Here is a 144179-nt window from a genome sequence, read left to right as displayed (position 1 = left end):
TGCAGATCCTTCTGCGTGCCTCACAGCCCTAAGCACCATCTTCCCCATTGCCTGCGAGGTGCCAACATGTGGCGGCCCTCCTTCTTGCTGGCCCTACCATCCCATCACCAGTGCCACACGGTTGGGTGGGCAGGGCCCCAGGATTGCTGGGATGCACTCCTCCAGCCTTCCTGTCATTCCCTGTCCTCCCCTGGCCTCCGCAGCCTCCCCTAGCCTTTCGTGGCCTCCCTTGGCCTCCATGGCCCTCCCCGGCCTCCCCTGGCCTTCCCCGGCAACAGCCATGGCGGCAGCCAATGGGGCCGGGCCGGGTCAGGGCGGCGGCGGCGGCGCAGGCCTTTGTGCAGGGTGGCAGGTGACCACGGCGGGGGAACAAAGAGGGGTCAGGGCGGGAGCCGGGTCCCTTTTCTCAGGCCCATGTTCTCCACTCCTCACAATCTGTCTAAATTTAACTCGCCATTGAGGGCCCTGGCTGTCGAAAACAGCTTTATGTCGACTAATCCAGGCAGAAGTAAGGGTAGACACAGAGACAGGTTTGAAGGCGGGGACGTGGCTATTCTGCCTGATTTTTTTTTTTTTTTGGCTATTTTTCCCTCCCCCTCTTCCCCTCTGCCTCCAGTGAAAAGTTTTCTGAACAAAAAAAAAAAAAAAAAATGGTGACAAGATTAATCAGCCCGTGGAGCTGAAACACATGCTTGACTTAAACAACCTCTTTGCTGTTATTAACAACTGCTCCAGCATTTCTCTTGTTATGCTAATTGTACAGATTAGAGTAAAATCTATTCCTTCTTTGCTGAACAGGCCAATTGATAGAGGCAGATCTATTTTTCTCCCCTGGTTTAATTCTTTTTTTTTTTCTCCAGGAGCAAGTATTTGAGGCAGCAAGGACAACAGAAAACGGGAAAAAAAAAAAAAAAAAAAACTGTGCACAAAAGTGACTAGCCCTCACATACACTAAAAATCATTAATAAATACAACCCTATACCAGTCTCCACTCCTGCCTGGAAATCATGTCCGGGTGTTGTAACACAGGCGGACAACAAAAGACAGGAAATCCAACACAGTGGCTGATGCCCTACCTTCAACTCATTCACTTTTTTTCTGTGTAGACACAAACAGCCTGATAACGGAGACAGCTTTGGTTAGTTTTAATACTTTGGTGGCATGAAAAATGGAGGAGGAGAGAGAGTCCCTGGGAGGTTCTGGCAAGAGCAACTCGACTCAAAACCAGACCCCACTATTTTAGTAGTCAAAGACTGGCAGCTGTTTCATAGATAGCTGCAAAGCTGACATTTAAATCTGTGAGTTTATAACATGCTAAATATTTGAAAGCCTGGTATGTGTGACGTCTCATAGAGGAGCTTTCAACAGGTATATCGTATTTATATTAACTAGTATAAACCTTGTACCACTTCCTCTGGATTTGAATTGTCCCTCTGTAAGTAAGCGGAAACATCAGGACCCTGGTTCTGCCTCATCCTAAGCCAACTCAAATCAGCGAGACTGCTGCCAGGGATTTTCCCAGTTGCTAGATCTGGCCCTGCTGCTGCCTCTGTATGCAGCCACTGCTGAGCAGCAGCCATCTGCTGCTGCCTACCAGCACTTCTTCAGCCTCCCACCAGTTGGTTGATATGATAAACTTGTCCAAGTTGTCTGAGTTCAATGAGTTTCCAGGATCCACTTGCGAAGCCTGCACTAACAGCTGGTTTATCTGCCTGGGTCCAAAGACATTAAAGACTCTCCTGGGCTAAGCCTGGATTTGGAGGTCAGTGCTTTGCTAGCACTGAATTTGATCAGACAGATTTCATAATTTCACAGAGTCAAAGACCGCAGGGATTGTTACATCATCTGCTCTGACTTTCTGCATGCCATATGCCGTCATATTTCACCCAGTTATTCCGATACTGAGCCTAATCACCTGTACTTGATCAAAACAGATCACCTATCATATCCTAATGAGATGGAATCAAAAAAAAATGGAAAACTACCACTTCATGATAGCAGTTTGAGCCAGTATGTTGTTGACCTTCATTCTTCAAAAACATGTGCCTGGTTTCTCATTTGTGTGGGTTCAATGTTTGGGTTTGCTCAACTTTGCTCTCATGGAGTAAAAGAGCCTTTGTGAACCTGGTATTTTCATCCTGTGAAAGTATGTAGATTTCTTTGCCATCTTTGTCTCTTTGTATTTTGTTGTTGATATTTTTTTTCTTTTCAATAATTTAAACAGGTTGAACCCCTTAGGGTGTTCACTGGAAGCCACTTTCTTGACCTTTCTCTGGTGTTCCACTAGTGTTGCCTATTCTTACTTGCTAATCCTGCACAGGCACCCAAGGACTGCTTTGAACTCTTTGCCATAGCCAAGCTCAGGCTGCTTATCTTCTGTGAGTGCCAATCTTCCCCAGATTTTCTATAGTTCAGGAGGTGGCCTCACTTTCTCAAGCAGTGGCCCACTTTCTTTGCTCCTAGGAGGGCAACAACTTTCAATTTGCCTGACCCATGATCATATTGTTCCATATGATTGCTCTGCCTTTAGCCATTCTACTAACCTTCGTATGAATATGTGTATTTAGCAGGACACTTTTTTTTCTTTGACTCCAAGATGAGCAGGATGAGGCTTGCATGTGGCTGCTGTCAAACATAATCTTGAATTACCCAGGAACAACTTTTCTTCAACACAGGCCAGTATCTATTACTCTGTTTATCATATGGTCTAGTGATATTTTAAAGAACATTAGCCTAAACTTTACATTTGTTCCATGGAACATCTTCCATAGCATGAAGGCTCTGTGAAATGTATTGTATCTCTGCAATTACATTGAAAAGTCAAACCTAGAATTTCACTGAAGTAGTTGACAAATAGTTAACAATATCCACTTTCTTTGGTATTGTGAATCCAAAGACATTTCCATCTCTTAATCCTTTATTAATTAAAATCTATACCAGTCTAAGTATTATTGCCGCACACACACAGAAATGGTAGGTTAATTGTGCATCGTTACTTGGGTAATCCTACATGACACCAATACTCTGCAATTAATTGAAAATGAGCATCAACAGGCTGAAGATTTCTTCATCCAATGATTTCTGAACTCCTAGATATAGGTCGCTGAGCCCTGATGGTTTATAAATCATTATCATTAAAAGTCTTCACCTTGCTTTCCTTACAGTAACCCAGTATATGAAAGGAGCTTCCATGGACATCATAAAATAAAAATACATCAAGAAATGAACAGAAATAGCTATGGAGAACCTATTTTTCCATATTATGGGAATTCTACTTTGTAATCTCAAGCTGATAATGTTTATATCCCACCATTAGGATTTCTTTTGTTCTTACTGTAGTTGAAGAATTCCTTTTTATTGTCTTCAGCAACTTCAGATTTTCCCAACTTTAGACTTCCCCTACCAATTTTCTGCACTTTATGACTTATTATATCCTTTGTTCTCTATTTTATCTTTTTCTTTATGATTTCTTATTTCTGACTGCTGCTTTTAGATATTTTGCCAATGCTTCTTAATATTTTGCCAATGCTTCTGTTTCTTCTTAACATAAGTGTACAGTTGTAGCAAAATAGCACTTCTATCCAAAGAAAATATAAAAATGTATTTTTAGCATATCAACACTGTGATAGACTCCCTAACAGAAATCTAAGAAATCACAAATGAACTCTTTGGCATTCTGTGTAGAGTTGTCCTCTTTCCCAGACAAAAAGTCTTCTTTCCCAGACAAAAAGGAGATACATCAATAAGTTCAGATTCTGTACAAAGCTGCAGGCTGCACCACCATGTTCTCATGACCAGTTCACGAGGCAGAAGAATGCAGAAAAGGCATCAAAACCCATCAAAACCTGTTCAGGAACTCCTATGGTACATAGGTACACGCTATATAGGTGCATGTGGCACATGGTAGGTTATGGTCACCAGCAGGACTGTCTTGGTAAGTTGCAGTCATACCACACCTGAACAATGGCTGGGAAGCTGGCCAGAGGCACTGCCCTGCTTGGACTGATGGACATTGGAAACTTCCTGAATGAAAAAATATGTGAGGGATACAGGGCATACAGCTGGTTTAGGCTACTGCCACTCCTTCTCACCCTCAAGTAAATCTGCTTCCTTGAATAGTTCTTTGTGAAACAAGCGTGAGAGTGCACATAGTGCTAACAGTTTCTTAACCAGAAAGAGAAATCCAGGCATATTGTGTCACCTAGTAGGTAGAAGTTCTTACTCCTCACTGAAGAAACGTTGTTTCCGACAGCATTATTCTCCTCTATTCTCAAGTAAGAACTCAAATAAATAAGTAAATATTGTACGTATATACACACATACATACATATTTCTCATTTTCACCCATATCTTTTAAAGACATGTTTTTTTTCTAAACACCATTTCAATACCCAGTTGCAAGTCAAGTATTTCCCTTAATGAGAAGACTGACAGAGCACAAGGCCTGTCAGTCCTACCATAGGACACTTTTTTCTCCTGCTTAGAATATATGTCATTATTTCTTGTTCCAGTCTAAGTGGTGGGAGCAGTGGGAGATAAGTGAGAGGAGAAACATGTTGGGCTCTGGTGCCAGATCCCTGAGTCTGAGCTTCACAGAAACAATGCCAAAAAAAAAAGATCAGACAACATAAGAGCCAAGATGCTGTACACTCATTGGATGCCAACTTTTAAATAAAACTACTGCCCTGAAAGAGGAAACTATTAGATTTTAAGAAAAGTCACCACATTGTCCAGAAGTAATGCCTCCCATAGCCAATAACTGCATTGCAACATAGTATTATACAAAGCACTAGAGCCAACTATTCTTGCAAATCAATGAGGAAAGAGCAAAAATTGTATTATTGCTACTATATTATTACTATTATTATTATTAGTGCACATTTTTTTATTCCTAACACTGCAGCCAGAGACAATGAGCTTCCTTTCACAGCAGATAGTCAAGAAAGCTGAACAAAACTCTGCAATTTTCATTTACCAGCATTCACACAATTTGTTTTGGTCCACATACCATACAATCCCTGGTTTACCCAGAAATATCTTGTAGACAGAAGTTGTGCCTAAAAATAAGCCAGCAAAAGAACTAAACAAAGTAATAAAGAGACTTTGTTGATATGTGTAACATCTTTAGAGAATTGCACAACATCCAGCAATAAACACTTTCTTAAGCTGTAACTACTTTATCATTAGTCATGATGTGTGCTGCATCTCCTGTTGTTGTTCATATTTCTGTAGCACTACCGAGTCCTATTTGTAGACCCATTCCATTTAGCCATCAGCACTCTGTTGAACAGTACCAGATTTTGTGGTCTTGCAAACCAGCTACTGGTTGGAGAAGAAACGAGTGATCCAGAGTCTGGAGATTTTCTCAGCGTGGGAGTTACCAGACTTTCTGGATCAAAGACTTTTAACAGCCATCTACATTTCTGTCAGTCACCAGGTACCCTAAACATTCATCTTTAAGTCAAAATACTCTGAAGGGAAGATTGTTTCATAAACCAGCTCAGTGGACTGCTGCTGGTGTACCGTGCTCAAACACAGGCTGGAAAACAACTGGTTAGCCAGTATTTCAGAAAAGCTCCAGGGGCCAGAGTTTTTGAAATGAATCAGAACAAATTAAAGAAATACCTAGACTCTGCATCACTGTCTTAGGGTTTGGCTGCAAAAAACTTTGTAGGCTGACACAAGCTCACTCTGCCCACACTCCAGGCAAGCACAAACTCTTTCCATCCTAGTCAAAACCAAGGAAACTGTTCTAGAAGCCATGCTGCAGTATTAGTGTTGCATGGATCCACAGTAGTTTCTCCTGCATCTCTCAGCAGGACTTCTTAGCACAGGCTCAGCCTCCCTTTAACCACAGCTTCCAGTTTGGAGCTGTCATGGGTGCAGCTACCCCATGAACAAGAAGAGTGAGCTATCTGTAAAGTGTCACACAGCCATCATGCCATATAAGAACCTACTCTGTATAGTCTGTCTGTGTACATGAGAGATGCGTAAAAAACAAAGTCCATTGGCTGAATAAAAAATAATACTGTATAATTCATCAGAAGACAATCTTGTTTCTAGTTTATTCTAGGTATAGAAAAGCAGAGGTCAAAATCTAATAATGCTGGAAGCAAATTCTCCAGGGAAAGAGGCAGCATAACTTAGAATAGCAGTTTTTCAAGGACAAAATGCTGTTCTTCATAAGAAAAACAACTGGTAAAGCCACATGTGCCAGCTCCATGCCAGGAATATATCAGACTACAGTTACTGCGTTCTTCTAATGAATGATGTCACTGCTATCTTAATTTGGCTTGTATAAACATAAGAATATATGTTATCTGTTTTCATAAATAAATCTAATATTAAATATATTGTATATGTTATAAATGTAAAGATATATTGTCTTTACAGCAGGTAATGTCAGTATATGAGTGAAAAAGAGATGATGAAGCAGTCAGAATATTTGAATGGGGCACAGGTACTCCCGAACCAAAAAATGTCAAAAATTTCAGACCTCAGACACTGAAAAAATCTCCATGCTTCATATCAGTTTAGCATTGACTGGTTAGAGAAAGAAAATATTTCTCTTTAAATGCACACAGAGGAGGTCAACCTGTACAACCAGGAGTCTCACTGTTTTGGGGAAAGCTCATAAAAATTTCCCTGCCATGGTATCTTGCTCATTTTAGTGCTGGGAAACACAGGGCTCACCAAGGGCTTGGGAAGGGAAGTGGTTTAGGTGTTACTATGGAATATCACCCAGTATTACATGAGTGGACACATTCATTGTGAAAGCAGGTCTCATCCACCCTCTTTCTGATAGTTTTCACTGATAATCTGAAATGGATCAAGCATTAGGTCTGTCAAGTTTTCAGAAACAGATCACTGAATTTATATTGAAGACAGACAATTTTGTTAAGGGACAGAGTAGCTTTTGAACTGATTCAAAAAACTGGACAAAAGGATGGATAAATCAGGATGGAATTCATAAGAGAAATGTTCAAGGCACTAGGTATAAGGATTTGCAATTTCCCTCCCTTGGAACTGCAGCAGTAATGGACTGTGCAAATACAGCATGAGACTGGTTGGATAGCAGCCCTTCTCAAATAAAGGTGCAGCCTAGAGCTGAACAAGAACGATGCCATGCAGTCAAGAAAAGTCCAAATACCCTGGTGGAGCATATCAATTCGAGTCTAGCCTGCAAGACACATGAAGTCATCCTGAATTCAACTCATCACTGGTACTCTGTGCAAATCTTAGTATCACCACTGAAGCAAGGTTTGTGCAGATTGGGGGAACCCAAAGAGGAAGAGAGAGGACTGAATAGATTGGGGTGGTCACATTAAGAAAAGTCTGAGGGACAGCAGGATGAACATCTTCAAATACATGAAAGACTGCTAGACAGAAGAGAATAGTCAGCTTTTCTTATCTGCTGTGAAAAACCTAAGTCAGGAGCTCATCCAGATGCTAGGAAACCTTTCTGATAGTCATGAAAGTGAAGTACCTGAAGCCAGTTCCATCTGGTCACTGATATAAACTTCAGAAAAATCTGAAGGCTATCTGAAGGAATTAAGATACAGTGTTTCCATGGAGGTTTGTAGGATTGACTCCTCCTGCTGCCCATTCCTGATCTTCAGCCATCACCCATGTACTGGAAACGCAACAGCAGACATGACAAAGAAGCAATTATCCCAACAAAATCAGTTATTACCAGCGATTCATATGGTAATGATGGTAGTGAGGATGATGATGATACCGCTCAACTGTAGCAAGGATGATAATAACCAGTGTTTTAGAGGATGGATTACAGGTTTAATTATAATGAATAGTTTATCACAGATAATGAATTTTACAGAGGAATACAGTCCCTAGGAAAATGCCTTGTTCTGAATGCCTGAAAATTACATTGATTTAAGTAGTGAGCTACCATATTTGCACTATTCATTTAGGAGAACAGAGAATGTAGCACTTTAATGTAGATATTCTTTGCCAACCTTAAAAAACGTGTGCTAATGTCATGATCAAGGAAGGAGAGCCATTACAGAGTCCCACATGTTTATTGGTCTACTTTTTATAAGCTCTGCTTTTTTTTTCTTTTGAGTCCCATCTATTTCATTTTTGTTTTGTCTCTTGCATAGAAAGAACAAAAAATATCCTTGTGCTAAAAAGAAGCCAAGGTATGTGACCATCTCGTGAAATTCATAAGCAACAAAGATCCTACCTCAGGAGAATGTTCAAGCTCCTGTTGTTAGAGTAGGACTTAAACATAAGCATAAGTAAGAGGAAAGCTCTCTCAAATAAATAGAGGTAGTTGAGAACAATATGTTATCACTAAAATACTTTTTAAAGCATATTCATTTCCCAAAATATCACCTTTTCCCCTAAAATAAAAAAAGATTAAAAAAAAAAAAAAGAAAAAAAAAGGAAAAAAAAAAAAAGCTTCGTTTATATGTCATAACAGTAGTCAAGAGAAAAGAAAAAAAGAAAAAGAAAAGGAGAGAGAAGAAGGTGGCAAGATATAATTAAAGGGTTACCCATGTTTTAAAAATAGAGAAGTTTCAGACCCAAGAGAACATAACTTTACCCCTAGAAGTAGATTTTGGCTACTAGTGTATCTGCTTTCCCATTTCTTTAACTTTTCCTTGTATTTGTTTGCATGAAGAATTCTCTGTGGTATCATTCCTGGTATTGTTAATGATATTATGCTATTATTGTTGATTTCAAACCAGGCTCTGCTTTAGTTCACAAACTGCCCCCCAAACAAGCTGCAGAACTGCTGAAATCAATACTTGCCTCTTGAAGGATAGATCTTTTGTAACACAAAGGAAAGAATGACTAATAGATTACTGAAGCCTTAACAAAACCTCAACAGATCCCCATATGGTGCATTGCAATTAAAAGAGTGGAGGATGGATTTATAATTTTTGGGGTGGAGGAAAAAAAAAAGGCTGAAAAGAAAGAGTTTGGGACAAGAAAATGAGTGAGGTGGAGACAGAAGTGATGTGTGACCATACACAAAATAGAAACCCTTCTTTCTGAGCCTTTCATCTCTGGGTCACTGGTTCCAATCGAGCCCAGGTCGATAGTGAACAAAAATCATTTTAATCTGATGGCTGTTTGCTGACCTATGTGAAATGAACTGGTTGTGTCAGTCCACTTCCCAGCTGACAGCTCTCCCCATCATCATGGCCATTGCTACAAGTGGCAGTAATTAGTACTTTTTTGAGGCCAGCTCAGCTAAAAGGCTGAAGAATGTTAAAAAGAGTAGGTCTGGACCACCTCTTCCTCTTATACAGCTGCTTCCTCCTCCAGGTGAATGTTGCCTGCACCACATCTGCTCTTCAAACCAACAAAAGATTTAGGGGCAAGGGAGAGTCCTCTGAAGTGGTAAAGACTTCTCATGAGAATGGAGATGATGATACAGCTGTTTGTTGGAAGCCCCATGGGAGGGTTTCTGTGCAAGCCTGGGACTCCAAAGGGACCAGTCCCTGGTGGAGAGGGTCTGTAGGTATAATTCCACAAGCAAAAAAGGAGCAAGGAGACCTAAACTCAATTTCCACGCATTGTGGTTCACTCACACACAGGTATATCAAAAGGATTTTAATAACATTTTCAGAGAATTTCAGTTTTAATGAAACAAGCTCATGTGAGGGGGAACCTGAGAAAGTGAGCTGAATCAAGGATGTTAGAATAATAAAGGAGAAAATAGAAGATGAACTTCAAGAGGTTAATAAAAGCTAATGCCCTTGAGAGGACAGTTTTAATCATGTATTTTATCAGTGTTTCTCTGAGCAGCTGATACCTCCCCTATTGTGAAGAGATAACAGATTATGAGAAGGATATTATGATGGGGGCTTTCAATTACACTTTAAGCTATGGTCACCCTGATTCCTCAGATGTCCCCTGGGACGGATGACTTTGCCATGGGAGATCAAAGAAAACAGTCCATCTGTGCCAGGACATTCTAACTAACTGGGAGAACCAACAGGTCCTCTAAAGCCTACCCAAATTGTGCAGATATTTTCTGCAAGGTAAATCTGTGCCTGCTGCTACACACAAGATGGAAATCATCTCCAGCAAGAGTCAGAACTGATGGTAAAGCTGTGAAATGAAGCCTTGCAAAATGGGAAATCCACTTTTTCTGACATCTGAGTTAGCTGCTCCAAACTTTGTACTTCACAAGCAGTTGGTGTGATATTCCAGCTATTGGACATAGGTGAGTGGGGTAGGGACAAGGAAGAAAAGATGCCTAAAAAGATTAGGAGGAAGCTGGTTTTGCAAGTCACATCTTGTGCAACTAAGTCTTTGCCATATATGCTCCTCTTTCACATATATGCAAATGTCCTTTCCAGCACCTATACCAAGAATCCCTGTTACTTCGCAGAGAGAGTGCTATGAAAAGAAACACCTCAGTTTTCAAAGTGGGGGCAATAAAAATAGATGCTCTCTCATGCGGTGCACTTCTGAGCTCCTGTCATTCCCTGTCAGTTGTCGGACAGACCACAGCCAGAGACAACCTGTGGAAGTGTGGCAGTGATCCTCATCACCACGCGTACCTTCTACTAAAAGAAAGTGAATGGGAACTTTTAAGAGCTTCAGTCTGGATACTAGTGAACATTGGCTGCTAGGAAGGCTGTCTGTGCACAATGAATTCCCTTGTAGCTCCATGTTAGAAAAGAGTGCAAATACTCATGGTATCTCCAAAATCTAAAAGAGTGCAGTTGCCTTCCCACTAGCTGAAATCTCTGGGAAGGGAGTGGGAACAGGCAATGTTCTAACAGGTACTGGTCCCACCTTGGCCTGAGTCAGTCATCAAGCAGGAGGGTGAAGAACAAGCACTTAAAACAAGTGAGAGATGGGTGTTACTAAACTATCTGGGCTTTGGCTGGAGTCTCATACTCCCTCGTATCCTTTCTGTGTTTAATCCAAGTTAAGCTCACTTTGCTCAGAGCTTTGCCAGTAAGGTAGGTACAAGATGAATTTTTCTGCTCTGGATAAAGAGCTGGGCTGACTGTCCTGCCATGGGCAAGGAGTGATGGAGAGCTTGTGGGATGAGCCCTTTTCCACAGTATGTTGTGGAATAAAAAGTCTGTGATTCACAGGAGGGTAAGGAATTATATTAAGAAGAAAGTGATTCATATAGCATCAGTTGGCAAACTAAAACGTATGTGTATGTTATATATCCTCATCTCCTAGAATACAAATCAGAACAAAGTGTTCAGGGGCAGGTAGAAACCTCATCCAGAGGTGAATTGCACTCAGGCCTTCATCTGAAAAAAAAAAAAAAAAAATTACTCTTTTCAGAGATTATATCAAGACTGGAAAGAATAGCCTGCAAACAGAAGAGCCCCATTTAAGTCAGAAACAGAGAAACTTTCACAGTGGCTCAGACCTGTGGTCCATTTAATTCAGTACCACAGTGGAGCCACCAGCACATGATTTTGCAGAAGTTGGTGAGCCCCTGTGATAGTCAGTTGTGTCACGATATACCCGTTTCAAGCTGTTTCTATCTAAATACCACAATATCGTCACCTCTACAGAATTTATGTGAGTCACAGTGAATATTCGTACCTTGCAAGCTACAGGGTTTAGAGGACTGGTGTTCTGCAATAATTAGGAATTACATGAGACCACCTAGTTCATTAAAACAAAATGAAAGAGTCAAAGCTGGGCCCACAAAGGTAAACAGTGCATGAATTCACTGCCTCCATATTTAAAGCCTTCAAAGCCTTTCACTTAAAATCCCTTTCCGCTCTGGATCTCAGCATGAGTCTGGCTGCGGGGAGGTTTTGTGTGGTGGCCTGTCAGCTTCCATCTCCAACACAGTGAAATTCAACTAATTGTAAGTGCACATTGCTCCAGGCGTGCACTACACACCGCCGCTCGGGCTGTGCACACGCGGCCTGACCCCGTCCACCTACAGTACAACACAGCATGCTCCACACATGCACATTTTTCCTTTTTATTCCTTGAAATCACCAAAAAGATGACAGGCCATGGCCAGGAGCAGAGATCATCACTGTGTTTCTGCAACAATTGGTCTGGAGGGTTTTAGTACCACAAGATATGTGTTATATGCCAAGAATTGCACCAGTCACTGGATTGTGCCTCCATTAAGGGGCTGGCCAGAGAGCACAGTGTGAGGCTGCGTTTGCCTCCTGACTTTGATCTTACCTGCTGAAGCTGACCTCACTGTCGTGTCAGGCACTCTGCACGGCCGCTGAGGATCAGAAAGCATCAAGGGAAAAAAAAAAAAGAGGAACAGAAAAATGGGAAATACCTTGCAGTTGAAGACCCTCTGTGACCCAAAATAGCCTCTAATCCTCCATTGCTTGTGAGGTTCTGAAAGGTCAGCAGCCACACAGGCCTAATGCGCTTATTATGCAAAACTCTTTCATTCCTGAGCTTTCATGGCAATGGTATAGTCACAGACTACTGCCAAACTGTCCCCAGCAGGCTATTTTCAGCATGTATTTGTTCATCAGAACCTGCGATCTGAACTTCACAGAAGTCATTTGACTTGGTTTCTGTTTCTGGATTCTTCCCTCTATGCTCACCTTTTTTGCCCACATTTGTGTGTTGACTGAGGTAAGCAGCCACGTGCTCCAGGACGGCTACTGTCCTTTGTAAGGACCTCTATACTCCTGGGGCACATTGAGCAAGGTCCAGGCACACAGAGATCAGCCCCTTCTGGTTCTCAGGTGGAGGGTAAAAGTGTGAGCTTGGCTTCGAGGCAACTGCCTGCCCACAGCTCCTGTGGCAATGAGGAAATCTGAAGTGCCCAGGGTATTTCATGAACCAGAGCTCAAAAGCCAGGTAGTGCTAGGTACTTCCTCAGCAATGCGGAGCTGGGTTTCTGAATTCGTAGATTTGTTCCTCAGTCTCGTTTGGCTCTTGTATTAGGTGCTGGAAGAGGTCATTTCAATCCCACCCTACGCCTTTATTGTGTGTTAATACCAGTATAATGTGAACCTGATCCTTCACTGGTGACTCTAGGTGCTATTGTTGAATGAGTCATTTAAATAAGATTAATATTTGGCTAGTTGTTGGCACACCTTTTAGGCTGATCCTCATAAAGTGAAGTTTAGTTCTGAGTAACCTTCCTGATGTGACCAAATTCATTTTCATTACTCTACGGCAGAAGCCTTTCTTGTCCTTCAGATCACCTGCTAACTCTCCTCTCTTGTTCAGCCAACCTGTGACACTCTATAATCCAGTACTTATTCTGTGACAATAACACTGAAATTCAACCACACAAGATCAACAATGTAAATAAACAGTACTTTCAAAGAACTCGCAGTCCAAAAGGCTTTCACTGCCACTCACTGCTGAACCTCACCACTTATGCTCACCTAATTATGCAACGCTTTTCTTCCCAAGCCATTGCACCTGAAGTGCTGATTATACTGTATTTGGAGTAATGGGTGCTTTCTGAAGGGCTGTTTGGGGTCTCTGTGAGGTTGCTACGTGGTTCCTGATACTAGTGATACCATTGCTATTTCCTACTTTGTTTTGGAGGGAATAACTTAAGTGCTGATGTTCAGGATTGCATCCACAACAACACAAGAAATTTAAATCCAATACTTCTCTTTCTTTTTGGATATGAGAACATTGGAGAAAAGAAGTTAACCGCAAATCTCATTCTCTTTTCTGGGCAGTGTGAGAACCATGACCCAAGAACTGGGATTTCTAATCCCAGCTCCTTCTCCTGGTTGTGAAAGAACACTTCTTGGAAAATGAATGCTAGGAAGGTGGCCCTGGGGAAAATACTTGCTGCTGCTAGCTTCTTTGGGAATTACTTTGTTAGAGATAAGAGTTCTCAAAAATATTGGAAGAGGGCAAGTCAATTTTATTAATTAAAAAATTATGTTAGGGGAGAGATCAAATATGATAAAGTGTGTGGTGCATGTGGGCATATCTGCATGCATATATATATGTATGTATATGTGTATGTGTATGTACATGTACATGTGAATGTATACATATATCCTTTCTACCTAGTTGAAGTATTCTAATCAGTTTCACTGCTTCATTCTTTTATTTCTAGGTGTGTTTTGTTTTGTTTTTAATTTAAAACAAAACTAGTCTTTCCACAGACTAGAGTCAATGAGACCTTTTCTTGGGCCTTTTGATGTTGATTCAGAGTGCACTGGGATTTTCTAATACGTCAAAGACAGCCTCTGCATATACAGACAAAATAAACCAGTGTGCCAGTGAAGTCTTATTTTGAGGATTCCAATGCTAAGGACTTAAAGCTTTTTACTGATTTGCAAGATACAAATTTCATCCACAGAGCTTCACAATGTACAACAAAGTGGCACCGTAGCAAACTGGAAATACAAGTGTACTTCTTTTCACTTGTCCTTAAGCGTCTTACCCATTTGAACTCACATTTCCTAAAAAAAAAAAAAAAAAAAAAAAAAAAAAAAAAAAAAAAAGACTGCAGTTAGGAAGAAGCAGATTAGATAGAATTGAGTGGCTCAGCTGATAGGTTTTGTGTTTCTGGAAATAGCTATTCAAGAGAGTTAGGGCTCCTTCCTTTAATGGAGACTCTAGGTCTATGATATCAGTTGGGTTGTCTCAGAGCACCTCACCCACCTTGTGGGCAGGGGGCTGGTCTCTAACACCAAAGCACAGAGGGAAGTATAGGAGGTACAGTCCAAAGGAATAAAGAAAACAAACATCACGGCTTTGTACGTCCTTCTTTAGACAGGAGCTCAGCAAGGACTGGACCCACCATTCTCACAGATTCCTCAGAGTCACAGTTCCTACCTCCTGCCTTCACACCAATTCCTGCTAAAGAACACCAAATGTTACCATGCAGACAAGTTCTCATAGGACAGCTTCGTCTCCCAGCTGAGACACTGCTGGGGAGCAGAGGGCAGCCCACACTTTGAATGCTCAGGCCTGTATGCAGGTAATTTCTGATATCAGCAGGTAGCTATCCTGGATATTGATGCTAAGCATTTTTTCCTGGCAGGGCAATTTCCCTCGCCTGTTCTCCCTTGCACTTACCCTGTGATTCCTCTGAGAAGCCATAAACCTCTACAGCAACTGCTAGGATGACTTTTTGCCATTTTGACAGTAAGCAGTAGTCATTAGTAAACAAATACTGAATTCCCCTCTCTAACTGTTGCATCTTTTGCATTCATCTTAAAGACGCTATTCATCCCTCTACTTTCTTTCCTGCCAAGATTTTTCTAAGGCAAAAATTCAGTACAAAATCATAATTATTCTACCACTCCTCTATTCCTAATCTTAGTAAGCAGTAGTGGCTGAGGTTTGGAGATTATTTTTGAAGAGTCACTGACAAGTCCAGAAGATCTGTTGGTTGGAGGTGCAGCAGAACGTTGTTAGCCTCCAGCTAGTCACTAATCCTCAGGAAATGTCCACCCCGCAGTCATTACTGCTCTTGCAATAAAAAGGTTTATATAAGAGCAGAGTATTATTATGAGGTAAGAAGAAGGGAGAAAAAAAAATGTTCTTCTGAGGATAGGTACCCTTAGAATTGCATTTGGTTTTGATTTCCTTTTCCTAACACTATTGAACTTCAACAGAATGAACACTGGGTTGCTTTAAACCATTGCTTCCCTCGTATGTAACTCAGTTTGTACAGGCATGTATTTTTATATTTTTTTTTTGTTTCTCTGAATACTGTTTATTTAAGTAATTGTTGGCTCTTTTCCTGTCCTTTGTTGACCCCAGGAAACAACTTTTTTTATGTGTTTCCATTCTGGGATTTCTATTATCTACTGACTTGAGCTGGGTGTACTTCCGTGAAAAGACCCAAAAGAGAAGGAGAGAGAACTGAAGTTGCTCTTGAACTAAAGTCAATTTATCTTCCAGCCTGAGACCCAAGAAAACCATCACTGGAAGCAAAGCACTTAGAAGGTAGTTAAAAAACCTACTTCCTAAGAACAAATGGGGATGCAGTGCTATGTTATCACCTTTATGAAGCTACAAGAGGTGATCTTACAATTTGGTGGAAAGAAGTCCTGCTGTTAATTAGTCACATTTATTTGACAAAAAAAAAAAAAAAAAAAGTGGGGGAGGGTGAAAAGGGGAAGGGAAGTTGGGAAAGCAAAACAGAGCAGAAGGGAAAAAATCTTTATGATGAGGTGCTCGGCAGGATGAAGGAACAAAAGGAAGGCTTTCTGCCTGTCTCCTGATATTTTCCAACTCAGCAAAAAAATCCATTGTGTAGCTTAAGGGGGAAAAAAAGTTAAAGTTGAAAGCTTAGTGTGTGAAAGCAACTGCTCAACCATTGTATAATATGGGCTAATGTAATGTCACTGTTTCCCCATGATGTAAGTTGCAATTTTTGTTCCAGTTGCTGTGGTCAATGTTATCGCTTTCACTTTTCAAAAGGGGGTAAAGGGGCGCGTGAAGATGGTATTTCTCTTTACCCCCCCAGCCCTTCCCCTGCCTGAAACAAATACTTCTGTTAGGAAATATCAGTGTTGACCAGATGTCACTGACTTTTTTTTTTTTTTTTTTGCATGTGTCCCTTAACAGCTGGCAAGAATATCAGCTCAAATTATTCACCACAAGCACACTCTTTCTGTTTGTCTCCAGATAAAGGGATTTGAAATCCTGGTTGTCAGAAAGGGATGCTGAAAACTGTGGAATGGATTTCTTTGGGCAGAGGGAACACTTCCTGAAGATCTTTTAAACTAGTTGGGGATGGTCACAACTAGTATATAAAACCAAACAGATCCATTAGGGTTGGGATTAAGCAGTCTCATGTCTCCAGAAACTGTTTTATTCAAGGACGTTTTCTTGGAACCACCAAGAAGTGACTTGTTCGTAACAGTCAGCAGATCTAAATGTAGCAACACTTTTCATTTCAGTCATGTCAGCTGAAAAAAAAAAAAAAATCTTAGATGTGGTTACAGATGAGAAATATAGTGGGTGGATGTTAAATAGAGACTGCTCTGCATGGATGCTCTAGAATTGCTTTGGATGAGAGCCATTTGTCTTTTCTACCTTGTACTACTATCTTTACATCTCGCATGCAGATCAAGGGCACAAGACAGCTCTAGGCTTGCAGTGTGACTGTTCCATGCACAGCCCTGGTGCCACAGGGCTGGGGAGGTGGTGGTGGTGATGCAGTGGCACTGTTCCACCTGGAACCACACGTGGTAGGTACAGCTGTGCACGGCACAGAACAAGCTCTCATTTCTCCTCATAGGTCACGAGCAATGGCCCTTGTCAGCCATGTCAGTGAGGACCATTACCTTCTGCCTAACTATAATCTGTCTTTCCCTCATATGTACAGTTGTATCTGCTTTTCTCTTCAAAACTGTCATAGATAACTGAGGGTGTAGACATTAAAGCTGTGTTCTTCCCCAGTTATGACTCCATCTCAACAGGATGTTTTAAGTATACAACCAATCAATGATTATTAAGGAGCTTGCTGCATGAAAATCATATCATGATACTGTTACTGTTAACATTATCTTCAGATGAAGGAAAAGCCAAAATCAGATGAGGATAGCTATGAGTTTCTGAAAACTCCCAGACAATGAGAAAGCAAATCTCAACTTAAGCTCTGTCTCTAAACCAGAATTAACCACTGTTTTAGTTAATGCTGCATCTTGTCTTTGGGGATGATCTCAAATAGTTATTTAGTGGAAAGAAGCAAAGATTTTTAATGAATAGCAAGGACACCAACTAACCTTTTGAGAATATGTAACACATAACATGTCCTGCATAGCTAATGGTTATGTTATGCTTCAGCAAATTAGGGTTTGTATGCTTTCATTTATCCTCTGTAACGTAGCTGTAGAGATCTCCACTATTGGTATGAGCAACAGTCCTTTCTGAAAGCCTGCTAAGCTTTTGAAATGACATCAGAGTTCAGAGGCACTGAATACCATGGGTGAACTACATTGTAGTTTCAAGTACTCTTATTTTGGCCTTTTCCAGCAAGCAAGTAGAACTCTATTCTCTGTTCTATATATTATCATGTTCCTTTTAATAAATAAACCCTAGCATTGTCTTATGATATAGGAACTTTTCCACATGCCTCATCACCTCCACTGTCAATCTCCTCAGCCTATTCATTTTTGACCCTACCTGATTTGAAACACAGATCTGGGAACTGACTGTGGCTTTCTGACCATTTTATGATGTAGAAAGCTGGGGCTATAGGCTGCTGGAAAGGCAGTCTTGTGTGACCTACAGTAATCATATATTTCTGTAAGAAATCCTAGCTCCAAGTCAATACCATTGACTTCAAGGTGGGCAAGACTGCTTCTGTGCCTCCATTTTTTTGCTCAAAAAATAGATTATACTACTTGCCACTGTTTCTGAAGTAGATTTAGATCAATACGAGAATTAGATTGTTATATAAAAATTAATGATAATTATTAGTGTATTTTCCATATTGTTTTCCATCGCACTATTTTGTTTGCTTCTCTTGATGGCCTCAAGGCACAGAGCAGATGTTTTCACTGAGCTGTCCTCAATGACTTTTAAATTACTTCATCATTGAAAAATGGCAGCAGTGCCAGCCTTTCTTGTAAGATTCAATCTCATAATTCCTCATATACTTTAAAAAGATCACTTCAGGGCCAAATATACATGGCCTTGGAAGCACCATATTCAGGTACCTCATGTAAATGGCAAGAGGGAGATGGAGAGGTAAAGACAGAAAGAGAGGCGGAAAAAAGAAAAAGAAAACAGAGTGAGAGAAAACACAACACAGAGAGAAAGGCGAGAAAGAAAGCCTATTTGTGCACTTGAAAACCATTATAGCTTGGATTTTCCTCAACTATTGATGGCCTGAAACTCAAATATTAATTTAGCTTTATTCTTAAATCTGTTTTGCCTTAGAAATAACGGGAGAGTCCTTTATTAGAAAAAGGAAAAAAAATTCCTCAAATGTCTGACAATGGAATGTTACTGAAAACCTTTGATTCCCCCCAACAGAAAACCTACTTAAAAAAAAAAAAAAAGACAAGTCATTAATCAGTAACAGCTGTTCCCAGCACCTGTTATTTATTCCAGTTATTAACACTTCCTTTAGCATTTCTGACAAAAAATGGGTATCTCTCCTACCAAATGCTCTGTGCTCCTTGGAACATCCTCAGTACTTGGCGGCTACCTTTGATCTACAAGGTGCATTTGCAAATTACCCCAGTGTGGTAATGCAGCTTATGCAGCTTTGTCACTTACAGGCTCTTTTGGCTCTTTTTTTTTCTTTTTTTTTTTTTTTTTTTTTTTTTTTTTTGGTAAACATAGGTTTAAGAAGCACTGAGCATCCATCCTGTATCTGTTGCTGAAAGCTTGTGCAGCCTCAGTTCTTTGATGTGCTCCAGTTGGTTGGTGATAGGGGCATAGCCACACGCTAAACCACAGAATGTTGTTGGCAGGGACACACAGAGCAAGCTGCCCAGGACAAGTGTAGATAATGAGTGACCACCCAGGCCATACAGGTATTTTGATGTGGAGAGGACAGCTCAGAAAGGTTTGCCACTTCACTGGTGATGCAAGTGCTACCTTCACCTCCTAGCTCAACCCTGACTCTCTGATGGATGCTGTCTGTGACATTTAGGGCCACCTTCTTACAAGTATACGGGTGTCAAAATATTCCCAAACACCAAAACTTCCCTATGCCTAATTCTCACTGAGGCAAAAGGAAATTCAAAGGGCTTGCCCCCACAGCTGCCTCCTGCTCCCTCCCTTCCCAGCACAGGAGGCTCCAAAATCTCCTCTAGAACACGGAAAAAAAAAAAAAAAAAGGGGGGGGGGGGGGGGGGCAGGGAAACTCCACTGTCAACAACCATGCAAAACTCTCTTTGTGCACATACAAAAGTGAGCTCTGAAAGCCCAGCCAGCTCTAGCAATTGCAGTTCAAAAATCCTATGGTAGGCACTTACATATTTCTGCACATAGTTAAACACATCCGGAGCAGTGCAGGAATGCAAGCATACCTGTAATATTTGTACTCTGTTACCTTTTTCTTTTTCCAGCTTTCTGTTTTTGCTTAATAAACATCAGTGAGATCTGTTTCATGCTCATTCATACTTTAAACATTGAGATTTGCAATGGTTTCCTACCACCATTAGGTAATATTTTTCATCTGAAAGCCACTGTTTTCATTTATGGCTGTTGAAGTTGTGGCAACATTTATGTTGGTCTTGTGTTTTGTAACATAATTCTAGTTAAAGGCATGCATGGGGTTGGATTTAGGAGAACATTGTTTAATACAGATAGATAAAGAAAGCAGTGTATTGTATTTATCAAAAGGAAATGTCAGCAGAACTTTATAGTCTGGTAATTAGATAACGCAGATAAGTCTGCTGAGTTTGTGTGCTCACAACTGCCATTCCAGATAACACTTCCTGAAGCAAATGAGAAGAACTTACACAACATCGTACATTTTTCGTGGCTCCTTTCTTTAAGCTGATATAGAAATTAAGAAAGAAAATTCAGATATGAGCTACAACGAGCAAGATACATTATATTTTTTTGTTCTGAACAGTCCAGCTTGCTTTGAGTGAGTGCGCTGGGCATCCAACTTTTCCAAAAATGCCCGCAACCGCAGCAGCAGCAGCTGTGCCAAACCATCACCACTGCAGGCAGTGGAGCATTCCACGGTCCCTTTGATTCAAAACAAGGTAAAGCCAGAGCAAAGCAAGGGGCTTACATTTTTCAGACAGGTGGCCTTTGTAAACACCCATGTTTGCATATATGGAAAACCTCATAAAGGAAAACCTCATAAAGGAAAACCTCTTAGTGTCTTGAAAAGGAAAACACACAAGCAACAGCCAAATTGTCCTGGATGTAGAACACAGGGCCATGTACTGAAGACCTCATTCTCTGCTATAATTTTTTTTTTTTTTTTTTTAATGCAGTTGAGGTATTTTGACTCTATGCTTCTTGAAAACACACCAGAGAGGTTATTACTGGTAAAGCACTAGCCTTTTACCCTTGGAGCTTATTTCTCATAATGCTTTGTGCCTTATGTAATCGGCTATTCCTGAGGATTCCAGTTTTCCCTTGCACAGGTTACCCGTAAAAGTATTTTATGACATGTGGCCAAACCATGAAATTGGCTTGTGTTTAACGCCACCTTCCTCAGGCCACTAACGTGCTACTTATTAGGGCCAGGAGATGTGGTGAGGGGGAGAACTTAGTTTTAAAAAGTTTCATGTTCTAAAGCAAAATCAAAAGTAAAATAAATACGCGTCTTGTTAATAGGACTGAGTTTCCAGATTGATTCTATTTTTGAAATTGAAGAGGACCAAAAAAAAAAAAAAAAAAAAAGAAGAGGAAGAAAGGAAGTTTTCAGCTAACTTGCTGTCTGCCGGGAAACACTTACTTACTTGTCATTTTGTTATCTTGCTTTAGGGAGAAAGTGAAACCCATAGGAGCGTTTCAAGAGTGTATTTCAGTTTACCATAACTGCAAAACAGCTTCTTCACTGAAAACAACCTTTTTAAAAATAATAAATTGGAAATCTTCTGCAAAACTGTAATTTTCTGGCAGGTAAAAATTCTGGTTCTAAACGCTCACCAGCCCTCTGCAGTGCTGAGAGCCTGGTGGTGCTGGGGGCTGGCTGCAGAAGTGACCTTGCAGAGCATCTCCTCCTGACACTGATTGCTGGTCAGAATTTCTCCTGCCCTGTCCTTTCCCATGGAAAATGCTGTCCTCACAAAGTTCAAGTTTCATGTTACAAAAGAGAACAGAGGACACCCCCTCCCAATCCTTTCTCCTGCTCAGCCTTCAGCACGCTGGAGAACCTCCCCGTGGAGATGCATGCACCAAATTGTATGAGCCCACACAACCTCCGTGCTCAAGCCTTGCCCAGGCAGCTGTGCGTCTTCTGATTTATACCTGCATCTCCATAGCAGCACAACCGTGCTTTGGAGAACACAGTGGCATAAAGTTGCTTTTGCCAGCGCAGTTTAGATAAATAAACAAGGGAAGGGAATTTCTTTGCGCTGTATGTGACCTTTATTTCAACATAGCTGCATCCACACTGGCGGTTCTGTTGCTGTAGTTTTGCACCAGGAAAAAGATCATCATGGTCTTATATAGCCCACGTGTTGAGCAAGCTTTTGTGTAAACAATGCCATGTTTATATAGCAGCCCTGAGCAGCTGGCATGAGTCTGCACTGCCCATGCAGCTACCCCACAGCTGACACACGACATTCCTCCTCCACGCCGCAGAGCAAGCTTCAGCACGGTGCTAAGTGAGATGCTCTGGGTGCATCCCTGCTAGGAAATTAAATGGCTCCTGGTCCCAGGAGCTCAATTATTTGTGCTGGTGCACAGCTACAGGCTTCCCTGCCATGCTTTTGTCCCTATAGTGAGCAGCATCCCAGGCTGTCCGCAGGCACAGAGCAGGAATCATCCCCAGTGTGGGTGTGAACAGTCAGTATGGGAAGTCAAAGCCTTGTGTTTTTTTTTCTGAAAATCTGTTCCATAGAGCACATTATGTCTTTTCCAGCCCAGTTCTTTGTTCTCTGACTTGCACGGTAGGTAACAGAGGTAGGTAGCAAGTCTTAAAAGACAGGTGAAATGAATGGCTCTGCAGGAGGGGAGGGAGCTGAGAGGATCCCTGTACCACACGAGCAGAGGCCGATGGCCCTTTGGGCTCTGCTCTGCTCCCCACATGAACGCTTCCCTGTGTGGCATCTGTCCTGGGCCAGGGGCACACAGCACATGCCCTACACGCAGCAGCATCCAGCCCTCGCCAGCCTGTCTGCTTGCTGCCAGCACAGGGCTTACGCATCCTCCCTCAAATGATGGATGTTTCAATTGTGATAGGGGTCTTTATTCCATGCAAGCATCTCGAACTGCTTTACAAAAATAGCTCATCATCTCGCAGACAAGCAACCAGACATGTGGGGATAGGAAATAGCTTCACTCGCCTTGGAGGGTATTTTAACGTTCCCCACCACCACAATATCCTCTCACAAGTACCAGTGACCTCCTCCCTCCCAGCACAACCAGGAGGCCCCCATTTTCCTAAGGCCCTGGAAAGATTAAGTGACCCAGGTCCAAGGTTGCACAGGAAGTCTGGAGGGAGCACTGGAAATAGAAGGGGGCCCTCCTGGGTCCCTCTGCAGCGCCTTGACCACCAGACCATCCTTCCTCTCCCAAGGTCACACATGGAGCCTGTGGTGGAGCCAGGAATAGTACCCAAGTTTCCTGACGCCCATGCCCTTCTGCACAAAGTACAAATATCGATTTAAGGCAATTTATAAACCCAGGTCTTGCAGTTAAAACTAAGACATGCTGCCTGAGCCCAACGCTTCCTATGTTTCGAAAGCTGTATGTGTCTCATTCAGAAAGTCCCCACACTAAAATATTTGTGGGATGCCACCCACATGCTTGCTTTCAGGTAGGGACAGGGCCTGGGGGTGCCCTCTCCAGCAAGAAGGGACATCCTTGTCCCAGGGGACGAGCCCCCAGGGAGGGACATAGGTGGCTAGAGCAGCCTCGGGCTTTCTCACTGTGTGGGTGCATGCTGCTGCCCTGGGGATGTGCTGCGCGGGGGGGGGCACGCTGCCACGTGCCCCCACAGCTCGTTGGAGCCTTTCCATTCATTTTAATGGGCATTGGATCAGGCCCTGAATTCTCAGCTGTTCTGGATAAACGGCCTCCTCAAGCCAGCTCTCCTCTCTTTTTAGACCGGGGAGGACTTTTGAACACCCTGCTGACAGGGGGGGTCCTGCTGCTTTTTGGCAGCTGACTGGCCTTCTGCCTGTACATGGGGCTGGGCAGACAGGAGCGCACAGCCACCTGCAGGACCTCCATGCACTGCTCAGATCATCCTTTTCTCCCCAAAAAGAGTCAGGTGTTAATGATGTGGAGCAAGGATCCATCGCTCCCCACTGCACACCTCAATCTGATCACCAGGAGCCCCTGTATATGCGTGCAGGTGTGGGGGACTTGGTAACTGCAAGAAATAAATCCTGCCTGTGGCAAGAGCCCCAACTCTGCTCAGAATAGAAGCTGGAAAAGCCATTCAGCTCATCTGCGAAGCTGTCATTTCAGAAGGGGCTTCAGAAGGGCAAGACCCTGCTCTTCTCTTTGCCCACAGCACTTTTTCTCTCATTGCCCAAACTCAGCACATCTAGCAGTTCTCACACTGAGACAAGCTGAACTTTCTAAAGACGTTTTATTTTCAAGCAAAGTTGCTTAAAAGCTGATGCTGTGCCTCTTCACCAGAGCAAGGAGTTGCATGCTTCTCCGGACCTTTACCTGGCAGTACGTTGAAGTGGTACTTGCTATAGCCCTGAAGACCTAATGCTATCACAGAGGCACTCAGCCATCAATGGCTTCCACTTGTTACTGCTGTTTATACAGAAGCAGCATTAAGAGGTCCCAGCTGAGACCCTGGCACTGACTGTGCAAAGTGCAGCAGATCACAAGGCAAGTTGGCCCTAAAAAAGCTTAGGAAGGAGAGGAAACAGAAATTAAGTGATTTGATCAGGTTTGGAAAGCAGAGACAGCAATAAAACCTGCCTGAGCACACATGCTTGTCCAACCTGGGAGATTATGTTGCTCCAAGCACCCTGCTGCCATGCACACTGTCATGCCTGGGTCACTGTCTGATTTATTGGCTGATTATCGGCAGGATGTTATGTGACCGTCCAGCTTGAAAATGCTGTCCAGACCATCACTCACAGGCTGCTTTTCAGTACCTCATGTCACTCTCCTTATGAAAACCTTCCCTAAAAAGACCCTTTGGGATAAATGAAGAGCATATATATACCCTGTTGGGTCACTTTGTGGGCAGTGAGTTGGTAGATCTTGTCTAAGGATTGGCTTAGTGAGAAGACCCTACAGATGGACAAGCCCCTGCAGTCAGTGTGTTATCTGCTGACCCCACACAGAAGTACAGTTCTAGTTGTTCTCACATTCCTGTACAATAAAATAAGGTGAGAGGGTATATAATTTAAATATAGATCAGCCATTATTGCCATTATTGCTTGATTAATTACATGTGCTACCCCATCCTTTTCATTTAGGATAGCAGCCACATCCACCTCCACTGAAGTGAATGGAAGCAAGTAATTTTCATCAGCTCCCAGAAGCTATGAGAGGTCGCCCACAACAATTGGAGTGAGATTGGCTTTAATGGGTCAAAGAAGAAATTATTTCCTAGATTAATATTTCCTAGATTGTCCTTCTTTTTCCTGAGGTGGAAGCATACTGCATGTTTCCAAAGGGTATCTGCTAACTAACAAGCACGACCCAAAGGAGAGTTAGTTAGGGCAAACTAAACAGCCTAGGAATTTGAGGCCAAGCCAGGGGATGGGGTCACACACTGCCCCAGTATGATGGCAGCAGGCACCAAGGGCAGGGTTGAAATTAAAGACACAACTGGTATTTTAGGCAGGTATCACAGTCAGGAGAGTTGTGGCCATCAGTCAACTCAGTGTCCCCTTTTCCTGGGGAGGGAAGGGCCAGCCCTAGGTTGGTGTGACTGGGGGAGCTCAAGTCCCATGGGTGGGCACCAGGGGCCTCAATGGGCATGCCCTGGGTGTCCCAAACTCCCCTGGACTCCAGACAAGTGTCTGAGGTTGCATGAAATGAAGAGCAGAGTCAGGACAAGCCCCATGCCTGTGCTGCAAAAGAGCGCATCTGCATGGCTCTTCCTTGGGAAGTGGGGCCGTATGTGTTTATATATACACAACCCAACAGGACTGAGCAAACATTACCCAAGGTTTTGACAGACATTTGCCTTTGGGATAAGGGTGAGCATGACAATGGGGTCAACAATTCATTAAGTCAGGAGGGGAAAGAGAGGTCTACAAAGAGCAAGTTGTTCCCCACGCTTTGTGATAGGTATCGGTCCTGCCCCATCTCCCCAAGAGTCCTCAGAAACCTGTCAGGTATCTGTCACAAGGTTCAGTCCAGTTCATCATCAGTTATGAAATAAACATAGGACTTCTGTTATCATTAATAATATTTATTTTGGAAAAATATTTTAAAAATGAATTTCTTCATTAACAAAACAGTAAAAAAAACTCAAATAACATTTGCACAATATTCCATAAATACATTTATATACAAAAAAATATAGTCACATAGACCCGAAGTGCCTTTGTACATATTTACCAAAAAATTTAAATTATAAAAAAATGGACATCACAAAATACTCAAGCTTTACAATTATCATGAAAATATTTTTACAGATTCAAAAAAATAACACACTTTTTCTCACCTAGTAAAAACACATTTTAGTATCAAAAAAGACAATAAAGGCAGTGTTTGTGTCTCTAATTCAAGAAAAGACTGGCTCATAAGAATCCAAAATATACACTTCAGGCAGTGCATGCTTCTTATGTAGTAATTAAGTCCATTCATTTAAATATATATAGAAAAGCAACTGACCATAGTGCAATGATAAAATTCATAAAAGGCAGTGCAACAGTAATCCTTGAACACAGACCCTTGCCTGGTGTCCATCTTGTTTCTTTATTTTGCAGTCACTTTGCTAACTTCAGTAGAGAACCAGCTCAAGCCTGAATTTAGTTTCTCAGCAGCAGTCAGTGAAGGAATCTATCTCCCATTCCTCTTTCAGCAGCATTCATTGGGGCACGTCTCCTTTGAAATTGTTCTGAACAACATCTTTGCCATATCATGTCTGTTTTACACCTGTTGGGAGAAAACACAGAGACCAGAAGAGGTTAATAAACAGTAAGAAGAGGACAGTAAGGCTACAGAGGTTCAAGACTTCACCTTCATGCCAAGCAAGAACAGGCTCTGCATGAAGGATACGAAGGGATGAGTCAGTAGACCACAACCACACTATAGCTGTCCCCTTGCCTGAAAAAGTCACTGTCCTCTAACACCCATGGGGCTTATCTTAATCCAGAGCAAGTTTTTGCAACATCTGCAGTACTATAAACTCAAGGCGGCCAGATTTCAACAGGTTCAAATCACTGTGGCTGCACGGAGAACAGCTTGGCTGCCCTGATATGCATTGGAAGGAGATTGTGCACCAAGTATTGTCTTGACTGCCAGGTGGGATACTAACCTCAGTTGCTATGATGCACTCATCTTTCTCTTCTGATATGACGTACACCGACTGGTACTTTGTGTCCTTTGAAGTGGAATATACTGAATCTGGCCGTTTTCTTTCAGAAGTGTCACTACTGAAGACAAAGACAGACAACATAGGTGAGATGGCTGTTGCTTAACGCTACCTCTAAGACACGCACACCCTTCAGAATAAAGCCACCCCCAGCACTCGAGTATGTATGATACCTTTTTAGCTGTACTGCACTTTTCTCCTCTGCCTCTGAATCATACGTTTCACACTTGGCTTCACATTTGCCATGCTCCTCTTTAACAGAGTCCTCATTCTTGAGTTCATGCACCAAATTGTAATCCACGGATGGGTATCTAACTTTGTAGCCATTTTTATCAGAGTTATCACTGTGAAAGTCTACTTTCTTATTTGTGTTTTTAATCTGAGTGGCACCAATGACACTTATGGAAATGTCCTTCTCACGCTGGCAGTTCGCCAGGTTGTTCATGGTCTCTGTTTCGCTCCTGCAGGCGTCCGGCTGGTGGTGCCTCTTCTGCACCTTAAGCCTGACACAGACAACCACGGCGGCGCACCCCAGCAGCAGCATGAGGACCAGAATAATCCCGGCACACACCGCGATCCAGGGGAACTGGCCGTTCTGGCCCTCCGTGTACTTCTCAGTGAAGTCAACGATCACCGGTCCCTGAGGCGGCTCGGGGAGCAAGAACTGGCAGTTGAGCCCGCCGTAGCCCCGAGCACACTCACACACGTAGCGGTTGCTTCTCTCGTGGCAGGTGGCCCCGTTGTGGCAGGGGTTGTGCTCACATCTGCTCACTGGGGTGCTGCAGTTCTTCCCATTGTATCCGGGGGGGCAGGTGCAGGAATAGTCATTGACCCCATCCTGGCAGGTCCCTCCGTTGACGCAGGGGAAGGAGGCGCAGTCGTCCACGTTGTCATCACAGTGTCTCCCAGTGAAGCCAGCCTGGCACTGGCAAATGTACGAGTTCCCCAGATCAACGCACTGGGCTCCTGCAAGGCATTAAGGGCACGAAGGCTGAGAGGGCTGCAGTCACACCCTCCCTGAAGTGTGCCCTGAGTGCTGCTCTCAGGGTCATCGTGACAAACCACAGCTGAGAAAAACTTCCCTTTTGAGAGGTTAGCCCAATCTTTGCCAAGTCTGAGCCACCATAAAAGTATGTGTTTTTTTTTAAAGGAAGGTATTACTTAATAGGATCTATTTTTTATTCACCATTCTATTCCCTTTTTGACATTTCACTTAGCTGGGACAATGAAGCTAGTCCAGATCAGGTTCACACCACAATCTCACATTACAGAGGTAAAGTGGCACTGAATAAGGAGGACTGCATTAAAGAAAATCTTCACTACATTAGTCAAAGCAAGAAGATTACTATTGCTGGATTATAAGTAATAATAATACTTAGTATTAATATGGCATTTCGTATCCATAGATGCCAGAGAGTGCTATACATCATTTAGAAGTATAATCCTCCACAGTTTAATGCATGAAGCTTCAGGCAAAGTTACCCCACCACAGTGACCCCTTAAGAAAACATTATCTGTAGCAGTGACCCATGCCACACCATTACTTTTAAGCACACTTCCTCCACCAAGTCAACCATTGATATGACATTGCCCGTGGTTTATCACTGGGCCTTATTATTCACTCCAGACCAGTAGCCAAAGCAACTGGATGATCTCTTTTCAGAAGGTCACTGTATTATATTTGGCCTTACCATTAGCACAAGGGCTGGAACTGCAGTAATCAATTTTCTTTTCACAGTTGAACCCAGAATAACCCAGTGGGCAGCGGCAGCTGTATCCCCCGTCGGGGTTGTCGGTGCATCGCCCACCATTGAAGCATGGTCCATCAGCACAGGTCATGGCACTCAGCTCGCAGTTTTTACCATAGAAGCCCGGTGGGCAGGTACAAGAATAGCTGTTCTCGAGATCCTGGGGGAAAGACATGAGAAATGTTCAAAATATTTACCTGAAGTTGCTGTGAGATCCAGAAATGGATTCTGAAAATCAGTAGAACTGACATTAACTCGCCCCTTGGGGTTTCATAGAGCACAAGTGACTGAGACTTACAGTGCAGCTTCCACCGTTCTTGCAAGGGTTGGCATCACATTCATTGATTTCAATCTCGCAGTTGGAGCCTGTGTACCCAGGCCGGCAAGAACAAGTGTAGCTCCCCTGACCAGTGTTCGTGCATGTGGCACCATTCTTGCATGGCTTGTGGTGGGTGCAGTAGTTCAGGTCTGTAAAACATTGGAAAAAAAAAAAGAAAAAAAAAAAAGAGAGAGAAATCTGTCAAGATACTTGCTCCTTTGCAAGGTTAGGCTAGCACAGATGAGCTGGAAATAGCAGCCTGCTTTCTGCATTTTAAGACAGGTCCTCAGGCAAGGACTGAGAACTTACCCTGGTTGCAGAAAAGGCCACCCCAGCCTTCCTGGCAGTTGCACTGCCACGGCTGCTGACAGGTACCATGAAGGCAGCCTGGGTATCGGATGCACTCATCACAATATCGCCCCTGCCAACCCACTCTGCATCTGAAAAAAAAAAAAAAAAAAAAAAAGTTGACAACAAAGTCTCGTCAGATTTAGACTTCTCACATTTGGAAACCCTATCGCAAACTCTGCAAACACACTGATGCCAAGGATCAAGTTTCCTAAAAGCCTTCAGTGATCCTTCATCTGAGAAAGTCACCGAGTCCAACCGTAGCATCAGCTTTCATCAGTCCCAGCTATTTCTTCCACTTCCTCAGACAGAGCCCCAGTTGCAGGTAGTTAATTTGTTTACTCTAATAACAAACAGCTAAACCTTACACACAGCACTGTAAACTTGTTAGGTTAATATAAATGGCACTGATGTTTGACTTGTGGATTAATACTTTGATCTGGCATCACCTGGATTTCTCGAATTACCATCTAATATGAAGAAAGGCATTTAAACTGCCCCTCGAAGGACCGGTGGCTTGTTTAGCACCAGAGCATTGAAGTTAAAGACAAAGAAGGGGGGGGGGGGTGGAGTGGAAAACTTACTTGCATTCCCCAGGTTTGTCGCAAAAGCCATGCTGCTCGTCACATCCAGGCAAACAAATCGCTGTAAACAGACCAAGAAGGGAGAGGCATAAGCTCCAGGGCCGAACGCCTCCCTTTTCAAAGTCCCCTCCTGAGAGCACCTTGTGGGTGGGGAGCCAGCCCCTTTTGCTAGGTCCGGGCAGTTAATAGCAGCTGAGTTAATCTCTGGAGCCTGCAGGAGTATTGATCTCGCCTGGTAGCTGGGCACTTTACTTATCGCCAGGGATGAGCATTCTTCTTAATACAGTTGCACACAGACAAAAGAGGGCTCACAATTGCTGCCTTCCCCGCAGCCCCTCGCCCCCCTTCCCTTCCCAGCGAGGGTCAGAAGTCCTTTTTTCCAATTCTATGCACACAGCTCCACCTCTTAATATCCCCCGAAAGTGTGTGTGCAGATAAGAGTGGACAGCTGGTGTGCAGGGTGCCAGTGCAAGACAGCTGCTCTATTGTCTATTCTCTCCCAGCAGCTGCCCCACTGCAACAATACCCCCGGCCCTGGAGCCAATGGGGCCGGTGCCGGCAGCCGGGCAGCCTATCCCTGCCCACAGCTAATCTATGGCACGCGCGTGATTTCGCTGCAAAAACTTTTTTTCTTATTCAAATAAATAAGTCTAAAGTTCTTCCTCCCTCCTCCCCCCCCTCCCCGCCCCGCTCGGAGCAGGGGCGGGTGGGTCCGGGCATGGTAAAGAGGTAAGCGGGCCAGCGGGAGGGAGGATGAGGGGAGGGGAAAAGGGACTTCTGCTCATTACTTCGCCTGGTTATGGAACTCATTAAGCAGGCACTGCAAAGTTTTAATTCAACAAAGCCAGCCGGAGACAATGGCATGCGAGGGGAAGGGGGGTGGAGGGGAGAAAGAATCAGTGCTGATAATCGGATCGCCTCAAAGTTGGAAAGAATGGAGCCGAGGGCAAGTAGACGGGAAGCAATCTGCCACTGGGAGCTCGGCTTGCTAACAGGAAAACATTCTTTTCGCATGCACACATAAACACAGCTCCAGCGCCTAGCGGGTTTGCGCTGCTGCTGTGCTGTGTTTTCTGAGATGGAAAGCAGAGCAGCACGCACAGCACAACGAGTCGAGAAAGATGGACAGCGTTCTGCTTTGCTGGGGGAAGAGCGGCAGTGCACAGGCATCCGAAAGTGCTGACAGCCCCAAAAGAGCTCATTATCAAAATGCTTCCTTTTTCCCCACCCCTTGACATAACCGGGATAGGCACTTTTGATCATGGGAAAGGTTGTAGATCCTATTTAAAACGCTATCAAAGGAAATGCAAGCCCCTTTGCCTGCTGTTTGTTGTGCAACATCGTGCCATGAACTGCTAAAAGCATCTCAGCAGCCACTGACAGTGTGAATAACCAATCTGAGATCACTCGATAGCAGCTCAGCTGAGACCACAGTATAGGTGGGCTTAAAAAAAAAATACAGAAAACAGAGAGGCTGCTTTACAGACTATAGCTGCTTTCTCTCAGCCCACCTGGCCCTCTGATGGCTGCAGGGGAGCACTCAGTGCATCATCTGCCAGTGTACTTCAGACATATGTGTGCACACAAACAGAGAATGCCATCACACACCGCAGCAGGAGCTCTGTGTCTGTATGTTTGCCTGTATGCTGCTATGTGTCTGCGAAGGGGGGTAACCTCATAAAAACCGGTGGTACCTGACATCTCTGGCTATCTGTCCTCTCTGTCATCTACTCACTAGCCCAGCTTTTCCTGCTGTATCAGTACACTGCATTCCTGAACAGTTTCAGGATCAGGCTCACTTTAAAACTCGTGTCCCTTGTCCTGTTCTGTCAGTAGCAATGAACATGGCAATGTCACAGGAGAGCGATGGGGAGGAAGCTGACCTGTGGCTCCAGGTGAAAAGCCTCTGTCAGTGGCTCTGTCAGCGTGTGAGTACACCAAATGAGAAATCCTACAGGCCACAGGGCATCTCTCTGCTCTCCCACTACTTTTTTCAGTGCAAGGTGGCAAGACAGCAGACAGCTACAAGCCTACCTTTAGGCCTTCCACACAGATGTTGCCGAGGCCTAGCTTCCTTTCCTGGAGCCCCGTACCCCATAATGATGGTATCAGTGTACCGAGGTTGAAGGGGTGGCTAGGTGTAAAAGGGACTCCTGATGCATTTAAACACATCTTCAAGCAACTGCTGAGCATTCTGCCACCAGATTTGACAACTACAGTGAATGAGCAAGAGTGTGGTGTTGGCACTGACATTTTATGAGCTCGAGGTGGAGCTGCCTGAGCTAACTTTCTGTGGTAAGCCTGAGGACCCCCTGTCCCCCACACCAGTAAAGCCTGCACACAGCACCAGCCCTCCATGCACTCCAGCCCGGTTCCCCCTCTCCCATGGGGCCTGATGTCAGGGAAACACCTCCCAGAGAGCTCACGGGGAGACACGAAGGTGGACACTCACGCTCAGTGCAGTACTGGCCCTTCCAGCCCGGGTTGCAGACTTTCTCGCCACGCTCTCCGCAAGTGAAGTGACCGAAGGCATCGTCCCGGGGGCGGCAGAAGACGGAGCAGCCTTCCCCGTAGTAGTGCTCGTCGCAGACGAAGCGATACGAGTACTTGAGGTCGGTGCGGCCGCTGCTGTGCAGGTCCTGGGACCACTCCTCGCCCACCGCCAAGTGCCTCTGGGTGGCCAGGCGGCTGATGAGGCGCTCGGGGTTTTCTGTGGGGAGAGGAGAAGCGTGATCAGGGTGCCCACAGCGGGCAGGGGGATGCTCATAGAGGGTGTCTGGTGGGATGGGGACCGCGGAGATGGGGCGAGGGGGGCTGCGTGCCTTCCTGGCGAGGGGGTGGCCCTGGGGAAGGGTCCGTGGGGGACAAGGTACCTGTGGTGAGGTCGTCGGGCGAGTCCGTGTGGAGAGCCTCGATGATGAGCGAGAAGGTGCCCTGCGGAGACAAGGAGCAGAGACAACCCGCCGCGGCGGCGTGAGCACAGCCGGTGCCGTGGGTGGGCAGCACCGCCAGCCCCCACCCCGGGGTCGCCCTCCCTGCCACCCCCCCTTCGCCTCCCCTCACTTACGGGCCAGGTGAAGCCGAAGGGGAAGCGGATGGGGTTGCTGAAGGCGGGGTCGGCGCCGCCCGCCCCGTCGGGGACGCTGAAAGAGTTGGCGCCGAGCACGGGGGTGATGGCGCTGCCGTAGGTGCAGGGCGGCTCGGGAGACACGCTGGCCTGGTAGTGCTTGAGGCAGACGCGGAAGAAGGTCTTGCAGTCGCACTGCTGCAGCCCGGCGCCGCCGGGGCCGCCCCCCCGGCAGCAGTTGCGGTTGCTGAGGAGCCCCTTCTTGTTGACGAACTCCTGCAGCTTCAGCTCGAACACCCCGGAGCCGGACACCTGGCGGGGACGGGGACGGGGACAGGGACCGTCAGTCCCCGGAGCGGCTCCGTGCACCGACGGCTGCCCCCTGCCCGCTGCCTCCCCCCGCCCCCGGCCGCCGTAGGGACCCCCCGAGGGGGCGTCCGGGTCCCCGTACCCCGTCCCCCCGTCCCCCCTCACGTACCTGGCGGCGGCAGAGCAGCACCGAGAGGAGGGCGAGCGCCAGCAGGAACCGGCCTCCCATGGTGGAGGGGCAGCTCTGGTGCCCTCGCGTTCCTCCCCCTTGTCTTGTCTGCGGGGGGGGGGAAAGGGGAAAGTGTCTCTCGGGGGAAATCAAAGAAAAATAATCACGAAGCGGCCAAAGCCGCTCGCCCCAGCGGAGCTGGAAGAGTTACTGTCACGGTCTCCTTCTTTCAGGAGCGGCTCGGACTTTTTTTTTTTTTCTCCCTCTGCTGACACCTCTGGGTGTAGCCTGTCGCCGACTGACAGCTCTTTCGGATGGCAAAAATAGAAAAAAAAAATAAGGGAAAAAAAAAAAAAGTTTACGATTGATCTGCTAAACTCTCTTTCTTTCCCAATCCACGGTGCTCCTCCTTTTCGCCAGGAAAAAAAAAAATAAAAATAAAAATAAAAATAAATGAAAAGCAACTTAATTCCCAACTGAGGCAGAGAAAAGGCTTGCCGAGGAAGATTTAAAAACAAAAAAAAAAAAAAAAAAAAAAAAGAGTCGGCGCTGTGGAAATCCCTGCCGAGGCGGCAGCGCGGTAGTTCCCGGTGCGGCGCGGTGCGGGAGCGGCTCCGGCTCTGCGCGGCTGCGCTCGCCCTGCGCACGTCGGGGCTGGGAGGCGGCGAGCGGCGGCTGGCGGGTCACGTCGGAGCCTTGATCCCCCCCCTTTCTTTTTTTTTTTTTATTATTATTATTCTTTTTTTTTTTTTTTTTTTTTGCGAAAGAAGCGAAGCTCTCGTTCGTCGTCGTGGGCTTCCTTTTGTGTTTTAGAGGAATCCCGGCCAACTACACCAAGCTCGTGTCTCGACGGCGGCGGCGGCAGCAGCAGCAGTGTCCGGGGGTGCTCCTGCGGGGGGGCAGGGGGTGCCTGCTCTGCGCCGCGGCTCGGCGGCTCTCTCCGAGGGTGAAGCGCTAAGGATCTGCCTCTCCTTGGGCGCCTGCCTCCCTTATATCCCGCCGGCCGCCTGCATGCCTAATGAGATGCAAATGAGCAGCCCCCCAATCTGGCTAGAGCTGTCACAAAGGAGCCACTTTTCCAAACCCTCCTCTCAATGGATCGCCAAATGGTCAGTGAGCTGTAAAATGTGCAACCCTCCTCCCCCTCTCCCCTCCGCGCTCACAAAACGTGCTCATTTACATTCCTGCAAATTTGGTAACCGCGAGAATCCCCCTCCTGCTCCGGGCAGAGGGCAGCACCCCCTCCGCACCGGGAGAACGAGCCCCCGGGGCCGCGGGCAGCGCCGCCGTGCCCCCCGAAAGTCGCCCGGCGACCGTGCCCCCTTCCGAGGGGCTTTAAAGGGAACGGGGGAGGCGGGCGGCAGCGAGGGAAATCCGATCCCTTTAAACTCACACCGCATTGCCCCCGGTATAAGCGGGATAATTGGGAGCGGGGGGGGGGGGGATGCGAGCGAACCCAGCCACCCAGCCCCGGCTCGCCCTGCCCCGGGCTCCGCTCGCAGCACCCGTCCCGCCCGCACGGGCACGGGGAGCTCGGAGGGTCCGGGGGGCTTCAGGGGTCCGGGGGGCTCGGAGGAGCCGAGAGGCTCGGGGGAGCCGAGGAGCGCGGGGGAACCGGCTGCCCGCCGCCCCCGGGGGGGTCCCGGGAGCGGGGCGCTGCGGGTCCCGTCCCCACGACCACCGCTGGCGGAAAGAGCTCCCCGCTCCTGCCGGGTCCTACACCCCTGTATGATTATTATCATCATCACCAGCAACCTCTCTCCCTCTCTCTCTCTCTCTCTCTCTTTTTTTTTTTTTTTTTTTTTTTCCTGCTTCAGCTTAGTAAAAAGTGAGTTTGGTGTGTGTCGTTCGCGTGGCTGTCATTAAGGCCGTTTGTTATTGTGTGAGGGCTGAATCAGTTAGCTCTTTGTGCTCTCAGCTGTATGGTAATGTAGACAGCACCTGCTCCCTGCACAATGCGAGGGAGAGAAAGAGCTCCCCTCGGCGCACGCTACTGCCTCTACAACAATGTCCGCACATTTTTTAAAGAAATCCCTTCCAGCACTTCCCCCCTCCGTAAAAAAAAAAAAAAAAAAAAAAAAAAAAAAAAAGACTTTACACACCAACCGTCACCTTATTATTTTTTTACATATCCATCAGACACTAGAACTTTTGTTTTGACCTTAAAAACATCGAAAAGGAGTTTACTGGGGCGGTGAAAGAGGAGCAGGGATGATTACCCTTTGAGCAGCTTCTTAATGACGGATGGGAGCGGGGGATAAAAGTTTGAGGGCGACTCTGGCATGTCACTCGAAGCGGGGTTTTCCACTTTGTTGGGGCCCTCTGTTAAACACCTTCGGTAGGCGCAGGCGGATTCATTAGGATGCAAGGTGTAACTGTCTCTGTAAATGTCATTTTAATTGTAACAGATCATTTCAGCACAGATTAAGCTTGTGTGCGAAAGGAGAGGATTTGGCTACAATAACCTCACTGTAGGTATGCCGTGCTAAAAGCCTTATTATGGCGACTTTATTGGGTTGAAACGTGCATTTGCATGGCAAAATGTGACTTTCATTGAAGCAGATGTCTTGATCACAAATTATCTTACAATGCGCTAGGAAAAAAAAAAAATCTTAAAGACTTCTTAAAGTAAAAGCACTGGGTAATACCAATTAAAAGAAAATCACTAATGAGTTCATTCAGCCCAGCTCTTCTCGACTGCTCCAGGACTGCGGCTGCCCACATTCATCTGCGGGGTGTTTGCGGCACCCACCCCAAACCTAGGCAGGTACTTTATCAAGCAGCCAACCCCTCTACCTCCCTTAAACCCAGTCGGGGCCCACGGAGCGCTCTGTACACAGGTAGAGGAGGAGAAGGCTCTTCGCCCCCCTCCCTGCCCCCGACCCTCCAGAGAAAGCTGAAATGTGCAGGAATGTTTGCTTTTCCCCCGCACCCGCGGCCGGGCAGCGCCGTGCCGAGGCTCTGGGCAGGCAGAAGCGAGGATGCTCTCGCCCGGGGACCGGGGGCGAAACGGGGAAAGCCACCCCCGAAGCGGGCAGGGGGCAGCGGGCAGCGGGCGGGCGCCGCGCACCCGGCAGCCCCGGCGGCACGAACCGTAAATTACTTTTGCCACCTAGCGACAACATCTTTTCGAGTGGCTTTGCCGCTGCTTCGCGAACTTGGCTGCAGGGTTATCCCCAGGAAAGGGAGAGAGTGGGGAGTGGGGAGGGAAAAAAAAAAAAAAAAATGATCGGCCCACTAAGCAAGTGGATTGGGGGGGGGGGGAATATCTCTTGAAATTTGGAGGTGACACGTCGGTGAGACGTGGTGTATCACCAGGGATCAACGAGAGGTAGAAAGTTGGTCCAGTAGCATCCCCTTGCTTAAAAAAGTGGAAATAAAAAGTTACACGCGCGAGGGCTTTAACCTAGCGAAAAAAAAAAAAAAAGCCCCGAAAAAAAAAAAAAAAGCCTTGCCCCCAAATCCTTAACAACCCCCCTTCGGTACCGGGTATTTGTTAAATTGACGTGGCACAGATTTCTCGATTACCGCTGCTGAGCGTGACTGAAAGGCGCCGTGAGAGCCGGCAGGATCCTGCCCACGGCGCTCATTCTTCTCCGGCTTAATTTATGCCACGCGATTCTGTATTGGGGAAATCAAGCAGAAAGCTCCTTTTTCTGCTTTTTTCCCCCCTCTCCCTCTCTCTTTCAGATGCTGGGCTAACGGGGAGACTGTTTAACTTAAGTGTTTCTATAGGAGGCTGTTGTAGTTTAACTCCTGCCCACCAGTAGCTGAGGCGAACAAAGGAGGGACTCGAGGTCTAACTATTCATCCATTCTCTGCACTTTAATTTTCATTGATTTTGAAGACAAGGGGAGCCCTTAGGGATTCTCGCTGAAGGGGGATGACACGCCTTTAGACGCGATCAGCCCCCTAGCCAGCCATCTGCTCCTAACCAAATGGCGCTTTTTCGCTCCCAACCGCGTGTCTCCGCACCGCGCTCCCCCCGCGATGCTGCCCGCCTCCACCGGCTCGGTTTGGCCCGGCCCGGCTCGGTTTGACCCGGCTCGGTTTGGCCCAGCTCGGTTTGGCCCGGCTCTGCCCTCGGGGAGCGGCTCCCACCCCGGGGGTCCCGCTCGATGCCCCCGCTCCCCGGCGAGGCTTTGCAAGCCGAGAGCATCCCATCGGCCGCTATTTCCAAACAAGCCAGATTATGGGAAAAGTCACTTCCAAAAGGGGGGGTAGAGGGGTGGCGGGGGGGCTGCTAATGAGGGCGAGGCGCTGAATTCACCGCCCTGCGAGCCTCCCTCGCCCGGGCCGGGGGGCTGCGGGCATATGGCGAACGGTGCGCCGCCGTTACGTGTGGAGCTATGTGTAGCCGAGTGTGCATAATATTTTAATTAGCCCCCTAGCCCCTCCGCAGGCATGCGGGAGCCCCTCCGCCGCAGCCCCCCGTCAGGTGTCCCCGGGGCCGGCGGGGGAAGCGGGAGCCGCGTCCCCGGCGGCCGGGGCTCGGCGCGGTGCCCGCCGTGCTGCCCGTGTCCCCCCTACCCCCCCCCCCTCACCCCCTCCCCAGGGGCGCCGAGCCCCCCGCCCCCGGTCCCCGACCCCCGCCCGCGGTCCCCCGGGGGCGCCGGGCCGCGCTTGCCGTGTGCGGGGAGGGGGATTACCAAGTTGCGCATGTAGGTTAGCCCAAAGTTGCAAAGGCATGTGCTGATTAGAATAAGAAAGGGCAGTCGCGTGGCTCAGCTGGCACACAGAGAGGCCAGATGATAGATAAGCAGCTCCGGGCCTTCCCTCCCTTCCCCCCCCCCCCCCCCCCCCAGCCCCCTATTTTCAAATCGCAAATCATCTGCTCCAGCCCTATCCTAGCCCCTCATTTTCATGACAATGGCTGTGTGTTTACCTGTGATCCTAGGACCGGCGGGGCATTCCTTTGTCTCCCGATGAGATTACCGCAGCCAGCTGCTCTCCAACCCTTCCCCGGGCAAATCCCAAAGTGGCCCCTATATGTGTTTTTCTGATGGCACACGAGGAGAAAGCGAGCCCCCCCTTCCCCCCCCCTGCCGCCCCCGCTCCCCTGCGCTACTTGTTTGTTTGGGTTTTCTCCCTGGCTCGTTTCCGACGCGATTTTGCTTGTGGGAAACTGCGAGGGATAAAATTGGCCACTCGTGTGTGTGCGAGCACGCTCCCAAAAGGGGAAGGGTTGCGGTGGGCTGCACATCCCTGCTGCAGGCTGGCCGTGGGAGAGGCTCCCCCACTCCTTGCCCCCTGCCATCCTCCAGGCCCTTGGGCTCACCCCAACCAGGGAAGGCGCCTTCCCCTGGCTGTCCCTAGGCTGGATGAAGGTCCGCTCACTCCCTTGACCTCCAATCTGTTGAAACAGCCCAAACCTTCCACCCTGTTTCTTTACCTCATCAGCAGAAGAGGTGTGGTACTTAAATTACCGCATCTTCCGTGCCCTGCTTGGGTGCAGCTCAGCCCTACTGCTACAGAAGTTTGCCCCTTTTAACCCCAGGCTTGCGACCTTAAACATCCTAGAAACCACAGTTCCTGTGCTGACCACCAACCAACCCAAAACACCCTGCGATCCCAAGCACACCACCTGCCCCATCAGGCAAGGCCAGTGTAGGCCCCCTGCGGAGCCGTGGCCTGGCATGCATCAGTGTCAGTGTCCTGGAGCAGGGGGGACAGGCCATGAGCTGGCTCAAATCATGCACACCGGGGAAAAAAAAAAAAAAAAGAGTTATAGCACTTCTCAGAAAAATGTGTTGCACTCTGGCAATGAGATTTCATGGGATGGCTGGAAATATTCCCCTCTGCTACCAACCTTGGTAGCAATATTTACCGCGTTCAGCATTTCTCATGGGGAACCCCCCTCTTCCTTTTCCCCTGGCTTTATTTATCATCATCTTAAGCCAGAACTCCAAAGAGTATGTGCAAACTGCTACTGCAAGGAGCAGACCACTCCTTGCCTGTGACAGTCAGCACAGCGTGCCGCTGTACTGTACCGCGTTTCATGCATGAAGGGGTTTTCTGCTCCCCTGTGGCCCGCAACCCCCCTCGCATGGTGCGCACATCTTGTGTATTGTGTGCTGGCTGCAGCGCAAAACCTGCTGCTAATAAACTTTGGGGGGTGGCAGCAGTCTGGTCGTATGTTTTCAGGGCTTTCCGAGCCACTTCCAATTTGCGTTGTTTCCATTTCTTTCCGCATCTCTCTGCGGCTTCGTACACGCGGGGAGGGGGGCTGAAACTGCTCCGCAGAAGGTGATTACGAGGCAGAGGATGGGTATGGATGGGGCGGGCCCGTGCTTTTGGAAATGCTCTCCCCTTTTCTGAGAGCATCTGCCCGGAGACGAACAGATGTGGGCACCTGCGGTGACAGGCCACATATGCTCCGTCCTATTCACAGGCATTCAGATACGGCCACAATGGCGAGGCTTTGTGCGCGCGGAGTCACCAAATATATTAATCTGTGCTCCCCAGAGCACCGCTCTGTTTAATTTTTCACCGGCAGCAACATCTGATCTCAGCCCTCCATCGGCTCCCCGGCCCCCTCCTTCCCCCCTGAAAACATGTGGAGTTATCCAGGCCCCCACCTGTTGCCTGCAGGGCGGAGGTGGGCCTGCCGCAGGGCTCCCCGCTCACCACAAAGCCCAGGAGACCCAATCTGGCCCCCAGTTTTGCCCTCAAAACCCTCAGATTTTGCCCTCGAGGTCCCAGGGGCCGCTTTGTTGACCAAATCCCACTGTTTTTCCCCCCGATGTGTCAGTCAATAGGTTGCGCGGCCAAAAGGTGACATAAACCTTGGACATGTGGCTTGGGGTTCTGTGTTTTTTGTTGTAGTTTTGTTCGTGGTTTTTGTTTTTTAAACTGCTTCAAGGGGTGTTTTGTTGGCACTTTTTAATTTTCAAACCGCCTCAGCGGGTGTTTTGCTGACTTTTTTTTTATTATTATTATTTTTTAAACTGCTTCACTGCGCGTGCCTCTCTCACATCCCCCTCCCTGGTTCTGCCCGGGTTCGTTCCGGCCCACACCGAGCCCCTGAGCCCCACGGTGCCCGCACGATGCCGGGGGGCACCGAGCCGCGGGCGGCCCCGTTCCCCCACACCACCCCCCCCGGCCGCCATTGCGCTGCCCGCGGCCCCTCAGCGCGGCCCGGCCCGGCCGCTGCGCGCATGCGCAGCCCCGCCCGCGGGGAAGCGGAAGCGCAGGCTCGGGTCAGTGCCGGGGGTGCCGTTTAATGGCCGAAGCGGGTGGGCGGGGGGGGCTGTGGGGGAGCCCCGCTCGCAGCATGGCCCCGGGGGGGGCTCGGCCCCTTGCGGCCGGGAAGGGAGCGGGGGGACCTTGCCCCTTGTCCCTCCTCGGCCCCAGGGTGTTCTGCGAGGGCGGCTGGGGGTGGCGGCAGCAGCGCTGCGCCTCGTGGGGGGACGATAAAATCGCTGAGGGGACGATAAAATCCCTGTGGTGGTGGTGGGGGGGTGCTGGCGACATAAAGTCAGCGGTGTTCGGCCTGCAGAAAGTTCCTGGGGTGTCCCCTGGATCCTGGTGCTTGTGTAAACATCGGAAGGAAGGAAGACACCCCTGATTACTGGGGTGGGGGAGGATTTTCTTTCCTTTTTTTTTTTTTTTCTTCCTGCAGATTGCATTTTCTGAGAATAAAGAACGTTTTTTTAGCCTTGCAGCTGAGATCCCGTGCAAACCTGAGGTCTCAGTTTCACAAAAAAATAAGTATCCGGCTTTAAACAGTTCGTCTGTTGCACAAAGCTCACAGGTTTGCCACTCTTACGAAACGATGTTCCAACATCCAGCACTTCAGTCCCTCTTCTACCATTATTGACCTTCTGCTCAAGGCAGTAGATCTTGTTATGTTTTCTGATACTGTGGTGAAACCCACCACAGTATCAGAATATATATGAAGAGGGTTTCCTATTACATTCAGGCTCCTGGATGAAAAACAGAAAAACTGGATGGGTGAAAGAATGTACAATCTTTTTATTAATATTATGTTTTCTGCAGATGTTTGTGATAATGATAAAATGGTAACACCACCCGTGAGTCTTGCCTACGTGCTTGGCTGTTAACTTTCTGTTGATTAGGCCAAGCTGGTACTGGTCCTGGAGATTTTTCTGATAATGTCAGTGTCACAGACTTGCATAAACTGTTAGGCAAGAGGAATGCTTCAGATATAAGAGTCTGAAGGTGAAAGGAAATTACGCTTTGAACTTAATATAACATGGTACAGCTAGTAAGTTGTTCTACCTCACTTCTTGCTCTAGGTGTGCAGCCACTAAGGCCAGAATCTGTACTGAATTATAAGTAACGCTTGGGCACAGCACGTTTCTGCAGCAGTAAGACCTGCAATGACTGCACTGCATCCGTGTAGTGAACTCCTATCATTTAGTCTGAGAGCACACGTTAGAGCCTGAAAGGTGAAGATCTTCACACTCACTGCTAGATCTCCATGGAAAGTGATAGGTAACCTGCCAGCGCTCAAACTGTTTGCAATCAGAGGTGGAGCTGTCCTGGAAAAGCAAATGGCTGGAGTGTTAAAGGCACCCAGGTATCACTGGAAGTAATGTTTTTGAGAACACAATACCCTACCTTGCGTACCTGTGCCTTACATTGTATGTAAATTCATGTATTTCATATTGCATTAAAGAGGATGGTATTCAGAAACTGTATCTGAAGGGTATTAAATATTTAAAACTCCAAGGAAGAAGAACTGAAATAACTTTAAAAGTTGTCAATTCGCAGTATTTGTTTGAATTCAACTTTTTTTTGTATATATCAGAAGCATGTTTATTGTAACACCCCTGGGACAGTCTGTAACTGAAATGTCAGAAACCAGCAGTGTGAGAAACAACAACAAAAAAATGTACCTGATTAATTAAAACATGAGTGTCTTCACTGTGTAACTGAGAAAGGATTTGACTTTCAAATAAAGTAAAAATAAAAGCAAAACAGATTTTCTGAGAATAAAGATCAAAACAAAGTGTGATGAGAAAGTCAGCGTTGCCACTTCCAGTTTTCATTGGAAGGTCCTTTGAAATGGTGGTGTGGTAATGGAAATTGGTGTTGTCATAGAGGAAAGAGCACATCTAATGTCAAAGCTTTGCCAAACTAATTTGCATTGAGATTTCTAGAAACAAAAACAGAGGTCATCTATGGTTTTAATTTTATCCCATGACTCTCTTTTTGTGGAACACATATATTGGTTCATGGTTCATTCAGGATGCCAAATAAAGTTCTGCCACAGAATTTGGAGGCTATGCTTCAATTTTTTGGTGTTCGTAAACAAAAAATAGACATTTGATTTTTAATTTTTTATTTTCTATCTAAGGTTGGCATGTATGTCTTTTAAAATAGATTTGTTCAAAATTGCTGTGCATGTTAGAAATCCCACCTAATAAAGTAACTTCACTATTAATGATAGTCAAATTTGTAGATTTATCAAGTATAGGTAAGCCTGTAATTCTTTAAACATGTCTTGAAATGTAACTATGTCTTCAAATGCCATGGTAAAGTGAATTCAGTTTCTGATTCAGAGCAAACTGACAGTGCCAATAATGTTGGGTAAGTCGGTATTGCATGCAAGTGGTACCACACTGATGGAGTGCTGCCTGTAAACTGTAACGGCAGCTGAGTGATTTGAACACTCAAGGTACAAGACCAGATTCCAAAATTACTCAGAACAGTATTTTTTCATCTAAATACAAGATGTTCATACACTTTTAGTGTGAAAAGCAAGCCATTAATTCCTGTGTTGCACATTGTCAGCTGAGATGATATAAAGCTTTAAATTACATCTGTATTTGTTTTTCTAGCAATGTATACTTTTTAACACTTCATCTGAAATGTTTCAAGTCACACAGATGAAAATGTTTTGATTATTACAGTTTTCACTGATACAAAAAACAGAGGTGGAAAGCAAAGCAAACGGGCTTTATGTCCGGTTTGATGATGGGATGAAAACTGGGTCAGACAGCTTAAAGGCCAAGATTAATAATAAAATAAAAGCAATTAGCAAAAGCAGAGAAATGCCTGTTCAATTTCTAAATGTTCTTTTGTTTGTTTATTTGTTTAACAAACTAGCAATTTATTATATTTCTTAGTAGTGCATTTTGGAATTCTGTTTTTATATTTCTTCTTTCAGGCTGCTGTGAGTTTCCGAGGTCAACCATGGGCATTAAAGGCTTGCAGGGGTTTGTGACAAGAGTTTGCCCTGATGCCTGCAGAACGGTAGATCTGAAAGAGGTGGCGGAAAAGCATCGCATTGATCACCCAGATATCCCACCTGTTATCGTAGTAGATGCCATGAGTTGCGTTAGGCACTGGTACACGCCGGAATCCTGGGTGTGCGGTGGCCAGTGGCGGGAGTACCTGGCCAATTTAGAGGCTTTTATTAAAGCTTTTACAGCAGCCGGTATCACGCTGGTGTTTTACTTCGATGGAGTGGTAGAAGAGAAGAAGAGAGACGAGTGGATCAAACGGAGGTGGCAGAATTACAAGGAAATAGCTGCGCTGTTTCAGTTTGTGAAGACTCACAGGAAGCAACCAGGGAGAGGAATGTTCGTTCTTCCCTCAGCGTTGCCTACTTTTACACGGTATGCCCTGAAGTCACTCGGTCAAAAAACAGTGTGCACGTTGAAGGAGGCAGACTTTGAGGTGGCTGCATACGGTTTGCAGCATAACTGCATAGGAATTCTTGGGCAAGACAGTGACTACCTCATCTATAATACATCTCCCTATTTTTCCATTGAGAAGCTCTGCTTGGACAAGCTGGTCACTGTTATGTACTGCAGAGAAGCTCTTTGCCGTGCATTGGGTCTTAGCTTGACACACCTCCCTCTCTTTGCTTGCTTGCTTGGCAATGATGTTGTTCCAGAAAGCTTGTTGGAAGGCTTTTGGAGTAAATGTTTAGCCACCTGTCCGCCCAGGAACAAGAGCTACAACAGAAGAACAAATGTACTTCTGGCTGTAGCAAACTACATCTCGAGAGTTCCGTGCTCGTACAGCAGCCTGAAACACTTGGAAGAGATGTTGCCTTTGGGATCAGACAAGACATTACTTCTCAGAGGAATGGAGTCCTATCTTTTGCCTGGGCAGCACTCTCCATGGATTCCTCCCACTGCAGAACATCTCAAAACATTCTCAGCTGTAGAAGAAACAGCCATGTGTCAAGATAAGGAAATCTTTCAGGTACCTTGTCTTCTAAAGCTCAGTGGTCTCTTTATTGTCATGACTACATAGTGAAAGTTGGTAATGAGTACACTGCACCTATTTATTTAAATTTGCTTGAACAAAATCTTTTGCTTGCTAAGAGCAGTTGTGATTAGGAGTATTATACAGCACATTTTAGTTAACTTCTTCCTGAAGTGTCAGGTCAAATAACAGGGAGCAGCACGTGTCTGGGCTGGTAGCTGGGCACAGAGATTGCTTTCCTTGTACTGCACCATGGAATAACTTGCTTTTTGCTTTGAGAGCCCACAAGTCAGATGCAGCTGGTTAGTGGTCTGCTGGGCTGTGCTGGTACGTGTAGTCAAAGTACCAAAGGGGAGCTGTGCTAAGAACACAGGAGTTAAAATTGCTGTTGTGGAGGAGACAGGAAAGTTTCCAATAAATCTGTATTTCAAGCTTTTAGGACTTACCATTCAGGCGCACTGTCCTTGAATGAACAGTGCAGTGGCCTGTTAATCCTTAAAGGGCAGGGCTGCACTAAGGTTTCACATGTGGCTTCCCACGGGGGCAGAGATTCACTGCCAATGGGGTGAGAAGCTGTACAGTCAGACTGGCTCGCTCTAGCAGATTGGATGTGTTAGCTCAGGTAGCCTGCCTGGCTAATAGAAAACTCTGCTGCCAAGACATGGACTGACCTTTATACCAACTGAGCTGCCTTGCATTGGAGTTCATACAACAGCAGTAAGCCTAGAGCAGAACTCTGTAAATTCATGGCAATTCAGAGAATATATTGAGCTTTAATTGGAAAAAAAAAAAAAAAAAAGCTACAGGAGGTAGTAGCTTTTGTACCTTGTATTAGTCATCTACTACTCCCTGTTTTGTCTGTCTCTTACTTATCTTGCATCTTTGCTTTAAGACTATTTTTGTTTCCTCATTATATTGCTCTGATTATATAATTTACATTTTCATTTTCAAAAAGACTCTGAAACACTTAAAATTAAATTAAAACCTATGCAATGCTCATTTCAGCTTAATTGCAGACGTCTTTGGGTTTGATGTTAACCACATGTAGATACAATACGTGTAATTTTTGACTGTACGAGTTAAATAGAGGACATCATTAGAAAAACAACAACACTACATCCTAATGAAGTGTTGAAAAATACTGTTTATGCTTGAAGTGCAAGGAAAAATTAGGCAGAATGTAATTATCTAGGTTGGATTACAGCCAGGACAATAGTATTAATATCTTTACTCCTTAAGAGAATGTACCATGTGGTCTTTATGACAAGTGGTCATTATTTCTTGGTTTAATCTTTCATTTATAGTGTTGCAGTTCTCTAGCATCATGCTGAGCTACTGCTGTACGGAAATAATAACGTTTAGAAGCTCCATTCAAGAAAGCCTCACTCTCACTGCATAAATCCCACGTTAAGCTCGTACCTGAGCCAAGGAAATTACAGTCAAAGTTGAAGACATGTTGTCTTCTGCTTTTCTGTTACAGGTGTTTAAATATTTATATATGTTATGTGTGTGCTTTGTTTCATATTTTGAAATCCACAATGTAATTCTACTTGCCTTGCACATTATCTAAAATGCACATACATGGCACACACAGTTCAGTTCCAATCTCAAGGACATAGCCTCATGTTCCTGATTCCTTCAGGAAAGAAGAACATACCTTAATGGCTGTCTGCATGTGTAAATTAGAAATATTTTTCAAGATACAGCATTGAAAACAACTTTACTATTAAAATCAGCTTTTTTTTTTTTTTTTTTTGCTTTTGCTTTTTTTTCCAGTACATTAGGATGTGTATGCTATTTGCAAATGACAAGAAACTAGCATTTTCAAATGATCTAATATTTGTGAAAGTTTGTCTGAAATAGTTCCATGATGCTTCATTCAAATCATGCTCAGAAAACCCTTTGGTTTTGTTTTATACAAAAGTGGATTTGGGAGATTCTTTCAGTACATGAAGTATTTCTTCCCAGGCAACCAGTAATTTATTGCTATAAGAAAATGCTCCGTTGATTGGCAATCTATACAGAAGCCTATCATTCACTGTATGCTCATGTGAGCAGTTATTTGGAAAGCATGATCTTTCCTAGAATTAGTTTTGATCAGTAATGGCCAGTGTTTGCACTTTGAACTCCTGAGTCCCTAGGCTTGTAGGTACCAAGATCCTGCAGAGATGATGAGTTTCTTTGGCCAGTGGTCTGGTAATTCCCTGCAAAAAGGACTGAGGTAGCTGTGTAGATGGCACAACCCAAATAATATGGATAGCGTGACACATGCAGGGAATGCTAAGCAGAGAAACTTCTCTGCCTGTGTGCCATAAAGCATGGGTCCAGGAAAATTACACCCCTGTAGTTTGGGTTTGAAGTTTTTAAGTAGAAATTATGGCTGGCTCTGGACACTAACCAGTCCAGGTTAGTTAGTGTACGGTGCCTGAGAGCAGCTTTGTTTGTAAGATGGTCCAGACCAGCTGTCCCTGTAGGTACCCAGGCTGCCTGTAGGCATTTGATGTGCCTGAATCTGGTGGGTGGCCAACCTGCAGCCTGATGCTGTGATTCTGCTTTTCAGCAAGGCTGGAGACTTTGTTTCCTCACTGAAGTAGACTGTATTTCTTTCCCTGGGGGAAAAAAACTATCACAAAGTAAAAGTGTGGTGAAGTTTCAGTATTCTAATTTCATCACTATGTAAACTACACCAATCCAGCTACTCTCAGGAAAGAAAAGGGGCTGTCTTGTATAGCTTGTCTTACAATAAAATGAAAGGTTTGGGTTTTGTCATGTCTTCAGTCAAGGGTTGTACTTTTTTTTTTTTGAAGTGTATATACACTTTTTAGAAAGGGAAGAACTCTTTAAGAAGAGTGTCTAATGGAGGACAGCTCATTTTTTCATGTCTGAATTCAGAACTCATTCTAAAAATGATTACTCTCTAAAAAGGTGTTATGAAAAAAAAAACTTCAAGATTTAAGAATTCAAGGAGCAATTAAGAGAATGGCAATGATGGGAAGTTTCCTGGGAATTCCTGTCTATAAAAAGATAGGTGTCTGAAAACATAGTATACTACTGTTTTTTTTGAAAAAGTGTTTGTTCCTTTCCTGACCACTCTGTCCACTCGTACCGATTCCTCTAACAATGGATAGGTTTTGTTACTTTTTCATCATTCTTAATTTTGCAGATAACACCTTTTTCTTTCTTTGAACAGTTAGCTAAGGAACAGCACATCCAATCTGAAAATTATGTAGTCTTCAATATCCTGTGTAATGGAGTGATTGAGTGCAGCAACTCTTTGGAAGATGATCGTGATACAGAGATTCCTGGACAAGCACTCATCTTCCGCCCTGTTCGTCAGCATGTTTATTCTGTCTTGTTGGAACCTGGAAAAGGTAAGTGTGAGGCTACTTACACCATTACTCAAGTGTACTTTAAATTCTGAGATAGGAAATCTTGAATTTGTTGTTTCAGTGGCTACTTCTACATGGCATTTAGGATAAAAACTGTGGGCAACTGAAATGTATTTTGTAAGGAATCAAAAGAAAACTTGACAATTAAATTGTAGTTTTGAAAGCTGTTACTCATCAAAAGATTGAGCAAAACTAAGACGTTTAGAATATTTTAAGAGTTTGAGAGGATATAAAGCCTTGTTTTGTTTTACTAAGTATCTCCCGATGAATTAATGTCAGCTATAATACACTTCTACAAAACAGTTACCATTTTACCCTCTGTTGATTTTAAGTCTATGATTTTAAGAACATCTGATAGGCAAATACAGTTATTGCAGTAATACACAAGCAGTCATGCCAGTGATTATTAATTCTTTCATCAAGGTGGAAGAAGGTAAGATTTCTTTATCCAGTTGTATAAACAGATACTGCAGTAGGTATGTATCTGTGCTTCTATTCTACTTTAAGACACAAAATTTATGTGCATCCTTGTAGAAATTTTGCACTCTTAAGAGTTTACTTGAATGTTATTTTTAGCTATGGTGGCTTTTATTTCATGCTCCCAGTGGCTTTTAGGCAGTGACTTGAAAAAACGCACCTTTATTCTCTTTAATATGCTGTTTTCTCTTTGTCATTCACTTTACATTTGTATTGATGAAAGTGCCCCACCATCAACTTAGTATTTAAACTATGTGCTTAGAAAGGCCATATAAATGAAGTACCTGACTTCCTTCACCAACTAGAGGTTGAAGTCATACCATAATAGGAAAAAAAAGGAGGAAAAAATGAATCAGAGTTTACATAGTCCTTTAGAGAGAATTACAAAAAGCTCAGCAGTAGTCATGCACATCTGTCATCTTTCATTTTTCAGCCTATTGCCTCTAAATTTTGTAGACAATTATAACTTCATTGGGTTTTGTTTGTTCCTCTACACAGCAGGATATTCACTGATGTTTTCAGAAACACCCAGTACCAAAACTTCTAATTAACAATTGTTAATGGATGGCAGGGTAGTAGGCAGATTTGCGTTTGTGTTAGTGTTTGTAGTGGTCAGATGAAGAAGATTAGAATTGAAATACAGAAACAATAATTTAGAATCGTAATGAAAATGAAATTTGGACTTGAAAGAGATCTTCTTTTAAGAAAGTCATTTTATAATAAAACCATGGATAACATGTTTTACTTGCTCTCAGTTCATGGTTCAAATCCAGAAACAGTTTTTTAAAGTAAATCTTGTTGAACACCCCCAGTCCTTAACCTTTCCAAAAAGGTAGGTAGAGCTTGTCTGCATGGCTACTGTAATAAATCTTTATTTTTATTGCTTGTATCTACCTCTATCTGCTTTAACTGTGTCACTTCCTAGTCGTTCATGGGTTGGTTGGTTGGTATTTACTCCAGTGTATAGTTGCTTTCAGGTCAAGAGTGTAGACCATTAATCAGATTCTGCATGGAAATTTGTAAGTGAATGTCAGCATTATTTTTTAATGAATTTCCTTGTAGAGTTACAAGGCAATAGTGTTCTCTTCAAAGTAAGTAGAATCCTTTACCAGTTTCATTCGGATAAAGTCTGACTTTTTTGTAGTTCAGTGAGGGGTAGTAAGGAGAGATGTAAACAACACTGTATGTAGATTGTCATATAATGTAGAATTACTTTGGATTAGCATTAAAAAGAAGAGCTTACTGGAAGGAGGCAACCAATTAAATTAGTCTGGAGCCTGCTGCCATGGAGAAACAATTGCCAGTGTAGCTCTTGTAAAATCAAGTTGGCTAACTACACAATGTTCCAGTTTGCAGTGGAGACGTATGTATACCCGCTTTTATTCCTTAAGATCCCTCAATTATAAGATTCCTGGTTTGGATACTGACCTCTTTGCAGTTTGCAAATCTTCTCATTTACTGTTAAATAAGGATAACAAAACAGCCAACATTTTCTAAAAGCAGCGATTGCAGTTTTAGTTAAGAACATTTCTAAAAATAACATAAACAGCTCCATCAACCCTGAAACAAGAACCTCTTGGGCTTTGTTTATTTAGGTTAAGATTTTCAGGTGCCAAAGATACTCAAGAATCAATAGGAGCTGGATGTCGTCATATCCTTTGAAATCACCTGCATAGACCAAGCCACTTCACCAGCATTTATTTTGCTGCCACTGCCGGTATAATTTTCTTGCACAGCCATTCCTTTCAGTCCCTGTGCAACCTCTCAGCTGTGCCGGTGCAGCTGTTTGAGCAGCTACACGGTGACCTATATTGAGAAATTGAAAATAGCCCCTTTCTCTTTTCCCTGACTTTCTTGCAGTCAGGTAACTAACCTGGTTCTGTTTCCCCATCTGACTCTGTGTAGTCACAAACAGTTGTGGTGAAACAACCTGAGGGAACAGCAGGGAGTGGGAGTGAGCAAATCAATGGTCATGAAGCTGTCGCTTTGGCTGTAATTTGATGTATGGTAAGCACGTGCTTACCTTTACTTACCAAAGTATTACTAGAATCAGACTTATTTTCACCCCACCAAAAAAAAAAGGGAGGGAGGCGGGGGGGAGGCAGATGATCTTGATCATACAGCACTTGTTGCTTGTGTTTTTAAAAAATATAATTCTTATTACCAGAGGTTCTTCTGAGCAGCACTAGTTGTAATATTGCTTTATAGTGATACATAAGTTGTCAACTTTTAGCATTGTTCCTAGAACTGTACTGTTAGAAAAAAAATTGAGGAGGAGGGGAAAATAACAGTAAATAGTGCAGGCTGAGATACTAGCCAAGCTCTTTCTTTTGTACACAAAGAGTTCAGAACAAAGCCGACAGGTTTTGGCACTAACTCAGGCCATGGAAATACCTGCACCAGTTGCAAGGTTATGTAATGTGGCCTAAACACGTGGCCAGCTCCTGGAAGTCCTGGCATCACTCCCAGTTCTAAGATTAGCAGCCCAGGCTGACCATGCTTTTGACACTGTCAAAAACAGGCCATTAGTAGAATTTTTGCCAGTTATCACCAGTGACCGATCAGTAGGGTTGGCATTGGTGCAGGTGTAGAGGAGCACACCGTTTCCAGCAGTCTCTTAGTTCAGTGTTTTGCACGTAGCTGAAATTTTCCTTCAGCTGCTAGGCAATGCTCTCACAGGTTGTACAGGGTCTATTTAAGCAAAGAAACTGATGTTTTTGAATTTCACTGTTGATATTCTTTATGTGTATTGGGGGGGGAAAATGTTTCAAAAATTAGGCTACCTTTTTTCCCCGGAGATAATTCCCTGCCAGGGGACTTGGCATTTAGTAATCACCTTTCAATTCAGCTCTTGCTAGGTTAATGTGCTGTGAATTTGCAGGACCCTCTGCAATATATTGTGTTCTTGAGTATGTCCCCTCTTGTTTGTTGCTCTACCCAAATCCCATGTACATTTTTTTTTTTTTTACTCAACTCTGTGTCTTCCATAGCTATTGGTTTATTGCTTGGCCATCCAGTGCATTCAGATAGAGCAGGTAACTTGACTTTCCTGCCTTTCTTTCAGTTGGTGCCCTAATAGGATCTGTCAGCTGAGTCACCAGTTTCGTGCAATGTTTTGCTGTTTCATACAACTGAAATCTTTTGTGCTCTTTCAGATTTAGTTGAAAAAGAGCAGTGGGTCCAACAATTAGTTAAAAGACAGACATCCTAATTATATAAGCCTTGCTTCCTTAAGAAGCCAGGCTAAAATTTAGGAGGTTGAATGGATTGAATAAAGCAGAGTCATTTACGTAATGGCTTCAAACAGTGCTAAAACATGAAAATGCTTTCTGAAAGTGACTTTGGGTTATTAAACTAGAAGGTTTTCTTAATGGAAAAACATTATCATTGGCAATGATTTATAATGAAGATTTGAGACTCTTCAGCTACTGGAATGTGCAGTTGAATGTGGTTTTTTGTTTGTTTTTCCCCAGCCTAGGCATTTTTCATTTTATTCTTCACATCAACAGTTTTCAAACAGCAAAGCATGGCAAGCACAGGTGTAGTGCTATCCCTTGCAGTCCAGTTGCTGACTCTTCAGTCCCTCCCCTGTATTTGTGCTGCGGGTCCATGCTTAAGGAAGGTAAAAGAAGCAGGACAGTAAAACAGATTTTGTCATGTTCTTTTCCCCTTCTCTTATCGCTGAACTAGCAGCCCATCTGAGGTGTTTCTTCCCCTGCACCATGGCATGCTATTGCTCATTCAAGCCAGCAGCCATTTTCTGCACTGAACTATGGACATGGACAGGAAACTAATGACCAAACTAATGACCAAAGTTCTTGAGATGGGGGAGACAAGGGGAGGAGAGTGTTGGATAGTTGGTTGTTGTTTGTGTGTCTTTGATGTTTTATGCAAGGTAAAGATTTTTGGGGGGCTCAGATTGCAGCATTAGAAATCTATGTGCATTAAAATGCACAGTGATGGGAATTAATGACAAAAGGCAGGCGTTTGTTGTTAGTACCACTGAAACCCCCGTGTCTCAAAAACACTGAGTGAGAGATGGATGGATTTAGAGATACAATTCTATGAATCTGGTAACTGACCTTGGTTAGGTCAGCTTTGTACAACAGAAATCAAAACTGGTAGGTGACTGTTCTGTCCTCCTCACCCCAGCACTCCTACGGCAGACATGTTCTGAGTGATGCAGAGAAGTAAGGTACCAGATTCCCTTGGATTTTCATGTGAGCTCAGCTTTAAAGCCAGTATGGGGTGGGAAGTGTGTGGCTCAAGTAGTGAAACTTTTAAGTTAAGAGACGCCTTAATCTGTACATGGAGCAGGGGGTGCAGTTGGGGTTTGGAGGGCTAGGAAGCCACTTGAGCTATTAGGCATAAACAATCCCTTTATACCGAATAAAAGATCTGGAACAATGGTCTCTAAAAGCTCTGCATCTGACTGGGGTGACTCCATTGCTGTCAGCTTTCAATAGATAGCCATCAAGGCCTCCTGTAACGATTTTGTTGTAAGCCCTGATACAGGAATTGTCAGGGCAAGCTGGCAGGAGGACCATATTAAGGGCTGTCTGCGTTTGTGGCCCCAGGAGGCTGAGGTAGTTCATGCAGGTCCCTAAACTACACCAGATGCCTCAACCCTGCCTGAACTGCCTTGGAATGGGAGGGCCTAAAGTTGGCTGAAAGATGTTTTTGAATGCTTTCCACAGACTTTTGTACTTACATTTTTGGCTGCAGTTCCCAACTCTAAACTCATGTTTATGGTACATAATTCAAACTCTCTTCACTTTTTCTGATGATTTGTCATAAAGATCCTAAAACTAATCTTTTGTGCTTTTATTTCAAAGAAGTTGAGCAAACAAGTCGTTATGAAGTACTTCCTATTACTTAGAACCCTGACCACCACTGCTTCCAACTTTTATGCAAGCATCAATGCTTGTACTCCACTTACTCACCCAATTCTGTCTTTGTTTAGGTGGAGCCTGTCCTTCTGTGAAAGAGTGGTTTGTCTATTTTGGAAATCCTCTGCAGCAGCCAGAGGTGATACAACCTGTCCAGCCTCCTCTTCCAGGTAGAATAAAAATGTGTTTAAATCTCAAATAATGACATCACTAAAATCAGGTTGGGAAAATATATCATCAGACATTTGATATGGTATCCAAAATGATTGTGGAGAACAAGGAGCTAAATTAGAAATGCTGCATGCCTGTAATTGCTTTTAATTGCCCTATGTAATTATACTAGGATTCCGCTTTGAGCTACATTTTATTACTGTGTCTTGTTAAACCCGGTGCTAATTCAAACATCCATTCTAAAATGCAAACAATTCCTTAAAGGTTCTAAATGCTGCTCTGAGGCTAGTATAAGTGGTGTGTAGGGCCCTATGAAAATACTCCTATTGAGCTGTTTGAGAGAATGTGTTAATGAGGTTGGTGGAGAATATAAAAAAGGGTCATTTTAGATCACTTGAGACAACCCAGAAGAGAGAATCCAGTTCCAAATTAAAACAAAAACAAACAAACAAACAAGTAGTTATCTGTTATCAGTTATTTGTTTCTGTGTAGTGTCTTTTACTGTCTTAAGCATCAAGTGTTTTGTGTGTTCATATTTTTTTTCCTTTGATTATGTGCAGATTCTTGAACACTCTGTGAAATCAGTATTATTAGGAATCTATTTATGAGGAAGTACACAGCAGTTAAAAGATTGGGCTTGGTGTATGTCACTTACCTTGTTATCACTAAATAGTATGATGCTGTACAAGTTCAGCATAGGAAATAAACAGTGGTGTATTATTTTTGTTATTTTAGAAGGAAAATTGTTCTAATTGTTAATTTGATAATGCTATTGTACTTGTAACCCGTCTACCTTTATTCTCACAGCTGTCTCTCTCTGTTCAACCACTAGCATGTGGATCAGAAGCTGGAAGTTTTTTAGTTTTTATATGAAATATGTTAGTTTCACTGATATATCACTGATACCTTGTTGAGGAAAATGCCTTCACTTCTTTGTAGTGAACATAAACATCAAGCTGCATTCTCCTTTTTTCTTTTTTTTTTCTTTTGGGGGGTCTTTAGAAACTACCTGTTTTTAATTTTCTGCAGTTACAGTAAACTGTCTCAAAGTATCCTAAGATGGTATGTTTATCTTCATGATTAAAAGTTGTAATATTTAGTAGGAGTCTTCAAATTCAAGTATGAAGGAAAAACAGCTGATCTTAGATAGCAGCCTTATCAAAATCCTTTTGAAAAAAACTGTTTGGAAAGAATTGAGTTATATAAACAAAGTACAAACAAACCTTCATTTGATATACAGTAGTTTCACTGTCCAGTAGCACTGATATGCTATTAGAAGAGTGATTATCTAATTGACTTGATGATAGCATGAAATTGCTGTGAAATTTTCCAAATGGATATGAATATGCACGGTAAAAGTTGATTTGTCTGTCCTGTAGAGCTGTTTTATTTCAGCATGTAATGGTGTGGGAGCATGCATTTTTAAAGACAAACAAAAACTCAACAAAGTATAAATGATACCTATGTTGTTACATTTCTGTTTGCATGGCAGATATACTGTATTCATTGTTGTGAAATTTTCTTTCCCAGATAGTATAGTGCCTTCCTCCTTTCTTGGAGAGGAATGTGCTCTGTTTCAACTGCCCTGCAACATACTACATGCAGAATCCACTTTCATGTTGACAGTAAATAGGATTTCAAATTACTTTGTTTGTGTGCAACAACTGTATATCAGGAGTTTGTAAAAACAGCATCTTTGGAGACATAATCTTTACTAAATCAGCAATGAAAGACTGTTCTAGCAGACTATTAAAAAAGGGGAGGAGGACTTCTGGTGTTTATTTTTAGTGCTCTGTTGTCATTCCTTCAGCGAACAAATATTTTTCTAAAATTTTTGCAGTCCATATTTGTATGCCTTACATTCGCTCATGCATCTTTTATTTTCCACAGCATGACTTTCTAATTCACCAAATAAGGTTCTCAACAGCGCATCACATTTTTCAGACAGGGATTGTATTTAGAGCGCACTTAAAGAAGTTAAAGGAAGTTGGAGTTCAAAGCTGTCAATCAAGATCAGGTTACTCAAAAAAAAAAAAAAAAAAAAAGAAAGAAAGAAACCTTAATAGAAACTATTCGAAAAATTACAGGTGCAGTCAAATTGGGAAAGTTCCTTGTTTCGTCTTTTTGGGAAAAAACAATAGCCTCATCATCACAAGTACTTCAGTAGTTCATTGTTTAGTAATATGCTGAGAAAATATGTGAAATCTTGACTCTGCCATGTTTGATTTAGATTAAAAAGTCTGAACAAGTATTATTTGATATCAATTTTGAACTATAATGTATATCACTAAGTATAAATTTCATATTGGTCTTAAAAAAAATTCCCACAATAAATATGGTTTTTTTGTTTATAAAACAGCAGAACTGTCTTGCATCTAAAAAGCTTGCAGGTAATGTATCACATGTAAGGATGTAAGGTTTTTTAATGAAACATTGAATCCTAAAGGCTGTAAGCTGGCAGCTTAAGTATGTTTAAAGTACAGTGTTTATTATGTGTATGTATTTCTCTAGAGAGATAATCCTCTGAATTATCATCTGCGCTTGTTCATATCCTCTGTCTATCTCCCTTCTGGAATGTTTCCTTTCATTTGAGTAAATGTGGTTGTGATGTTTCCCACACATTGACAAAACACTACTTAAATTGATAAAATAAAAACAAAATTTGTCTCTGAGAAATGAATTTTATTAGAAGGTCAGTAATCTAAGACATTACTGTTTAACATCCATATCTTGTGAATGTAGCTGATCTATTTGATGTGTGTTCAGTTTGTTATGGAACAGGAGATTTAAAAATCTTTAGTGGGAAAGTATGAATTCTGCATTCCATTTTATTTTTGAAAACGTAGGATATTTTAGCTGGTTGTGCATGTAGACTACTTTATACTTCAGGAGTCTGGATATACTTTCAGTCTTCTAATCATTACATCTTAAAGGAGTGTGTCGTGAGTATGCTCAAGTTCCAATTACTGTCTTCTGAATGTTTCAATAGTTTCAATAGTTATTACTTCAAACAGACTCGAACAGTAAATAATATACATTTATATCCATATACAGAATGATGACATAAGTTGGTATGAATGTGGGGAGTCGTCTCTGTATAAGCCCGAAGTTCAAGGATATCATATTGTTAATGCCTTCCACAACTTTCACATGCACATAGCACCTTATGGTTCCTATGACCCAAATAGGATAGATGATTTTCTCCTGACTAATCTTTACTGTAAAGATGTATCTGTTATACTTTTAAGCATGGTTTGTTCTGCTTCACTCCCTTTTGATTTTCAGGTTTGTTGTTATTGTCATTTTTTAAGTTAATTTAGTAAATATTTAGATGTGTTCAGTAAGCAAAATATTTCTCATTCCTTTACAAGTAAATTTATCTCTTTCAGAAATGTTTTCTAATTGCTGTAAAGTATGTAGTGAGGTTGTAGCTAGAGCAGAAGACTGTTTTGGGGGTCTGCTGTGTACGAATTTAGGTCTGTTGTTGGCTGTACGTTTGGTCATGGGAAAGTCATTAAACTTCAAAATATTTGTTCATTTTTACTGATCTTTCATCTAACGGTTAATAAATGTCTCTCTCTCTCTCTTGGTTATGACATGGATTTAATTATTTCTTGAATGCATTGAGACCCCTTCATAAAAATAATGTTTTTGGCAGGTATGTTCCAAAAGGAGGTAGTGTCAAGTTTTCTTCCCCAGAGTAAATAACTCATAATTCATCAGTACCTCTTTTTCCCAGGCGCAAGTTGATGTCACTTCTGAAAGTATAACGAACTGTTTATGGAAAAGATGTCTTGAATTTTTTGTTGAGCTCTCTCAATATAGATATGTAGCCTTGATTATTGATGTAGTTCATGGTTTTACTCTGAAGGAAGAAAAATTTCTATTATTAGGTATACCCTTGGATGCAATTCATTTTTTAAAAGTACAGATGGAAAGAGTACTTTACTTTAACTGATTCTTAGAGTCTTTCTCCATATGTGGCTGAATGTGAACCTTTGGGAAAGCAGAAGCCATCGAAACTCTTTGAGTTTACCTACTTAAAAATTATCTCGCTCCTTACAGTTGGTTAGCCTTGATTGGGAAAGTTGGCTTTGTTTTAGTTTTATGCATGTTATCTTTGCGCATCTACTTCTTCTTGAAGCCACTGTGCTGTTCTTTATTATTATTATTATTATTGTTGTTGTTGTTGTTGTTATTGTTATTGTTATTACTTTATCTTTTCTTTCTCAATGCAACAATTACCACTATCAAAAACAGCAGTCTGAGTCTCTGACGGTGCTGTCTATACTGGTCCTGTCACTGACAGTGTTTGTGATACCCAAATCAAGCTGTTGGTATTTTTTATGTAATACATACGTTTACAAGTAAGGTTAGAAACTTATGGATTGTGCAATGATAGCTCTTTACATAAGTTAAAACTTTTGAACAGAAAGCTGGTCTTAAAAATAGTACGACAAACTTACACCAGGGAGATGAAGAAAGAAAATACCGAGAACTTTCTAGTTTCACCCTCTCTGAAGAATTAATACCATTTGGTTAATGAGTTTTCTTGGCTAAATAAACAGCATCTATGTAAGATTCAGCACCTTGTCACTTTAACCATTTATTATCACCAAGTGTTCCTAACTGGACTACAGCTGCTGCATGTCACAAGAAAAAAAAAAGGTGTTACCAAATGCAGCTTAATTGGTCCACATTTAAAATTCACACCTTTTTATTTAACTACAGAAGCAGCAGCAGTGTTTTATGGTAGGGCTCTGTCTTTAATGGGGATTCTTAGGCATAACCAGTTAGCTGGTCTGTTATTTCACATGCATTGGTGTTTATTTTGATAATGGACTAAATTAAATTTAAATGGGGAGCAAATTTTACATTAGTTCACACGTCACAAGTTGGGAGACGGCAACATGGAATAAATATTAAGCATTTAGACACTGTGGTGAATGGTACTATAGAAAAGCCTGAAAACATATACATAAATGATGACTGCTCTTTTGCATGTGTTTGTTGTCATGTTTCATACAGTAGACTAGAGAGCATAAGGTGCCAGATAGCCTTGATTTTTTTTTCTTCCCCAAACTTTCTAGTGAACCTAGTGCAGAAGAACCATGCCACCAGCATTATGTGGAGAGTGCGTGCCAGCAAATGGTGTAGGTGGCCAGTTTGTTCCTTAAAGCAGGTGGCTGTGAGAAAGGCAATTCTAGCACCCTGAGGGGATCTGATGCACTGTTGCTAGGAGAGAGAAGAAAGATGTGGTTGTATCCTATGAATCATTTTATCATTGTGAAACTTACCTCATTTAAAGCTCTGGGTCACCAAGGAAAGCACACCCTTCAAGGGAAACATTGTTCTTGCAAACGCAAATGTCTGTTGTCTGGAGGTTGTATGCGTTGTTGTAACAGTTGAATTCAGCCCACTCTGCTTACATGTTGCTGTATTTGATACAATGTGTTTAAATTAGAGGCCTTCATATTTTGTGTTTCTTTCAAATGCCAAGTTGTGTCAAATTCATTTTACTGTCGCTCTGTGGTCCTTGCGAGTGCCAAGAGCAGATCAGTTGTTTCCTTTCAAATTTTACTTAGGAAGGCATGTTTTATCTTGATGCTGCCAAGATAAAATAATGGATTTCTTTTGTAGGTGGAACACCTAATTTGAAAACACTGTGGTTTGCCAAGGGACCTGAAGTGGAAAAGCAACGGTACAGTACATTTCTGGCATGCTTTCATCTTCAGGATTTGATGGAAGAGCTCCAAGCTCTAGAAGCACCTGTTGCAGGATTCTGCTGCTTGCTGGCCTATCTAATGCTGCAGGTAACTGGGACAGTTACTCTTTCTTCAGCTGTCATCCCTTATAGGTGTGATTGACTGGTAAACTCTTTTTTGTTGGCCTGCGGTCAATTTTTCTCATAATCTTTACTGTAGGCATAGTTGATCAAATATAATAGTACTGCATTACAGTATTTTAATTACTTCATTTAACATGCATCATCCTGTTTAAGAAACACTTTTTTTTTTAGTAGTTCATAATAACTCTCACATGCCCATGACAAAACCCCTTGGGCAGTTTAACAGACAGCGTGTAAACTGAGGGATTTCCCACCCTTTTGGGGACCCGTTTGCAAATTAGAGCTTTTCTTAGTGTTTCCTTAGTGTCATCAAAAGGAGACATCCCCTCAGGTGACTATGCAGGCTGGGCAAACAGGCAGTATAAATATTTAGTCAGCTCTCACTATTTTTTCACACTACTTTGTCAATCTATTCCATTTCAAGCCAGAATTGAGGACATGGTTCTTCTCATTAAAGTCTGAGTAATAGGGGATCATTAGGTAGTAGTTTTGCTATAATTCCAAACGCTTGGCAGCCTGCAGACTACCTTAATTGTAATGAAAAGGAATGCAAGATTAAATGCAATAACACTTTATTATTTATATTTCTCTTATGTATTTAATATGTTGCCTGTACTTGCCACCCTTCAAATGGTGATCTCACAAGTAGATTTTCCTCTCTGAGGATGAGAAAATTAGAATGTCTTTATCTAATCTGATAAGCTTTGTTGCACTTTTACTTACACTGAACTGTGTTTCGTCTCTTGTTTTGCTTTTTCATACTTCACTTGCCTCAATGACAATTATAGTGTTGTATGATGCATGAAAATAGGATCTCTATGGCTTTTCTGTTCTTTTTCCTTCATATATGTTTGCTCAAACTTAGATGACGCATTGAGGCAGTATGTATGGGAATTATACAAATGATCCATATAGCTCCTTTTTTCTTTAATCTTTGCATAGCAAAATATTAATGGAAATTTTTTTGAAGATCAAAGTCATGAAACAACATTTCATGCCTTACAGTTTCAATTCAACAAGATAAGAATTGTATACTTAGCTTTAAAAACATACTTTACATGTTTTTTTTGTATTTGGATATGTTTTCACTGTTGCATTCATTTATCATGCTACTCTATGTACCCCTTTGTAGCATGATTACCAAATTATTTGAGAAAGGTTTCTTTAGTGGCATTAAGAAGTTGAGTAACATGATGGAACATCTACAAATGTATGGATTAATCACAGCATATTAATAAAATGGAAAAAAAAAAAAAAAAAAAAAAGCTGTTTAACAATATGATCTTCAGAATTTATTATCCAGTGGCTAACATTGAAAACAAAGAGGAAAAACAGCTTTGCAGCTTGTAATTTCAGCAAGAAGACTAGCTGAGAGATCATGATAAAAGGGCTTAGCTTGATGGAAGGTTTTTCATGGCAGTACCAGTTTCTCAACACCTGTCCCATTTTCCTGATTCTCTTCTGCCCTCAGAGAAGCATAAATACAATCTACCCTGTGAACTAGACTAGCAAATTGATTTGGATCAAAATGTTTTTCATTGCTTAGTTGTTTTTAACTCTTTTTTTTTGCTGTCGTCGTTGTTCTCTGATGTTGTCCATTTGTTTTCATGGTGTGTTTGAAAGGAAGAGCAAGAGTAAGTGTCAGAAGCCATGCTTTGAGCTGACAGCACTGCCTCCATTTGTTTTTGTAGCTGAGAAAACAATGCTTGTCTAGCTGTGGGCTAATTCTTGTCTTTACACTTCATTCTTGAATTTTTATTAAAGAGTTAAAGGGGATTGTTAACTCCAAGGGATTTAAGTTAATATTAGGCTTCCATCTGAGGTACGCTACCATCATTTCTGTTAAGTCATATGAGGGAGAAATTTCTCAACTTTTTGTCTCAAGGGAGAAACTTCTCAATGATTTTGTTAGATATCATTTAAACCAACCTGAAACTTCTTTTCTTTTTCTTTATTTTTGGACAAACCAGCATACTGACCAACCAGGCTTCCTCAAAATGTGTGCCATAACAGCATATAAAGCATGATTTAAAGTGTAATTTTTTCAATGAGGGTACTTTTCAAATATACTCTAATTGAAAATAAAAATAGTGAAAAAATGACAATAAAAAAGACATTTAAATGTTTTTAAAAACGGCGAAAGGAGTGAATCACTTCAGAGATAAAACTGTAGAGCCACCAAAGAAAGGGGAGATAGAAACAATATTTTAAGCTCCTACATTTTTAGAAGAAATCTGACAATGCAAGCATGATTACTGACTGAGTTGGGATACTGAATGAAGTATTTCTCTAAAGAAATGTTTTGACATTGGTAAACATTTTTATTGGCCTACTCTCCTGGGGACATTTTTTTTTCCTGTTGTATTTGCAAAAAGACTTTGACTTACTTTTCTTAAGACAAAATTGTGCAAGTATTGAGAATTGCTCTGTAAATATAAATCACTTTTTCTGTTACTGCAATGGATAAAATTTGCAGATGTGTTGCCATCTACACAAAGATGACAACTGACTTGAAATACAGGGTGAAGTAGGGCCATTATCAGATCTCAGCAGCCAGGTGGAGTTAATGAATACCAAGGAGCAATTGGAAACTTAAAATTTCTAAGACATCCCTTACACTATGCAAGTTTTAATAACTTCATAGAGAGGAAAGTATTTTACTACAGGATAAGCAACAAGGCCTGATGAGAAAAGCAAAATACAACAACTGCCAATAGTGGCTGAGTAATTTATATCTTGAAGATTACTCGTAAGCAAATAAATGAATGAAGTAATCATAGATGGCTTCTTAGTATTCTTTTGTGTTTGTTTGTTGTTTTATTTTGTTTTTTTTTTCCTGTTCATTTACATCAATATTTGTATTTTCTCTCCTTCATTCTTTTTTTTTTCCTTATTTCACAATTAATAATAGCCTTAATAGAAGGTCATATGAGATTGAAGTGGGATATGCACAACATTCCCTGAAAATCAAGCTGTTAAAAGACAGAGAAAGCAGAGTTGTAGGCAGCCTTTTAGCTGTACTGTAATTACACATTACACACTTCGTCACTTTTGCAAGAGATACCTTCCCTTAAGTTCCAGTTGATACTGAACTTCAATGCCTTGTGGATCTCACTTAGTCCTCTTTGTAGTCTCAACACTTGTATTTTGTCTTGTGGCACAAGTATAATTTACCGTTCTTACAGAGGAAGCAGATGATCAGAATTAGACAGCCAGGGTGTCAGTCCAGCTGCTCTAGAGGCACTGTCTTTCCTCTGAGGTTGACCATGTGCATCTACAAAATCCCAGAATACTTTTTCACATCAGTAAATGCACCATATTCTCCCTTTTCTGGTAGAATTTGAGTGAACTGTTACAATAATTTAGAATTTTCCTTCATGTTTTCTCACTTAAGCATTTTAGATGCATTTTTCTTAGAGTTTTGAGTTTTTCTCACATCACTATGTAACCTAGTGAAAGAATCCAGGTATGTTTTTTTAAAAAACTTGAAATTTAACTTGAAAAGGTAATTAAAATAGTTTAGATTTTTATTTTTTTTTTTAAGTTTTCAACAGGTAACTATGTAAGCATTTAAAATAAATCCTAATGGTCATCAGATCTGTGGCTCATTGAGGTGGTTTTTATTTTGGGACTTGGTTATAGAGTAATTTTTGTTGCTATTATTGTTTTGTTTATTTGTTTTTGTTTGATTGTTTTTTACTATGCTCAGCATTATGGCTATGAAGAAAATTCCTGTTATTAAGGAACTTCAGGGAAATAGGAGAAGGGAACATGTAAAGGGTGTGCATTTTGTTTGATGTGTGGCAATCATGTATATATGCTATACATGGGTATGGCGAGCTATGCATTTCATTCAAATTGTGAAAGTTTTTTGTTCTATGTGAATGTCTTTTCCTAGACAGTACATTCAGGGTTGTCATAACTCCATGAGGTCATTGATTTAAATCAATGTCTTGATGTGCTTGAGAAATGTTTGACATGTTTGAGAAAAAGAGGGGCCAATTTTAGCAGTTTCTCTTCAGAGCCTTCAAATAACATGTTACTTTCATCTCTGTTTTAGGTCCATAGCCTATCTCTGGAAGACTTAAATGCATTTGTGGCACTCGTTCTCTGCCTCAGAGGAAAGTCAGCGTCTCAGCTGGAACGTTTGCAGGTATTGATTGGAATAATTGAGTAACATGAAATGTTCATGGTAACTCAGGAATAAATATTGGGGGAGAATTCTGCTTTATTTTTATTTTTTTTATACGGGAATTGAGCATTGCAGAAAATAGTAGGCTTTTAATGTCGTACAGCTAATTTGAATATTTGTATTTGTTAATCATGTAGAAAAAAACAATAGAAGGGACATTCTCTAGTGGTTGGGATCCTAGGGTGAGTGAATTAGTCTCAGTTTTCTTCTTGACTTGGTTTCTGGATTTCTAGCTGATGGAAATTTTTAATGGTCAATCCCATCTTGATACATTGCTTCATTCCTTTTTCCTGAGGATGACAGTGTTTCAGGACATCTTTGTTTGAAAATCACTACATTTAATAAAGCTTGGCACTACTTCGTGTGGCTGAACATAAATCCAGCTAGAAAAAATGTCTTCTTACCTAATGTGTGTCCCACTATAGTGAAGACCGATTGAATCACTCTGTAGAATATTGGATTGCAGAGAGCTATTCTGTGTTTTGCTTGTTTGTTTGTTTGTTTCCCATGTTGGTGTGGTCTAGTCTAATCACTTGGATCTTCTGATTTGTGGATCAAACTTTTCCAGTGCAGTCTTAAAGTAGGAAATGTATTTATTTATTACTTCTTTTTTATTAATGTGTAGCAGGGAATTAAAAGTTAAGACCGCAGAAACCATATGAATTATGTAATCATGGATGCTTATGGAATCAGCTAGAGAGGTAGAGACTTTATACTTGTATATGAGCAGTCAATTAAGTAAAGATCTTCTTGTGATATGTTAGTAATAGTGCTGTATTGATAAAGGCAGAAAGAGAAAATTACCTAATATTTACAAGGGCTTCTAGAATCTGCTTTTAGATCTGTGACCAAGCTGTAGTAAGTTTTGAAAATAAATTTGAAGATACTGACAATGGTTAAAGAAATCTACATTGTACCAGTGTTTTTCTGTACAGTGATTGTAGAGGATCAGTGTGTTCTCTTCCATGGGCTGTGTAGTCATGAGACTTGAGGGATGCAGGTAGGAAATCTCAGTTAAGATCTAAATTTCATGACTGTCAATTATTCAAGAGTTCTTTTAAAAAATTATACACTTTGCAAATTTGTTTTCTCCCTTTCCTATTTTCATAAATTCACATGTGGAAAAGCAGGTTCTTAGATGGTTATTGGAATGGAGTCCTCTAACTAGTTTTTCTTGTATATCTGATTATGCAAGAGGATTTTCAAAGTCATAACTTCAGATTGCATGTGAATTAGTAGCAGTGTACAAAACAGACTGCATGTGTCAATGGATATTTGAGATGTGGGCTTACTTAAAAAAAAAAAAAAAAAAAGGAAGAGTTAAAAATGGTTGGAAGGTCTACCTTCTCTCTGAAAATCTTGTTTATATTTCCGGGGAATTCTCTGTTTCTTTGAACAGGCCATGTTAGAGTTTTCAAAGTCCTTTTTGTTAATGCTAAGGTAACCAAACACTCCTGTTACTGTCTCTTGGTTTCTAGTGCATGGGGACCAAAAAAAAAAACAAAAAACGGAGTGATTCCAGTTTCATTATTTGACTCAGTCTGACATAATTTTTTTCCCTCCAAATTTATCACACATTTGTTCTTTAGGCAATCAGTGTTAGATCTGTGTAACAAAAAGGAAGCAATGAAATGAAGGCAATACAGAAAACAGCAAAAATGTAGGATTTATTTCTGTCTTGAAGACATTATTACACATAATGTTGCACTTAATGTTGAGCATATCATTATTTTATCAAGTCTGACATGGCAGTCATTCAGTAAAAGCATAAAGGCAGCCAAGCGTAATTAGGAAGTATTGAAACAATTGGTTATAGATGCGCCTACAGGTGCTATTACATAAATTTATGTAAATGTAAATTATGTAAAGTGCTTGGAAGTTTATTCACTTTGATTTGGAAGACTTTGTTCATTCATTCATGTTGTGGTTCTATGGAATTATAAATCTGAGTTTGGGATGCTTAGTATTGCGTCCAACCATGTACTTATCAGCAGTCATTCTGCTAATTGAACCTTGTTCACAAAATTTTGTAACTTACAAAGCTTGTGGAAGATCAAGTATTGTCTGTTCATCCACTGCTGGCATAAAAGTACATGAAACATGAAGTTGGTGTTATGCTGTATCATGCACTCTACCGAAGCAGACAGTATGATATTGGGATTGAGTTATGGTTGATATTGGCAGGTTTAACTTTCAAAAGTTATATCACTCTGCTGTTTATATCAGCACTTCATGCACTAATGCATTCTGCTGTGCTAAAAAACAACAAAAGATTCACGCAATGCAGCTGAAATATTTGTATCAGGCTATTTCTTGTCATTCATAAAGCACTTCCTAGTGCTTTCTGTTGACATTCATAGTGGTGCCTTTGGTAAATGTTCAAGCCAGAATAAATCCCTATAAAGAGAATAATGAGGAAAGATTTTGGCCTGTTTCTATTCTGAGGATGTGAATAGGTGAATAACAGTTTGAAAACTTTCCCTTGTTACAGTTGAATTAATCTACCTTCCTGTGTTTTGATGACTTGGATCTCCAAGTGGAAAATAGTTGCTCTTTGGCAGTTTGATGCATATCTCCTGAATTTTCAAGTTATATCATGAGAGAATGTCATGTTGGGTGTATTGCCATAAAAAAAGCTTCTCTCTTTCATATCTAAACCACCTGTAATTTTGTGGTAGGATCGACTTTAATATCTATATGACGTGAATCTCACTTGACTGGAAATGTAAAAAATGGTCTGTTTCTCATTTCTGTGTTTCTGAAAAGTGGTGTGTAGATGAACTCCGTTATATCCTCTGAAGTTTCTCTTGAAAGGCAGGAGACAAATCTAATAGAACATTTTATACAAATATTTTAATGATAAATACAGATCAATAAAGCAAGCATTCTGAGAATTGCAATTTAAGCAAGTCTTTTTCAGAATCCACTTCAGAATAGTTAAAATGTTTTTACACATTTCTATGTTTATTTTGTAGACCTGCAAAACTGAATTATGATGATAACTTTATTTTAATAAGTATGAAACATATTATCGATAGATGTTTAATAGTTTAAATTTCTATGTTTAAAATCAGTAGAGGGCCCAAATATAATACATACACTATAACAAGTACACTAGTACACAGTTAATAAATACATGAGCCTCATAGTAGAAAAACAGAAGAACAGAGTACTTGTCATACTTTTTCTTCTCCTCTGAAAAGTTAAACAAGATCCCTAGGAACAACTTAATAAAGTTTCAAAGAAGTTAACATTAAACTTAGTCAGCATCTACAAATATTTATGAAAATGTTTGCTTATTTGCAATCTTGGACTTGTTTCTACATTTTAAGTAATAATTCTGTATTAATATTTACTCCTTATAAACAATTCTGTGAAGAACACTGATTTGGTCAAAGTAGTTTTGCTCTATTTCTGCACAAGAGTCCATTAGCAAATATGTTTGAGTAGAAGAAAACAACTTCTACTGTTAACATGAGAGAAAATGTAAATAGAGCCTGTTCTCATGTGGTGATCTTTTCAGCCTTCAATTCCAAATCTGCTTTCTGATATACGATCCATATTTCATAGTTAATGAGATCCATAAGCCCACAAATTCATTAACAAATGTCTGTGGCTTGAATAAAATGGGTTAAAGCCATAAAAATATAGTTTATCTCATGCTGAAAGAAAGTGGCCTGTGGACATATAACTGAAATACATGATGCCACTTGCAGAAAGTAACTGCTTAATATTTGTATGTGAAGAATTGGTTATTTTTCAAGATCAATGGTTTCAAAATACTGAAATGTGCACATGACAGACAAGGGCTTTTGTAAATTCTTTTTCTCTTTTTATTTTTTATCTAGTTTCCTTGTACATCCCTTTTATGGTATATTAACATGCTGCTTTGCCCAAGCCTCCCATAGAGCTTATACATAAGGTCAGAATTAAGTTTTGGACCCCAGGTTGCTTATTTCCCTTCTTTCTATTTTAATCTGGTGTGCTGTTTTGGCAGAAAGCCCAGAGAGCCATCAGTCTAACTCTGCAGCCATTGTAGAGAGAAAGAGGCACCAGCAGTCGTGCTTGCAGTGTTGTTTCTTACATTGTGCTACCCATGGTTGTTTACAAGTGCAATTATAGATCATCTTTCACCTGTAATGCATGTAGAACACTGTCCAAATAGGAGAGGCCACAGTGAGTTACAAACAGAAGTAATACGTTTCTTCTAGGATTTCTTCAAATATGTAAACACTGGTATTAGAGGTGGAAAGTTGTGAATCACATATTTCTGAAAGTCACAGCCTGGAAAATGCCTGGAAATTGGTAGATGAAACTTAGGTTCTGTAGATGCTTTTAAAAGTGAAATGTATGTCATAATACATGATGAAAAAGTTAGTAGCAGATGCATAATGGATATACGCATCACTTACTGCTGGTATTTATGGCATTTGCAAGCTCTTTATAGCTTCGCCATAACATACCCAGTTATGCCATAATATCTACTTTGGACTAGTTACATCTTTTTGTGCTACTCATAAAAGAATCTCTTTTGCTGTGTATGAAATATAAAAAAGTCAAGCCTGAAATGTATATCTTCAATTTTTCAAGTGCATTCAGTTACTTGAAAAATATTACTGATATGAAATGCGGACAATCATTTTAAGTCTTAAATGATAAGTTCTAGAGAGTCTATGCAATTTGATTGCAAATAGACTTACACACACACACAAAAAAAAAAAAAAAAAAAACACTAACAAGCATTACTTCATTAGATGTTGGAATAATGTGAGGAAAATAAAAATAAAATAAAATCTCAGCAAACTAGTTTGACAGGCAGAAATAGCTTTAGCAATAATTGCAGTTGTGTAGAAGGTTGTAATATTTTCTGTTGTATGGTGCAATAGAAGGAGAATTACCTTGGTAATGGTTTGATATCAATATTACACAAGTTAATTTTTTTCTCAAGTGTTTTCCTAGGGATACTTAGCCACATTCATGAAAATAAATTAGTATGTTTTAGAGTAACGTGCAAGTATCTTAGTTAGGGTAACTCATACTTCAGAAGAATATTGCTAAATCTATTCTGTATTTTTAACTCAGTATTTTTGTTCTCCTCTGCCATCCAAACAGAAAAACATAAATAATACCCTGACTCTGAATATTCTAGAATTTGTCTTTGACCTATTTGGCAAACCAGGCTACATTTGTCAACACCATTAGATGTGATACTGTTCAGACAGACTCCAAACAGCTTTTGTAAGCAATCTACATTTTTCAAAACACAATTGTTTAAAAATAAAATAAAAATTTCTCCAGGAGAAATAAAGCCATTTCTGTGTATGTTTACTGTACCTGTGTGACTGTTTCCTATAATAAATATTTACTTGCAGTCTAATTGAATTACGGAAAACATAAAATACAAGTAAGAATATTGTAAAGGTCTCCTAGCTAAAACTCTCTTAGGATCTGCTTTCATGATATATTTTTGGTATTAACTAAAGAGGAATTTTAATGCATTCCCAAATTCTTTACTGAATCAGGGCTTCATATTCCCACAGAACTTGCATCCGACAATACTGTTTTTAAGATGATTGGTGAGATTGTAACTGGTCAGGTGGGAGCAAGGGTGGGCTGAGGTGTTTTACTATCATTGCTTCAGAGCCCATTCTCTCATGTTCTGCAGCCCTTAGGTTTTCTCAGTGTTCTGGGCTAATCTGGAACAGAAGCACAGTAGTATAGGATGTGATTTCAAGCTGAGAGTGGTTAAGTCCCTGTTCAACTGCAGAAATAAAACTTTTTCTCATTGCCTCAACAAAATCTTAAGTAAATCAGTCCAAATAACAGGAGTTCAAGTCTTCAAGTAGTTAAATTAGTTTGGTTTTTAAGCATGTACATGGTTAATCAAGAGCAAGTTGCATCAAATGAAGACAGCAAGAGAGTACCTGATTTGATTGTGCTGAAATTGTTGAAAACCTTTCACATTCCACTAAACAAGTTCAGAGAGTAGCCAGTTTCACACTGGGAATCCTGCTTATATTAAATCTATATATTAAGTCTGAATGTATTCAGGCTTGCATACTCTATTTTTTTTCCTGTTAACTGTATTTTGGTCTCTTGGGCCTGCATGCCTGCTTCAGCGTGCTGCCTTTGCACTGTTGGACCCTTTTATTTTCTCTAGTAAATGTGAAGTGGTGGGTATGGCTCTAATACTTAACACTCAGTAAGAGAATTGTGAACTTGCACAGGTTAAACATCTGTGCAAACAGAATTATATCTCAGGAGCTCAATTTACTCACTGTTTGTAGTATTTTTTGCAAGTCCAATATGTAGATCTGTTGGTATTTTCAGAATCATCCTTTGAAGTTCTGAAGAAATCCAAGTTCTTTGGGTCCTGTTGTACAGACAGCTGTCTCTACCTTTCTTTGCTGGTGTTGATTCATAAACATACAAGAAAAAAATTTTAGGATGCCATATTCAACTTCCAGACAAGATTGCTGCTCCCCAACCATTTTCTTCTTTACCAAGTTGGATATAGTCATTAGTATTTTTGGAGTGTGCTTCCTTGAACATTTTTTACGTTTGACATAATCTCGAGTATCAAAATTCACATAACTGTGTGAATTCAGTTATGTGTCAGTGGCACGGATACAAACCCCAGCATGACCAGATCAGCTCTTCTACCTTCTGAAAAAAAATAAAAATATAAAATAAAATTAGTTGGATGCCCTTTGCTTATGGAGAAAATCATTGAGCAAGTGCCTTAAACCAGAGGATTTATATTCCTTTTTGTGGAAGAGATCTTGCATTTTTTTCCATAATCGCATGGGCTTACTATGCCATTTTTTTATTTTTTATTTTTTTTATTTTTTATTTTTCCCCTTAACTGTCATGTAGCTTATTAGCAAGGTTTCAACAGTAAGGAAATAGAAGCAGAGTTTTGGCTGTAATCTGCTTTCAAGCTTTATATAGCATAAAGGTTACCTTAAGGTAAAAGGTAATCTGGCATTTCAGCTGAAATTACTGTTACTTTTTAATCCATGCCCAGTAACACTGCAGAAGATGAAATGTAATTTTTGCTCGTGGGAGTAATAAGATCTCACAAATATTGATTAAGCAAACTGTCAGCTTTCAAAAAAAGAAAGAAGTTACTACAGAGCAGGAAATATTAATTTCTGGTATCAACTGATTCTTTCCTGCTAGGTTTGTCTTGGTCTACTCATAAGACAAATAGTTTCAACTTCCTTGCATGCTGTGTTAGAAGGAAGAAGTGGTACCTGAGGGCTGGTGCTGGTATTTGCATGGCAGAGGTGGGGTTGTTCTCCGTTGCATCTAAGGGCTGACCTGACTCCCCATAGGGCAGGTGACGGGCAGGGGCTGAAGCTGGGGAGGGAAGGGAGCATGCCATCAGGAAGCGGTGGCACCCGTGCACCTGCCTGTCATCTGCTTCGGGCTGCCTGCACCTGCCTGCGTGTCCCTGTCACGCCTGGGCAGGAATGCAGGCTGCACATCTGCCTGACCTTGCCTTGGAGAAGCAGATGGCTAATTGTAACTTGGGAGAAGCAAAAAACGATTTTCTGAAATGATCTAACGAGCCACATATAGGTGGATGGGGAGAGAAGATAAAACAAGCCTTTAGGCATGCAGTTACAGGGCTTCATAGGATGTACTGGAATTTTTCAAATGGCTATGGTAGAAATGTTCACCTTGAAGAAATCAGAAACAGCAAGGCTAACCAAGAACCGATTTGTTCTCTTTCTTTTCAAGTCTATTCTTGATTGACATCATCATTGTCCAGGGGTTAAAAGTCAAGACACTGTCTTATTCCTGTCTCTTGCTTCCTGTATGACTTTGGTCAAATTGTTATTTTTTTTTTCCTTTTCTAGTTTTTATTTGTAATACTCATGCAACCAATAATTTCAATAACAGTAGCTGAAAAACCAGAAGTGCTCTACAAAGGTGCTTTGTTTTTTTTTTACTATGTTCTTAACATCAATATTGGAGTGATGTTGCACATATATTCTCCTCCTATTTACCTTCATTTGACATTTCTTTCATGACAATTTCACTTGACACTAACTGAACAATAGTTGAGATGTGGTTGAAGGAACGTTTTATAAAAAAGTGGAGCTATTTTAAGAGAAAGATTGAAGTATACATTATAACGTTCCTTACCAGTGTTGTATCTTAGCACCTCATGATATCACCACTTGCTAAGACAGCTTTATTCTGTTATTCTAAGTGAGAAAACAAAACCCAGAGAAAATAATGCCGGATCTATAAAGGTGGTTTTGTTACCTCCAAATAAAATTTGTAGGTATGAGCAAGCTAAATACAATTTATGGGGATGTTTATTTAATTGCTCAGAAATCTAACCAGCATGTCTAGAGTAACACCAGCACTAGTAGAAAGCATATGCATATTAACTAAAAAGGTATATTACATTCAATTATGCCACTATATATTCATCTGATGCATTCAAAACAAGCAACATTCAGTTCCCTGCACAATAAGAAATAATATATGTATTGGTTTTAGCAAAGGCAGTTAATGCATGCCTAGGGATCTTTTCCTATGTAGCAATAGCTTTCTGCTTACTTATTGTATATAGGATACAGGTCCTTTCACAGGTCATCTGAGATACTGTTGTATTGATCCATGGTTTGATTTGTCTTGGACCTGAAGGTAGTCCTGAAATAGAGTAGACCTACTCTTTTCTTCCTCAACCTATGGACTCAACACCTGTAAAATCCGTTAGCCAGAACTGTTTACCTTGGACCCTATCACTTCCAAAGGTGAACTTTAGTATCAACTAATCCTGTGCTACAGCTGCTTTACAATACAAAGAAATTAGAGGGGGGGCAGAGGGGGGAAACAGAAAAACACTTTATTGTGCTGGCAAACAGTGTTTGTTCTCCTGGAATTCCCTGTACAAACCATCTTGGTTCACTGGCAGTTTCATTTATACCAGATGTGACGTTAGTAACAGCTGTCATAAGCTTTCTTGGAAGGTGCAGAGCTTCAGATATACCAAGTAAGTAATGCCTGATCTAAATTGTGCTGAAGTTCACCAGTCTTTCTGTTGATCAGAAACAGATCAGGCTCCTAAAAAGTATATACTCAAAAATTAGAGAGGGATTGGTCATACATTGAGACAAATAGGTCTTGAACATCTACTTTGACTCCAAGGAGAAAATAAGTTCTAGCTTGGCTAATAAGCCTCAGGCAGTTTTAGCAGTAAACTCCCACCTATCAAAATTTCTTTGTACATGTAGTTGCAACGATGTCTTAATCCACAGCAATAGTTTCACAGTACACTATGAAAAAAGCCCACAGGAGAGGACACCAGACTGTGGCACATGGAAGAGTTGTATACTAAACCAGTTAGCATTTGCCAATGTAGTCTGCAGCTGTGGCAAAGGTAGCCAAGTATGTTCTGCTGGGCAGCTGTGTTGGTGGCAGATTTTTTACTTCTAAACTTTTTTTTTTTATGGACCAGTCCTATGATTAAACAAAGGGGAAAGGCCTGGGGTAAGAAATGGATGAGGTTTTTAGATTGCGAGTATGGTTAAGAGGCAGGTGATGGTAAATGAAGCCCCTAATTTAAAAGGTTTTGTTAAAGGAGCTAGTCAGCACAGAGTAGAATACAGAAATATAGAGTGAGGGTCAGAAAGTAAGGGAGTGGAAAACTTTTGGGCTTTGGAGGCTTACATTGGGCAGTTGCTGGAACTAAGAAAGGAAGGCGTCCTTTTGTACAGTTCTTTAAGTTTGTTGTCTCTAGTAATGGTCTCCTAATAACTTTTGAATATGTTGGCTATTTTCAGGAGTGTTTGATAGGGATGGAGGAGTCTCTGAGAGAAGCACATCACTGCAGATTTTCTGAGGTTCGGAGAGCCCATTGGTTTCTGGTGCAGGTGTACCAGGAGCCCGTCAGCAGCTTGCCTCCCATGGGGGCAAACTTCATTTGTTGTAAGGCATGTGGAACAACTGATCCTTCTCACAATTCCACGATTTTTAACTAGCGTATGAAGAAGAAGAAAAAAAATAAATGAACATGGGAGTTTTCAAAGTCCCAAACAAATAAATACATTTTGCTACTTAATAAATCCCATGTTATCTGTATGAGAGAAAGGTGAAGAAGTTCAAAGATAAGTCACTAAAAACACAAATGCATATTGAAAGTTAAAATCCCAGTGAATCCATTTCTGTGGAAAGGATGTGGCTGCTGGCAGGGTCACAGTTAATCAGTTGGTTAGCCTGATGGCTGTAACTCAGAGTTTATCTGAATGCTCTGTGAATGTCACACATATTACAGACTGCTATTAGCTGTGTAATCATTAGATCAGAGTCTAGCAATTGTATAGTTGTAGTTAAATTAAGGAAAGTGTTGCTATTTTAATTTTTTTCTACAAGTACTAGTGCACTGTCCATGACATATCTGTATGAATAACTTGGAAGGGCTCAGCTTCTTAGCTACTGTACTATTCCTTATTATAGAAATCTGAGTTAAGGTAGGCCGTGCTGCAGATAGGACTTCAGTGCTCTGATAAAGACAGGTATTTTTGAAAATGAAACAGGTAATTAAAAAGCAGCCTTTTTGCAACCAAAGGAGATTTTTATTTGTTTGTAGACTGGTTAGCAGTAGTATTTTTGCTATTATTACATCTGATGCTTAAAGGTAAAGGCCATTTTGCAGCTTTGTTTAGGTTGACTTCATTGAAGTTTTTGGCCTCCTGTAAACAACAGTGTATCACTTTACATCAAACTACTGATAAAACTCAGTAAATAAACCTTCTTCAAGGTATAAACACCAAATAATTGGGTTGTTTACTGCTCAATATTTACTGTGAAGACTTAGAAGTGTTTAAGAACTGGTTTTGCTAGTTTCTCTTGCAGCAGAGGCCCTCACAGGATCTGCTCCTCTTTCCAGCCTCCCTTTTCCTTTGCACCCACCTTGTTTAAGCAGGAAGAGCTTAACTTAAGCCATAATCTTTTATCAGAATAAACCTTAATCATGTTTTCAAAATACCGGCACTTCCCTCTTCCCTCAGTTTGACAGGTGAAGGAAGCAGGTGAAGTGCTACACTTCCAGCCACCTATTGCACAAAGCTGACTGATGCAAAGTAAACACAGTTTCGCCAGCCTCTCTGTCTAGGGTAACACTCCTTAAAATCACCACTGTTGCACCAATTTAGCTTATTTTTGCTCAAGAGCAGAGCGTATCGTTCCCATGCATGGGATTTATACTATCTTTGGACAACTTGCACTGGGAATTTATGCCAAGGGCCGAAGGCAAAACCTGGAATTCAATCAAGGACCCTTGTCTTTAGGCTGAAAAAATTTCCTCAGCAATTCTTCCATTGTAGCAAATCCAGCTCCAGTGAGGTGGTCATCAGTTGACAGTTCATCAGTTCATGTTTGAACCACAGCGTGCCTTGCCTCTCCCAGGCAAAGCTAGGCCTTTCTGGTTTAATGACAGGTTCCTGAGATAGGATCTACCTGCCGCCTTTATTGCTCAAACATAAACTGCCTATGGTTAAATATTTGATCTTTTAAGACACAGGTGGGTTTGAGAGCAATAATAAATGAAATAATATACTGATAATATACTGACTGAGTTCAAGCGGGCTTAAAAAGAAGTGGTTAAACTAGGAAAGTACTTATATTTTGATCACCATCACTTGAATTCCAGTGGTTTATTGCTTGGATCAAGTTACATTGTTTTTTAATTATAATTCTTCAATTGATTAATTTTAAGCAGAAATTAGTGAGTACTAACCTGTCCTTGAGTGCTGTGTTTTCCTTTTTATAACAGAAACAAATATTCTTTTGAGGAAAACTAAAAGAAAAAGAAGTACGCCATTTTAAGTCATGTTTTAAAATTTACATTTTAAAATGTTAATCATATTTGTATCTTCTATATTCAAATAACCACAGAAAGAAGGCAACAGATTAGGGAAAAATGTGCAAGAAAAACTTTAACCCAAGATTCAATATTTTATATATATATATATATATATATATATAATGAATGTATGTCCCCAGAATGTTATTAAAAATCTTACTAAAAGAACCAGTTCTTAAATAAAATGTAGTATTTGGAGCATTGAGGTACAGATGAAGTGTAAATTAAATAAATGTAAAGTTATTACCATCTCTATATTGCTCCTGTTTTCCAGAAATGAAGATAATGAGATAGCTTTGCCACTGGTTACGCTTCTGGCCTTCATTTGTTTCTTCTGACCTTAGGCATATTCAGAGACTTACCCTTACCTTTTAAGTGTGGTAGAGCCTATTCATTCTTTTAACAGAATGTGAATCCTCAAAAATCTTCAGTTTTACCATTCCAGAAGAAAGAACTGCAAGGTTGGTTGGTTGTTTTTGCCATACTCCTACCATACGAAAGTGCAGCATTTGAAGCACATACAAGTTCATACCTCTCTCAAAGAAGTAATTTGTGAATCCACAAAGAAGACTTAGGGGGCTAAAAATTCTTCCTTAAAGCACAAAGGTACTTTTACATTCTGAAAATGTGTTTTGGTCTAGATTTGCAAACTGTTCCTGTGAGCAAATGGTTCCTGCATGCAGAGCCTCTCTCTGTGGTCAGTGGAGATGCATGCAAGCACAGAGATAGCCCAAGCTTGTGGTCCATAAGCTGAAGCACTGTGCAGAGCAGAAAAAAGCATGGTGTGAGATCAGTCCCTGACAATGGCTCTTCTAGCAAAGATGTTTCTCAAATTGTTGTAACAAATGTTGACATTAGTGATGTGGCTACCACATTTCTCTGTCTCTTTTCAAATTGGGTTACCAGTTCGTCTCAGGCCTGTAAAGCACGGTATCAGTAACCTCTGATGCACTGTTATGAGAGGACTGTGACCTTGGAGTTGTCTCCTAAGTCTTCACGTGGGCAAATTGGAAGAGCAATCTTTGTCTCCCCAGCCCTGAGTGGTAGGAGCAGCAGCAGGAGCACAGCAGAGGCGGCTGGTGCAGGAGGAGCGGTTCTCACGCACCCCCGGGCTCCCTCGTGCAAATGTCATCAGCTGGTGGTAGAAGCAGCAGCAGCAGGATCACAGGGGTGTATCTCACATGATTCACTGGGGTCCTGAGTTTATAAAAATAGGAAAAAGAGCAGACACAGTTTCCAATAAGAACTAATCTCTAGGGTGTAATGCCCTGGAAGGCAAGGCTTCTTTTCTTTTGGAATTTTCCACTTATCCTCATCGTGACGTCTTTGCATTGCAGACACCAAGCAGTTGTGAGCATTCCCATGGCAAAGCAAGTCTGTGGTTTGCCATGTGCACGAGCTCATTGTTATAGACTCGCTGTGCTTTCATTTTCTTTGTTTTTCGTTGCCAGACATAGAAAATAGAAACTACCCTTTAGTGAATGTATTTCCTGTCTCATTAAAATAGAGAAATCACTGTTGGTAGCTTTTGACACGGTTTTGCCAATATTGATTTCTATGAAAAAAAAAAAAACAAGCCTTCCCTTCGTCCCTGTCCTCCCATTACATTAGTGTTTAAGAAAAGTTCTGGTTTGATGTCCTTGGACAGTGAAACATTCTACCTGTAAAAGCTGTCACCAGCAACTTTCTTTTATCTTTTTAACCTGTGTGCCTCAGCTGTAGTTGGAGAGTACAGCTGGGGTTGTGTTGGTAGCTCAGGCTTCATACTCACTTAGGCAGAAGGAACAACTGGTAGCAATGGCAGTACTACACTGATCTCCAGCTTGAGATGGCAATCAAACTGGGACTTCAGTCCCTTTCTGTATTTGATGATTTTGTGCATCACCATCAAAAGCAATTTTTTTTTCAGGTTCCTGTTTAGACACTTGTTCTGCAAGTATCTATGCATTTGTTTTGCATTAATTTGAATAACATAACTGAAGAAAGTTGGGTTAATCACATACTTGTGTTGGGTGTATGCTTACAGCTTCCAGAACACAATAAAATAAAGATTTGAAATCTTTATCTTAAAGATTTGTGGTCCAGATGGCATCCAGCATCTATGTATAGTACTGGTAATTTGTCCTACCAGCTGTTTTACATCCTCGGTACCAGTGGGATTAAAATGGACAGTAAGAGCAGATCTTCATTAATAAATGTTAAAAGGTATGAATTAATAGGCATCCAGTACACAGATGTTAAATTAGAAGATGAGAAATTTCTTGCTGCATTTACTATTTTCTTTTCAGCAGCTTATATACCTGCTTTTGCTAGTCTTGGAAAGTGTGTTTTCAGCAATTTTTTTTTTTTTTGATGTTATCAGTACTTACTGATAATCCAATGACAGAAGATACTGATTTGTGTGCCAGGGAATAAAAAATAAATATCTATAGTATCTATATTAAAGCAAATGTTGGTGGTATGAGTCATACCAACACAAATTTGGCCAAATTTGATTCAGCTGATTAGTGTGCAACTGTTGTTCTTGGACTCTGCTGCTAATTTTAGCCTGATACGTCCATTTTCCATATAGTTTAAACAGAAAAAAAAATAACCTTTATTTTGTACTTATTTAGTATTTGTCAAAGTATTTTATTGAAGTTATTTGAAGTTCAATTTATTGCTGCATTGCAAAGGAGACCAGGGTACATACATCCTGAAGGAACTCCCTACCTGGATTAGTTTATAAAAAAGGGAGTTGTGAAGATTCCCAGCAGCTCTCCCTCACTGGATTTGCACTCATAAAGTCTTACTTCAGTCACAAACCAAACAGCTTCTATCTGAAAGCATGGACTGACGTGAACTAGTTTCTGAAGGTCTTGAGATTTGGCCAGGTGATCAGAAATGACTGAGTCAGTGTGATTTAAGCATCTCTCAGCTGCAACCTAATAACTGTCTGTGTGCACTTTTACAGTCTACTTTAGTACAAATAATACTGGTTCACTTAACCACATTCCTTTTTTAAGTACCTTTCAGCATTGCAAAGTGCTTTGCAGAAACCTGCTTTACTTGCCAGCGCAAGAGAGTTTTAAGTGTGCATGTAGTTACTGGTCTCAGCTGGGAAGATGATTACTAACAGCTGGAGGCAGTAACTTCCTGAAATTCACAGCCTGAAAATGAGTTTCAGCCTCCCATCCTGAAAATGCTTTTATTTTAAAGTGAGTAATGGGGGAGGAGAAGAAGGTCTTCCTTACTGAAGTATGAAGTATCACAGTAGGTGAAGGATGGGCCTTTCATTTTCTAAATGACTGCTCAAGTTAGCTCCTGTTTTCCGCCTTTGATTGTCCATGATTGTCTGCAGTTTTCTTGGGTGAATTGCAGGTACTGGGTGTCACCGTGGACCAGTGTCCTGCTGGTCAGCTTGATGTTTCTGCAGAAATCACTGGAGGCAGCTGTTCTTCCAAGAGGGTTCTGGATAAGCAGGGCTCAGGACACCCTGCCTGGTATCTTTTGTCTGTATAGACCTCTGAGTCCTCTTTTGCTTCTTCACTGTAGGAAAAAAATATAAACAAACCAGCTAATAAAGGTGCATCTCTCTTCAAGGTGGCTTAACGGAACTGTACTGCCTCTTGTCTGTGTTTTAACTGGCTTCAGCTTATTGAATAATACAGAAAGCTTATGTCTTTGACCAGGTTCTGGCTATATTCTTCCAAACTATTTACTGTTTGGCTCTTTCATAATATGTTTTGTGGTTTTGTGTTGTTAGCAAAGGTTTTCTGGTTTTGTTATGTGGACTTTGGGTGCCAGGGATGTGGTTCTGATCTATTTTAGTACCATATTTTGTGTTGTATGTTATTATCTCTTTGTTTATACGTGTATGTAGGGCAGTGATAGTGTGTGTGCATACCTGTAAGTCTCTTGGGAACCTTTTCAGTTATAAGATGATATTTTGGTTGGTAATGGTGAGCCGACCCAATGCATTTCAGACAAAACTCTCACAGCTCCCCAGGAACCATGGGTGAGACAAATTTGAGCCACCTCTTTGTGCTTTCTGTTCTGGGCGGTTATGGATGCTGTTCTGTTCCTGGTAGAACTTGCATTGAAGGAAAGCTGTGCTCTAGCGGTACAACAGCTGCTGTGGATGACCGTATCGATGGCCACATTGTTGTGAATCCCTCCTGTCCTGACAGATTGCTATGGTACAGACTGTAGAAGAGGCATTCCCCACTGAGGAGCTTGTACAGCCTATACAATACATAAAAATCCCAGTTTTCCACTTACTAGATTCAAGACTTTTACAGTTTGCTATGCTCTGTCCCAACAGGATTTCAAATTCACCCATCAAGTTTATTTTGGCCAAAAGTTTTAATTGTCTCATTGAGTTTCTCATTTTGTGTTTTTCTGGATGCTGTCATATGATTCCTGTATTTCTTCTAGAGACATCCATGTTGAGGAGAAATAACTTGGCTTTCAGTCTGCACTCAGAGGAAATTTTAAAGCATTTAAAGTATTTCTGAAGCCTGAGCACAATAAACTTCATCCTGTCAAATCTTATAATTTAAATGATCTCTAAGTGCTGTGACATATACCAGTTGATCAAGCTGGGGAAGGGCAACAGACCACTGTTCAAATCACTTTTTTTATACTCCCAGCACATGCCTTTGCATTCCACTAACAGGATTCCTTCTGGGAAACTGCTAATGTTTGAGAAATGCTATAGAGAATAGTCATTTCTTTTGTCTTTCAGTTTTCATTTTCAATGTATCTGTCTTTAATTTAAAAAAAAAAAAAAAAGTATGATGCTGTATTTGTTATCTCAAACTTCTTTCACTTTATTTAATAAAACTAGATACAGTATCCTTTGAATTCTACTGTGCAATAGGAAACCATCGTTGTCACAGTTTGGGGGCTATTTATCATTTGCTCTCCTGTTTGCATGGTTATGTCATGTTAAAATTGCTTATATTCCTTGATTTTTTTAAACCTATTTCTTTGTTCTTCTAATGTTAACAGCTCATGGAAGTGGACTCCAGAGCTGTGCATCTTGGTGCTGTCTTTATTCGTGGCCTTACAACGTTGCTTATGGCCAATAGTGCCTGTGGCTTTCCATTCAGAATGGACGACTTGATGCCTTGGAAAGTGTTTGATGGAAAACTTTTTCAAGAAAAATACCAGCGGTCACACCGAAGTTGCTCTGTAGAAGAGCTTTTGGAAGGCAATGTGAGTAACTACATTCTCTTAGATAGTTCTGTATTTTTGTTGAAAAAAAGTTATTTGTCCATATTTATATACATAAATCTTAATGTTGTTACTTTCTTTGTATTCTTCCTTTGTATTTTTCCTCTCTTAATTTTTCCTGTTTCATCTTTCTCACCAAACAACATAAAAAGGTAGAAATATTGGTACTATGCTGGAAGCTATAAATTTGCCTTTATTTTTGTTTCCAGATCTCAGAAAACAATACAAGGGAGTATCAAAATAGTTGTCAATCTTAAAAAATGAAAATTACTGTAACAGTTTTCTAATACTGAGATATTAAAGAGATTTTTTTTTTCTATATGATTTTATGCAAAATCATATGAATGTATTTTAAAGAAGCATACTACATGTAGGTATGATTTAAGAGTAATAGCTTCAAAGGTACTTAAGGGAACTTAAAATATGAGGTGAAGATCTGATGAACTCCATGAGGAACTGGAGATCAGAGGAAGGTATATGTATATATCTAGGTATTTTTAATAGAATCCCACCAAGTAATTTCCTGTGCCTTTAAGTACTTAACACTCAATTCCATTTTTCAGAAGCTGGGGTTTTGGACAATTTGCATTTGTGTGCTATGTTACCTAAAACTGGTAGGATTTAAAACAGTCCTGCACTGGTAAAAGCAGACAGGTAGCAGCAGTCTTGCAGGGTATGAGCCATATGTGATGCATTAAGGTGGCCGTGGTCAGACATGGGATCCACCTGACCAGGTGCCGTGCTGCATTAGTGTACCAGTGAAGCCTTAGATGAGAACTGGCTCATGTCCCACTAGTACAGAGTATGTGGAGGGGAGCTTGGGAAGCTCTTTATTAGCATGTGTAGATAGCTCTTAAGACCTTAAATTTGTATCTCTGTTTTCATTGTGGAACCGGGAAGTCCATATCATTTAATAATTTCTGAAAGATTTACCTTTAAAGTATTTTTACCTGTCTTTACACGCTGTCTTTTAAGCCTCACTTGAGACTCAAAAAAAAATTATTACAGAGAGAAGATTTTGTTTTTCAGTAATATTAACCTCGTACATTTAATATCGGTTGTGGTATAATTAGTTTGCTTTTCCAATTTTGTATCTAATTAGATTACATCCTGAACTGGAGTGATGAGTGGAACACATGTGGGTGGGTGGAATATATTTCTTTTTCAGCAGGAGGATGATAATCCTTTCCATACGGAGTCAATTGTATGATTAGGACTGTAGCCTCTATCCAAACGTTGTGGTTCCCACTGATCAGCCGTTGATTTCACTAGTTTTTAGATTGTTCCAGTGGTTCATCCAGTTTTTCATGTAGAACTTTTGCAGAACAGTAGAGGGTCTGAAGAATAAATGGAAAACTAGAAAACTACATAAACCTATATGAAACTGTTACTTCTTTCCATTTGAGAAGAATTCAGATTATTTAGTTTTAAAATACATAAGTCTGAATAAAATTGATATTGGCTGAGACATAGTCTTAGCTAAAGCGTGCTAGCTAACATATCTAACGTTTGAAAATCCTAATGTTGAAGTTATATTTTAGCATGTTTTTGAAGGGAGATAAAGAAATATGCTTAGATCCCTAGAACAGAGCTGGAGGTTGACTTAATCAACTAGAATATCTAAGTTAGGTTTTTAAAAGGCGTGATGCTCTAGTTTAAACAAACCCTAGATAAACTGTTCCATGGTGGAGAAAAAATAGTCCAGCCCCATTAAATTTTAGAGTAGTTTAAATAACTTTTATTTTTTAGGTACAGTTTTATGGTACATATATGGCAGAGAGTGTTCCCAGACTAATAAAATAGCTTTGCAGCTTATCAGTTTGAGAGGCAAGAATCTGGTTTGGGGAGAATTGCCAAGAGATGCCAGTTTAGTTAGGGACACTGGCAAGGCAACAAGTGCATATGATTGGTTGTTCTTATTATTATAAATTAAACTTAATAAATAAAATTGGTCCTTAGTTCCTGGCAGAGCTAAACGTACTGCTGGAAGCCAAGATCTTTCAGCACTTGTTTGTTAGCAATCTATCCTTGAGCACCATAAATCTAACCTGATGATAGCTACAGCATTGTATGCAGAGGAGGGAAAAAAAAAAAAAAGGAAAAAAAAAAAACAACTTATTCAATGCGGGTGTTTTGTTATTGGAAAGATAAGTAACAGGAAAAACTTACTTCTTTTGGTGTTCCCTGCTTGTTTACTAACTCCTAGGGTTTCTCTATGTACATTAGATCTGGACAGTTAGATTACTTCAGGGAGTTCAGGAGATCTCAGAGTTGGTGTTGTTTTGATTATGATGGTTTAAATATAATTAATAACTTTTAACCAAGACTGTATTTCTACTGTAGTTTTCAGAAATACTTACATGCGTACAAACAATGTTGAACATTGTAGCATTTGCTTAATACAGATTCTTGTACCAAAAAAAAAAAAAAATTAAATGCAGTTAATATATTTGTGACATTTTTTGTGTAATTCATCTCTATCTAGCCTTAGAAATTGTTAAAAATAAAAAAATAGAAAGCTTCTGATAATAATGAATAGCCATCTAGTTTTTTTAAATATACCAAGTTCTTATTATGCTAGTTCTCTGTTTTTCATAACAGTAATCATATTAGTTTGTTTATTCACACCGAAAATTGGATATAATGGCCTCATAAAGCATTGAGACAATGATATTATCACTTCATTAGTCTTTTTATTGTGCTTCTCACTAATGGAGTATGTTTGTGATCACTTTTTTTTTTTTTTTTAATTAAAAACAAATTATCTTACAGGGTCGTCTTAAGTGATATATTTTGTCCTTTTTTGATCATGTCTTTCATCCAACCTTCATAAACACATTCTGGATTTATTCTCCCAAGAATACAGTGAAAGGATTTTCCCATTAGTGGGAGTTCTTTGCAGACTGTACTCAGTCTGTGTGGGGGAAAAAATATCTCTGGGCTGTGTTTGAGGCTCCATCTCTAAAGAGCACAAAAAATGTGCTAGGAAAATTCACAAGGGGGTTCAGGAATTCAGACTCTTACCTCTGCTTAAGAAACCTCTTTAGTTGCTCCAGTCTTGACACCTATTGGCTTTTTACCTTATCCTGTAATCCCTCTCCCATTCTTGCTGCTCCCCAGCCACCCTGTTTGTTGCAAAAAGGGATTATCATCCTCATAAAAATCAGCTCAGTTTTATGAAAATAAATTATGATATTGAATAATCTGCCTTTTTGTAATTCTTTTCAATCTGCACAACTTTTCTTTGCTTATTTATTTGTATTGGGCACACGAAAAGATTCTAAGATGTAACGCTTCTAAGACACTTCTTTAATGCTCCATGAAACCAGTAAAAGTTAAAGATCTCTTGCATCTCTTAGTATTGGGTCTTCAAATAGTTTCAGCATGTCCTTTGGACAGCATAACTTTTCATCTTACAAGGTAAATACTTATTTAATTCCTTCATATCTCTTTAGACTAGATTATATTTTATGAGGAAACAACTGTCTGGAGTTAGGGCTGATGTGTTACTGTTGCATTAGGTTTTGTTTGTAATGTATGAAATGCTTTGATTTCTTTACTGGTAAGTTTTTTCCATCAGTTCATCAGTCTTTATGTGGAGCTTTTAATTATCTCTGCCTGAGGTATTGTGTTGATAGACCTAACCAAGTCTAGTTAGGTATATTTGCAGATGCAAGGTAATAAAAAAGGGAAGAAAGTAATCTACGGATGTGAGCAGAGGAGAAAACAAACTTCATCAAGAGAAGAAAAAGCATTCTTTCTGTAGCCCTACCCACCTCTCCAAGAGTCCACTTTTTTTAATATGAAACGTTTTAATTTTCTTTCCTGAAAAATGTGAATTAGAAGACCTGGTACCTTTGTGCATGAATGAGTGTGGACTTAGAAAATTATTCTGGTTGTTAGATCTGTGATTGATTTGTGCTGTACCTGATGAGAGAAAAGCAGAACAGTCATTAATGTTAACCCTGTTGTCTGCAGGAGTCTTTGTATACACCCTTCCAGAACCTGAAGTCACTCATTTGCAAGGCTTGCATGGCGAAGAAAAGGACAATACAGAGCAGACCAAGAGGGAGGGGATTTGTCGCAGGTTGGCATCGTTAATTTTCTCAATATACTATTGATAAGCTCAATCATTCTTTAACTGCAGCAGTGTTTACTTAGGAAACATGTCCAACTAAGTAAATCATAAGGTCTTTCTCCAAGAAACTGAAGAAGGGATTTAAGAAAATATCTCCTGCTTTTCGGAATTCATATGAATTTGATTACCCAAGTTTGGATAAAATATTTTCATCTAGCTACATAGCTAGTGAGATATATGCAGTAAATAAAATATTATTCAGTAACAGAAACCACTGCTATTTACTCAGTGACTAAAGTTATTTTTATAGGAATAATTGAATGACTCAGTCTTTTCTTCCTTTCCCCCAGGGGAGCTATTTTAGCTATGATAGTCTTAGGTCTGAGTGAGGAATTGAAGATTGACTGATACAGTTCAAAACAAAGGCAAGCTCTTGGGCAACATGGAGAAGGGTTTTTGCCTAAGACCTTGCTTATTTATTTCCAGCCATATGGCTTGGTTTGCTAAGGACATTAGTTTTCCCAACTGATCTGCCTGACTCTCAGTGAAAAACATCTAAAGTGTTTTCAGCATCATTCACAGATCAGCTTGATTGTTGAGGCTTTTGAGGCTTCGATTACACTGAATTAATCATGCTGTAATTATTAGATTTTAAAATGCCATTATTACTATTTAAAATGTTGTTACTAAATAGAATGTGTATATTATTGAAATGCAGAGAAGACTGTGAGCATAATCTGCTAGTCTTTTCTATTAAGCAAAAGTATGTCCTCAGCTTTTGATAATATTTGTACAGAACACTAAGAACCTCTAGTACCCCTTTGTATGTCAACTTCACTTTATAAACTTGAGTGCTTTTTTTTTTTTTTTTAGAGAAGGGTTTTTTTTGATAGTTTTTTAATTGTATAAGTGATAGATAAATTAGATAAACTGTGGACCTTCTTATTTGTATATATTGTTGCTTTACAGTTTCAGCGTCTGCTGGTGGAGGTGTGGTTCTGCTTTCAATAGTAATCAATCTATGCATGACAGAATCACCTAACACTACAAATTTGATCTGGTTCAGCCATGAGCAGATGATTGCATTATGGTTGAATTAGCTGAACATCATGTGATGGAGTGTTTATGCTGGAATTATGTTTATTGCCTGCTAAATACCTGATCAAGTATGATGTCAGTGAGAATAAAAATTACCCCTTCAAAATTAATTGAGCAAATTGCAACAGACAGAATGATTGTCTTCTAGTTCAGTACTCTGCATCTTGCAACAACACTTCTGTCCATTTCTGATGTGATACTACACCATACTGGTGCTGGACATTCATATCTGTTGGTGATTTATGATACCAAATCTTGTTAGTCTCTGCTAATGCTTGAGAGCAGTACTTAACCATTTTAATTATGATTTGTGATTCCAATTTGGACAGATTTCTGTTTCATTTTAATGACTGCAGTCTCAAAATCTGTGTCATAAAATTTTGATCTGGTTTCTAAATACACTTGTTAACAGCTTGTAATCATGATGTGCATAGATGGAAATGAGGACAAGAACCATACTTATTAGGCTGACTGCAGTTTGGAAAAATAATAATTGAGCATAAGTATTTTGGCATAAATCTAAGAAATGTTGTTTCCCAAAAAAGAATATGCTCTCCTTTATTCTTCATTTAATCTTACATACAAAGTTGGCTAGTAAATACTGTTTTTCAGGAGCACAGCAAAGAGAATTTAATCCCAGGTTCCAACAAGCACACAGAAGTTCTTTTGTTCCTCCATATCATAATCAGATGAGGGGGTTCCTCTGGAGAAGTCCTCAACCACAAGGTAAAAACTTTTTGTGTGTTTGGAATTGCCTCTATCAGCAATGTAACAGCTGTTTCTTTATGCAGTTTGTGTTTGTATGCATGTAGTTACCCTGTGCTGGCAGCATTCAGTTACAAACCTTTTATCAGTTAGAGTTGTGCAGTACCATCAGCAGAAACTAACTGTATAAGGTGGAGAGTAGCATTATTATCTGAAGTCCTTATTTACTCGCAATGTTCTGAAGAAATCTTTGCGGTATTTCAATTTTCCATGCTTGGTCTCAGCTGAATGATGTTTAAAGCTGTAACAGGTCTAAAACAAGTCAGCACAGCTGCACTGAAATGTCTGTTTAAAGTCTTTGGTTGCAAATCTTAGTTCATACTTCAATAAAACACTTAAGCATGGGAATAAATTTAAACACATTTTAAGTGATTTTCTATATCAGGGTCTCAGCTTCAAGGTTATTGCTTAGATAATAGAAATGAAGTCCTGTTTTGTCTTGACAAAAATTAATCTTGAGTCATTCACCGTTCTCACTTCTTGAACAGAACAGATGTTTCAATGAAACATCACTGTGAATATCATCACTGAGCTGATATTAATGCAGTTTTACTTCCTCATTATTACAAATTAAAGCATATACACATAGATTAGAGAAAATAACCCAAAGGAAGAGAAGTGTCTAAGAAAGACACGTTGTTTTGTGAAGTCTTCAGAGCCTAAATTTCTTCTGTGTTGCTAAATGAAGTTTTCAAAGGAGATTGATGCAATTAGTGTGGAGTGTTAGTAAATAAATACAGTAAAGTCTTGAATGTGTTTCAGCTGCTTTTGTTGTATGCTTGAGAGTGAGATACTGTCGTTTGATTCACAGATAAAATTGTTTGATGATGTAGGTTGTCAATACTAAAATACAGTGTTCGTGTTCACTGTAAGCAAAAAACAGAACTTATCACTGTTATTGTGACCATCTCAAAAATCCAGGAATCACTTTTGTAGGCACTCTGATCACCTCCAGAGATCTCACCACTAGATGAATTCCATGAAATATGTTCCACAGTAACCGCACTGAACTGTGTTATAAACATGGTTCAATTCCATTATTAAAATATTGCGTATTCCTCTACACAGGCAAAATTAAGCCTTATTTACTACCCTCAGGACACTTTTAAAACGTGATGCCATAAATGCAGTTAAATATCTCTGCTGTAAATAAAATAGATCTATTAGAAAAATATATCTGTCATTACAAAAGAATCCTGCAGTGTTTTTAGAGCTCCTTTTAAACTGACTTGCCAAGATTTTTGACATTTTGAGAGAATTCCCTTTTTCATAAGTTTGCTAGTATTAAAACAGGTATTTGGTTTGCTTCATTATGTAGCTGTTGTCTCCAGTATGTGTGCCTCTTACCACAGAGAGGAGGGAAAAAAAAAAGGGGGGGGGGGGGACCGAAAAAGTAGACAGTGTGTTCCATGATAGCTTGTGATAAACCTTCCTAGTATTATTACTGATGTCTATCAATTCTATCCACTATCTTCCCATGCTATACTGCTATAGTTGCTGCTGTTGCATATAATATAAAAATCACTGGATAAAATGTCTTAAAAATTAATGGAACAGTAACCATGGGAACCATACCTTCTGTCAGAAAAGTACCCAGTGATTAGGCATTCCTTGCTTACTCTTACCAGTTATTGTTTAAGAACTTTGTGGCAATGGCTCAACTTCAACAGTGGAGGAAAGTATTCCTCCAGCCAGAAAGTATAAACCGAAGAAGCAGCAGTATTTCTTTGAAATGATGATTTCAATACCCTCAAGCAGAAAAAGAATCACATTTAGCTATCTCTCATTTTGTCATGAATGCTAACCTCTAATCTGTTGTAATTAGCATTTAATTCTCTACCTGTGTTTTAAGAGAAAGGAATTCAGCTTGTATTTTTTGTTTGTTTTGCCCTTTTTTTTAAACAATCATTCTCTTAATAAATTTATTGGCCATGTGTCACAAATTGAGAGATTGCATCCAAGTAACAGAGCAGGACACCAAAGCCTTTCAGAGAGGTAGAAGTTTTATCCACAGTGTTTCTTGTCTGTTAATTTAGAAGACTTCCCAATGAGCGTGCTGAGTTTTGTATATCCTGCTGAGTGCCTGAATATTATGATGCTTGTTAAACAGGTTCTAGGTATCTAATTTAAAGCTAAGGTTAGGCTTCTGTTATTAAGCAGTAAAATATCTAAAATTTTGGCTTTGCAGATCTTGCTAGTCTCTGTGCTTTGCATTTATAAGTATTCCCTGAGGTACCAGAGATGTTTGTAACAAAGAATGACCATCTAAATTCTAGGTTCATGGCTAAAACAGCCCACCACGTGCTAGCTGTTGCTAGATAAAACTTTATTAATTGGTAGTTAAGACCACTCATACTGTTTTGAATCCCACTGTCACCTCATTCTGTAAATAGCTGAAAATAAACTGAGCACTAAGAACTATGGGAATCACTATTGCCATGTATCTCTGTCGCTCTCTTCAGCAGTCCAACTGATAAACGTTTATTTCTCTTATAATACAAATTACTACCTAGGTCTAAATCAATATACAGAAGATAGACAAAAGAAAGTCTAAGCTTATCTGTGTATTGTCATATACTTCTATAACTTTATTTAAACATATCAGTAATCTGAGCAATGATTGTCATACTCGTATTTGAAAACCCGTCCGGAAAAGCACAAAAGTGAGCTGAAGACAGGAGAAAGACAGAGTAAAGATAGTGTCTATAGGACCACTTGAAATAGCTATATGAATGGTTAAAATTGACAATACTCTAATACATTAGAAATAGTGAAGGGACTTGGCAAGGCTATAGCTTTTCTGATCTGCCTGTGGTAAGGTAAACACCAGAACTCTGTCTGATGGAACCAAGTAAAAAGAAGAGCAATTCCATCATGAGCTTTAGCCTTCAACTTCTCAAAATACTGTCCATGATTACATACCAACTGGAGAGGAACATGCCTTTTTTTTCAAAACATAAATACATTTTTGTTCTTGCAGACTGTCCAAATAAGTTCTTGTTTTCCTGTTCTAATGTTAATTAACAGTATTTAATTCTTCTCCTGCTTCCAACAGGTAGAGAACATAGAATGGGATATCCAGACCGGAGGAGAAGATTCCACCTTCCTCCTCGGTAAAGAATAAATGTGACGACCTAGCAAACTGAGATGGTGGGATAGTTATTGTTGGGGTCATTATGTCTATGAAAATTTCTTTTTACAAACTTTAGAGAGTAACTGAACCATATGACTGTAAAGGAAATGACTTAAAGCTGAGGCTGTTTAGCATGTTAATTAATTCCTTGTCATGTTGAGTCTAAGCTTACAATGAGACCAAAATCACTAAAATTTAAGTTAAAGGTACCAACTGAAGCAGAGTAGCATCTAAGTGTACCTACGTTATTTTGTGCTATTGACACTGGATGTTCTGAAGTATATTTTCCACATCATTAGATATTCCTGACTATAAGTTTTAAGACTTAAACTACAAGTTTTGCACACTTCTGTTATACTTTTCTATAAGACTTTGCACACCATGAATCATGTGAAACGTCTATGCTGAATTGTGGTTTGTGTCTTGTGTAGATTATATCTTAATTTTAAGGGTTGAACCATTGTTACTGAAACCTGTTGAAAAGTTTGAAACATGACATCACTGATTGTAAATATCACCTGCCAATGAAACAAAATGACCTTCCTGTAAAATGCAGTGCTTTTCTGCTAGAGCCAAAAGTTGCTGTTGCTTTTGGCTCTTTTAGTTAAGCAGTTCTGTCTCAGTTGAATGTGCAGGATGAACCACATCATTGCTGAGGAGAGAAAGAATCTGAATCTTGTCATGCTTTACTTCTGCAATAAATAATACTTAGGAGAACTAGTCTTTTTTTCACTTTCCCGAAATTCTAATTCAAAGACTTATCTTTATAATTCTTTGCTAAAAAATAGGTAGGCTTCACTTTGATTCAATTTCAGTAATAAACTTAATTATAAAATTAATTAATTTGAAATAAAGTTAATATAATACTAAAGGAACATAGAACAGAGCACATGCAGTTTTTAACAGCATTGTCAGATCATATATTGATAAACTGGTACAACAAAAACCCCTCTTCACGCATTACAGCATGAAAAACACACTACTTATGTTTTTTAAGAAACTGTTTTGTTTTTTTTTTTAAGAGTTCACAATATCCTTCTCATGTCTTTCATTTGCATACCCATTCAGTTAAAACAATCAGAGGTACTTTGCTTAATCGCTGTCATTAAGCAAAAAAAAAATAAAAAAAAATAGGCAGTTATGTACAAATCCCATTTTAAATCATGAAGTGTAAAAATTGTATCGGAAAAAAAAATGTCAACACTTAGGTCACATAGAAAGTGGGTGACACTTAAAGCTGTAGTTAGCTCGTTACTGATCTGCATCTCAACAGCCTAATTGAAAATGGTATCCATCTATGTAATCTTCAACAATTTCATTCTTTTCTTGGGTTTGTAGTGATTTTTTAATTGGCCTGGCTCAAGTGGATGTTTATGGAACTGATGGGATTTCCTCTGTTTATGTGCTTTGGAATCACCCTATCTTCAGTTTTGTACTTCAGCATTTTCGATAGATTAAGTTATGTAAAAAAACTCTCTTCTCTTTTGTATAGGAAGTATATGATGAAAGGAAAATGAAAGCCTGATGTCCTGTTCCCACTCACAAAAAAGATTGAGCAGCAGAAAAAAAAAAAAAAGGCATCAAAATGTTAAGAGCATGTTTTTAAATCTGATACAGTTTGCAGCTTTTCATAAGAGTCAGCTTTTAGAAGTTTTCCATTTCCCTATTTTTCAATCTCTGTAAGAATCAGCAAACTTTTTAGTGTACCCAGTGCATATGACGTTTTGACCTGATCCTTGCATAAGTTGAGTCAAAAATTACAGATTTTCTAATTGCCTTGTTCTTTGACATAGCATTCAGAAAATAAGTATATTTCACAATTTAATACCACTACAACCCAAACCATTTGAAATTGCATTAAAATACCTTATGTGGAATTGTGACAGATTTTTGTTTTTGACATGTAAGCTTTTCTCAGCATAGTAAGAACACTTCCTCAAGTTTCTTTACATTCCAGACCTGGAAATTATTTTACTTGAAGGACTTTCACCAATGTCAGTGGTGTTGAACGAGAACAAAACTTTGTAGGTACTCAGAACCATGATGTTAATATTTATCATGTCTCAGCTAATTTTTCTTTTTTGTTTTGAATAACATTGAGTATCTTGTTAATAGTTCTCAAGATCATCATTCTAGATTTTACTGATATAAAAACTATATTTCAGTGTCATACTTCTGTTTAACTGCCATGTTTATTATTTTTATAAACATTTGAAAATTAGATCTATATCTGAAAACTATCTCATGACCCTTACTGACAGAGAGTAGCAGATGCAATAATGCTTGCATTAAGATTTGCATAACGGAAGGTTCAGAGCGCAAATGCTGACCAGGATAGTTAGTACATAAATCACTGAAACTGGAATGCATCATTATGATACTTTAGTCACCTACATAATAAAGACCACAAAATCTTACCCTGCATCAGACCCTAACTTCTTTTTAAAGTAGATTACACCAGAAATGTGTATCTTATCAAAATAGCAATACTTTCCATACTGCAGAATGTGTAGTATTTTTAGCTTTTCTAGATTTCTATCTACTATTTCTTTTTTGGGTGGTTTGAGTGAAGTTTACAAAAGTTATCTGATTTTATTTCCTCAAGCCAAATGATTGGTAGACTAGAACAAATGCCTTTTAAGCAAAGTGTTCATAAAATGGACTAAATCATCTGTTTTCCTGACTTGTTAGTCTGTGGGTTTGGTAGACAGCCAGTCTTCAGATACTGGATTTCTATAGTAGATATCTATTTCTATCTACTAGATCCAGATACTAGATTTCTAGATGAATCTAATTTCTAGATTACTGTTGTGTTACTGTAAAAGAAATATTCTGCACCTTCTATCTGGATTGAAATTGTCTAACGCCTGTTTTTGTCTCTAAATTCCATTGAACTATCTAAGGAAATTCACAACTAAGAGAAGAAATGCAAACAGAAAAACAGAGGAAATTAATTTTTCTGAAAGAAGAACAAGGGGCTCCAAACTTTATAAAATTGTGGTAGATGCCTGTCTGCATCTTCAGTCATATAAATAAAGATCCACAATAAATGTGGTCCACAGTCTTGCTCAGATAGTAAAACATATGCTCAGAAATGTCTAACAATTAGGACAGGTTTTTCAGAGACACCTATAAATCTGAAGATATACTTTTGGAAACACTCTGAAAACGAGACTGAAAATGTTACCAAGACTGAAAAATGTAATGAAAAGTATTTCTTGCCTTTCAGGCGCGTTTCATTAATTTGTGTCTTTCATGAGCAGTTTGAGTACTGTAGCTTTTCACTGTGTGTTTTGTTTTGTTTTGTTAATATATTTTTTTTCAGTGCTGTTGTTGGTGTCTTCTTTGGCTCCTCACAGCTGTTTGTCTTTTAGGTCACCCAGATGACCCTACTTATTACTGGAAGTGAATGAAAATGGATAAGAGAACAAGATACATTGTTATGAAAGGCTGTATGCTGAAGATCCCAAAAACTTTAAGTAGTGGTGGTGGGAAGGCTCTAATCAGAATTTTATCATGCATCATTTTCAGTTAGGTTTTACTTTGTATACATTGGTTTTCTAGACTATTGCTTACTGAAGTAAATTATGGAATGTAACAAAACAATTCTTATGTATTTTAGGCTTCATACAGTAAGTATTGTTTGGAGCACTTCATAAAATTGTTATTGACAGAGTTATACAATGATTAAAAAATTTGTAATTAAAAAATCATGCCTAAAAAGCAGAAGCCAATCCTAGGGGTTAAAAGGCTGCACAAATTTAATTAATTCACCTAGTTCTATTGGAAAAACTGTTATGCCTCTTCTGTGAAACCTTTATGCTATATGAGGATGAAATTGCCCGGTCTTGGGGGGGGGGGGGGGGGGAAGTCATACTGGCTTACTTTCACAGGTCCTCAGTCTCAGAAAAAGAGAAAAGGGCAAAAGCACTGCTGAAACACTCTAGATTAGTTTTAAAATCAGTTTATATGTATAAAACTGCTGCAGCTGTCCGGTTCTTTTGGGGCCTTTCAGAGCTGAGTCAAATACATAGTCCTCTTTTAGAATACCTAGAATTCTCCTCCGTATGCAATGAGTAATTTTTGAAACATTTAAGGTTTATGTCAGTCCTTAAACCTATCTTTAGATAGCCTCAAAATAAAAGTGGAAGTGTGAGCCTCTGGCCAGTGTAATTTTGGCAGAAATTCTAAATTAAGAGAAAGCTAACAGACAAGTTGAATGCACTCATGTTTTTGTAAGTGACAGCTACTTGAAGCACATGTGTAATATTTTCTCTGTTGACAACTTTTCTTTGTTGACAACAATCTTTTTTACAGATGTTTGTGGAGCAATGATTTCACTCTATACTAGATAGTCCTGAGAGATACAAGTAAATGGACAGACAGAGTACAGGTAGGGCAATCAGGTATCTCCTGTTAATTTTCACTAGTCTTACACATCACACAGACTTTCTTAATACTTCTGAGATGTGTGATTTTTAGAATAGTACATAATTATGCTCAAATGTCTTCAGAAGTGTTTAGCATGTGGAAAACATGCTATTTTTATATTCCAAAGAGAAAACTTAGCTCTCATTTTGAAATCTATTTTCATAAGCAGTACTATAGCTATTCACAACTTAGATTTATCCTTATGGTATAATGATAACTAATATAAACTCTGCTGGTTTTAGTCCATTATTGCTCAGTTGATGTGTTTCTTAGGCCTTGTGCAGGTAATTCCTTTGAGCCAACTGTCAGTGGAATTTAGTTCCAATTTAGTATACGTGTTGTGTTAAAGTGAATAGTATTGTCAGATGTATATAACTTGATACTATTATTTCCTTGTATTATTTCCTTTCTCTGTTTGTAACGCAGTAAATGTATTCTTTCATACCCTGCATGTAGCAACAGTCTATCTAAACAAATAAATTGGCAGCAACACAGAATTTCTAACTCAGTGAAAAATGTGAGCAGATGCTATTTTTACACGATGCAGTGTCTGATATACATTGTAGGGATCTGGTTGTGATAGGGATATTCCCACTTCCTTTTCCTCTTGATTTGTAACTGACTGTAATTGTACTGCCTTTTTTTCCCATTTTTTTCCTTCTTTTTTCTTTCCACAAAACCTTTTGAATGATGTGGTCTGAATTTTATAGAAGTTCTTTATTTTCAGGAATCTCGTTTTTTTTAATGGTGTATTTGAAAAGAATGTGACCATGTGCCAGAATTTGCTAGTAATTCCTCCTTTAGGTTCTGATATGGGGAAAGATTTCTGTTGGCCTCAATAAATAAAATTAAATACAGCTAGAGTGAGAGTTTTGCTGTGCTTGTTGTGGTATATTGTGAATTGCTGGTAATAATTATCCTGGCCACTGAAGAACTGTTAGTTTCTCTGTGAGTTTGTTGGTTGTTTTTTTTTTCCTCTTAAGGTTAGACCATAAGTAGAAGCTGCTATTATTATTATTTTTTTCCAAGCCAAAAGATTTTTTCCCATCAGGAATCAAAGTAGAAGCAGGAAGCTGAAGCACAGAGGTGCTATTTTCTTCACTGAACTTTAGATTGGTTAGAGTACTGTAAAGCTTATGGACTGTAGAAGGCCATCGTATACAAGGAAATATCCTTAAAGCTTCCAGTCTAATAATGTCTCCTTAATACATGGACTGCAGGGATACTTTGAATTATTTAAAAAAAAAAAAAAAAAAAAAAAAAAGGAAAAACTGGTATGGATTTGAAGTGAACAAATCTATTTTTGTGAAGGAAAGAAAATGCAAGGAAAGCATTTCTTATTTCTTGTTTGGCTATATTGCTTACTAACTTCTTCAGCCGATGTGAAGTGTAGCTGACTCTCATCAAATGTTCACTTGAATTGTGTGTTTATTAGCTGCTCTTATGAAAGAAGATTCAGGGAATACTGATTAACATGGGTAATTTGATTAACACCAGTCAGCTGTGACTCAACAGAAGTGACCAACAGGCAGACATTTTACTTCCTGGTTTCCCCAAGATGTCAACGTGCCTCATCACCGTGGTCTTGTACGGTGATTATGGACAAGAACATGTGATTACATGTGTGAACGTGGTTACCATCATCAGACTTGCCCTGCTCTTGTTCAGGTACTGTGGGACTGCACCCTCACCAGTGATGCCACTGCCCTGCTAGCACTGGCACTGGCAGCTGCTGCTTTGCCTTCCCTTGTGGAGCAGCCCGCACAGTGGGATTCAAGACCCAGACAGAACAAGTGGTCAGAAAGTTTGGCTGTAGGTACTGTGGTAACTGGACAGTTTTAAAAAAAAAAAAAAAAAAAAAGAGAGAGAGAGAGAGAAGTATGGCCAAAAAGACTAATGGTTTGATGTTAGTTTTCTTTTTTGTTATTTTTCACTTGTGCCAACTGTGAAAATAAATATTTTGTGTGTGTGTGTGTGTGTGTATACATATATATAGAGAGAGAGAGAGAGGAAAAAAGAATCTGGTGATTCAGGTTAGGAATCGAAGCCAAGTACTGGCCCTGATCTTGCAATGAGTAGGAGTTATGGTAGTGCACAACTGAAAATTCTCTAATACATTTGAAATAAGATCTGACTCCCACGTCTCAATTTACTACAAGTAGGAGTGGAGACTGGGGCCGAAGAACTGTGCTGACTGCAGAATTTTAGTCACAGGGTGTTGCATTCTGCACTAGGTGTTCATATTTGATATCAAAATTGTTTCGTTAATAAGCATCCTCAACAGACTCTCTGCACTGATTACATCTTGAAGTACTTCTCACTAGTCCCACAGAGGTAAAGCATTTGATTTGTTAATCTGCTACATTCACAAACCTGAAAAACACACCATCTAGGGAAACAAAGACGAGAGTAAGATGGAAACATACAATTTTTATATTTTTAGGCTTTTATCTTTGTGCTTTTTATTCTGCTGTAGTTGGTAATTAAATCACTTACTGAATGCCTTATTATTACTACTGGTTACAAGATAAAAGACTACATATTCAAAGGCAATATGCTTACTCTAGGCATGAACTTTAGTCTGAAATACATTGGTATTTCAAGTGTATTCATATCCTCCATGACAGGACACACGCAAAATACCAGACACGTAAACCAATCCTAGATATAATGCATCTGACAATGCTTGATAACTGGAGGCTTTTAAACAGAGAATGATGCACTCAGTCTTAACCATCCAGTACCCAACTATGCAGTTGGCCTTCAGACTTTTATTAAAGACCAAAGCTGTACTATAAGAACTGCTCTGACCTCAGATGTGATTTTTAAATATGCCATAGAAAGCTCAAAATGTCATTGTTCAGTGAAAACAATCATAATTTTTAGAACTGTGATGAGAAACTTGTGAACGAGAAGCTTGTGTGAGAAACATTTCTGGCATATGGAAAATTTATCTCAAGGTAACTATTCAGGAGTTACCTTTATCAGATACATCTTTACTCTAGTCAAGGGACGGTTTGTTTGCTAATAGCAAACAAAGTCCAGCAGGCTCTGTATTTATTTTCTGAGAATTCCTTAATTTTCAGTTGCAATGAAGATGTAGCTCATCTAAAAGGATGCAAACATGTAACATGCTGCTTTTTGATAATCATCTTTGCCCTCTGGTGTAATTACCCATCAGATGCTTTGTCCTTCTAATCTACATTCTGCTGGAGGGTTTTCAATTTGTGTAAAGTTTATTCAGGTTTGAGGCATGCTAGTGTAATACGCATATGAAAGATCACCGGTTTTAAATGTGTTGCTTACTGAATACAGTGATAAGGCTGACTCAGAATCTTAACCATCTTTGGGCAAATTACAATACTTTTGTCTTTGAGAAAGCCTTTATTTTGTAGGTGTTTTATAATTTCTCCTCTACCTTCCTTGTGCAGAGAACAGACTGCATAAAGTAGTAAATAGGGGAGGTTCCACAAAATCCACTTGTGGTACTGCATTTCCAAAGAAAAGACGGAGAGCAGTTACACAGGTGCTACCTAACAGTACAGAGCATTAAGATGGTGGTCAGTGCATCTAGAACAAAAGTTCCGTTTTTTAAAAACAGTTACCAAACCTAGGGCATACTGTACTTCCATTGTGGTTGCAAAACACTTAATACAATTTTTTCTTTTTTATTAACTCTGCATTCATGTTGCAACTTCACATGACCTCTGCAAGTCTAGACAGTGACTGATTTATGCTTTATGTAAAGGTTACATTTTGAATGATTTCCTGAAGTAATCAAATGGAAGTAGTTAATAACCTGCCTTTTACTTTGAGAGCAGACTTTTATTCCTTTGCATTAGTGATTACTGTATTAACTTCTGACAGCAAATAGTTCTGTAAGAAATTCTTGCTTCAAGCAAGTTTAATAAATACCATTAAAAAAAAGAAATAGTTAAGTGCTAGTTGGAGCCAGCTTGTGTGTCCTAATACTTGCTTGTTGGGAGTAGGAAAGAAATGCCAAATTTGTGATTGTGCATTTGTTTCCACTAACATGTTATTGCTTGATCAATCCTCCATCCTCTCCCTCCCTCCCTCTCTGTGATGAACACTCCCATCTGTCTGTAGAGAGAGCCCAAACCGGCAAGGCTGATAGCTTGTTGTTTTAGAAATTAAGATCTGAAAGACCAAAAAAAAAAAATGTTCCTCTTCTGTTGCTTGTGCTCCCAGAGTGCAGTGATTCAAGGGGTTGTTAACTGTGCCGTGTAATGCTAACTAGGGGCTACAGCTGGTGCCAGCCCTAAGCATTTAGTTTTTGAGAGGATGAGTGTCCAGCCCTATCATGCTGGGGGTTGAGATGCATTTGCCTTTCAATGTGCTGGATATGGTATATCCTTCAAAAAGGAATAGTGTCGATCCTCAAATGGTTAGAATTCTAGGTATGTGAGGGTAACGTGTGAAGTTTCTGTAAGAAAATTTGTAGCATCTTCCTCCCATAAAGAGTTTCCTCAGTCTTCCTTATAACTTCAGTCAAATCTCTGAAAGGCCAGAGGGAGGATGCTTTTTGTTTGTTTGTTTGTTTTTGTTGTTGTTGTTGTTTTTTCTTCCATGAATTATGTAGGTTTTATATTGGGTCCACCAGAAAAGGTAATAAATCAATTTGTAGGTAACTTTACAAAAGAGGATTAAGAGGATATGAGGCCATAATTACTTGAAAAATAGGAATTAAGGGTTATGTTTTATTGTAGATGTCTTGCACAACTGACTTCAGATTCACCGCATCCTCTTAGATGTGTTAGGGTGACAGTGCTGGGAAATTAGCCCAGACCTGACTTCTGATAGGTTTCTTGACTGCCGGACTACAAACTCGCATGACAGATTGCATCCAGCACAGTAGGCTGCAGAAAGTAGTTAATGGAAAATAGAATGCTTTGATGTTCACTTCTGGTGGGCTGATCCTCTGGTTTAAAGGCTAAACACCTATTGTCCTCAGTAGGAGTTTTCTTTCTGAAAAGCTTGCACAAAATCTGTAATTTCCAATTTTGTTTTCTGAAACTGTGGTTTGGTCTATTTCTGCGTTCAGAAGCCAGCAAATGTTTTCAAGAGTGATTTTGAATTTTTTAGTCTCTAACTTCAGATGCCATAGAGAGGACCTTATTTCTCAGAAATCACTGAGCATCTGTCCTCTCCTGCTGAAGCAGATGTCTCTAAAGCATTTCCATTAGAGCACCATAAACGAAGGCACCTAAACACACTGCCTGCTTTCCTGAAAAATGGGGCCAAGCGCTGCAGAGATGCACCTTAGAAAACAGGCTCAGCTAGAATTAAAATGGGGGGGAGGGTGAGGAGACGGAGAGCAAATACAGTAGCAGCCTATGATTAGAAATCTTAACAATGACAGTGAGTTCTGTTTAATTTCTAACCGCTTAAAAGCAGGCCTGGGGAAATGCTCTGCTTAGAAATGTCATGGAAAGTGCAGCTGGTCCGTGGGCTTTATCTTGAAAAGCAAGGGATCTTTCCCATTTTGCAGTAACACTGCCATTTACTGGGCCATACCACTAGCAATTTGCAACAATGGGAGGGAAAAAAGCTGCCATTTGACCTAGAATGCAATTTTCAACTAATTAATAAAGTGACCATTAGTGCCCGAGGGGATAATAACAGGAATAAGAACAAATTACTATGGGGTGCAAAGGAGGCTCGGGCATTGTATTGCAAATTTCTTATGGCACTATTCTTCTTTTTTTTTCTCACTAATACTTTTAAAGTGCCCCCACTCAACACTTGCTCCTTGTAGGACCCTTGCAAACCACATAAGAATTAGCCCTTCAAAGATCAATCAGGATCTAATTGTTGTTAACAAAGTGCCACCTGGAGAGAAATGTTACAATATACCTTCATTACAAAGCATTCAATCTCTCTCACGCTCACAAGTCCTGGCTACAGTACAGACAAAAAGGAGCGCTTGCTAGCATTAAGATCAGGCACCTGCAATTGCTTGGAAAACACTGGCAGTCCCTGCACAAATATGTTGCTAACATTGCAGGAGCCTCGTTAGAACTGCTCTGTTTATGCTTCCTCAGAGCAAATCTTGCTGGGGTCCCTCTATTAGCGGTGCTGTAACACATCACTGAAGCCCTCATATTGCCGGGGACTTTGGGCACAGCAGCTACGCCATTTGCTGTGATCTCTCTTGGGCTTCAGGGACTGCTTTCAGCAAGGATCCTTCTGTGTTTTACGACCACCGATCTCCATGTCCCAAAGGTGAATGTTCTGGAAGCCTCCAGTGAACTGCCTTTGAGCGTTGTGTTTTCATTCTGGTGACTGGCTCTGTCCTGTCAGAGATAGTGCCTAGGTAGGGTGCATTTGCTATAGGCCCTGCCGGTGCTAATACTTTGCAGCTTCTTTGGTTAAGTTCAAGACGTGACTCACTGCCCAGCATCTGTCACTTACTTCTCAGACATGTTTATGGCTACATCTCCACAGAAGTTGAAGTCAACTGGTAATACCCACCTGTCCCACCTGTCCTCTGCCCTGTGCTGGCACTGGCATTCCTTTGACGTGCCAAGCTGGATTGAGATGGAGAGCCAACAGAAAGTTTTCATTTTTAGGCTAGTGTAGTTTTGGGCATCTGCAAGTGGTATGGGAAGGAGCTTAAAGCAGGATTCATGAGTTTTACTGCCAGGTGCACTGGCCAAGGGCCTATGCTGGTGTCTGAGGTGGTGAGGGATGACAGTGGTACCCAGTTGAATTTACCTCATAGTGAAATGAGAATGCCTTCAAACTTCTCATGGCTGTTAGACTGCTGTCAGTGTCTGGCTGGGCTAGTACAACACTGCTTTGCCCCCTCACCATGGCTTAGATTCATTAGTTACCTGCAAGTATTAAAAAAAAAAAAAGAAAAAAAGAAAGAAAAAATAAAGGAAAAGAAAATAAATCATCCATTGCAGTGAGTCCCAGGCATTTGCCACTGCACATCCCTTTCTGGATGCCTGATCTCTTGGGGATTCCTGCACAGATTCCTGCCCTGCTTGTCAACAGCAAACCTACCAAGATAAAGCAGAACAGGACTCTCAAACCTTTTTTGGTTTGTGGGCTCCTGGACATTTCCAGTGAACTGCTTTATAGGCAATTTAAAACTACCGTCATCAGACTTGCTTGTTTACAGTCAGGAAGTTGGCTTGACTGAAAGCTCTGTATGAAGGTAAACCCAGACTCTTCCCAAAAACAAACATCGGTGGTTACCCAGGGTCCCCGGACCGTACTTGGCCAGTAATGTAGGGAACAGTGTTTCTGTTTGGGTGTTTCTCCTTCTTCCAGTTCAGTTCAGACGTGTTCAGTCCTCACCGAGTTTCTGTGTTGGCAGCTGTGATAGCTGCTATTGCTGGGACTGTGGAAGCCAGGCTCAGGGGCTAGTGAGGGCAGTGCTTCCTTTCTGAGTCACCCTGAGGGCAGGTGCTTTTTCAGTGCAGGCTTCTTTCCCCCTGTGTGATTCTCTTCCCTGCACTGTCAGACCCTTCAGGAATACCTGTCATCCCCCAGCAGCAGGAAATCAGTCACGTACCGTGTTTGCTGGGTTGTGCGTCACATTTGTGTCTGTGCTAAAGAAGATGAAGTTGTCCATGCTGTAGGGAGCCACTGCTGTAGTGTTTCATTTAAGAGAATTCAAAGCAAAAAGATCCAATACTTTAGCTGAGTCACAGGGAAGAAAATTAGCACGGTAAGGGCAAATGGGCAGAAGCTCTGAGACATTCACACAGTCTTGCAGACTAGCTCACTGTCCCAAGTGCTGCATCCAAGAGCTTGCTTGTGGGATCCACTCCAAAAAACAGATTTAGAGGGTGTTGGCTAAGTGTCCACTGCAGCAGTGAGCTGACATGACCTGTGATTGTGGGAATACATGGGTTGTAATTGCTCTACAGAACTTGTATGGCTATTCTGCTGTTGCGGTTTGAGTATGTAGCTGACAAACATCATTTTGTACTACTTACACTTTTAATATAAAAACATTAATAACCCAATTAATCATTTATATGATCATTTATATAACCACATTTGATTGTTTGTAAGCATTGGTTTACTTCTGGCAAACACAATAAAAATGTAAGCCATCTGGAGTCTAAAGTACAACAACAATGTTAGTATGAGTTTCATGAATAGTATGGTGTTACCCTAAATCTGGCTGACTAAATTAATTTGGTGTGTCAGGGAACAAACTGTGACAACCAAGTGCTTTCTAGGGGCATTCTCAGTTGGCTACATTTTGGTTTCACCTGGGATACATTTATAGCGATTATAGGCCATTATATGTAGAAACTATAATTTCACTGAATTTCTTCTAGAATGTTACAAAGGTAGCCTATAGTGGGTTTTTGAGGTGTTCAGAGTATGTTCCTGGCTGCATCTCTAACTAGATTGATTCTTTAATGGATGTATGTGGAGGCAAGAATCTTCCAGAGAATTAGGCATGTGGTCTTAGGCTTCTGGTTTTAGTAGAGAAATCACATCTGTCCAGACTCAGCCCAATACATGAATACATGGGGAGAAATGACACATACGGTGCCTATTTTGTTGGATAACTAAATCCTAACACACTATTTACCCCCCCCCCTTTTTTTTTTTTTTTTTTTTTCTTGTGGGGAGAGGGGTGGTCAAAGTAGTGCAAGTAAAGATACAGAAGGTGTTTTGTTTTTTTTTTTTTTTTTTTTTTTTTGTTTTGTTTTTGTTTTTTTTTTTTCTGATAAAGAGCACATTATGCACAACTGGACCAATCCTCCTGGCTCCTAACAGGCTTCATTTGTTAAACATCATTCCAAATGTCTTTAACTGGAAGATACTGACTGTTTGTGCTCACTCTGCAGTTGTTTTGTAAACAGTTTGTGTTACTGCTGCAATTAAAATACATGCTTTGAATTTTTCACTTTGACTTTGTGTGTCTCCCCATCCTAAACTGCCATGTAAGCAGCACGTTGATCATAAAGGAGCTGTGCCACTTCAATCTAGCTGAAGATTTGCCAAAGAACCAAGTGGTGATGTTTTAAATAAAAAATCTTTGGTGTAGCAGGAACAGTGAGGCTGCACTGAAGTAATAAATATGCACAGGCTTCGCATATGTGTGATGGAGGAGAGGAGAAAGAACATTCCCTATGAGTGGAAGAGAGCCCCCCCCAGACAATACTGAAAGAGGTGGGCTTCTGACCATACAATCCCAGACTTGCAGATTGTCTTTTTGAAAGGCTGAAAGTCATTGATAGCGCAAAACAGCTGGCATCCTTGAAATGAATCAAAATGGTTCAACGACTCTGGCTTTTTAGGTTTAAAATGTCCTTAAATGACTTTACTAGAGTTGCAGTGCTTTTCTCTGGAAGTCAGCAACAAGAACGCGTGCTTGGGACACCTTGCTGCTCTGCAGAAATCACTGTTTATATGTGATTTTCTATCCAGTCATTTGTATACATTGTTCGTTAGGGAGTGCTCATTGAGCACGTGTTTTCAGACTTGATGAGTATCTAATTTGGCCTGCTCTAAGAGGATTCTGTCTAATCAGTGTGATATGGGGCAGAGTTAGGAAATCTCGTTAATTTCCCTGCACCTTCCATGTCATTTACTTACTCTGTCACCATGCCCAAGACATACCAGCTCCTGTGCCGCCTACTCTGCTGGAGTGCAACCTACCTGTATCTAGAAGTCTGTATGGATCTTGGATCCATTGGGCACTGCTGTTACTGTAGTGCATGGCCACTAAATAATGCCAAGGCCAAATACTGAGGTGCGCAAAATTAGAAGCCACTTGAAAATATGGGTAATTGACTCCCTGTGCTGTCCTTTGCCAAAACAGAGCTGACAGTATTCACCTCTCACAGCTATTACAGCTTGAAGAAGGGCAAGAGATCCTTATGTGAATGGGCTGTAGGACTGCATAGTAGCTGGGTAAAGCTTCAGAGGAGAAAACATAGGAATAAATAGGGGGGAGGCAGGGGGCTATCCAGACTGCAAATCTCTGAGCAAATTCATGCACGCCAAAGAAAGGCTCAAGGAACAGAGGTGCAAGGGTTTGCCGTCCCCAAAACAGCTTGGCAGTCCCCCCAGGACTGAAGACTGGTTTCACTGGAGGGCCTGTTCTGCTGCTGACACAAGAAAAGGATCTACATGTACATCAAAGTCCCATTAGAGTTAAAGGGAAGCATCTGCCAAACTTTCCCACATTAGTGGAGGAAAAGTTGTCTAAAGGTATCTCACAAAGTAACAAAAGGTTGTTGCTGCATGTTACATTTTTTTAATATTTGTCTGTGATACAAGCTGTATGCCTATGTTATTTGGGTGCATGTGCTTGAAATCCTGCTATCTGTCACAAAGGGGCATTTTGGGACCGTCCAGCATGCTTTCCCATTCTCCTCAATGCAAGACTATAAATATACAACTTGTATGCAACCTGTTTGCATACTGATTCCTTCTCCCTGATCAATCTGTTGCTGATTTCCAAGGACTACAGCCCCCTTTGATTCCTGTTTTTTCCTGCAAGCTCATCAGCAGGGATATATGCCTGAGGTTTTTCTTCTGTAGCTGTAAGTTTTTCTGTCTTTTGTAGCAATCATTAAAGTTTATTTGTGGGCTGAGGAAAGTTATACCCTTTCTGACAATGTGTTGTGGGGGTTTATTTAATCCTGTGGGGCATTTGAGTGCATTCTGTTGGGGGAGGGATGGAAGAAGTAAAAGAAAAAGCTGTAGAAATCAGTGGAACTGGAGATCTAGAGTCCTAGAAGGTGGCAATCTGTTAATTAGTGTTCTTGGGAAAACCTGCCTGTGATGAAAATAAAGCCCCGTCGTTAAAACCCACTGCATTTTCCTTTTCTGCCCCTGAATGTTGTTAACAATGTTGCACTCTGGTTAAGTAAAAATCTAAAACTGCACTGAAGTGTTAGTAATCGGTTCCTGAGCAGATTCCCTAATGCTATTCACTTTTCCCTGCTAATCTTCCTGTGTGAGTTATAACAATGCAGCACCAAATGAGAAGGAAATGTCAGGTTATGTTTCAGGGCCAGCCTCCTGCCCACCCTCCATCTGTGCTGATGTCAGTGCTTATTGGAACATATGCTGCCTGTTGCTCACTGACCATCTGTTAGCCGAGCTGATGAAGTGTTCCCGTTGCTGGGACAACCCGGCCCTTGATTGCCAGTGGCACCGCAAACATTTTCCGCTCAGGTTTCACTTTTATCTGTGCTCTGGAATGGCAGCCCCGGGTGGGCACGGGCTGCCCCGTCCCTGCCTTTTCCTTCCATGTGCGGGCCGAGCCAGAACTCGGGCCCCAAGTTTTGGGGTGAGCGTGGAAGGCTGCAGCAAAACTCAGGTGCACGTGGGGCTTGCGATCAGCTGTGGGCTTGGCTCTAAGGGCAGGAACATGTCTGGTGGTGGTTAGAAAGTGTGTTCGGTAAGAGCCCCTAGACTGTGACCAGCACAGCTCAGAAGTGCTTGTAGCCCAGGGCTACAGGGGTATTTTTGGGGCCAAGCAAAAGGCTAGAGACAGGCAACTTTTCCCTTGCTTAGGAGCCACTTGTTCTGTAATTGCTGGGTTCTGTATTTGTGTCTGACAGCCGCAAGTCTCTTTACGGCTGTAGGCCTCGGTTCGTAGAGCGAAAGTGATGATAAACCACAGCAGCAGTGATCAAACTGTTTGCCCACATGTAGCCTTTTTGCAGCTCCGTCGGGTGAGCTCCCCCCTCCCTCTTAAAAATGTCTACAAGCGTTAATCAATCCTCATGACAAGCCTGTGGGGCTGGCAGGTGGTATTCCCATTTTGAAGAGAGAGAAGCGAAGTGTGAGAGCTGGCATGAGAACCGAGGCGTGCCCACCTCCCAACCCTCGCCTGCTGAGATCACTAGACCATATTGCCCTTCACTGCACACCAAGGGCCCCAGCTCGGCCGCGGTGCCAACGGGAGCTGCATACCAGAAACGAGGGCCGGGTAGGCTGTGTCCTTTAGCTCTTCCCATGTTAAATATAAAGGGAAAAGAGCAGGACCTGATAAATGAATTTTGTTGGTGAAGGCGGCTGTGGTGGTTAGGCTCAGTGCTGTGGTAACTGGGTAAGCAGCGACAGCCTTTAGGCTGCAGAAAGTCTGGCTGCTCGGTAGTGTTAAACACTGTCAGGTTGGGAAATGCCTTGATCTTTTGTCTGCTGTGTTGGTACTCCCTGGCGTTCCTCCCTGCTGAACCTGCCAGCAGTTTTAGTCCCTGGATAACATCAGTCACTTCCACAAGCTCTCTGCCGCAGTGCTAAAAACTATCCAGTCCATCTTTCCATTCCTCTCCCTTCCATGCAGCCTTGCCACTTTCCTGTTTTACCAAAATCCTTTTCATACATGTTGCCCCTTTGCAGTTCCTACAAAGCAAAAAGTGAAGTTTATAGCCTCTTCTACAGCCTGTCCGTTCTGCATTCTCCCAGTTTTTCTGTACCTGTAGCCTTCACTCTGGATGGCCTTTTTTTTTTTTCTCCCTAATTTCTCATGTTTCTAAAATCCTCTTTTCTTCTGTACGTCACACAAATCCTCTTCCCATTTTTCTTTTTCAGTTCATCCTGTCAGATACCTGTACCATCTTTTCATAGTAGAAGGTTGTAGGCTCCTGTAAGAGTTGCAAGAAAAGGGGCTATTTCTTTTTCATCCTGCACATCAATTATTGTTTTAATTAAATGACTGAATGCTACAATAATGCTGTGTGCTCAGAGACTACGTGACGTGTGGTAGAGCTGGACGAGATATGATACATACTGACATAATCCTAGGTGTTAATAATAATGTACTACTTCAGCATATGTTGCTATTTCAGGATGTTCTGGCACAATAGGCTGGTTTTATTCACCCTGGGGCCAAGCACATGAACAAATTACCGCAAGGCCAGTGAGGGTAGGGATTTGCATTGCCTCATCTGCTTTGTGGTAAGTGCCTGTGTTGGTTCCTATTCCATGGTGAGTGCGAGGTGCTGTGCTTTTGATGAGCAGCAAGCTGAGTCTCTTACCTTACATTTATCGTGGTTATGATAAAGGCATTTATCTGCAGTTTATCACAATTACCACAATGGAGCCTGAGCACTCTGAATTTATACCCTCTCTTGTGGTGACTCGTTTGGTGCCAGTCTGCTTTTAATCCACTTCAGTATCCCTTTGCATTGCCAGAATGGTACAAATGAGCCAGAAAATAGATTAAAATTGGGCCAACTTTTAATCCCTTCCAAGAATTTTGTAGGTTTTGTTGGTTTTACAGGCCTGGGCCTCTATGCATTTTGAATCAAAACAATGCGGAATTTAGCACTTTCTTTCCTTTAAGAATTGACAACCTGAATTTCCCTTGATCAAGAAACATGAAGGAAAACTGGTAATATAAACCACCACCTACCCAGCCTCTAGCAGAGTTTGCAGTTCTGAACTGAAAATGCTATTCATACACAGGACAGGATTTCAATTTTTAGACCGAGGTTAAACCATCATACTGATTTCTGCGTGTGGTTGAGTAGATAGATTACAGTGTGGATTTAGTGATACTGGAACAGCAAGAGTGTTAAACTGAATACTTTCAAAGCTTTGAGATGCTACAAAGCATGGTAAGATGAGGCAGATGCATATATTTTACCAGAAATCTGTAATGTCTGAGCATTTCTAGGGCAGTGACTAAGGGTCATGTTGAACTTCCAGATGGTGATACTCCTGCTATCTTGCATGGGTAGCTTTGTGACAATTACTGTCCTCATCTTAACTGGTGGTGGAGGTCTCTGGTTCAGTGGCCTGTCCACAACACTGGAAGGTAAACTAGGGGTTGTCTTGCAGTTGTACAGGCTTCTGAGATGGGTATGCATAGTCTTGGCTGATGCTTCCAAAAAGCAGAGGGGTGGATATAAATCACCTGTTTGGTGATGCTTTGATGTAGGTATCAGAAACAGTTACAAAAGCACTGGGGAAGATCCTCAGCTAACTGGTATCTAGCGACACCATTAGAGAAAAAACAATTTTTACCAGCCAAGAATCAGATCTCTGTGGCTAGGGTGTTAGACACTGAGGGCTCTGCGTAATCACAGCTCTCACACATTTCCTCAGTCTGGATGGCTGGATCCTGTGAAGAACAACAAATACTTGATTGCACTGCTGCGCTCTGAGGTTTGCGGAGCGGGGCTCTTGTGTGTGCTTTTGTGAAAAAATCCCACCCTCGCCGCAGTGGGGGGGGGCAGCCTGCCACTAACATCAGCTGCGTGAGGATTTGCTCTGCCTGAGTTCTGCACATCACTCTCTGCACAAATTAATTAAAAGATGCCTTAGGTAGGTGTCCAGCAGGCACAGAAGGAACCCAGCTCTGTTACTAGTCTGCAATCCCCAGTTTTCCAGCTGTCACTATGTAATACGGTCTCCCCCTCACGTAATTCCTTCCTGTAGTCCAATAGAAGTCCTTTAAAGATGGGGAAAAAAAAAAAAGAAGAAAAAAAAAAAAAAAAAAAGAAAGAAAGAGGAACAACAAGCAAGTAATCCTGTCATACGATCTGCCCCAGTAGTTTGGGGCCTGTTTCTCTTTCAGGGGCTGTGAGCATGCTTTGAGGTGCACAATAGAGATGCCTTCTCCATTGACTGAGGAGCTCAATGAGCCAAGCTCGGCAGCAGCCCCGGTAACAGCAGCAGCAGCAGCAGTGGTGCAGCACAGTAATGGGCCCAACTGTTAACTGATTTAACACTCTGCCAGCTGCAGTCCCTGAGCTCAGAGAGGAGCAGCGGGCCTTTGAATATTACCTTTCAGCCAATTAGACATATGTCACTTTCAGAAAATGTTGCGTGCCTGCTCCCGTTGAAGAGGGGCTCTGCTGGGGAGCGGAGGGGAATGGCATTACCTGCTTTTCTCCCGAGTGTGAGGACCCTCCCTCGGGTAGGAATTTGTTGTTTCTGGTATTATCAGCACTGTGGATGCAAGTGCCTGAAGAGGAGTGTGAGGAAGAGTGATTATTGCAGCTCCAGGTTTTTTAGTATCTTATAGGCTGCCTGGGACAGAGCTTTTACAGAAGAGGTGGGTTTGAATCACTGAATTAAAATGAGACCTCTCTCCTCACCTCAACACTGAGAAAGTTAAAATCAGCATCTGAATCAGCTCATGTTTTCTTCTTTAAAAAAAAAAAAAAAAAAAAGATCTCAAAGAAACTTTGGATTCAGCTGAAGAAAAACAGTATGCAGATATCAGGGACTAGTGCAGATTGACAGCAGCTCAGAATGTAAAATTTTGGCCCAGCAATCAAGTTTACAAAAAAGTACAAGTCAAACTGTTATTAGGAAGTGACAGCTCAGGGTGAGCACTGCAGGCTGCTTGATTTGTCCAAAGGATCATCACCACAGTGCCACTGAGCCAGCAAACAGGGCTCTGGGTTACTAGGCATGGCTGCTTCAAAGTTAGTGTCCTTAGGGTTGAGAAGCAGGTATTCACAGAAAATGAATATTAGGGATATTTATTTTCAGAATCAGTGGGAAAAGCAGAGGCATTTATATTTTTCATAGGGTAAATATGCCACGTTTTATTCCCAGGTTGATTGAATATCTGTATTTCAATAAAATTGAAATTCTTACTTCAGTCAAGTTAGTTTCTTTATGCTTTTTATATTAAAATACGCAAAAATGCATTTTTTAACATGTGTATTGGGATGCAAATTATGGAAAAAAAATAAATATTTAATGTGTTCAAAATATTTTAATAGCAAAAGTCAAAACAAGTGAAATGAAGGTAAGAACTTGAGCCAAGTGAACTAAACGAAAAAGATAAGAGAAATGATTAAAATTTTTTTACAACATTGTAAAATTAAAGCATTCTGGGGATGGAGGCTAGTGGACAGAAAGACATTTGTTTTAAAACCTTGGCCTAACATTTTCTATCTGGCACTTGCTGTGACACTACTGGTGAGCAGAAATCAGGGGTCTAGAACTGTGTGAAGACTGCTGCTTTTCCCACTGGAGGTAGAGATTTGCATAAGTTTGGGACACAGTCAGACCTGGACAACAAAGTGTGTGTGGCATTCAAGAAAAGGGAATGGATGGTGGCTCTTGCTTCTGTAACTTGTAAGAGGAGTGATGCAGCTAGGTTAATCACTCACCAAAAAGCCATGAGAGTGAAATGTTCTCTGAATAAGCGTAATCATTTCATTTGGTTTGGGCTTTCCTGGGTTTATTCTGGGTTTTTCTTCTCAGTTTCATCAGTCATTCCGGTAGTAAGATGTTCTATGGTTTAGACTTTCGGTGCTTGGTAATTAGGAAATAGTGTTTCTCAGGGGCAATGAGGTGAAGCATATTTGGGGGGTGAGGGTTCACACTGGATCTAAATATGCAGAAAAAGTTTTGAGGTATTGAGTCCTTTTCACATCTAACAATACCTGAAGAAAGTCATGAGTTTAGATTTTGAAAAAATAATCCTTTCCTTTCCAAAAAAAAACACCCTCTTCCCTTACACTGTTTTGACCAGCTTCAGGCAGTGATGACAGGATTATGGAATGGTAATATATACACTGAAATGAGATGCTATTTGGAAGATCCCAGGGTTGTAGTCAGACAAGTGCTTTAAGCCAGAATAAGTTGTCAGTGTTGATAAAAGTAGTAGTTCCACACTTCCTATGCTTCTGGCTGCTTGTTCGCACTCTTGTGCTATTCTCTTCCCATCACCATACTCTCCTTTCTGCAACCTAACAGTGAACTGGAGCAGATTCAGCTGGAAATAACCTTTTCAGATTATTTCAGAGGCTGGGAAGGAGAGGGGCATGTGTGGCAGGATGTACTGGGACCTATTTTCTCCAGTCTGGTTCATTGCATGGCTACACAAACCCTTGTATCAGTAGATAGTCCATGGTACACAATGATGGAATTGAGCAATCAGAGCAGGAAGAAAGCAGGACCACTTTTTTTTTTTTTTTTTTTTTTCTGTGCTAGCACTAGCTTACTGTCTTCAACAGCGCCTGTGTTCCCATGTAGGGAAAAATTAGGAAAAAGGACAATTTACCCTTTTTTAACAACTGGATCACCTACCAACAGAAGCCACTTGAGGAGATCTTACAAAGTCCAAGTCAGTGTCTTGTCCAGCCAGCAGCTGGAGAACCAAGATCAGATGTTCCTGTTGCTGGAGCTCCTTGCAGGTGTTGCTACCTCTAGACTTCATTTGGATGTGACAGATTTCTCAGTGGGGTACGTCAGCGCTGCTAAGCGTGTTTTTGATGGCAGTCCTCATTTTACCTGATACTGTAGTTTGTAATTAAAAAAAGAGATTCTGAACACAAGTGGGGTAAGTTTAAATACACCATCAATAAACAACACAGTACTTTCCCCCTGTGGAAGCGTGTTGGATGTTTACCTCACAGGTCTTGTATAACACTACACTGTTTGAACATGGTATTTCAGACAATGATTGTTCACTTTTTTCGTCTTTCTCTGCCAAATCTTCACTGAAGTGATCTTGCAGACTCTGTTGCTTTCTACCATCAGTCACTTAGTTGGTATGGCTCGGAACTTGCATATCTTTGTGCATTTGAATTCATTACTAATGCATAAGCATTCATCAGTTTGGCAGGAATGGACATTGCACATCTGTAATTCATAAGCTTCAAGACAGTTTTGGGTGATGATGATTCAGGCATCCACTAAATGTCCAAATTCCCTTTGGCATCAGTTGTCCAGCCATAACTTGTTGGATCCAGCAGAGTGAGTTCACATTGCAGGAATCATCTCCAAATTCCCACTTAATAGTTTGCATGCAGTTCATGCTGGAATAAGCAATCTTTGCATGGGGGAAGCTGGCTGGAGTCAATTTCATCCCTTTTGGCAGAGAAAAGTTGATAATGGCATCAGTTGTTGCACTTTTAGGGACAAACAGATGGCATGTGAATTCTTGTAATTTCTGAAAGAAGCCTGATGAAAGCTCCCAGGGTTGTCCAAACACTGAAAAGTTATATTGATAATGCCATTTTCTTTGCATGAGTTCTAGGGCTCCCAGTTTTCCTTTGTTTGAAAAAACACTAACAGCATCGCATCCCAAAAAGACATGCAGGCCAATCAGTATCCTGCATGCGTCAGTCCCAGGGGGGCACGCTATTATATTACTGTCAGGGAATGATGTTTGGTGTCTGCTTTCCAACTTTCTCATGCATTAGCCAAGATCTGTATTACTGCTGGATTTCACCCATCGTTTTAGCATGCAGTATAACACACATCTTCCCTTTTTTTATGGTACTTTGAGAAGTTCTGTTTTCTTGTGGTGGTCTGTGGTTAGCCAGAAAGAGAGGATCACAATTCAACAGAGAAGTCTGTAATGTGCTTCACCTTTTTGACTTACTCACATGCACAACATCTTTTAATCAGGATTTTGATAAGGTTTAACTTCTTGAAGGGCCAAGAGGAAAAAAAAAAATTGTTACTTGGACTTTGTGGCCTGCATTTGTGTTCTCAAAATGAATGTTGGTAGTGGATCCTCTTGTATTTCTCACCGTCTTTTGTTGCTTGTGTCTGGTAAATATTCTAACTTTCTGACTTTCTGCACCTTCCTATAGTTCAAAAGAGCAGAGATGCCTTGTTAACACCACTCAGCCCTGGGACGAGTCTTTGTTAATAACACAGACAGATGGGATAGTGATGGTTTCAGGGGGGCTTTGCTGGACTGTTTTTCCCCCATCTGACTAAATAAACTAAGTCTTAGTCAAAGAGGTTTATCTGTTGCTCTGTTCTTGCTGATGGGCTTAAGTCTTCTTCTATCCTGTTAGCATTGTATGAAGAAGCCATGTGCATTTGACTTAATTCAGTTCTGAGGGCTGAAAAGGCTCACTCTCACTGCATACTTTGATGTCTGCTGTCCTCTGTAAAACTGCTCTACACAGCACTACTTGGATGTCTATTGATTTTTACTTCGTTGCTTTCAGCTCTGTGGTCAGCACTAAATTATCTTTGGCAAGCATATCCATCAACAAGTTGTCGGGATACATGAGCTCTGTCCCTTTGTCTCCCTGGCTGATACGTACCTAGTGTCTCCTTCAGACCTGCTCTTTCAGGTTCCAAAGGATTTTTTTTTCTCAGTTGAAACGTTATTTATTGGTTTGCATTTTTTTTTCTTTTAGATAGAACTACTCTTACTTTGAGATAAAAGTTGCTGTCATATCTGGATTAATGAAGACACTTTATGATAACTGCAAAGGTCACTTGGTATACAGAATGTTTTTTTTTTCTGTAGAATATTCAGAATTTGGATTATCCATCTGGTAGTATTCAGCGCTGTTATTTTGTCTGCCTTTGCTTTTCAAGTACAAATGGTAACAAGACTGGGAATTAATGAACTTCTGAAACCATAGATTCTCTATTGAAAATGGCAAGGTTCCTGGTTCTTCGCAGTATTCCTTACTTACACATCAGCACATAGTGTATTGCATTTTACAGGCAGTTACTAATCCTTTATCTTTTCAAGTATTTGGGGCAGGGATTTGAGATTTGGTTGTGGGTTTTTTTTGTTTTGTTTTGTTTTGTTTTGTTTTTTGTTTTGTTTTTTGTTTTGTTTGTTTTGTTTGATGTTTGTTTTGGTTTTTAGGTTTTAACTTGTTTTGTTTGTTTGTTTGTTTGTTTAATTTTTTTTTGTTAGTTTGTTTGTCATTCTCCGCCCCCCCCCCCCCAACAGAAGACACATTCCTATTCTTTGAATCCTATTTCTTTGTTTTCCTAGAAGTTTCGCCCTTCTTAGTCATTGTTGCTGTGTTTCTTTGACTGAGTGACATCCCCAAAGACATATTTTTGGCCATGGTTATTCATACTTCTCACAATACTGAATCTGTGATGTTTAATTTTTATTTGGCAACATCCTAAAACAGGATGAAACAGAGTCTGATTGCGGATCTAGGCAGCTTTCAGAAGAGTATTTGCAAATGCATGCTCAGATGTGGCTTTAGGTTAGAACTTGGTCTTCTGAAATTGTGTGAAGAGCGTATGTTTTCTGTGCTGTTTCAAAGCTGCTCACTAGTTCCTCTCTCTACTGCTTACTTCAACAGATATGACACTAATATTTCAAATCTGCAATAAAAAACACATGTATTGGAAGCATCAGCAAAGTTTACCATCACGTAAACAGAAAGCGGACGTGTGAAGAAAACTGATATTGTGACACTCAGTTTTCATTTGGTAACCATTCTGGAAAAGCTAATCTGTTTGACATTTGTATTTGTCTTCAAGCTCTAACAATGGCCAACCATAGAGATAATGCAGACTATGCTGATTCACGTAGAAAAATCCACCTAACTCAAAATTTGCCCTCTCAAAGGCTATCACTTACTATCCTAAGACACTGACGAAGAGAAAAAGTTCTGTAGCTCCACTTCAGTGAGCACTCAAACCGTAATAGCAGGAAGACAGATACACTATCTCTGCCTTTCCTTAACCGAGTAGAGGGTTTGAAATTTTAGTGAAAGGGATGAATTCAACAACTCTGAGATACAAAAGCAAAATACTACAAAAATGGCTTCCTCTCAGAACAAATTGCTTTCATTCAATGCTTTGTGTTGTTTGACTCACAGAAATTCCTGATATTACTAATATTTTCTGGCTCCCCATCAGGACCAGATGAATAAATCCCTTGTTACTGGATTTTCATATGTATAGCCTTGAAAACTCGAAGCTTTCAGTTCATTCTCCAGTCTGTCTGTAATAAGAAGTGACTTGAGGGATCTGGACCAGAAAATTGTTGAAATGGATATGTAGCTGGGAAGTATTTCATCCTTAGCAAAACAACATATTTGGCTAAATTTCATGTAGTTGCAAATACCCCCATCAGCCCTGGCCAGCAGTGTTTGGTTGTGATATAAATTAAATAAACGCTATCTTCAGAAAGCAATTGCCCATGTAAGAACACTGTTAGCACAGTTCTCCCACTTATCTTTCTTTGATTACTTGCACTTAAACAATAAGTGGAAAGGAGCAGACAAACATACAAGTGGTAAAAGACACTTCATCTGATGAATAAGGTAGATTGACCACCTATATAAACCTTTAGTTTAGATGTTTTAAAATAGCCCATAAAATTCCATATGGGTAAACCTGAGAATCAGCCACATAAGATAATTTTTAAAAATATAAGACATGTTCCTTGACAAAAGAAAAGGAACTGAAGGAGCATGATCTCTGCAAGACCTCTTGTTTTGTGCTTATATTCTCTGGTGTTTAATAAAATGTTGCCTCTAGTGTTCCCTGAGTGAGGCAGACATTATGTCTCCCATATAGATTCCTTGCATCTTGTAAGATTTAGCTTCTGCTAATGCCTTTTCTTCAATAAGGGCACAAACAGAAGCACCTTCCTCGACCCAGCTGCCCAAATTCATAAGACTTGTAGGAATTTAATCTCAGAGTGTAATTTCAACCTCCTAGTGACTTCACTGCTGTTCTGACTCCTTGATACTTGGGTCACATTAGCCAAGGTAACTTCTCAGTCTCTGCAAAGCAAAGCTGAGGAAAGTAGGAGGAATTTCCTCCTATGGAAGAGATTCTTGAAGTTACCTCCAGATTCTTAGCTACTGCTGTCAACTTGAGAATTTAGCTGGCATGCAAGTCAAAAGGGACAAAACCCGAGCAGGAGGAAAAGGGAAAACGAGACACTTAAGAATATCCCTGAGGAGATTAGATGAAGATCCCTCTACAGGAACTCTTGGCACAGCAGACACAAGCTTATGAGACTGTCCTGAATTAGACTTGTCAGAAAGCAGAGCTAACAATAGCTGCTGGGCCCAGCAGACTGAGCCGTGCACCCAAGAGGCTGCACTATCCATCAGAAATTAGTTATCAGGGACTGCAGAGGTGGACAAAAGGCACAGTCAGAAGCAGCCACCATCCTGCAAGCTGGATGAGTGATGTGAGCAGCAGGTATTACTGGGGGACGGTTGTGATAGTTCCCCTTCAGAACAAAGCTGTAAGATATCTGTTTCCCATAATGTGTGCAAAGACTTTAAGGTAGTGTCTGCCACAGGAAAATACGGGTGTAACACCTGAAATAAATTGTCTGACGTGCTTACAAATGAGAATGAGATGTCTAATTCACTTGACCATAAAGAAGCCCTATGGCAACAGCGAAGGGTAATGCCCATAGCAGTTTTGCACTTGTCTTTTTTTTGGCTCTCCAGATCCTCAGTACTTCCACTGTGGTGGCATTCAGAGCCATAGCAGGACACGTTGATGCCACACATGCATCACACTTTCATGGTAGCTGCATGCTGGTGATGAGGGGAGGTTTTTAGGGCCGTCTTGCCACACAGCTGCTGCAGCTCTGTCGACACATGGAGCAGGGTGTGCTCCGAGCACAGCTGTCATTGCTGTCATCGAGGAATGGTGGAGACTGTCTTATGCTAGAGTCCAGGTTCAGGGGATTCCTGGGGAGCTCCTTGAAGGCGGCGTATTATAAAAGTGCTTGTAAAAGCATTTTAACCTTAGCTTGTAAGAAGATATACAAGGAAGTCATTTGGAGCTGCATTTTTAGGAAAAACAACATCTCTTAGCTTGTGAACCATACTCTGTGTTGATAGTTGAGCAGTGTCTTCCACTGGGAGGATCTATACAGGGAGGCTAGGACAGGAGATTAATGCCCTTATGTTCAACTTGATCTATTACATAGAGTGCTCTGTGTCACTTCTCCTGGACACACCATGGTTCAGGAGCACGCACATCTTGTCATGAACTCAATCAGCTACTGGTTTTCTAACACATCCCTTCATCAGAGTGTGAAAATTTTTGCTTGCAAGTATCTCCAGAGTAAGGCTTCTCATCCAGAGGAAGCAGAAGGAAATTGTCCTCTTTAATGAGCATGAATTAAAAAAAGGAGGAAAATTTCCTGCCTTTCTGCCCTCCATGAACACAGTTGAGGTCCATTGTGGATGCTGTTTGATATGCCTGAACTTCTCCTTCAAATAAAAGCAAGTAAAGCCAGGGTCCTGGCTGCTTCTTATTGAATACCTCCCTGAACTTTTCACAGCTGTCAAGTGCTGACTTGTGCACAGCAGCTGAATTCCACCTTGGAGTGACTGGACATCATTTCTCTATCTTCCTCATCTGGTTGTGTTTCCTTCTTCCCTGGCATCTTAGCCAAGGGCAGCCTCATTTCAGTGGTGAGTTTGTTCTGCACGGTGTTACCTAGAGGCTGAATCCTTCGATACTTACTCCAGCTGGTGCTTCCCTTGACTGCAGTGCAAATGTTGTGTGGAGAAGTTTAAGTAAAGACTACCGAATGGCTCCAATCCTGTGTCTAAATTTAAGCACACCGTGGTGCCGGTGTAGAATTTCATTCTTCTCCTCAGCTTTGTGAGACTGAAAAGGCTTCTCTGTAAGGAGCCAGGTGCAGCAGGGGGATCAGCATCTCTATGTCCCTCAGATAAAGTGCTGCTGTGGAATTCACAGAGTTAAAATAGCTGGTACATTGATACTGTCAGTGTAGTACAGTATTTTTAATAGACTAAAAATCTTGCTTATTTTTCATGACCAATAACTTGTATTAAAAAAAAATAAAATAAAATAAACTTTTAAAAGGTTTCATTAAGAGTGCAGAAAGATCCTAGAAACAGGGGCACTTCTGAGAATTCCAAGTGTCCACCTGTAAAGTCTTCATATACTAAAAAATAACTTTAATACTTGAGTATTTGTCCTTTATTCAGCTATCTTGTAAGTATTGCTGCAAATGCAACAAGAGCTGAAAACAGCAGCCTCTTAACAGTGGCCTTTTTTTGGCTGTTTAATAAACATACACTAGATACAAATTTAGGCAATAAAAGGTTCATGTAGTATGTATGTATGTATAATACATGCACAAAAGGACTATTCAAAATGCATAGCAACCACTCGGCAGGGTTTAATTTTCCTTAACAGTTTTCCATTTTCCTTTAAATTTGGGATGGGAGTGGGGGGTAGCAATCAGAATCCTTGGCATAAATGGGATAATAATAAGGAAGTTCCTGGTATTGTTGATGTTATAGTTCCTAACAAAGCATACAACTGAATTCAGATAAAAGAAAGTTTCTGATTAAAAGGGACCATATGAATGAAAAATTTTAGAAGTTATTGGAAATTTCTTTTAGCTGCTAATCGTTGTCATATGTTAATCATAAGAGAAGTGAAACACCAGCCAAGATTTTTGTAACATGCTTTATTAATTTGGTTAACAACTTTCTTAAAACGTATTTTAAAAACTATTAGCATTCTGTATGATAGCACACATAAATTATGTCAGCCGAACAGTACGGCAGGTTACATCATTGTGACATTTATGAAGCCAGCATCTGCTGTGCATGATGGGCTGGCTTTTTCGAAAGCCTATCTAAGGGTTTTACAGCTGGCTTTCCAAATATATGCCCTTCCGTCTTCTTAAAGCGACACACACACACACAGACCGGTGCTGGGTTTGGATTTTCATCCAGATTTCTCACTTAGCAGGGTCTGTTTGAGTGTCGGTTTTCATGTATGCCAGCGGTGAAGTCCTGAGTGTTAAGCAGATGTGTCAGGACAACACCTAGATGTCCAGACTGAGGCTGTAATCCCCTTTTAGTCCAAGTGCAGAAGCAGATATTACTAACAGTTGGCTGAGAGTGCTGAGTGCTATAAAACTAGTCACGCTTTACTGTCTTGAAAAATACAGAGGCAGTTAATTTTGGAGGGTGTTTTGTTGTGTTTTTTTGTTGTTGTTGTTGTTTGTTTTGGTTTGTTTTTTTAATATTTGACACTGATGGTACAGTTAAGACTTTTTATTTGTTTCAGAAGAATCTACCTGTCTAACTCTCACCGAAATCTGGCAGTTCAGTGCCTTCATGTATTTAATGGGCCAGGGTCTGGCCCTCTCAGCCTTTTTAGGCACTTCAGTTATCCTTTGCACTGTGCTGGAGAAAAGGCTCAAGATGTGCCTGTAGGGTTCTGTAAATGCAAAGAAAACAGGGTTTTAAGGAACTTAGGATCTGGGCACAAGCAAAAGCAGGACTGCTGGTAAAATAACACCGGTCTCACCAGACACAGCGCAGGACTGGGTAAGTTGGTCTGCCAGGTTTATCTTCACCTGTTTGTTTCATTTTGTTTTGCTCTCTGCATAGAGCAGCACAATCAGCCTGTGATGTGTGAGTGAAATAGGCAGAGGCTTTCTTCACGTTTTATCTTCCTCTGCTACAAAAAAAACCAGCAACCTCTTTCCTATAAAGACTGACAGAACAATCTTGTGATATATGGTGAAGGTGCATATAGATGTGTGCATGTTCGTACATGTGTGCATACGAAGCACTCTGTCCCTAAGTCCTGAAGTCAAACAAAGCCCTAAACCCCTGCAGTGCACTAAAGAGTCTTGCAGTTCTGATACGTGCATAAAGCTAGCCCCTAGTACTTCTCCCTGAAAAGGCTTTCTGTGCCTGAAGAAAGAAGCAAGCAGAGGTAAAATCAGGTTTACAAAGGGGCATCACGGTGTCTCACCTGCCTGAAGGGATCAGGGATCAACTTCAGATTCCCCTGCAAAACCCACCAGCAAAACCCCAAGCTGTTACTGAGCCACTTTTTTTTTTTTTCCCTAAATCCTTCAGTGGCCCGACATACCTTTCCATGGGGCCGCAGTTCTGCTTGCAAAAAGCCAGTCATTTCATCAAAGCCCCAGACTCTGGAGAACATGGGCTGTGCCATCTCAGGGCTGCTTTTCAAGGAGGCATCTGTGCTTAGCATATGGCAACTATTTATTATAGCTGTTGCATTGAGAAACAACAATTCCCATGATAATTGTTTCTCGTATATCAAGATGCTTCAATCTCTGTTTCCCACAACATTCTGCTTGTCTGGTATGTGTGTGCCAATGTCACCACAGTCCTCGCAGACAGTTGTCTACGTTTTGTCATTACTGAGGGTAAACAGACATGACTTGAGTGGGAAGGAGAGCGGGGGAAGTGGACTGCTAATTTAGTCTGGCTTCAGTACTGTGCTGTGAAAGGAGTACTGAATGATTTGTGGGCAATATTTACAAACCTCCCCTCCCTCAATCCGTCCGTCCTTTTTCTCCGAGCACACATTGTTTAAGAGCATTAATGCTTAGGGGTTTTGCCAGAATGCAGTACAGACGAGGCTTGAATTTGCAAGGGAACGGGGGAACTTTTCAGCCTGTTCATTATTCCTAAAGAAACAATCACACAGAAAATATATGACATGTATTGTACATTTAATCACATGTGTGCATACACTTTCAGCACCTATACTAGGAGCGTACCATATATAACCCTTTCTCCCTCTGCATACAGTATTCACATACATACCTTTTATTTGCCAGGTGTCAAAATCCCTAAACACAGATTAATAGAATAGAATAAAACCACTGGTTCATCACCAACAAGAGGGAAACTTTTGGTGCCTGACCTGGCTGTGATTTCCCCTTTTGAGCTCTGAGTTTCAGAGCCTGTTACAGGGAACAGTTCTAGGCTACTTGTTTGCATGAATCAGCGCAACTCCGCAGATTTTCAGTATCAATGTCTTTGCCCATACTGGGTAGGATTTGGATCCATAACATTTGATGATTTTTTTTTTTTTTTTAGGGGAGAGAGAGGATAGTGTGCACCTTTCAGTAGTTAATGGAAGCAAATGTGACCTGGAAATGGCTGAGCAAAACAGTATCTGAAAGTACTGTGCATTGGGTAAGCATTGCACTCATTTTCTCAGCCAGAGACACTCCTAAGAAGCCATAAGCATTAAAAATCAATAGGATCTAAGCTTTATTGAGGAACTATGAGGGAGGTAAGGTGTTGACTCTTACCATATTTTAACTCAGGTCATGTTACTGCAGAGCTTGGGCATAACCAAGATTTGACCTCAGCTCATTCTGTGTTCAAAAACAGAGAGAAGAGTCTGTTACTTTCTGATAAATTAGGCTCTGTTCAAAATACAGCATTACTCCCTGACAATACAAACGAGCCAAGCTCTTAATGTGATGATGAGAGCTTTGATGATATTCAGCACTTGTGAAGCTGACTCTTGGTCTTTTGTGTGTCACTGATGTGTTTACACTAACCAGATGATGTACACACGTACCATATTATTCATAAGTTCATCTGATTTTAACCAGCTTGTCTGCTTTCATGTTAAAACCTGAGCTGAAACAATTTTGCTTGTGTGAGGAGGTGGTACGGCTCTTAGTGAAGTTTACATGACTCTGCTGCTTTATGCCATCGCTAACTGGATCCTGTATTTGCATGTAAAAGTCTGACTTCATAATGCTGCTTTATTTTTGGCTTTGTGCAAGCTGTTTCTAGTTGAATCAATAGTAAAACCGCTCCTTAAGGCAGATAAATATGTAATTAGTAGAAATAATGGAGCACTAGTCAGCTGCAAAACTGATGCTTCATCTAAATGTGTGTAAGGCACTTTATTTAGTTGGCATGTTGCTAACATCTATTAAGTTAAATTATGAGAAGTGTTTTGAGGCCTTTCACACAGAAAGTGAAGCTTTTCATTCCTTATTTACATGTGTGAATGTATATGCATGGAGACTTCAACCCATGAATTAACTCCAGAGGAAAACAAACCACCAGATAAACACAAAGCCTGGGTTTGTGTTTGGGTTTATTATTTTTTCCCTTCAGAAAGCAAAGAAGCATCCTTACAGAATTTTCTGATTAATTTATTCAAAGAACTTAATTGATGTATCACAACACAGCGGTATAATTTACATGGCATTAAAAAATGGAATTGCTTCGCTCTTCACGCTGACAGCAGCCAGCTGACTGAGTAACAAGAAGTCGATCTTTGATGGTCATTTCTGCGACTTTGAAACATGTGCTTTTATTTAATTCTCACCTCATGCTGTTTGCTTTTCTAAATAGCATTAAATGAGCATGGAGCTGCGCTTGAAATATTACACGGTGTTTTATTAACACCAGTTAACACTGGTAGCTCTGGGTAGATAGATAGCTCCAGGTCCTGTTGGAAGTCACCATACATCTTGGGGTTTCATGCAAATGTAAAACCCGTGCTACAACTTCTGGATTGGACAATTACATGTTGGAAGTCAGAAACCTCTTTGATTGGTTGTTTCTACAGTGCAGCTATCAGTGCCAAAGAAATCCAACAAGATATGTACATGTATACATGAGCTGAGTGTCCCCAGTGGAAGAAGTGTTTTTAACTTAGTAGACCTGATCCTTTGGGGTTTGGGTCTGGGGTGTTGTTTCTTTGCTCTTTGGGATGCTTGCAAGGTTGTCTTTATGCAAAGAACACAGTCATATTCAACCTGAGGTGACTTTTTCTTAAACTAAGGGAATCTGAGGAACAAAAACAGGATGAAATCATTGAAGCATTGAATAATTCACACTAGTAGGGACCTCTGGAGGTCATTTAGTCCCACTGTCTGCTCAAACCAGGTCTGAATAAATCAGATTTCTTGGGGTCTTTTCCATTCAAGAGATCATAAGCAGAAAAAGCAGTGTGAGAGTCCCTCTCACTCCATTGCAAGTCCTCTTGCCAAAGGCTACAGTGACACAAGCTCCTGAGGCTAGGGCTTCACCCTCGGTACTACCCTGTCCCGAACTCTGTAACACCTCCATGTTTGCTGCTAAAGAAGCCCATTGAAATGGAGAGTATTGCCAACAGGCAGGGGTTTACCAGGGAGTGAAGACAGAGATTTTTACCTATCCCCACCTGCGAATTGGGTGGCATTGTGCATACCCCTGCAGAGCTGCGCAGCTCCCTCGTAGAGTCAGGCTGCAGCCACCTCTGGTCCCATCTGCCCAAATCTTCCCCAAAGCAGTGGCTGTTTGGGCCACACCACTTGGCCACGCTCTACAAGAAGGCTAAATGGTGTAGTGTAGTGTGGAGCACAGCTGAGAAGCCCAGGACCTGTGAGGTGTCCTCTCTCAAGCCGTGGATGTCTCTGCTCTGCAGTCCAAGCTAGCTTTGTGCTGGGAACTAGGAGGGGGATGAAAGGAGAGAGAAAACTATCTCCATATACAAGGATATTCTACTAGTAGCACAAGAAAAGATGGAAGAAATTATAAATCTTCAGTTTTCCAACTCCTCGCAAGCACAGAGTACCTTGTCACACTGCCTCATAAGGATTTTATGTATGGTTTTAATACTTGAAACTTCCTCCATCTTCAAAGAACAACGAGACTTTGAGACAGATATGTGGGAAATCACTTAGCCAAGTCTTGTAATTTCAGTTCTTCTGCAGTGATCTGCAAACCACAGACTCTGAAATGAGCAAGGGGTTATGTGAATGTTCCGTATAAGTATTTATTTTTATTTTCTTTAGTAGAAGCTGTCAAATAAAGCATCTCCTGCCCTTCAGAGTTTTTGCAGTCTGTGCAGAGCCTCTGCAAGCCAGAGCTTTGCTTAGTACACTTAATTAGAGTTTGCTTATTATAACACTGCAAAATACAAGCTGGTTTTAGTCAGGGAATTAAATTTTGCTGCATTTTATTCTTGGTTAGCATCAGTTGCTTCCTAGCATTGGCAGCAATGCTCATGAGATCTGTGCACGTCTGGTGCATAAGAGGTTAGTAGATTTAACAGGGAGACATTAAAAATGGATTTAATAGAGTAGTAGCCTGGACTTCAGCATGTACTGTAATTTTAGCATTGCCCCTGGGTAAGTATTCAATTTTGACTTTTTTTTTTTTTTTCCTTCCAGACTAAATGAAACAGATGCCTCTAGTACACTTCTTTGGTAAACACACTCTGAGAATCCTCCATCCAATTGTAAGTGATTATATGGCTAAAAATGCATTCTGTAATAGAGAAAACAGATGCAGTGATAATTATCCCAGTGCCCTGCATGTCAAATATTAACTATTGGTGGTGGAAATAAAGAGGCTGAAATCAGAACCAAGTGGGATTTGCTGTACCAGATCAGACTACCAGTTCAGGTTGTCTGACTATATCTTCAAATACAGGCTCAGCTTGATAATTTATAAAGAAATCAGGAATGCTACTTTATAATATTGGAAAGGAAGATGAACTTCTGACGTTAAGTTTTCCTATCAGTTGTTTGTACTTACTAGTCAGGCATGGAACTCAAAGGGTCATCAGGACTTCCAGTAACAATTATTTGAGTACTTCAAATCTGTGATCCGATTTTTCATTGCAATTTCATTGCCACCAAAAGCAGTAGCCAACTGTGCTCTGTGCTCAGTAACATGAGAATTGCAATGCCTTCCTAGGCAGTTTGAGGTTGGATCAGTGAATTAAGTTTTTTGCCTGTGGCTGTTGCGGAAAATTCCATGTGGATGTGCAAGCTTATCATCTGATCTTCCAAGATGTTGGTGAGCATAGCACTAGCCAGAGTGACCAGCATGTATGCAGGATCTTAGCTCAGGCTGGAAGCTTCAGCCCTTTGACCAAAATCATTGCAGCTGCTTCTGATTGCTCTTGTTTTGCCCTCACACAGCTGAAGATGATTCAATTTAAAAATGTAAGTGCCCAAGTAAATAGCCCCTAATATGGTCTCATCTCCTCTGCTATTTTTCTCTGATTAGTTTTAGAAGGGTTGCAATATTGAAAAGGTGAAAATTCCTCCATGACGAAGGTATTTGTCACAAATTCCCTCAGCTAATTGGAGGCATCTAACCTATTGAGCGTAAGGGTAGGTGCTTTCTCACCCAGCATTTGCTGCCTGAAGCTCACGCTGTTGCAGATCCAAGCTAATATTCCATTTTCCTTCTCTTGCCAGTAGAGATAAAACAAGCACTTTCAGATGGCGGTTCATCCTGTCCTAAAATTGGTGGGAAAACTGTCATCCACAGGTGCCTGTTTTGTCTGTAAAGGGAGCCTGCAGCGCTAAAATAAGCTAGAAGCCTAATTTTTGGTGGTTTGTTTATCTGAGGTGAGTGTTATCCAAGTTAGCCTCATCGTGCCCTTCACTTCTTCTCAAGATGGAGGAAAGACAACCTCTTTCGGAGCTGGAGTGGAGAAGCGTGACCCTGTAACATGGAGTAGCCAGAGGCTGGTGGTTAAAATAGGAAACTAATGTAAACTGCTTATCATTGACAGGGAGGTAAACTTTAGAAACTGGGTGAATTCACCTGTGTGAAATGTATGAGAAATAGGTCAAGGCCATGCTGTCTGTTTACATGCTTTTAATCTCCACCAGGACATAGCAATTTATCATCTTTCCAAAGTGAAAGCCCTACTGAGTGCAGAGGAATGGGCTGAAATTCCATGGTCTAGGAGACACAGGTGTTCAGGTCAGAAATATCTGGTGGTCTTTCTGGGTGTCAATAAGCCTGTCTAGGTGTAGTTAGTTCCAATTTTATTTTGATGTGGTTTTACAAGAGTCAAACCTACTAATGGAGTGGCCTCCTAAGAAAGGTTGTGGGAGCAGGAAAGGCTTGCATTTTGCAAAACACTGTTAAAGAAGGACAAATTATTTATACACATACATATAAAACCTATATGTGTACTTGTCCAGGAGAAAGGTGTGATATATTAATGTGAAAAGACACCTGCTTGTGTTATGGGGGAAAACATGACATATAGGAGGAGAGGAGCTACTGGAAGTTGAAGGCATCTCCCCAGGGTACAGTCAAGACCAGCTCAGGATGGACCTGAGGACAAGAACCTTCTCTGCATTTTTCTGCACTGAGCAGCAGCAGGAGCAGCCACCAGTTTGGTTTAGCAGTAATCACTGGGCTAGCCTTTCATTAGTGTCTGACACTAATTAATATGCCATGTGCTCTTTCAAGAACACCAGATAAGTACTCACAGCTTTTCCTAGGCAGATGGTAACTTTCATTACTTGACCAGATTTGCTGATTGCTGTTAGATGTCTCACTCCTTGCACAGCTCCAGGGCCGTACCATGTCATGCCTCTGAGTGTTCTCAGCCACAGAAAAGAAGGATCCTGTTTGATTTTGAAAGCCATGGGCTGGGTAAAATCCTATTGCTCTTTTCTGATATATCTTCTACTAACGTCAACTTTTCGTCTGAATTTTGCCTGAAAACTGTCAGAAGAACAAGCTGCAGGTTTAAGCTCACTGTGAGCAACAAATTCCCACACTCATCTTGAAACCCTTTTGTTTTTCCACAACTTTGTAGCATCTTTTAGGTCTCAGGAGGGGAATTGCAAGTTGTAAATTTCTTTATGCGTCCTCCTTTCACACTCCTAGGTGTGAAAAATAAAATGCTCCCCAGCTAGGCCATCCCTCTGTCTCTGAATAAACATTTGTTCGGGGGCTCCCATTCTTGCCAAGGTGTTAGGATAACATTCTCATGCTGATTCCTCTGCCTTCCTTCAGCATCCCGGTGCTGGAGGTCCATTTCCGAGGCTTTGAAATGGCCTTGCTCTCACCTCACCTTATACACATGGAAATCAGATCACCAGAAGGAGAAGGAGCGAGCTTGTAAATCCCATGGAGAAGCCAACAGGGCAGGTTAGGGAATTATGACCTTCAGTGTATTAACATTTGTGGTAGGAGCTTTGTGCAGCCAAAGAGGCTGCAATAAAAATTGAGAAAGGGTGGGTAGGTGCGTGAGGGCACTGCTAAAGGGCTTGAGCCTGCTTCTTTCAAGCTCCACCGACTGCTTTGCCGTTGTGTTGGGGAAGGCCAAAGCTGACCATTTAGAGCTTTTAGCTGCTTGTTTTTATACACTGAGAACAAAGGTTCTCTTATCATTAGCAACTGTTTATGCAAGAGTTGAGAAACCACAGCTGATAGGGGAGCCATGCCTTAGTGGGCACCACACATGCCCAGAAAGTCCTTGCCACAAATCTACAGACGAGAGAGACAAAGGCTACAGCATGTAAGTAGCATGGGTGTTGCAGCAACAAATTTCCAGCAAGACTGGCCCACCACCATCAACCACAAGGCCAACTTGTCTCCTTAGGAGTTGTGTAAGAAACAAAGGGGGCCAACTGGGTGTGCAAATGTCTCCTCTTTACACTGCTTTTAATTAATCAGGGGAACTTGCTGCCACATGGTGTCTGGAAGGCAGCTAGTTCCAGCGGCTGCACAGTGAGAAGAACAAGGCTTTGTCTGCCCTTCAAAGGGGATGTTGGCACAGTTATTCCCCAAACCGTGCCTTCCAACCATCAGCCTTCGTGTCCTCTGTCCAGCATAGGTCCTGCTTGTTTTCTGAGCAGATGAATCCTTAGCGATGAATCCTTCTGCTGGTTTAGTTGTACCAAAGAAAAGGCTTTTCCTGGCAAAGCTACAGTGGTAAGGGGAGGAATATTTTCCAGCGCCTGGCTGCCGTAGCTGGTCTGAGAGGAGCCTCCAGTGCAGGCCTGGTGGGAGGCTGTCAAACAGGCGCTGCAGGCAGCAAGGGAGGGTTATGTCAGTCCTCAAAAGTCACAGATGGGATCCAGAAACAATTTTTTCTCCTCATTACCTAATTGCATAGGTAGCTTAATTTGTGGGGCTGTTCTTTCATGGTTTTTTTCTTTTGAATTTCCTTCACTTGCATATTGCAGTCATGTCCAAGGAGACTCCCAGCCTTTGGTTTGGTCGCACCATCAGTGCCTCTGTTTTGTTCTCCATAGATGTGGAGCACTTCAGAAGGAGTTTAAGTGTGAACAGATAAGTGTATCACTAAATCCACACCTCTGAAAGCTTCATTGAACAATTCTTCTCACTCCTGACATGTGAGACAAGAGTGAGTAAGATGGGTTAGGTTTAAAGTGTCTCTCCAGTGACAGTAGATAAGGTCAATGTTGGTTGTTTAGGGTAAGGCAAATTAAGTACAGTGAAAAGCCTGAAGGGAAGGAGGGAAAAGTACTGTGAGAAAGACCACATTCAGTATTGTTCTATCCCTGTAAAAGAGAAAGGGGCAGAGACCAAAGCTCTGGTCTAGATTAGATCTAGAAGTCTTGTTAGGTCTGCAATAAGATCATCTTCAAAGCAGAAGAGCTGACTTAAATATTTGTTTTCTCATCTTAGTAGGAGCTGGTTTGAGGATATTGCTTCAGGCACATCTTGAATGCTAAATAACCTGAAATTCGTATTTATCGGTGATCAAAGACAGATAGAAATAAGTTGTTTGGGAGATGAGAACTTTAACCAACACTGAATAAAATGATACAGAAATCCCAAGATTAGTCAGGTAGGGTATCTTAACATACTTTAACACATTAAAAAGTCTATTAGTGTGGGCCTTTAGATCAAGTACCCTTTGATACATTAGAAAGAATCAGACAGGAAAAGAACAGTTCTCACGACTCTTAGAAACACTTCTGTTTTGTTTTTTTTTTTAAACCAAAGTAAGAGCTGGAATTCTGCCTGAAATCCTGTCTTACAAACTGTGTTTCCCAGGTGAAACCCCAAGTTTAAAGATAAACATGTGGACACCGTTGCTTTACCCAAGCCTTTCATTGTTATGGTTTATTTGGTTCAGAGGTCCCTGAGAACTTCCAAGTGATTTTCTTATAATGAGGGGGACACACTGAAGCATGTGCAATGGCACTTGAAATGGGAACGTTCCTCATTCTGTATTAGCTGGCACGCTGCTTCCCAGGGGCATATGGTTTGGGTTGTAGGGTTTTTCTAGTCCGTGTTTGTAGAGCTGTCTTACATCAAAAGAGAACCAAGAGAAAAGGGAACAAAATCTTAAAACCGTTCCCTTTCCTCTGCTACTACAGTGAAAAATGCTCCCTAGAATGAGAGCAGGTCAAATTATTCAGTGTTGGTGTATAAGTGCTTTGGGAAGGGTTACTAGGGCATTTCCATTATTTGCTGTGGTTGTTTGGTGGTTGTGACATTTAGAGGGTACTTTGAAGAAAACAGCCCGGCTGGTAAATGACAGCAGAGAAAGGGGAAGGAAAGCAAATGGAGAGGAGGGAAGTTCACAGAGATTTCCTGACAAGATGAAAGGGTGAAGAAAACCCAGTGAGTTCTTATTCAAAAACCATTTTGGTAGCCTCTATTTGAATGAGAGAACAGTTTCTTAGCATGCTTAACAACTATTTGGTCCTGTCCAGGAGTGCACTTCACCAAATGTCTGCTGAGTTTAACACCACAGCCAACTTTGTGAAGTGTGATGAGAATTATTTTTACAGCTGAGCTTCTTCAGAGGGGACCACATGTGATGTGCAAATCCTGGTGGGTTTTAATGCACCTCAGTTGCACTAAAAAGCAAAATGCTGAACTTCACCAAGATTAATAAGGTGCACAAAGATATTAGCATCCAATGTTTAAACCAAATGAAAAGGAGTCTGGAAACCTGGTGTCCTCCACAGGGGACCCAACATATGCATGTGGTGGGATAAGGATGATGACTGGACTTTGCTGATTCTCGGCACAGTTTTGGTCATGTCAGCTTTCCAATATGTCCTACAATGTCCTTCAGTCCTACAGGGGAAACAAAGTAGTGACCACTGCTCCAGACCGACACTGTAAGAATTCAGTGCTTGTACACAGCTTTAATGATAAGTTCAGTAAGTCTCAGTGCTCTGGCGTCAGGTGATAGCATAAATATTGCCACATGCTTAACTAGAGGTTATGGGTTTGGGGATAAAGCATTAATCTGGCATGAGAGAGAATCTTGTGGGTGAGCACAGTGATATTTTGAGTGTGACTTTGGGAAAATTGCTTAACCTGTCCTCTGTGTCTTTATTTCCTAACTCTAAACCCAACTGGGTATGTTACTGCCCTGTTTGCAGGATTGCATGAGCAAATTAATCAGGCTCTGAGTGGCACTCGGATACTACTGTGATATAAATAGAGCTGGGCAGGAAACTCTTCTCAGATCCTTCAACTTTATTGTACATCAAGATAAAGCTATCTTTCAAGGGTTGTTTGTTAGATTTGTGATTGAAACAAATACATACATACATAGAACAAACATCATTTTGTTGGTAAGTGTGCTCCTATAGGATGTGCATTCACATTTTGAATGAGTTTGCCACTAACTCATTTCATAGAAGGACTTGAACCTAGGGTTTTTCTTTCCTGGAAAACTCTTCAAAATTGGGTTGTTTGGTTATAAAAGCCTCTTGTGTTAAAAATAATAATAATAATAATAACAACAACAACAACAACTAAAAAAATAAAGCTGACTGGCTATAAACAGAGGTAGTAATGACAGAAAGATGTGATTCATGAAAGCAAAATTTAAATATGGACCGATATAAAGAAGGCAAGGCATGATGAGGAATAAAAGAAGAAAAAAAGAAAGAGAATATAGAAGGGCATGCATTTTTGTCACCAAATGTGTCTTTTCCAAAGCATGTGGAAAAAATCATCATGAAGAGTGCAACACAGCAGGCTAGGTGTCAAGTGGGCATGTAAACCTTTCCCCGAAACACTGAATAGTGCAATGGTATGGAGCAGTGAAGTGTGAAACGGAGCAAATTTAGAGAAAGGAGAGATATGTCAGCAGCAGCAGCAAAATGTAGAGACTAGCATAGTCTTGTTGAAGAGAAATTAGAGGCTGGGAGAAAGGTGAGGGAGAAAGTGTTGATGCACTATAAGATTAACGCACGTTTCTAAAGAGGTCTGAAAGAGCTGACTTCCTGCTGTGGGGTTCCTCTCACACTGGTGTGAACAAGCATCACGCTATCACCTGCAAAGTCTTTAAGTGCAAGTGGTGACACTTTAATATGCACAGCCTGCCTTAGAAAATCCCGGAGGAGCAAAAGAAACATGAAAACCACGCAAGTCAAAAGGGTGCTGCTGCCATTGTCCTTTGTGCTGCATGGCTATCCGGGAATCCCAGAGAACAGAGAGGGCCCCACATCTCCCCACATGTGCTCTGCCCACATCCTAGAGCACTGCTGTGCTACCCAGATAGAAACAGCTCCCACAAACACCTTCCATGGCTTTCACAGGAGCAGTACAATGAAATCAACCTGCTAGGTGGGAAACAAGCTCTCACCAGAATATGTATAGTGGAATATCTAAACCTGGTAGCACAACCCCTTTACAGAATAGACAGGAGTGAAACCATTTGGGACTGTCTTGAACTGAAATAGGACTTTTGGGGCACTTGAGACCAGGTCTGAGTTACCAAAGACAAGAATGCATCTGGACCTTCTCCAGCTGGGACCTTGAAGGTAACCACTGCCTGCACCCCTGCCTATGAGCTCCTTCTGCTCCCAGCCCACTGGCTTGAGGGCCAAATACACTGTCAAGTGCATGAAGGCCTGAAGCTGGAGGAAGCCAATATAGATGTGACAAGGAGAGGGAGCTCCACAGAGAAGTATAATAGCAATGAACAGGTCATATATGAAAAACTGAGGGAAAAATTAGGGAGGTAAAATAGTTGGTCAGCAGGGTGATGGTCACTGGGGGACCATGCTGAATTCAAGAAAGATGTTAGGCATGTCCATGTGCTTTGCTGATTGAGCTTTGTACTTTGTAGAAGGTGTCACACCACCAAGCTCTCCCAAGGAGAGGTTTGGACTTCCAAGGGGCGCTCTGCTGTCTCCAACATGAAGCAGTGGAGTGCCAGTGCAGGCTTGTTACTGTACTGTGCTAGAAATGTATAATGAGAACCTGAAAAAAGCAGGGCTGAACAAGGTCCTCTATTTAGACAATGCAAGAGTAGCCTGGCTTATTTTCCAGGATGAGGTATGAGGGAGGAGTATGAACATAGTTAAGATCATAGGGAATAACAAGGTCTTAGAAACATCTCTGTAAAAAGAAACCCTGAGTGACTATATTTTTCAGGAGCTGATCACGATCTGAGTAAGCTTTTCTGGTTTTAATAATTATTTGTGCTTTGGATAACCTCATTCATTTGATGTCCAATCCTATAAAAAGGACCCAAATAAGATGAGAACTTTGTGACCTGCAGCTCAACAACATCCCACAGCCATTATCAGCAACAGAGAGACTGTTCATGTTCTTGATTCCTTGTGGAAGACAAGACTGTAGTGTTTCTTCTATAACCATCATCATCACCACCCCAAAAAAAAGCAAACTGCAAATACTTTATCTTTTACTTTTATTAACCCCTCCCCAACAAGTCAATTCATTTCTCTCTTGAAAGACAGAGATAGTGTGGCTAGCTGGTGCATACTAGAGAGCCCTTTGAGCTTGCCTTCCCCACATTTCAAGACAAAGTGAGAAAAAAAATCTAAATTTTTGTCTTTTTAATGAAAATCCACTTTTTGTGCTCCTTTATTCATTTATTTTGAGGCCTTCTACCTCTGTTAACTGTGGGAAAAAACTTCACTTTGCCAGGGTACAGCATGCATTGTAAAAGTAATTCAATTTTACACCATAGCAATGACATGATCAAGGGAACTTTGAGCAGGCTTTGTGACCAGGAGCATTTAACAAGTATGTGAAAAGCTCCCAAAGAGCCTTCATGAAAGAAAGAAAGATTATAACAATAGGAGAGGTAGTTCGATAGTGGTAAATTAAGAGTCATAGGAGTGACTCTAATCAGGTTAGACTTTAAAGAAAGAGAAGCACCTTTATATCTCTCCTGTACAGGCCTGACTGCGTTAAGAACTGTTCGGTGTGTGTTCTGAAGTGCAGAAACCCCTGTGATGCTCAGCACTTGCTGAGCTCCTTGGGTTCAAGAATTCAGCCCTGCAAATGCAAAGGCTTCCAGGAGAAATAAGTCAAACTGCAGATTTCGACAGGGTGCCTTGAAAAAATGATTTTGAATCTTCGTTCTCTCTGCAACAAAGTTTTAGCCTATGTAGGGTTGGTAACCTTTCATTTTTGGTCCCTGTGGAAATCTGACAACTCCCATGCAAGCATGGAAACAATCTTGTGTATAAAAGTGATGACAAGTAATTCACGTCTGATGGTTTATCAGAACGGCACAGCCTGAGCCAGATTCTGTCCTGAGCTGTATCCCAATGAGGTGCATGATGTACCAGAAGCAAAACAGGCCATGCAAATGAGAAATAACTATGTATACCCTGTGTATTCATATGCACATTAAGGGAACTGGTTCTGGACATGTAATTAAAACTACAGTTAGTAAGTAACATGTACAGAAATGTAGATTTTGAAGGAGAATCCAGCTAAAAAAATAATACATATACAAACAGCCTATCAAGCAGTGTTAGTTTTGTTTCTCACATGTGGCTGACTCACTATTTCTTAGATATGTGCTGGTGTGAAAAATAGTCGAGTTTATTTTGCACGGGAACAAGGTTGCAACTGGTCTTTTTCTTTGTTAGAAAAAAAAAAAAAAAAAAAAAAAAAAAAAAAAGACTGAAAAAGTTGGGCTTGGGCTTGCCTCCTTTTTGCAACCGACAGGGACACCTACAGGAAGACAAAATTAACACATTGGCATATTGGGTGTTTTCTGCTTTATTTGTTCACAGCTTGAGCCTATTACCTAATAGAGACACAAGAAAATGGCCCATCTGTTTGCAGTGGGCAAATGTGTGAGTACTGCTCTCTGGGGCTGCATGGGAGAAGGGTTGCTTTTCAAGAATGTATTTACTTTACTCTCTGTTTTCTCAACGGTGTGTATAACTCAATACTAAAAGGCTAATTTGTTTAAGAAAACCAAACCTGACTTCTTCAGTTAATTGCTCCCAGAAAAGCTGTAGGTATTGCGCGAGTTGTGTGCGCTTTGCTGAGCGCTCTGGAGTGGCCTCGGCTCGGCTGCCGGCTGGGAGGCAGAACAGCCAGCTCCATCGCGGCGAAATCCCTGCTCCTGGCCTGCTCGCTCAGCTTGGGCTGCAGCTCCTGGAAATCAGGGCTGCATAAGGAGGGGGAGAGAGATGAAAGTCTGCCTATCAAGGAATGGGGATGAGGCATCTGGGAGGGAAAGGCTGCTCAGGGGCACGCAAGATTTGAGATATGATTAATGCTCTGGCAGCACGTTAACGAGAACAGGGTTTGGCAACTCGGAGGAAATGCCTCTGTGTTCGCTTGCAGCCAGCCTCAAGCAGGAATATGAGCCTAGGCTCGCGTGAAAGCGAATCCAAGCTTTTGCATGGACACGAATGGCAACAGGATGGCACGAATCCTGCGGGGCCCTTTCCATGGAGCTGGGTCTGCCTCGTAGCTCCTTTTATCGGCAGAGGGACAGGGGACGTTTTGGTAAACAGCAGCACCATGAAAAACCTTCAGCGATCATTGCTGCTTCTCCCCAGCTCCTTGGCCTCTCAGGCTTTTTAAACAATTTTTACAAACTCCCAGAGTCAAAGCCAGTGACAACAGAGGTAGCCTTTACTTCTCTGCAGTCTGCAGGGACAGAACTGCTTGAAGGTATTAGCTATGCTAAGCCTCTTAAATAACTATTAAACACATAAAACTCTTAAATGCACGCAAATCCTGTGTAACAAATGGCAAACAATAAGGAAAAGCTGATCAACCATTACACAGCAATTTAATCTACGCAATTTGCATAATTTTGTCTAACAGAAGGAGGCTATAGTAGAACTGCTTTCTGAAGAAAGGCAGAAATGCTGTACAAAACAGGTAAACAATCGGGGATGAGGATTTTGCAAGTTCTCGACAAATTCTTGGCTCCCGGACAAAGGGAGTGTGATGTAATTGCAAGGGATGTGATGTAGATGGGCTGAAAGAGATAAAAGAAGAGTTGTGGGCATGAAAAAAAAAAAAAAAAAAAAAAAAGTTTTGCAATCAAATTGGGGAATTCAGGACAAAGGTTGAATGTGTACCTTTAACTCTGTCCCCCTGTATCATTTCAGTAGCCTCCATGTCCGCATCCTGCACCAGGGATGCGGTGCTGTGCTGTGACAGGCACATCGTGGCTACCTTCACCATTTGTGCACGTGTTGTACCTTTGGGATCGGGGAGATCAAAGAGCAGCCACTTCTGAGCAGCCTCCCGTACAGATGGCCACACGGCAAACGAGCCACGGGCACCGGGACTCAGGGCCAGCTCCCCAGAATAGCCTGCACCTCTGCAGTCTGTAAGGTGGGCTCACACTTGTAGAAATATGCCTAGCATGTTGTGGAATCCGTAACGCTAATCTTAAATCTAAGCATTTGGAGATCTCAGGGAGAGGAGCTGTGCAGCTTACTCCAAAGTAGGTAACCGGGGGCCTGCTTGTCACTACAGAGCCACCTGCTTAGGTACAGCCCCTGCACCCTGTGAATTTACACCGGGAGCTCATTAACAACTTAGTGCTGGGCTGCAAAGCAGCTTTTTTTTTTTTCTTTTTGGGATTGTCCTCTATTATGTTCCCAGCAATCTGGTGGCCATCAACACCTTGCTGATAAACTGGAAATTTTCACCTTCTTCCATCCTCACCTCTCAAACGACCCATGAAAGAGCCTTAGAGATCAAAGAAATCCTCTTCCAGCCTCATCCTTCTGACAGAGGGACTGATGGGATTTAGCACCCATGTGGGAATGGCATTGGTAACTGGGCAGTGGTAGGGGTGGAAAATGAGGCAGGGGGTGTGGGGGTGGAAGAGCCCAGAAGATGAATTACCTGGGGAGGAGGTGCATACTGAATTGTGGTCACCATGGCAAGTGTGAGAAGGCAGAAGAGAAATGACTTCCTCTGCCCCAAATAAAGATCAAGGCACATTTGCATTCAAAGGGGTTGGGTTTTGCACGTATCCCATCTCTTCAGTCACCTTCTTTTAACTGGAAATCCTCACTAATTAATTGTCCTGCAAATTCTGCTCCTGCACATCATATATCTGAAGGGCTCGCTTCTTTCTCCAGTGCTGACTGTGCTCCTTCACCTTGCATTTTTGCTGAAAAAGACAAATAAAAACCAAAAGGACTTAGCCCAGGGGATTCTATGAGATTTTTAAAAGATCCTGCAACTTTTTAAGTATAGACCTACTTGTAGAGATAACCCAACAAACTGTCAAATAAGAGCTATCCGTTATTTATGCTATTGTTGCAGCAGTTTTAGGCTTTATATTGAAATCACGTTCGCAGACACAGCAACCTGGGGAGTTTTCACAGCACCTTAGGCAGACTGAAGTGGAGCTGACGAATAATCAGTGATGGAACAGCTGTTATCCAGAGATAACAGAGGACTTCAGGCTGCAGATGTGCATGGGGTCAAGGGAGACAATGTTGTGCATGGAAAAGTCATACAATGGAGTCCTGTGTATTTTCTTCAGATGTGAAGAACAAAGAAGCAATGACCTTTTGTCTGTTGCTGTCACTCCCCGCTTCACCATTAAGGTAGTTTTCTCTTTTCTTTTTTTTTTAAGGGGAGGTTTCTTGAAATAGACCCCTGTCAGTCATGCCCTGAAAACGATGAGCCCATCCGTGAGCAGAATCCTTTTTAGAAGTTTACATACTCCGAATATCAAAATACAGTTAGTTTAACACGGAGCTTGGGATACCTGTGATTTTAATGCATCTGTTTCAAAACAGTAATAAATAGCGGTGTGCAAGAATAGGGCTAGCAAAGAGCGACAGATCTTTTTGTGCATCCTCCTGGTATCGGGTAGTCCAGGATTTAAGGATTTCCGAGTTGAGGCTGTGGCCATGTGTTGGTGTTGAACTGCATTTACGGGATCTAGACTTGCCCACGCCAGTACGAAAACCATGCCTGGCTCCTGAGCAGGGTTTGAAAGCTGCTGCCGTACAACCAGTGGTGAGAGAAATATCTTCACTGGGGGACCAAAAGCAGCAGTGCAGGAGCTCCTGCTGTGCCCTGGCACACAGGCTTTCACCTGATCTCCTGTGTGGTGGATCAGTAATCGCGGATCTGTGCCTCATCCTCCGGCACGCGCCGTGCTCGCCCCAGCCATGGGCAGGTCCCGGGTGAACTCTTCCCATGCCAGAGTAAGGCAGGGCAAAGTCAGCGTGCCTCGCCCAAGGCTGAGGATAAACCTCTCTCTTCCTGCTGGCAGAAGCACAGCTTTGGGAAAACTCAAGCCCCCGGCGCAGAGCCCGGTGCCAGCCGCGTGCCTGGGCACAGGGCGCTGCCGCCCGCAGCTCTCCCTGCCCAAACATCTCCGCCGGGGCTGGCCACGTGGCAGGCTTGGCTGTGGGTCCTTCTCCCACACCCTGCTACGGGGCCGTCACTTATTCCTCACCTAAGAGCCATAATGAGCTGATTATGGGATTTTGTTTTACCACTGGGATTATTTTTAAGGAAGCTGAGTGCTCACAGGTCATTTCCCCCACTAGGCAGGAGGGGTACACGTACTCTTTCTGGAGCATCCCCTGCATTCAGTAGAGAGTTGTGTTGGTTTGGGTTGAGAAATGTGAGTGAGAGCGCACAGCAGTTACGTTCCCAGCCCAGCTTGTTGTTTTTTATGGTTCCCATCCCCAACAGAGGACAATGGCTTCTGTAGCTCAGGATCCATGGGAAGCTGGTGTTTGACAATACAGTCCCAACACGTCTGGTTTGTTTTTCTGTTTGGGTTTTTATTTTACTGTTGAAATTAGGAGTTTACATTTTAGCTTTTTTTTTTTTTTTTTTTTTTTTTTTTAATTGCTTTCCCCCCTCCTCCACACTTTATTCTTTTGGCACAGAGCTGCCACTTACCAGCTGTTCACAATTCCTTCACCCCGTCTGCTTTTCAGTACAAGATTACCACGACATACACTCAAAGGACATTTTCTTCCTTGCAGGAGGTCCCTGCTTCCCATGCCCACTGAATACATTTAACGAAAATACTTTTCTCTCTCTTTCATACCTTGGAGGAAAGTTTTTATATCCGTACTCCTCACATGACTCAGATTGGCCAATCTGTCACCCTTTAATTGCCTGAGTTTGATTTCTTGACTGCTTTTAGATCCCAGGACTACTGATTTCCCCCTCTCCTTGGTAGAGCGAGTTCACCCACAAAGTGAGTACTCAATAATTATTTTTCAACAAAAAGTTCATTCATCAACTCATAAATCTGGTCTCCTCTCCCCTGCCTTTTCCATTTTGTTGTGTGTAATTGGATTATTTTTCTAGGCTGAAATTTGACCAGAAAAATAAGTGCATTGCCACATACCAACAAATGGTAGCCGAAAGAGGCAAGCTGGCATGTCACTGTGTCACTGTGTCACTGTGAAGCAATCGGTTGCACTCGCTGGTAGATGTCATCTGCTAAAGGGAGAGCAAGGAGTCATGGTTTGGGATCGAGGGCTGCGAGGTGCAGAGCCTGGGAACTTACACTGTTGCTAATGGGAGAAAGAGGCTGCTGAGCTCCTCTCAGGAATGTACTGCTTTCATTTCTAATTGAGTTATTTGTTCACTTGTTGAAGAACTCATCTCTTAGGGCAGTGACTCCCACAGACAATAACAGTGGCCTCACGCAGCCACCAGGGAATTCATTGCAGCCACAAGACAAAAACTTGCTCTGATTGTTCAGTTCTGTTTTGACTTAGTCTGTCAAAACTGCGGCCACCATGAATTTACTGTGATGGCACGTGTCACAGCTGCTTGTCTGGGAGACGCTGGTTAGTCCTGTCTCTTTTTTGGGCCCTTGGAGCAGGAGTTCTCAAGCTGCAGCCTGAGAGACCACATCGAGTAGTCTGCAGAGCCGTACTAACATTGCACATTGATGTTGTCTTTCTACCTTGTTAGTTAAAAGCCATTTGAAGAAGGGGTGTCATAGACCACAGGAAAGATGCGGGTGCTCTGTGGCTCCAGAGAAAATGGGGACCATCAAACCCACAGGTCAGGTCTGCTCTCAGCACGTCACTGCCAGTCTTGATTCCCAGATCACCCAGAGCCTTCTGCTGAACATGTCCCTGTCCCTGGCCTCTGTCTTCCAGGGCCATCTTTGTCCGTTGAGCAACCTCATGGCCATCAAACAAACCCCCCATGGATACTGCTGACTCAGGTACATTCGCCCTAGCCCTCTGCACATGTCCTGCACAGATCATGCACACACCCCTGAACTGTCTCTCTGGATACTGAAAGGGCTCACAAAAGGCCAGACAGATCAAACTCTCCTTCTAAAACAAAGTAATTCATAAGCTAGCCTTGGACATCTCCTTACCCAAGCTTCACTAGTCCTGCATTTTTTCTGGTCTAGGGAGTTATCATCTTCTGCAAAGCTACAGGCAGTCTCACACAGCTTCCCACTGGGAAAGAGACCCAAGCCCTGGAGCAGTCTGCTTCCCACCCATGCTCTTGACCTACTGAGGTTGCTTCTGGCCATTCTCGGTCAGCAGTTCCTCACCTGCAGCCTCCCCTGGATGCTGCTGCTCTGCCCAAACTGCAGTCTTTCGTAAGAGGTATTTCTGACTGACTGCTTGGTCATGTCTCAGGAATTTCAGGAGTCCCTTATTTACCTTTTGCAAGCAGTTCTCATCAACAGCAAATCAATACCTTCTTATCTTGTGGTTAGGATATTACTAATATTTGTCCATAGTCAATATTTTTCCTTAAAGCTAAAACATTCAAGTTTTTTTTTTCTCTCTTTTTGGTTATTCTTTGCAAGCTTTGAACTATGTGCAATTAGTATCCGAAGCCATAAAACTAATACTATAAAGCTGGGCTTTCGGGGGGAGGGTGCAGAAACAAGTCGTTTAGATGATACGTTGATAAATAATAATAATAATAAAAGTTGATCATTTACAGGAGAAAAAAGTGTTTCATACAAGAGACAGCATCCTCATAAAAAGTTTTATGGTAAGGGACCAGTATAGTACGTTGTGCAGTGAAACAGGGCAGGTTGTGTCCCTTCCTTCCTACCAGAGCAATCTGCTCCTGGTTGTCCCTGCACAATGACTCCTTCAGAAGCTGGGTAAGGACCAAAGGGGCAGAAAAGAAAGGCAGTACAAGCAATGGATACATGCAGGTCTTTTGTGTGACGTTTTGCAACTTTGTCTTTGGAAATCAGAAGCGTTTGAGAAGTTCAATGTTCTCCTTGTCTAGCAGCAGTGAAAGAGGTCAGCTCAGCATGCCCTTCTCCCAGTTTATATTCCTACCCCCCAACAAATAGGTTTTAGGAAAATGAAGCTGGTTCGAAGCACCTGTGTGATATTCCCTAAAATGCCATCAAGACCCTGTGTCTTCCATGGCCAATCACTCCTGAGACTGGTACGTGGCCCTTTTTTGTGGGATGCTGCGGGCTGGCATTTGGCAGGTGAGTGCACCTAGTGCCAAGCACAAGGGAGAGGCACGGGCACTGCTCCTGAGCTGATCCCGTGTCCTTTGCCCCTCTGGGTGAGTTCAGAGTGGAGCAGCAGTGTTTGGTGCTTCAGCAGCACAGCAGATGTGCTCGGCAGTGTTTCCAAGGACTGTCACCATCTTCTTGAGCGTGTCGCCGCCCTGTCCTTCTCCCCTCCCTCTCCTCGACCCCTCAGTGGTGCCCCCTCTGCCGCCCCCCTGCTCAATCCAATCCAACAGCACAGTCTGCATTTTCCATATCTACTTTTTTTTTCTTCTTCTTCTTCTTCTCCCCCCTCTTTTGTCTTCTGGTAACAGCGTTTGGCATTTCCCGGACAGCCCGTACCCCATAAGGCCTTAGTGTCTGAATGCGAGAACGGCTTGAGCGTTGCCTGCTGCGACTGAAGAAGAACTTGAGTGAAAATAATCCTCTCTTTTGTTCCGCTTGGGTTGCTTTTTGTTTGCCTGACAGATGTTCGGCCCCTGTGCGTGCGCGCGGAGCGGCTCCTGCTCTGCGCGGCCGGGCCCTCTGATCCGCCAGCCCATTGATTTCTGCACCTCGGCCCGCTGCTCCCCAGCCCTTACAGATGCGCTCTTCCACACACAGGCCGGGTGACCCTCTGCATGAGGGGGGACGAGGAGGGACGGCCTTTCCCTTTCTACCACTGTGGTGACAAATCCAGGCGAGTTTGGAGCAAGCATCACACCGCAGTGCTGTGTTCTGAGGTGCCATGACATGGCGTCGTGCAGGGGTGTGAGGGAAAAGCTGCAGGGGCAATGCACTGTGCCCGTATTATTTCAAGTTCATAATTAAGTCACTCAAATGATGAGTGTGAGGAGCAAAGCCTTGAGACATGTGGCACTCGTTATGCCCAGATCAGCCCCGTGCAGCCTGCCATCAGGAGGGTGCTGGGTGTGCGCACTGCAGGCAGCCCCCTGCAGTGTGTGGCTCGGGGCTCATGTCGTGCCCACAGAGCGCTCTCGAGCACTTTGGCCTCCCCCCCACAGCCTGACATATGCCTGCACAGGTCTGAGCTGCCTCCAGATCTAGAGCTGTGGGTGGGTTGTTGAAGGCAAGGTGTTTGTTTTGCCATACTCAGCTGTTTACCTCAGGTAAACCTGTGCTACACAGAAAATGGTGGACGCGCACGCTGCCCACCCAGCTCTGGGTAGCAGCGCCTCTTTGCCTGTGTCTGTAATGCAGTTTCAGAGCAGACACGCTCCTGAGCACAGAGCTGCATCCCCTTTCTTTGGGACCAGAATCATGTCCACGCTGTGCATGACCCACCTCACCTCGCTTCACCATCCCGCAGAGCTGAGGTGTGCATTTGTGGGCAGCCCCAGGTGCCTGGCTCCCCCTGCCAGCCCCTACATGTCCGCACCTACAGCAAGCTCCAGCTGCTGTGCTTCTGGTCTGTACCGTGCTGCCCAGCCTTATTGCCTGTCCCTGAAGTGTATCCCATAACGCAGCACATGTCAGAGCTTCCAGAACGATGACTGTGCTGTGGCATGGAGAGGGACAGCCCTGACACTACGAGGCACTGAGCTGTCATCTAACACTGCGGTAGCTGCGCATGGGTTTATTGAAAACTTAGCTAGCTACGTGTTAATGACCTGTTGCTTGACAGGATATTTTCCCCTGCAGAAACAAATACAGACACGTTCCTGGTGCTACAGAGTTCATCCGTGCTCTTCCTGAAGGCTCTGTGCCTGCAATAGCAGGGGCAGCTTGGTCTGGGCTTGTTACGGCAGCACTCCCACTGACGTGCGGCCGTCTGCTGTATCCCCCTGAGAGGCTGGCAGACCTGGCAGCAAAGCTTCGCCTGGCACAAAGGGATTTATCCTGACACGGAAAGCAGGCAGGGAGGGAAACCAGCCTGCAGGCTGTGGTGGCCTGTGTCACAGCTCCAGCTGCAGTACGGCTGCTGGTGCTGGGAGCGAAGCTGCAGTGCGGTGTCTCCAGCCCTCAGCGAGGGCATCGCACCCACAGCTCACCACAACAGGGCTCAGGTAGAGCTGGTGGCAGGGGGGTGTCTGTGAACGGCTTCTTGGAACAACCCCTAGCAGTAGGGTGGGCAGAGAGACCTGGACAGCATCTGCAGCAGCAGAGAAGATGTTCCACAGAGCCACCTTGAGCGGCTTCTGCCTGTCAGCAGCATTGGAAAGGTCTCCTACCTCTTAGCCTCAGCTCTTAGCTTCAGCTCAGGCCTTGAGATTTCCTTCTCTGATGTGCACATCATGCAGTTCAAGTGGGATGCGTGTCTGGTTCTTTAATCCAGGGAAAATAACATTGAAAAGCCACTGTGGTACCAGTGGCCAGCAACTTACATTCCCCTCTTTGTTAGTTTTGGAGCCTCCTTGACACGTATGTAAAAATGAGCAAAAGGGGCTCATTTGGAAAGAAGAGTTTTGTAAAATGCCCTCTGGCTTGACAAGCAAGATTTGCTGAGCCTGCTGGACCTTGTGCTTAGCCTCTATTTTGGTCACCAGCTGAGGACTGTAACTGCTGTGAATTCCTCAATGCATGTGCCGAAAAGCGAGTTTTGTCCTGGGAGTGTCACCCAAACACTGTTAGTTGCCTTGTGGCTCAGAGAAGTTTAAGATGTTGGGTTCAACTTGCTAACAAGCGATTTTTTTTGCTAAGCATTCAGAGATTACCCAAGGACTATGGGGATGGTCAGCCTCAGTGCAAGCCAGGAAGGGCAGGAGGTGCTTTATGAACAATTCCCAGTTCAGGGATGAAGAAGAGAAGAAATTCCCAAATCTAGGTTTATCAATCCTCTGAAGTCAGTAGTGATAAAAGCCTTTCTTTGGTTGTTGTGTACGAAATGCCTTAAGGATGTGGATCAGTGAATGCAGCCCTGTGCATCCATGAGTATCTGTGGGACAATATATCGTACTTCCTGCCATAACCAGTTCTGTACATGCATATTTTTGCAAAGGCCATGCTATAACTCCCTGTAGGCAGCATTAGATGAATACCATGGGATGTATCTAAACAGTTATATCCTATAGATGGTACCTGAAATCCAGGCTGTGTCCATGCTGAGCAGTAGCGAGGGACATCAGCATCAGAACTAATTCCCTTTGACTCGTCTTGTTTCTGTCATGACGCTCGCAGCCCTTCTCCTTGCTCTGCACAGCCTCTGGGTGATGTTGTTGTTTGCAGATCTGTGTGCGAGCTATTCTGTGACTTTTCTTTTAAAGTACTTCTTTGAAATTCTCCTGCTTCTGTAATGGGGTTTGAGCTCAGTTGCGTCACTGTTGTGATGGTCTGTCAAGCCATCTAATTGGGTTGTCTCATTAAACCACACAATCAGTGCTTACAAGGCAGCGATCCTGTAGCCCAACACTGTAGCTAGAGCCACGCTGGCTCCCGTTGCCTGCATGTGGGTCGGGACGTGATGCAGAGGCTGAGGGGAGTGTGCTTCTCTGTGGACTCACCCAGCAGCTTCTGAGGTGACACTTGCATCAGTCAGGCCATTTCCAAACTGACATGCTTTGCAGTGAGACCAGCTGGAGCAGTTCAGTTAAAATCAGCAAACAGGTGGCTTTGGGACTGCCATTCGGAGTGAATGCTGCCACTGGGATCTCAGACTGGGTGATGGCTTCCAGCACCGTAGCTAAATTTAACTGGGAGCATGAACGGGAGCGCAGAGCTCCCGGTCTGTGCACAGAGTGAAAATGAGGGCAGCTTTCCTGCCAACACCAATCATAAACCAAACAGAGGGTTTAAACTGCCCAAAGCCTCTATGAAATGCTTGTGCAGGAGCTTGGTGGGTTAAATTAGGCACATGAATGCCCGTGCATAGGTGCTGTTTTGGTCACTGTGACTTCCCAGCTGCTCAGGGAAGAGCATCTTGGCTTTGTGGTGCTTCTCTAAGTCTGGTGAAGTGCTCCTGTGACAGAGTCGTGTCCTAGCAGAGGTGAAGGTTACCAC

The 144179-nt window shown here is 41.6% G+C and overlaps 2 protein-coding genes and 1 long non-coding RNA gene across 8 annotated transcripts; 2 read left to right on the top strand and 1 right to left on the bottom strand.

The window, feature by feature from the left end:
- Positions 1–25921: 25921 nt before the first annotated feature.
- On the bottom strand, positions 25922–38488 carry DLL1 (delta like canonical Notch ligand 1). Of its 2 annotated transcripts, XM_038176672.2 has the most exons (12): positions 38473–38488; positions 33588–33894; positions 33110–33421; positions 32916–32976; positions 32495–32752; positions 30043–30103; positions 29420–29550; positions 29090–29259; positions 28735–28951; positions 27217–28009; positions 26987–27104; positions 25922–26604 (listed from the first exon to the last, which is right to left on the bottom strand). In XM_038176672.2, the coding sequence occupies exons 2-12, from the start codon at positions 33645–33647 to the stop codon at positions 26599–26601; spliced, it is 2187 nt and encodes a 728-aa protein (XP_038032600.1). In that variant the 5' UTR covers positions 33648–33894; positions 38473–38488; the 3' UTR covers positions 25922–26598. The 2 variants fall into 2 exon arrangements, with proteins under 2 accessions (XP_038032600.1, XP_027310004.1); XM_027454203.3 differs by lacking the exon at positions 38473–38488 and having other exon boundaries at positions 33588–34136.
- On the top strand, positions 34561–95206 carry FAM120B (family with sequence similarity 120 member B). Of its 5 annotated transcripts, none has more exons than XM_027454204.3 (12): positions 40650–40786; positions 41846–42129; positions 43723–44768; positions 47962–48142; positions 53601–53696; positions 59338–59510; positions 63606–63698; positions 80614–80820; positions 84817–84925; positions 86627–86740; positions 89835–89892; positions 93287–95206. In XM_027454204.3, exons 3-12 carry the CDS (start codon positions 43749–43751, stop codon positions 93297–93299), a joined length of 2064 nt encoding a protein of 687 aa, XP_027310005.2. In that variant the 5' UTR covers positions 40650–40786; positions 41846–42129; positions 43723–43748; the 3' UTR covers positions 93300–95206. The 5 variants fall into 5 exon arrangements, with proteins under 5 accessions (XP_005020262.3, XP_027310005.2, XP_027310008.2 ...); XM_072035800.1 differs by lacking the exon at positions 40650–40786 and adding an exon at positions 41028–41340 and having other exon boundaries at positions 86630–86740; XM_072035799.1 differs by lacking the exon at positions 40650–40786 and adding an exon at positions 41031–41340.
- Positions 95207–118136: 22930 nt separating this feature from the next.
- On the top strand, positions 118137–124207 carry LOC106017306 (uncharacterized). The gene is made up of 3 exons (XR_001190693.5): positions 118137–119344; positions 120878–120976; positions 123967–124207. It is a non-coding gene; the product is annotated as an uncharacterized lncRNA (long non-coding RNA).
- Positions 124208–144179: the final 19972 nt, after the last annotated feature.

This window comes from Anas platyrhynchos, chromosome 3 (genome assembly GCF_047663525.1).
Source record: "Anas platyrhynchos isolate ZD024472 breed Pekin duck chromosome 3, IASCAAS_PekinDuck_T2T, whole genome shotgun sequence".
NCBI lineage: Eukaryota > Metazoa > Chordata > Aves > Anseriformes > Anatidae > Anas > Anas platyrhynchos.
The sequence above is the reverse complement of the archived record's forward strand: the minus strand, read 5'-3'. Positions and strand labels throughout refer to the sequence as shown.

Bases quoted from the DNA above. Each gene is read 5' to 3' on its own strand.
- FAM120B (XM_005020205.6), top strand. From the start codon at position 43,749: ATGGGCATTAAAGGCTTGCAGGGGTTTGTGACAAGAGTTTGCCCTGAT. The intron at 48,143-53,600 runs GTAAGTGTGAGG...GTCTTTGTTTAG, and splicing joins CTTGTTGGAACCTGGAAAAG to GTGGAGCCTGTCCTTCTGTG. The intron at 53,697-59,337 runs GTAGAATAAAAA...TTTCTTTTGTAG, and splicing joins TGTCCAGCCTCCTCTTCCAG to GTGGAACACCTAATTTGAAA.
- DLL1 (XM_038176672.2), bottom strand. From the start codon at position 33,647: ATGGGAGGCCGGTTCCTGCTGGCGCTCGCCCTCCTCTCGGTGCTGCTC. The intron at 29,260-29,419 runs GTAAGTTCTCAG...AATGTTTTACAG, and splicing joins TGGCCTTTTCTGCAACCAGG to ACCTGAACTACTGCACCCAC. The intron at 28,952-29,089 runs GTAAGTCTCAGT...TCTTTCCCCCAG, and splicing joins AGAACGGTGGAAGCTGCACT to GATCTCGAGAACAGCTATTC.